Source organism: Heterodontus francisci, chromosome 7 (assembly GCF_036365525.1).
Source record: "Heterodontus francisci isolate sHetFra1 chromosome 7, sHetFra1.hap1, whole genome shotgun sequence".
Classification (NCBI taxonomy): Eukaryota; Metazoa; Chordata; class Chondrichthyes; order Heterodontiformes; family Heterodontidae; genus Heterodontus; species Heterodontus francisci.
The window spans coordinates 135,133,704-135,252,765 of record NC_090377.1 but is presented as its reverse complement, the minus strand read 5'-3'; the positions used below and the strand labels follow the sequence as shown (position 1 = coordinate 135,252,765).

Below are 119,062 nucleotides of genomic sequence, written 5' to 3'. Positions count from 1 at the left end.
AGCAAAAAGAGTATGATCATGTTATTGTGGGTATTCCATAGGCCGCCAAATAGTGAGAGAGAGATAGAGGAACAAATCTGCAGGGAAATCACAGAGATGTACAAGAACTATAGAGTGGTGATATTGGGGGACTTTAATTAACCAAATTTTGATTGGAATAACATTAGGGTAAATGGAAAGGAAGGGGAGCGATTTCTGAAATGTGTTCAGGAGAACTTCCTCGACCAGTATGTTGTCAGTCCACTAGGATGGAGGCATTGCTGGATCTGGTACTGGGAAATGAGGTGGGCCAAGTGGACCAAGTGCCTGTGGGGGAGCACTTGGGTAAGAGTGATCGGGTTTAGTTTAGTAATGGAGAAGAGCAAGGAACAATCTAAAATAGAACTTCTAAATTGGAAGAGGGCTAACTTCAATGGGATGAGGGGGAATCCGGACAGGGTAAAATGAAACCAAAGACTGACGGGTAAAGCTGCAACAGAACAATGGGTGGTCTTTAAGGAAGAGATGTTTCAGGCACAGGCTAGGTATATTCTAAAAAGAGGGAAAGGAAGGGGAACCAAAGCTAGGGCTCCTTGACTGATGAGAACGATAGAGATTATCCATGTCAGGTGAATTCTTCAAGCAAGAACTAGGCCAAATTCAATAAGTTGAGAGGCAAGGTGAAGAAGAAAATAAGACTGGCAAAGAGAGTATAAGAGAATAGAATGGCAGCTAACATAAAAGGGAACCCAAAAATCTTCTACCGGCATGTAAATAGTAAGAAGGTAGTAAGAGTTGGGGTGGGACTTATTAAGGACAAAGAGGGTGATATATGATTAGAGACACAGGGCAAGGCTAGAATAATGAGTGTTTTGTATCAGTGTTTACTGAGGAAGAGGATGCTGACAAAATATCGGTAGAAGTGGAGATGGTAGAGGTAATGGATGGGGTGAAAATTTATAGACAGGGTGCACTGGAAAGGCTGACTATGCTTAGAGTGGATAAGCATCCAAAGTTTCTACAGGAAGTGGCAGTGGAGATAGTGGAAGGGCTTGCCATCATCTCCCAATCTTCCTTAGATACAGGGAGGTGCCAGAGGATTGGAGAGAGGCAAATGTGACAACCTTCTTCAAGAAAGGGCGTAAGGACATTCCTAATAATCACAGGCCGGTCAGTTTAACATCAGTGTGAGTACAGTTTTAGAAACAATAATCAGCAGAAAATAACAGCATGCACTTGGAGAGGTTCAAGTTAATAAAGGAGAGCCAGCACGGATTTGTAAAAGGCAGATAGTGCTTGACTAATCTAATTGAATTTTTTTAATGCAGTAACAGACAATGTTGATGAAGGGAGTGTGGTGGATGTTGTCTATATGGATTTTAAGAAAGCGTTTGACAAAGTACCAAACAAAAGGTTGGTTACCAAAAATGAGGCTCATGGAATAGGAGTCAGCTTGAGTAAGAAATTGGCTTCAGGACAGAAAGTGGTGTGTTATGGTAAATGGTTGTTTTTCAGACTGGACGATGGCAGACAGTGGTGTTCCCCAAGGGTCAGTGCTAGGACGACTCCTTTTTTGATGTATAAAATATATATGTATATATATATATAAATGGCTTGGATATTTGAACGCAGAATAAAATTTCTTAATTTGCTGATGATACCAAAAGGTGTGGCAAACAGTGAGCATGATACCAAATGACTGCAACAGGACATAGACAATCATTCCTGCTCTTAGCTGCTGCCCAACAAACTCCACTGGAAGTGCATGAGTGTATGATCATCAAGCAAGGTGGCTCTTTGTGGTCAAGAACACGCTGACATTCAAGGCTGAATAATATGAAATAATGTGCAATCTATATATAATAATACATCACTCATTAGAACCGAGCTGGAGCATCGTGTCCCATTCTGGGCACCACCCTTTCGGAAGAATGTCAGGGCTTTGGAGAAGGTGCAGAGGAGATTTACTAGAATGATACCAGGGATGGGGGATTTAAATTACATGGAGAAATTAGAGAAGCTGTGATTGTTCTCCTTAGATTCGCGAAGGTTAAGAGGAGATTTAATAAAGGCATTCAATAGCGTAAATAAGCAATAACTGTTTCCGGTGGCAGGAGGGGTGACAACCAGTGGACACAGATTTGAGGGAATTGGAAAAAGAGCCAAGTTGAGGAGAAATCTTTTTACACCATGAGTTGTTATGCTCTGGAATGCACTGCCTGAAAGGGTGGTGGAAGCAGGATCCATCATAACTTTCCAAAGGGAATTGAAGTGGAAATATTTGCAGGGCTCTGGGGAAAGGGGAGGGGAGTGGGACTAATTTGACAGCTCTTTCAAAGAGCCAGCACAGGCACAATGGGCTGAATAGCCTCCTTCTGTGCTATATTATTCAATGATTCCATAAACATATATGAATACTAGCCCCTTGGGTAAGATACTAAAGGATGATCGGCACCTGTGATACTATGGTCCAGGAAGAGAAAGCATTCAGGAAAGGAAGGAAGGAACAAAATATGGTGCAAGACAGGAACCTTTCCCGTCTGTTCCACTCAGAACACGTGAGGTTAACACAGCCTCAAAAGCCTCTGCGTTCACCAAAACAAACTCTTACACTTTGTTAGCAATGTTATCTTTTATTCACCCCTGCTGATAAACACCAATACTTAGAGTGGAAACATTCCCCAAATGTATAACACAGCTACTGAAGAACGCTTCTATGGGTTTTCTGCAGATAGCTGTAAGCCATGCTCCTTATTGCTGCAGTCCAGTTTCTCATTCTTTCCCAGACTCTTCCCGCTTGTTGATCAGCTCTAAAACCTGCACCGTGTTCCGTTTAGCCTCTTCCAGGAGGTCAAAGGCCCTCAGTATAGCCTGTGGACAAGCAGAGAGAAAGTTAACTCCTAATCTGTAAGAAAATGTCATTCACAGCGCAAAATACCTAGCGGAAAGGAAGATGGTTGTGGTTGTTGGAGATCAATCATCTCAGCTGCAGGACATCACGGCAGGAGTTCATCTTTGAAGAAACTAGAGGTTTTGTGACACAGACAGCAGACAAGGAGTAACTGCATGTGCAGCAGCGAAGAAGGCAGCTGCTCCCCTGTCTCTCTCTCTCTCTCTCTCTCTCCCCAGAAAATATCAAGAACAGAACTATCTGCGACTGGGAGACCCTTCCAGCTTACAGTTCCGCTACAGCCAGTGACCGGGGGAAGAGAATTAACTACCAATTCTGCCTTCAGGAAAACTCTGAGCAAAGCAAGTCAACCACATTGCACGTGTACCAGCGAGAACTTCAATAATACAGCTTCAGCCAAGGACTACTGGATTTACAGGCTGTATCTAAGTTCCATTTATTCTGGACTTTAATCCAACCACCAAATCTGTTTCCCTCTGTAATCTACTTGTGTGCATGTGATTCTTGTGTGAATGTGTGCATTAACATGTATTTTTAGTATATTTTAAATCGGGTTAGAGTGTTAAGTATAATAAACTTGCCTCTTGCTTGTTTAAACTCAAGAAAACTTGTCTGATTAGCTCTTTTGCAATCACATTAAAGGAAGAAGATAAAACAGTCACTGAGGTGGTAAGCACCACCACTGTTTGTAAAAAGGAATAAACCCTGTCACGGTCAAATAAGAGGAAGGGTGAGAGGGAAGCCTGAGACCCCTCCTCACCTGGCCATAACAATTTGTATATGTAAATCACTCGGTTTCTCTGTTCTGTACCCCCTTTCAAATTGTACCATTAATTTATATTGTTTAGCATCACTCATTCTACCAAAATGCAACACTTCACACTTCTCTGCATCACATGTCATCTGCCATGTGTCTCCCCATTTCACCAGTCTGTCTAAAGCCTCCTGAAGACTGTTACTAGCCCCCTCACCATTTCCCTCCCCGTCCAGTTCAAATCCCAGCCCTGTGACCTCTGTTAAGTCAATACCTTGGTGTTGAACTCCTCCTCTTTGATATCCTTGAGGTTAATGATGATGTTGTAATGGGCCCCAAATACTCCCAGCTCTAAGGCTTTAGCAGCAACCTAGATACAGACAGACAGTTTAGAACAGAGCAGGACCAGGTGGCAGGCAGATCTAACATACACCACCCCACCTCCCCCCTCAGCTACCAGCACATCCCATTCTTTAAATGTTTTAAGTTTGAACATAGGAGAGGCTAGTGGGAACACACGCAGCACAAAATGTATTCCAGTGTTCACGCTTCGATAGGGACATAGGAACAGGAGCAGGCCATTCAGCCCGTTGAGCCTGCTACGCCATTCAATTAGATCATGACTGATCATCTACCTCAACACCACTTTCCCGCACCATCCTCATATCCCTTGATGTCATTAGTATCCAGATATCCATCAATTTCCGATCTCAGGCTTAGAAAATCTAATTAGGCTTTACAGCCTTAAATGGAAACCAGTCTGGGAAATCTATATCCTTCTTGAAGAATGATCAGGGTGACAACACTGCTGTTATAACAGCTCATAGATGGTCTGCTCCCAACACTGAAAAAGATTCCAATCAGATACTGTGAGTGATCAACATTTGCTGCTGCCTAACCAAACTTCTATGAAAACTAGCCAAAACCTGTTACAACTGGTTCTCTCAATAAGTTTTATAACTGAATCTACAATGTGTGCATGAGTAACTAACTATCCACTACCTCCTGAGATGCAACATGTCACTTGTATTTTAAGGCTTCTTATTCCCATCCATGACTATGTCTACCTGCAGATCTGATTTGCAAGCGAGGTTTCCACATGTCGCCAACTCCCTTAGGACCGGCCAGAGGCTGTTTACTTTCTCTGCTAAGGACAGAGGGACGCTGACAGCTTTCTTCAAGCCATCCTGCATTGCAGCTTCTCGCCTGAAAAGGAAAATGAAAAGAGCAGGGTTTGAACAAGTGAAGATGCACATTTTGTCAAACGTCAGTTTCCTCCCAGTGCCACAATGAGACGGGAACCTTCCTTTTACTGACTGAGGTTGTTACATCCTCAGCAAGGACATAGTGCAGGACACCACAAGGGCAATAGTGCAGGACACCACAAAGGCCCCTAGTGCAGGACACCACAAGGACAATAGTGCAGGACACCACAAGAACAATAGTACATAATATCTGTTATGAACGCTGGACTTTATAACTTGATTATGTTTTAAAAACTGTGATTTTTAAAAGTTTAAGAAGGGGTCGGAAGGTCAGGTGACCTCACCTCCACCCTGCTAAAGGACAAGACAGAAATCTTGGGTTTTTTGTGAAAAAACAGAGACTGCAGGGTTTACACCTGAAGAAAAATGTGTTTGACCCTCCCAGACTTTTGGGTCACAAACAAGGAGTCCGTTGTTCTGAAGATGCAAATGTCGTCGTTGGTGGTCAATTTGAGGATGATGTCCACTCAAAGTCCTGCCATGGGTCTTCAGGTCACTGAACAGGCCGATTCTCGACACACAGATCTTTATGCACGTGGGGCAGGACGTCCCACGGGTTAGTGGGATTTAGAGTGCAGGATTTGCTTCCTTTTCTTTCCTTCTCTGCTGCCGCTCTGCTTCATCACTAAGGCATTTAGACTCAAAACATGATGCAGCTTGATGGATAAGTTGAAAGATTGGTAGAAAGTTCCTCCCAGTCATCAATGTCAATGTCAATGCTGTTGTGCTTCAAAGAGAGTTTCAGAGCGTCTTTGAAGCATTTTTCGTTGTCCTCCCCTGGAACGCTGGCCATTTGAAAGTTGAGAAAACAGGACCTGGCGGGGAAATGGTTTTTGGCCATCCAACATATTGTCCAATCCATCGAAGTTGGTTTTGCAGGAGCTTTTAGTTTAGTTTAGTTTAGAAATACAGCACTGAAACAGGCCCTTCGGCCCACCGAGTTTGTGCCGACCATCAATCACCCGTTTATACTAATCCTACACTAATTTCATATTCCTACCACATCCCCATTTGTCCCTATATTTTTCCCTACCACCTACCTATACTAGGGGCAATTGCTAATGGCCAATTTACCTATCAACCTGCAAGTCTTTGGCATGTGGGAGGAAACCGGAGCACCCGGAGGAAACCCACGCAGACACAGGGAGAACTTGCAAACTCCACACAGGCAGTACCCGGAATTGAACCCAGGTCCCTGGAGCTGTGAGGCTGCAGTGCTAACCACTGCACCACTGTGCCGCCCTGACTGCTTGTGGAGCTGGCTTCAAGGACACTAGCGATTGTTCGACAGTCCTCCCGTTGCATCAGGAGGATGCGGCAGAGGCATTGCTGATGGAATTTCTCTTGCGCTCTTTGTGTTGTTGATACACAGTCCAGGTCTCACTGCAGTACAGGAGTGTGGTGACAACAACTGCTCTGCTTTTGTTGACTTACGGAGGTCTTTGTTGTCAAACACTCGCTGCCGTAATTTGTAGAAGGCTGAGCTGGCACGGCTGATCCGGTGTTGGATCTCCTAGTCTGTGGTGGCCTTTTGAGAGAGGTATCTGCCAAGGTATGGGAAGTGCTCAATCTATTCCAAAGTCTCTCCTTCAACATATATGGGAGGTGGAGTATTTGCCTGACCAGGTGTGGGTTGATATATGAGTACCAAGCAACTGTTAACACCCGGGAACAATGCAAGGCCCAGGTGGCTCTTTGAAACCAGACTTCTGGACTCTGCATATCGGAACAGGACAATAAGCTTTTGAGTCCAGATAAATTTAACCAATTTTCTGAAGGCAGACAGGCTCAGAGCAGGCTGTAAGGAAGATAACCAGCGGTGGCAGCCTTGAGAGAGACAGAGAGAGAGACCTCTCTCAGAAGCCTGATACAGCAAAAGGCTGTGAAGATTTGAACTTGTTTTGAAAGTTGAAGCTTGTGGAGAAGTGAAAGACCAGCAGGACCACGAGGAATCATCTTATTCCCAGACGTCCAGGTCGGAAGTGCGAAGAGGACACTGATTTTTGAAAAGGTCCGGGAGATCCAACCCATTGCAACTGGGAGGAGTTTGGGACTTTTAACCGCAAAAGATTTCACCATTAAAAAGGACTGTGTAACGTAGAAGTGTGGTGTGAGGTTTTCAAGTAAATAAGTAAAGAAAATACCTTTTTTCGTAATTTGGGGTATCAGCTACTTATGAAATACTATTTAGTTAATAGGGATTTCTTTCAGTTTAGTTGTTATAATAAAAGTCTTAAAATGTGAAATCTGGTCGTGTAATTCTTTAAATTGGTCTGGGGGTTCATACCTCATATTTTTAACATTAATGGGCTCACTGAGGTCGTAACGCATCACAAGATTAAAAGTGCTGGACACTACTAGAGCAAACGTGCAGGACATGACCAGGACAATAGTGCAAGGCATCATCAAAATTTTATTTTTAAAAAGTAGACGGATTCTGAAATAAATCAGGGCACTCTCATTGTAAAATCCTGAAGATGGTATGAGGAAAGAGGACTGAGGAAGGTGAGGTGCTTCGCAGATTTGAGTGACTGCCGATGCAGAGATTTGCACTCATCCCCTTTGCAATGAGGCCTCCTCACTGTTCTGAGCATTTCTCATGGACCTGAATTACTTATCATCAAATGCAGTGAAAAATTCCCTCCATTAAACTATCAACTCCGTATTCTCTGTTCCCAATTCTTAACTCGGCCAATTTGCACTCTGCTACACCTTTTTATTAGTAATAGGATCTGGAAAGTGGAGTGGATCCTGGGGGTTCTGGACTCCTATCTGGAAGTTAAATCTCTTTCCTAACACTAAGATTTAGGCATCATTTATAGCTGACTATAGACTAAGAAGTTTGTGTTAAAATGAACAGAGACCAGAATTTGATACATTTACATTAAGTCATAACGGCACAGAAAGAGGCCATGCCAGCTCTCAGTAGAGCAATTGCCCCCTGCTCTAACCCCATAGCCCTAGCCCTGCAAGTTTATTTCCTTAAAGTGCCCATCCAATTTCCTTTTGAAATCATTCATCGTCTCCGCTTCCAACACCCTCGGAAGCAGCGAGTTCCAGGTCATTACCGTTCGCTGCGTAAAAGTGTTCTTCTTTACATTTCCCCCAGCCCTCCCACCTCCCCCGTACCTTTTGCCCAAAACTTTCAATCTGGCTGTGTCCCCTAGTCCTGCTACAAGGACTAGGGAACACAGATTGAAAGTTTTGGGAACAGCTTTTCTATATCTAACTTATCTAAACCTGTCATGATCTTGTACACCTCTATCAAATCACCCCTCAATCTCCTTTGCTCAAAGGAGAACAACCCCAGCTTCTCCAGCCTAACCTTGTAGCTAAAATGCCTCATCCGTGGAACTATTCTGGTAAATCTCCCCTGCACCCTCGCACAGACCCTCACATCCTTCCTAAAGTGTAGTGACCAGAATTGGATGCAATACTCTAGTTGTGGCCTAAACAGAGCTTTATAAAGGTTCAGCATAACTTCCCTGATTTTGTATTCAATACCTTTATTTATGAATCCCAAGAACCCATATGTTTTGAAAACTACTCTCTCAATATGTCCTGCCACCTTCAAAAATCTGTACACATGAACCCCCAGGTCCCTCTGTCCCTATACACTCTTTAGAACTGTGCTATTAAGTCTATATTGCAAATCCCTATCCCTTCTAAAATGTATTACCTCACACTTCTCTATATTGAATTCCATCTGTCACTTGCCTGCCCATTCTGCTAGACTATCTATGTCCTGTTGCAGTCGACTTGTATCATCCTCAGTGTCTGCCACACCTTCAAGTTTGGCATCATCAGCAAATTTAGTGGTCCTAGCACTGAACCTTGGGGAACGCCTCTTTCTGCCATCCACCAGTCTGAAACATAACCATTTATCACAACTTGCTGTTTTCTGTCCTTAAGCCAATTCTTTACCCAAGCTGACACTGACCCTCCTATTCCATGAGCCTCAATTTTGTTAACCAGCCTTTTATGTGATACCTTGTCAAATGCTTTCTTTAAAATCCATATGGACAATCTCCATCACATTCCCTTCATCAACTTTTTCTATTAATTCATCAAAAAATTTAGATTAGTCAAACACGATCTGCCTTTTACAAATCTGTGCTGGCTCTCCTTAATTAATTCAAACCTCTCCAAGTGCCTGTTGATTTTTTTCCCCCAATTATTGTTTCTAAAACCTTACCCACTACTGATGTTAAACTAACTGGCCTGTAGTTACTAGGACTGTCCTTACACCCTTACTTGAATAACAGTGTCACATTTGCCACTCTCCAATCCTCTGGCACCTTCCCTGTATCCAGGGAAGATTAGAAGATCATGGCAAGTGCTTCCGTTATCTCCATCCCCACTTTCTTTAGCAACTTGGGATGCAAGTATCTGGACCAGGTGACTTATCCACTCTAAACATAGACAGCCTTTCCAATATATCCTGCTTATCAATTTTCACCACAACTATTACCTCTAACGTCTTCGCTTCAACCAATATTTTGTCAGCTTCCGCTTCCTTCGTAAATGCCAATACAATGTACTGATTAAGTATTCTAGCCTTGCCCTATGCCTCTAAGCATATATCACCCTCTTTGACACTATTAGGCCCCACCCCACCTCTTACTAACCGCTTACTATTTACATGCCGGAAAAAGATTTTTGGGTTCCCTTTTACATTAACTGCCATTCTAGTCTCATATTCTCTTTCTGCCAGTCTTATTTCCCTTTCAACTTATTGTATTTGACCTGGCTCTCACTTGAAGAATTCACCTGACATGCATCATACACCCTTTTTTTTCATCGAAATTTCTATCTCCCTCATCATCCAAGGAGCCCTGGCTTTGGTTCCCTTAACTTTCTCCCTTGTTGGAATGTATCTAACCAATACCTGAAACATGTCCTCTTTAAAGATCATCCATTATTCCATTACTGTTTTTCATGTTATCTTTGGTTCCATTTTGCCCTGGCTAGATCCCCTCTCATCCCATTGAAATTATCCCACTTCCAATTTAGAAGTTCTACTTTAGATTGTTCCTTCCTCTTCTCCATTACTAGTCTAAACCTTATGATGCATAGATCACTCTTCCCCAAGTGTTTTCCCCACAGACATTTGGTCCATTCCCCAGCACCAGATCCAGAAATGCCTCCTTTCTAGTTGGACCAAGAAGATACTGATAAAGGAAGTTCTCCTACACATTTCAGATATTCCTCCCTCTCTCTACCATTTAACATTATCCCAATCAGTATCTTGGTAATTAAAGTCCCCCAATATCACCACTCTATAGTTCTTGCACGTCTCAGTGATTTCCCTGCAGATTTTCTCCTCTATTTCTCTCTCACTATTTGGAAGCCTATAGAATATCCGCAGTAGCGAGATAATTCCCTTTTTGCTTCTCATCTCTAACCAAATGGATTGCATCTTTTCTCCCTCAGGGACATCCTCTCTTTCTAACAATACAGTGTCTTCCCAACACTGCAATGTCTTCCCTAATCAGCATTGCCACCCACCTCCCTTCCTGGCTTCCTTATCTTTTCTGAATGTTTTGTTGAATATTAAGTGCCCAGTCCTCACTATTTTTAAGCCACGTTTCCGTTATTGCCACTACATCATATACCCACAGAGCTATTTGTGCTTGTAGCTCACCAACCTTATTCACCACACTTTGTATGTTAACATACATGCATTGTAAACCTGTCTTTGTATTCCTCGTAGTCTTTCTTAGTCTGCTCCATTTCTAATATGGTACTACTGCTTTCTCTCTTATATCTCATAGAATTATATTGAGTCTACAATACAGAGCTGACTGTTTTGGTCTATGCTGGTGTTTATGCTCCACATGATTCTGCCCTCTTCATGTAACCCTACAACTATAAACGTGTGATACGGACAAGTGGGAAATGGTGTGGGTAACTTCCACTTTTCACCTCTCAACTGACCGTAGATGGTTTTAAAAAAACTGTTTTAGTCCCTGAATGTTTTAAGGGTCAAATATTCAGAGAAACGACAGGTTTTCTCATAGATTTAAAAAGAAAGGTAACTATTTATTAAAACAATACCCAAAATGTTCACAACCTCACCCACTCACACAGGCATACACATACACACACAACAAAAGATAGAGATTAGAGGATAGCATGCATTTCAGTCTGATTGTTGTGAGAAAAAAAATCACTTTGAAACCTTCTTGGTTTTCCAGGAGGAATTTTTAACAATGTTGCAGGCCTGATGTTCCTTGTCTTGGTTCAATGAAGTATTGCAGATTCCTTTGGTTAAGACTGAGGCAAAGTCGGTGGACAATCTTGTTAAAATTTCTCAAATGGGGATTTTTCAAGGTCACTTTTTACAGTCTCTGCCTCGGTGGTTTAAAGGTGCTCAAGGCAGGGTCTTAGTCTTGGCTGGAAAGGATATCTCAGCTTCTTCACTGGCTGGCTTTCTCTCTCTCTCAGAAAAATCTCTTTTTTGTTAAGAAAAACGGTTTTCAGGCTGGGTTTCGGTCAGGTGACCATAGATGCTCTTCCCCTGCTGTGTCTGTTCAATGTCTTTGATATGGAGCCATTGTAATGTGGTTGGAATGTGGTTTAGCTTGATAAAGTGGTGTTATTTCCCACTTATTATCTTGGTTTTACAACCCCAATTGCCCTGTCTGTGAAGGTCTTTGTCAACACAATTCTTGAAGATAGGAGCCATTTAGCATTGAATAGACTGTTTAGCATTTTAATGTACCTTCTCTAGAACTAGTCCAGATGTGATGATGTGTTTTAGTCTCCAACAGTTATGATGTATATTTGCAGTACAGGAGAGGTAACCTAACCATCTTGTCGGCAGCAAACTGTGCTCATCTTTTGGAGCTTGATTCACCAGTTCATTTTTACAGTTCCTAATTGCTCCAGTGCACTTCAGTTCATAACTGTTCCTTTCATGAGCGTGATGCATGGTTGAACAATAATTTCTAGCCTTAGTTTTGTATCAGTAAACATACTTGTAATGTTGCCCAATTGAAATTGACCTGCCCAATATGTTCCAGAGAGTGAAATGCTCGATTAAAAGTTGCATTAAGTCAAACATCAGCACTGATAAGGAATCCTTCCGAGACAAAATTCTCTGTTAGTGTGAGGGTTTGAATTTCTTGTTACTTTAAGAACTTGAGCTGCTGTTTTCAAATCTCTCCATGGTCTTGCCCCTCCCTATTTCTGTAAACTCCTTCAACTCTAATACCCTCCAAGATCTCTGTGCTCCTCTAATTCTGGCCTCTTGCGCATTCCCAATTTTCACTGCTCCATCCTTGGCAGCCATGCCTTTAGCTGTTTAAGGCCTAAGCGCTGGAATTCCCTCTCTAAATCTGTCCACCTCTCTCTCCTCTTTTAAGACGCTCCTTAAAAGCTAAGTCTTTGAGCAAGCCTTTGGTCATCTACCTTAATATCTCCTTATGTGGCTCGAATTTTGTTTGATAATGTTCCTGTGAGGTGTCTTGGGACATTTTATTCCATTAAATGTGCTATATAAATACAAGTTGTTGTTACTTTAATAACTGAAGCTGCTGCTGAAGTCCCGCTTTCCCTGATCATTTTCAATGTAGGACAAAGTACTAAACAAATACCTGGAGCAGCTCCTGGTGTGTTACAGGTATGAGGCCAGCTCTACCGTTAGCTGTAATGTACAAGATGCACTGTGCTGAATGGGAGCAGAGAACTCATGCACCCTTCCTCCAATGACATGGCAACAAAGCATCATAAAGGGAGGTGATTTTTCCCAGGCAGCGTGCGGACCTTGCCAAGAACAAGGAAGAGTGAATCCAGAAAACTGGACTCAATCACAATGGTTGGGAGTCTCATGGACATGACATACCTTTCTCTTTCTGCTGAGGTCGGTTTGGGCATCTTGAGGGCAGCCTGAAGGAAACATTGAAAGATCACAAGCTCAGTTTATCATTGCACCACATTCCTTTCAACAGACACACAAACAATGCACTGAGGAATAAGGGGGAAACAGGAAACATGGGCCCACAGACAATGCAAAGCCAACCCTTCACTGAGCAGAGGAAGGCCTGCAACATTTTTAAGGATTCAAAAAACATTGAAAGGTTCAATCAAGCTGAAGCAACTTCAACAGACCCTGTCCCTTCCTGTTTCAGCTCCTGGTTACATCTTGTCAAGAAAGCCTGCTATACCAAATGAGGATTTTTAACTCATCGGTTGGAAACCCACATTAAACTTTTAATGAAAAAAAAAGGAGTTGCGATCCAACAGTTAAGTTTTAAAAAGCTGGCAGCCAAGATGACCACCACAATTTGCATCTGAAATACCTCACATTCCAGGACATCGGATTGGAGACACATGTCTAACAAGAATCCCATCCAGGACAATCCTTTGGCTAACTGAGTAAGTTATCCATACCATCCTCGTTAGCGGGACATTCAAAGCCATCTTGAGGCATTCATAAACATTGACAATATCACCTGAGCGAGGTTTGAGTTTTAGACTTTGGACTTCATTAAAAACAAAGGGGATTGAGAGGACCATGCGACAGTCTCCCCAGGTTGTGTAAAACTGGGAGTTTTGTTACACACGGCAGACAAGCTCCTGAGACTTTGAAGCAGGCTTCATGTGCTAACTAGGCAGAACCCCTATGTGTGTGTGTCTCTCTCTCCAGATAACATCACAAGTTTGAAAACTGTCTGCGACTGTGGACCATCCAAGTTTACAGATTGCTACAGACAGAGACCCCAGGGGAAGAAAGCCACCTACAATTCTGTCTCCAAGAAAACCCTGAACTAGGTGGGAAAATCACAAAGTGCACATCTACCAGCCAAAGACTTCAAGAGCACAACTTCAGCCAGAAGACACTGGAATTACCTGACCCCACAGACCGTACCTTAATTTTTACTTGTTCTGGACTCTAATCCAAACCGAACTATTTCTTATCACTCTGTACTCTATTTGTGCGTATGAATCTCGGGTGCATGTGTGAGTGAAAGTTTAGCATACTTTTATTACTTAATCTAGATCGGGTTTAGATTTTTGTTAAGTACAATAAACTCATCTTTCTCCTTTAAACTCAAGAAAACCTGTCCGATTGGTTCTTTTATGATCACAACAAAGGTAAAAGGTAAAATACTCACTGAAGTGGTAAGCTGTTTTAAGAAAGATAAAACCGAATGTGGTCAGGCAGGAGGAAGGGCAAGAGGGGAGCCTTGCGACTCCTCCTCACCTGATCATAACAATCTAGTAACTGTCAGCACGCATCTTTGTGAAACCTGCTGCTTGCACGAAGGCTGCATCTCATTTTATATCATAGAGATACACAGAATTTACAGCACAGAAAGAGCTCAACACAGATGAGGATCGAACCACATGCATTCTTATGTTCTTAAAATGCAACTCGATGGCTTCCCACAATTTGAATAATTAAGAAATAAAAGAGCCTGGTTTCAGATGTCACTCAAAATGCACTGCAGATAAAAGTTTCAAGCTCCAGAAGGAAACAGAAGTTTGGTAAGAATCCCGGACCGGTTGGTAGTACTGTCTCCTTCGAATCAGGAGGATGCAGGTTCAAGTTCTACTCCAGAGACTGGAACACATAATCTAGGCTGACACTGCTCAGCTTAGTACTGCGGGATCGCTACACAGTCAGGAGAGCCACCGCTCAAATAATACTTTAAACTAAGGCCCCATCTGTCCTCTTAGATTGATGTTAAACTGGCTAAGGCACTATTCAAAGAAGAGTAGAGGAGTTCTCCTGGTGTCCTGGCCAATATTTATCCCTCAACCTTCATGGTATTAAAGGGATGGCAGTAACTTGTGTACAGAAAGGAACATAGGAATATAGGACCCAGGAGCAGGAGTAGGCCATTCGGCCTTTCGAGCTTGCTCCGCCATTCGATAAGATCATGGCTGATCTGGTTGTGGTCTCAACTCCACTTTCCTGTCTGTCACCATACATGGGTACTGCCTGTGTGGAGTTTGCAAGTTCTCCCTGTGTCTGCGTGGGTTTTCGCCGGGTACTCCGGTTTCCTCCCACCACCAAAGACTTGCAGGTTGATAGGTAAATTGGCCATTATAAATTGCCCTGAGTATAGGTAGGGGAATATAGGGACAGGTGGGGATGTGGTAGGAATATGGGATTAGTGTAGGATTCGTATAAATGGGTGGTTGATGGTCGGCACAGACTCGGTGGGCCGAAGGGCCTGTTTCAGTGCTGTATCTATAAATAAATAACCTTTGACTCCCTTGTCTATCAAAATCTATCTGACTCAGCCTTGAATAAATTCAATGACACAGCTCCACTGCTTTCCAGGAAGAAAATTCCACAAACTAAGGGCTCTTTGAGGAAAAAAATTCTGCTCATCTCCATCTTAAAAGGGAAACCTCTTATTCTTAAACTCTTATCTGGAGAGAGAGAGTCCCCTAGTTCTAGTCTCCTCACAAGAGGAAGAAGAAGGCTTATGTTAGGATGAGACGTGAAGGCTCAGTTAGGGCGCTTGAGAGTTACAAGCTAGCCAGGAAGGATCTAAAGGGAGAGATAAGAAGAGCAAGGAGAGGACACGAGAAGTCATTGGCGGATAGGATCAAAGAAAACCCTAAGGCTTTCTATAGGTATATCAGGAATAAAAGAATGACTAGAGATAGGTTAGGGCCAATCAAGGATAGTAGTGGGAACAAAAACAAGAAATGCTGGATTCACTCAGCAGGTCTGGCAGCATCTGTGGAAAGAGAAGCAGAGTTAACGTTTCGGGTCAGTGACCCTTCTTCGGAAGAAGGGTCACTGACCCGAAACGTTAACTCTGCTTCTCTTTCCACAGATGCTGCCAGACCTGCTGAGTGAATCCAGCATTTCTTGTTTTTGTTTCAGATTTCCAGCATCCGCAGTATTTTGCTTTTATTATAGTAGTGGGAAGTTGTGTGTGGAATCGGAGGAGATAGGGGAAGTGTTAAATGAATATTTTTCGTCAGTATTTACAGTGGAGAAAGAAAATGTTGTCGAGGAGAATACTGAGATACAGACTACTAGGCTAGATGGGATTGAGGTTCACAAGGAGGAGGTGTTAGCAATTTTGGAAAGTGTGAAAATAGGTAAGTCCTCTGGGCCAGATGGGATTTATCCTAGGATTCTCTGGGAAGCCAGGGAGGAGATTACAGAGCCTTTGTCCTTGATTTTTATGTCGTCATTGTCGACAGGAATAGTGCCGGAAGACTGGAGGATAGCAAATGTTGTCCCCTTGTTCAAGAAGGGGAGTAGAGACAGCCCTGGTAATTATAGACCTGTGAGCCTTACTTCGGTTGTGGGTAAAATGTTGGAAAAGGTTATAAGAGATAGGATTTATAATCATCTTGAAAAGAATAAGTTCATTGGAGATAGTCAGCACGGTTTTGTGAAGGGTAGGTCGTGCCTCACAAACCTTATTGAGTTTTTTGACAAGGTGACCAAACAGGTGGATGAGGGTAAAGCCGTGGAAGTGGTCTATATGGATTTCAGTAAGGCGTTTGATAAAGTTCCCCACGGTAGGCTATTGCAGAAAATACAGAAGTATGGGATTGAAGGTGAATTAGTGCTTTGGATCAGAAATTGGCTAGCTGAAAGAAGACAGAGGGTGGTGGTTGATGGTAAATGTTTATCCTGGAGTATAGTTTCTAGTGGTGTACCGCAAGGATCTGTTTTGGGGCCACTGCTGTTTGTCATTTTTATAAATGACCTGGATGAGGGTGTAGAAGGGTGGGTTAGTAAATTTGCGGATGACACGAAGGTCGGTGGAGTTGTGGATAGTGCCGAAGGATGTTGTAGGTTACAGAGGGACATAGATAGGCTGCAGAGCTGGGCTGAGAGATGGCAAATGGAGTTTAATGCGGAAAAGTGTGAGGTGATTCACTTCGGAAGGAGTAACAGGATTGCAGAATACTGGGCTAATGGGAAGATTCTTGGTAGTGTAGATGAGCAGAGAGATCTTGGTGTCCAGGTACATAAATCCCTGAAAGTTGCCACCCAGGTTAATAGAGCTGTTAAGAAGGCATATGGTGTGTTAGCTTTTATTAGTAGGGGGATCGAGTTTAGGAGCCACGAGGTCATGCTGCAGCTGTACAGAACTCTGGTGCGGCCGCACCTGGAGTATTGCGTGCAGTTCTGGTCACCGCATTATAGGAAGGATGTCGAAGCTTTGGAAAAGGTGCAGAGGAGATTTACTAGGATGTTGCCTGGCATGGAGGGAAGGTCTTACGAGGAAAGGCTGAGGGACTTGAGGTTGTTTTCGTTAGAGAGAAGGAGGAGAAGAGGTGACTTAATAGAGACATATAAGATAATCAGAGGGTTAGATAGGGTGGATAGTGAGAGCCTTTTTCCTCGGATGGTGATGGCAAACACGAGGGGACATAGCTTTAAGTTGAGGGGTGATAGATATAGGACAGATGTCAGAGGTAGTTTCTTTACACAGAGAGTAGTAGGGGCGTGGAACACCCTGCCTGCAACAGTAGTAGACTCGCCAACTTTAAGGGCATTTAAGTGGTCATTGGATAGACATATGGATGAAAATGGAATAGTCTAGGTCAGATGGTTTCACCGGTCGGGCTGAAGGGCCTGTACTGTGCTGTAATGTTCTATGTTCTATGTTCTAAGAGGAAACATCCACTCTATCAAGCCCCCTCAGGATCTCATATGTTTCAATAGGATCACCGCTCATTCTTCCATACTCCAATGGGTATGCTCAACCTTCCTTCATAAGATTAGCCCTTCATCCCCGGAATTAGTAGAGTGAACCTTCTCTAAACTGCTTCTAATGCAATTATATCCTTTTTCAAATAAGGAGACCAAAACTGTGCACGGTACTCCAGATGTCTCCAGGTCTCATCAAGGTCTTGTACAGCTGCAGTAAAACTTCCCTACTTTTATACTCAATTCCCCTTGCAATAAACGGCATTTAACCATTTAACATTTAAGAAGTATTTAGATGAGCACTTGAAACGCCATAGCATACAAGGCTACGGGCCAAGTGCTGTAAAATGGGATTACAATAGATAGGCTTGATGGCCAGTGTGGACATGGTGGGTCGAAGGGCCTGTTTCTGTCCTGTATAACTCTATGACTCTAACATTCCATTTGTCTTCCTAATCACTTGCTGTATCTGCATACTAACCTTTTGTGATTCATGTACCAGGACACCCAGATCTCTCTGTACCATCGAGTCCTGCAATCCCTCCCCATTTAAATAATATACAGCTTTTCTATTTCTCCTGCCAAAGTGGACAAGTTCACATTTTCCCCCATTCCATCTGCTAACTTAACTTATCTATATCCTTTTGAAGACTCTTTACCTCCTCTTGACAACTTACTTTCCTCCTATCTTGGTGTCATCATCAAATTTAGCTACCATACATTTGATCCCTTCATTCATGTCATTGATATAAATTGTAAATAGTTGAAACCCCAGCACTGATCCCTGTGACACTCCACTAGTTACAGCTTCCCAATCCAAAAAAGACCCATTTATCCCTACTTTCTACTTCCTATTAGCTAACCAGTCCTTTATCCAAGCTAATACGTTACCCCCAACACTATGTGCCTTTATCTTGTTTAGTAACCTTTGATGTGGCACCTTATTAAATGCCTTTTGGAAATCAAAGTACACCACATCTACAGGACCCCCTTCATCCACCTTGCTTGTTACTTCCTCGAAGAACTCTAATAAATTCGTTAAACACGATTTCCCTTTCACAAAACCACATTGACTCTGTCTGAACCCATTATGATTTTCTAAGTATCCTGCTGCAGCTTCTTTAATAATGGATTCTAGTAACTTCCCTAGGAAAGGGATAGGAGGCAGAGAATCATGGTGAACAGATATTTTTCTGACTGGAGAGAAGTATGCAGTGGGATCCCCAGGGGTCAGTATTGTTAAACAGGCAGATGTCCATTCACCAAAATGAGGAAACCGATAACAGTCTCCGATTCACAAATGTTTTATTGTCAATTCATAGTTCAATCTAAACATGAGTTCCCACTCTTCCCTTCTGGACTAACTGTCCAGAGGCAACTTCCCCACTGGGCAAAAACCCAGCCCTTAAATGCAAAATTAGAATGAGCATCACCTGCTCTTTATTAATACTGAAATGAGTCCTGCTTAATTAAAGGGACCAGCATTTTCAATATTGTCAAGTATTAGAACCATTGCTTTTTTTGTTACATATAGATGATCTGGGATTTAGTTATAGGGAATGCAATTTTGAAGTTTACAGATGATACAAAAAAATCAAATTATGTCAAGGCCCTTGGGGAGGGGACAGAGAAAGCAGCATCACAGATGCCAAACTTCAGCCAATTCGCTATCAAGAAATGGCTGAGGGAACTGGATGCAGCAAAGGCTATGGGCCCTGATAACATCCTGGCAATAGCACTGAAGAGTTGTGCTCCAGAACTAGCCGTGCCCCTAGCCAAGCTGTTCCAGTACAGCGACAACACTGGCATCAACCCATAAATGTGGAAAATTGCCCAGATATGTCCAGTTCACAAAAAGCAGGATAAATCCAATCCAGCCAATTACCACCCCATCAGAATCTGCTTGATCATCAGTAATGTGATGGAAGGTGTCATCGACAGTCCAATCAAGCAACACTTACACAGCAATAACCTGCTCACTGACACTCAGTTTGGGTTCCAGCAGGGCCACTCAGCTCCTGTCCTCATTACAGCCTTGGTCCAAACATGGACAAAAGAGCTGAACTCAAGGGGTGAGGTGAGGGTGACTGCCCTTGACGTCAAGGCAGCATTTGACCGAATATGGCATCAAGGCGCCCTCGCAAAACTGGAGTCAATGGGAATCAAGGGGAAAACACTCTGCTGGTTGGAGTCAAACCTAGCACAAAGGAAGATGGCTGTGGTTGTTGGAGGTCAATCAGTCCCAGGGCATCGCTGCAGGAGTTCCTTAGGGTAGTGTCCTAGGCACAACCATCTTCAGCTGCTTCATCAATGACCTTCCCTCCATCATAAGGTCAGAAGTGGGGATGTTTTCTGATGACTGCACAATGTTCAGCACCATTCACAACTCCTCAGACACTGAAGCAGGCCGTGCCACTATGCAGCAGGCTTGGGCTGATAAGTGGCAAATAAAATTTGTGTCTCACAAGCGCGATGCAATGACCATCTCAAACAAGAGAGAATCTAACCATCTGTCCTTCACAGTCAAATTCACCTTTGCTGAATACCCCATTATCAACATCCTGCGGGTTACCATTGACCAGAAACTGAACTGGACCAGCTACTTAAATACCATGGCTACAAGAGCAGCTCAGAGGCTGTGAATGCTGCAGTGAGTAACTCACCTCCTGACTCCCCAAAGCCTGCCCACCAGCTACAAGGCATAAGTCAGGAGTGTGATGGAATACTCTCCACTTGCCTGGATGGGTGCAGCTCCAACAACACTCAAGAAGCTCGACACCATCCAGGACAAAGCAGCCCATTTGATTGGCACCCCATCCACCACCTCTGCACTTGCCTGGATGAAGCACAGAATTCACAGAATCACAGAATTGTTACAGTGCAGAAGGAGGTCATTCAGCTCATCGTGTCTGCAGCAGCTCTCCTAATGAGCATTTCACCTAGTGCCATTCCCCCACCTTCTCCCCATAACCCTGCACATTCATCCTTTTCATATAACTGTCTAGTTCTCTTTTGAATGCTTTGAATTGAACCTGCCTCCACCACACTCTTGGGTAGTGCAGCTCCAAAAATGTTAAAGATGCTTGACACCATCCAGGATAAAGCAGCCCACTTGACTGGCACCTCATCCACCTACCTAAACATTCACTCCCTCCACCACAGGCATACAGTAGCAGCAGTGTGTACTCTATACAAGATGCACTGCAGCAACTCACCAAGGCTCCTTTGACACCACATTCCAAACCCACAACCTCCACCACCTAGAAGGACAAGGGCAGCAGATGCATGGGAACACCACTACCTGCAAGTTCCCCTCCAAGTCACACACCATCCTGACTTGGAACCATATCACTGTTCCTTCACTGTCACTGGGTCAATATCCTAGAAATCCCTTCCTAACGGCACTGTGGGTGTACCTACACTCCAAGGACTGCAGCGGTTCAAGAAGACAGCTCTTCAACACCTTCTCAAGGGCAATTATGGATGGGTAATAAATGCTGGTCTTGCCAGCAATGCCCACATCCTATGGAAGAATAAAAAAAAAGATTGACAAGGGTGATACCAGGGTCGAGGGACTTGAGTAGATGGAGTGATTGGTGAAGCTGGGATTGTTCTCCTTAGAGACGATTAAGGGGTAACCTAATAGAGGTATTCTAAATTATGAGGAGCTTTGATAGAGCAAGTAGGGAGAAACTGTTTCCTCTGGAAAGTGGGTCAGTAACCAGAGGGAACAGAATTCAAATAACTGGCAAGACAACTCGAGGGGAAATGAGAAATTTTTACAGAGTGTTGTTAAAAGCTGGAATGCACTACCTGAAAAAGTAATTGGACATGTAGCTGAAAAGGACTAATTTCCAAGGTTATGGGGAAAAAGCTGGGGTGTGGGACTAAATTAAACTGTTCTTTCAAAGAGCTGGCACAGGCATGATGGGCCAAATGGCCTCTTTCTGTCCTGTAAGATTCTATAATTCTACAATGATGATCTCTTTGTTGTTTGTGCGATTTGTTGTTCACACATGGATTGGTGCGTTTCCTATGTTACAACAGTTTAAAAGTACCTCATTGGCTGCTAAGCCCTTTGGAATGTCCAGAGGTTGTGAGAAGTGCTGTATAAATGCAAGTTCTTTCTTTATCAATTGTTCACATGTTACTCACCATGTAGCTGTTGAATGCATTGGAGTCATCATCCACCATTGTGATAAGCTCATTCATTGTGTGATGGAACGGAGCAATCAGTCTCCTCATTGGACCATCCAGATGATCAAACTGTCGCTTTCCATAGGTCATTAGTCCAACCATTGAGCCCAGTGCTGCACCCTAATGAAACAAAGTAGATCGAGGAGTCAGGAGCCGCAGCTACACAGAGACGCTGAAGCCAAATTCTCATCATCACTCAAGAACACAAGAAGTAGGAGCAGGAGTCGGCCATTCAGCCCCTCAAGCCTGCCCCGCCATTCAATAAGATCATGGCTGATCTGTCCCAGGCCTCAACTCCTCTTTCAGGCCTGCTCTGCATAACCTTCGACTCCCTGAGATTTCAAAAATCTATCTACCTCCTCCTTAAATACATTTAGTGACCTAGCCTCCACAACTCTCTGAGGTAGAGAATTCCAGAGATTCACCACCCTCTAAGAGAAGAAATTCCTTCGCATCTCAGTTTTAAATGTGTGATCCCTTATTCTGTAACTATGTCCCCTAGTTCGAGATTCCCCCACCGGTGGAAACATATTCTGAACATCTACCCTGTCAAGCCCCCTTAGAATCTTATATGTTTCAATAAGATCACCTCTCATTCTTCTAAACCCCAGTGAGTAAAGGCCTACCCGTTTAGTCGTTCTTGATAAGAGAATCCCTTCATCCCAGGAATCAGCCTAGTGAACCTTTCCTGAACTGCCTCCAATGCTAGTATATCCTTTCTTAAATACGGGGACCAAAACTGTACGCAGTACTCCAGTTGTGGCCTCACCAACACCCTGTACAGTTGTAACAGGACTTCCCTATTTTTAAACTCTAACCCCCTAGCAATAAAGGCCAAAATTCCATTTGCCTTCCTAATTACTTGCTGCACCTGCATGCTAACCTTTTGTGTTTCCTGCACAAGAACACCCAGATCCCTCTGTATTGCAGTATTTTATAGTCTTTCTCCATCTAAATAACAATCTGCCTTTTTATTCTTCCTACCAAAGTGGATTACCTCACACTTTCCCACATTGAACTCTATCTGCCAAGTTTTTGCCCACTCACTTAACCTCACTCAATGTCTTCAGTCATATAGCTAGACACAAGTGCTTCAAAGCTTTGGAGTGGGGGCAAACAGAGGCTTGTATTTGTGTCAAGATGGATTGTTAAGGATCCATGTGATATGATGGAACGACAGCACTGGTCAGAGTAAGTAATGACTCTTGTCAACTAATGAGTCAGTGGACTGTCACACTTGGCATTGATTGTTTACTGTCACAGAATGTTGAGAGCCACAGCTCATGACCCCTGTGACTGTGCGTAGATAGCTTGAAAGTTAAAAATAGAATGCGTTTTCTCAACTAATTTTTTTATATCTGTAAATGGGCAGCACAGTGGCGCAGTGGTTAGCACCGCAGCCTCACAGCTCCAGCGACCCGGGTTTGATTCTGGGTACTGCCTGTGTGGAGTTTGCAAGTTCTCCCTGTGACCGCGTGGGTTTTCGCCGGGTGCTCCGGTTTCCTCCCACAGCCAAAGACTTGCAGGTTGATAGGTAAATTGGCCATTGTCAATTACCCCTAGTATAGGTAGGTGGTAGGGCATTGAGGGAAGGTGGGGATGTGGTAGGAATATGGGATTAATGTAGGATTAGTATAAATGGGTGGTTGATGGTCGGCACAGACTCGGTGGGCCGAAGGGCCTGTTTCAGTGCTGTATCTCTAAAATAAAATAAATGGCACTCCACCACTTTCATCAAATAATTAAATCACGGCAATTATATTACTCATTGGAGAGACACACAGAACTCACAACCCAGCACCGGTCACAGTGGTGACGTTGAATTGTCCTTGGATTGTGGACTTGTTTCCAAGTACATCTCAAACCTTAATGTACAAACCATGGCAGCCACAGCTGCAGTGACAGAGCCTCCCCCAGGGGCTGCAGACCGTGCTCCAACACTTCGGATAAACTCCCGCAAGGGCAAAGAAACCAGGCAGCCCTCCTCCTTCTCATCCCGCACCATGTATCTGATGAAAATAAAGACACCATACATGGAACAGCCTTCCCAAAGGCATTGGGGAGACCCCCATAGTTCATACATTTTCGAAATATCTATAACAATAGTATGATAAGATAAAATATATAGTTGATTGAAGAAAAACTGTGCCAAACTGGGTCAAACCAATTGGAGTGATTCGCAAATGACCCAAAGGTGCACATTTTGTTAATGCTATTTGTGCTAGCCCAGACGCTCATAATGGATGTATTGATCTTTCTGGTGTGTTATTTCTGAAGATTGGTTCAACAATTTTGTTTAAGGTTTATATTAGTTACAAAGCCACCAAATAGTCAATTTATTACAGAATCAGTGGAAGCAATAAAGGATGGGCTACGCCACTGTGGGTAAGCTCTCTGAATGCTCAGGGATAACCCAAGATCATCAACCCAATCATCACTGGCATTCTTTTCTGAAACCCATTCTGCTTTGTGGCAGAGCTGCATGGTGAGGAATGTAAAATAATGATATTTCACATGCTTGACATTTTATTCTCTATAGGCTAATATTTTATATTATATTGCCAGATATATTTTTACATTCGGTTAGACTTTGAGGGTAACTTGAATGGGCCACAAACGTTGATGGGATAGCTGGGATATAGTGAGAAGAAGTGAGCACGTGCAGGCTGGCACGTAAGCCTAACAAATTCTGACAGCAAAGGAGGCAACATCCTTGGGCAAACCAGACAGGCAGAAGTAAATGCAACAGAAACAGTTTACATTTAGCCATAATATAGGCTAAAGGTAACAGTGAGCAATGGAATGGATTAGACTGAGATTTTAATAATGTAAGAAATAACAGGAGGTAATCTAGGTTAGGGATAATGGAAAAGTACTGGCAAAGAAGAGATGAACACCTAACAACGGACAACAAAGAATGTGATATCTTTGAGGATAGACAAGAGTAACTCACAGGCACGAAGGAAAGTCAGTCAGGGGATGTTTACTAATGGGTATAGATATGGCAAACCCCATTGTGCTCTGGTACCACAGGAGTACAGCTCACTCCATCTTCACTGATTGACCCAGCTGAGGTGCCTGAAGTGACTGTAAGTACAAATTCTGTCCTTATGATCTGTTAAGATATAACTTTAGGATCTAGCTATATATATTGTACTTTCCTGCAGTTTATGTGGACTTTGGTCTAATAAAATTATTGTCAAGAAAACCCAAATGCCAAATGAGAAATATTAATTTCATAGGTTGGAAACTTACATCAGACTTTTAATGGAAAAAATCCTACAGTAACTTTGAAAAAACTAGCAGTCAAGATGGCCACTGCAATTTGCATCTGAAATATCAGGAGATTGAACTGGAGACCAAAGTCTAACAAGAAGCCCAGTCAGAACAATGCTTTGGCTAACATAGTAGATTACCCAGATGATCCTCATTAGTGGGCCATTCAAAGTCATCCTGAGGCATTCATAAGTGGAGACATCCATCCAGAGGGTAAACACTGACCACCCCACCTGTGAGAGCTTTAGGGTTTTAGACTTTGGACCTCATTAAAAATAAAGGGGATTGGGAGAACCATGTGATTGTCCAGTTCTGAAAAAACAGAAGCTTTGTTACACTCAGAGAAGACAAGCAGAAACTCAGACTGCAGCAGCAGAAACAGCTGTGGGCCTCTCTTTCTCTCTCTCTTTCTTACTCCCCAGAAAACATCAAATTTGAAAACCGTCTGCGACTGTGGACCCTCCAAGCCTACAGACTGCTACAGCCAGTGACCAGGGGAAGAGAGCCAACTACAATTCTGCCTTCAAGAAAACCCTGAGCAAAGCAGGCCAACCACAAAGTGCACTTTGACCAGCGAGGACTTCAAGAATACGGCTTCAGCTGGAGGGCTACTGGGCCACTTCATAGACTGTGCACTTAAGTTCCATTTATTCTGGACGTTAATCCAATCACCAAATCTATTTTCCCCTCTGTAATGTATTTGTGTGTGTGTGATTCTTGTCTGTATGTGTGCCTGAATGTACAGCGTATTTTTTTAGTATTTTTAAATTGGGGTTAGAGTGTATGTATAATAAACTTACCTCTTTCTTGTTTAAACTCAAGAACACCTGTCCGATTGGTTCTTTCACAGTCAGAATAAAGGTAAAAGGTAAAACACCTACAGATGTGATAAACACAACCACTGTTGAAAAGGAATGAACTCTATGGCGGGCAAACAAGAGGAAGGGCAACAGGGGTGTCTGAGACCCCCTCCTCACCTGGCTGTAACAGAAATTTGGGGGCTAGAGTCCAGGATTGTAACCCAACAACAAACGAGAAATTGGAAGTGGGAAACCAAATTGATCTCTCGTACAAAAATGTTAAAACTTCAATACAGGTTTTCTTGTGTTTCACTGCAAGAGTACAAAGAACAAAGAACAAAAGAACAAAGAACAGTACAGCACAGGATACAGGCCATTCGACCCTCCAAGCCTGCGCCAATCTTGATGCCTGTCTAAACTAAAACCTTCTGTAGTTCCAGGGTCCGTATCCCTCTATTCCCATCCTATTCATGTATTTGTCAAGATGCCTCTTAAACGTCGCTATTGTACCTGCTTCCACCACCTCTCCCGACAGCAAGTTCCAGGCACTCACCACCCTCTGTGTAAAGAACTTGCCTTGCACATCCCCTCTAAACTTTTCCCCTCGCACCTTAAACCTATGTCCCCTAAAAACTGACTCTTACACCCTGGGAAAAAGCTTCTGACTATCCACTCTGTCCATGCCACTCATAACTTTGTAAACCTCTATCATGTCGTCCCTCCACCTCCGTTGTTCCAGTGAAAACAATCCGAGTTTATCCAACCTCTCCTCATAGCTAATGCCCTCCAGACCAGGCAACATCCTGGTAAACCTCTTCTGTACCCTCTCCAAAGCCTCCACATCCTTCTGATAGTGTGGCGACCAGAATTGCACGCAATATTCCAAGTGTGGCCTAACTAAGGTTCTGTACATAAGTACTAACAAGTACTAACATATCCACACTCGGTACCTTCCCAAGTCATGGTGAAGTAATTTGGGACAGGTTAAAGGCCCGATCTATTGAAGAGTTGAGGAATATAGCTGGGCAGTTAGGGATAACTTTTTGTGCAAAAGTTAGGGCGGCACAGTGGCGCATTGGTTAGCACTGCAGCCTCACAGCTCCAGGGACCCGGGTTCGATTCCGGGTACTGCCTGTGTGGAGTTTGCAAGTTCGCCCTGTGTCTGCGTGCGTTTTCTCCGGGTGCTCCGGTTTCCTCCCACAAGCCAAAAGACTTGCAGGTTGATAGGTAAATTGGCCATTATAAATTGTCACTAGTATCGGTAGGTGGTAGGGAAATATAGGGACAGGTGGGGATGTTTGGTAGGAATATGGGATTAGTGTCGGATTAGTATAAATGGGTGGTTGATGTTCGGCACAGACTCGGTGGGCCGAAGGGCCTGTTTCAGTGCTGTATCTCTAATCTAATCTAAGAAATCTGAAATCCTTTTTTCACTTGAACCTGAAGAGTCAGAAACAGGGTTAGAGTCAGAAACAGACAGGGTAAAGTTAACTAAAATACAATTTGAACAGAGAAGACTGGCGTTCGAATTCCAAAGAGAGAAAGAGCAGAGACGGTGTGATGAAAGGGAAAAAGAGAGAACTTTCCAGAAGTAAATAAATAAATAAAATAAATAAATAAAGGAGAAGGAGGAAAGAGAGCTAAGGTGACTTGAATTAACTAGGGGGCATCCCAGTACACCCAGTGAAGGCATTGCTAGTGAGGAAGCTACTCCAAGCTCAGGAACGTGTGCTGAGCTCTTAAATTTCTCTCAGTTGATTCCAAAGTTCAATGAGGGGGATGTAGAAGCAGTTTTCATCACTTTTGAAAAGCTTGCAAGACAGCTGAAATGGCCAACCGAGAGCTGGATGCTGTTATTCCAAAGCAAGCTAACAGGAAAAGCCCATGAGGTTTATTCACTGTTGCCAGATGAAAGTTCATCAGATTATGAAATGATTAAAAATGCTATCCTGGGAGCCTATGAGCTAGTACCGGAACAGTACCACCAGAAATTCCAAATCCTCCAGAAGTAGCCTGATCAAACTTACCTTGAGTTTGAAAGAGTTAAGCAGCTTGATTTTGACCACCTCAGAGTGGTGATCCTTCTCAAGGAATTTAGTTTAGTTTAGAGATACAGCACTGAAACAGGCCCTTCGGCCCACCGAGTCTGTGCCGACCATCAGCCACCCATTTATACTAATCCTACACCAATCCCATATTCCTACCACGTCCCCACCTGTCCCTATATTTCCCTACCAACTACCTATCCTAGGGGCAATTTATAATGGCCAATTTACCTACCAACCTGCAAGTCTTTTGGCTTGTGGGAGGAAACCTGAGCACCCGGAGAAAACCCACACAGACACAGGGAGAACTTGCAAACTCCACACAGGCAGTACCCAGAATTGAACCCGGGTCGCTGGAGCTGTGAGGCTGCGGTGCTAACCACTGCACCACTGTGCTGCCCATTTACAGATATAAAAAAATTAGTTGAGAAAACGCATTCTATTTTTAACTTTCAAGCTATCTACGCACAGTCACAGGGGGCGGCACAGTGGCGCAGTGGTTAGCACCGCAGCCTCACAGCTCCAGGGACCCGGGTTCGATTCCTGGTACTGCCTGTGTGGAGTTTGCAAGTTCGCCCTGTGTCTGCGTGCGTTTTCTCCGGGTGCTCCGGTTTCCTCCCACAAGCCAAAAGACTTGCAGGTTGATAGGTAAATTGGCCATTATAAATTGTCACTAGTATAGGTAGGTGGTAGGGAAATATAGGGACAGGTGGGGATGTTTGGTAGGAATATGGGATTAGTGTAGGATTAGTATAAATGGGTGGTTGATGTTCGGCACAGACTCGGTGGGCCGAAGGGCCTGTTTCAGTGCTGTATCTCTAATCTAAAACAATGGACGCCAAGACAAAGAAGGAGATAAAGCTTGGTCCCTGTGAAGTATCTTGGCTGCTGCTTTCTATGCTAAAGGCACAATATAAATGCAGGTTGTTGCTATTTTTGTTGTTTGTTGACCACTCATTGAAAGTCAATGTGAAGTCATATCAACAGGGCAAATAAAACACAAGGATGCATCTCCAAAGTTACTGAAGTTGAACCTTGTACAAATTGCTACTAACGGCACATTAGCAATAGCATTAATTACTATAACCTCAAGAAGAGGTACAAGAAGGGGGTTTGGAAAAGAGGAATGAGAATGATTCTGGGATGAGCGGGGTGGGGGATATGATCCAGGCTTTAAAAATACACAATATAGAGCAAGTAGGCAGTTTAATTGGGATTGTAAGCACAGGGGCAAAGTTAATAAGACAGGAAGGAGAAGGACCTGAGCGACATTGGGAAACAAACCCTCGAAGGTCCATGACCAACAATGTGAGGTTATTGTGAAAACAAATAGTGTTAGGTGAGGTGAGAGTAACTGCCTTTGACATCAAGGCAGCATTTGACCAAGTGTGGCATCAAGAAGCCCTAGCAAAAGTCAATGGAAATCAGGGGGAAAACTCTCCACTGACTGGAGTCATACCGAGCACATCGGAAGATGGTTGTGGTTGTTGGAGACCAATCATCTCAGCCCCAGGAAATTGCTGCAGGAGATCCTCCAGGTGGTGTCCGAGGCCCAACCATCTTCAGCTGCTTCATCAATAACCTTCCCTTCGTCATAAGGTCAGAAGTGGGGATGTTTTCTGATGACTGCACAATGTTCACATCTCCTCAGACACTGAAGCATGCCATGCCACTATGCAGCAGGCTTGGGCTGATAAGTGGCAAATAAAATTTGTGTCTCACAAGCGCGAGGCAATGACCATCTCAAATAAGACTAGCCCCCAGCTGGCCTGCAACCGATGACTACAACCTTCCCAAAATCTTCGCTGCAAATAAATGCCAAGATACAGCAAAGGACCTAACATCATTTTATCAGCCCTCTAGGGACAGGGAGGGAGGCGGGGTGGGGGGGGGGGGGGGGTCCATTTAAATAGCGAGGAAAGGTGAGTGACTACACTTCAAAAGTACTTTACTGGCTGTAAAATGCTTTGAGATGTCAGATGGTCATGAAATGCAAAAAGTCTTTCCTTCTTTCTTTCACCTGCACTATCCATGTAAATATCAGGGCCATAAAGTGTGATTATCTTTCCTCAGCATAATCTTCTTCACACTTGGATTGATGTTTACCTTTCACATACCTCAGGATGGAGCCATTCTCAGGGCAAAATAAATCAAATGGCTGGGAATTCTCTCAGAGCTGGACCTACTCCACTCTTTTAATGTGGTAATGATTTCCAGAAATCCCGGTTCCACTGCACTTGTGGTGAAGGAGCAGGAACAGTTTTGAAGAAACTCCTGACCATAGTGTTTGCTCTTAAAGCTTTGCCTGTGTTACTTCAAAAGATCCAAGGTCTTTGCTCATTGCTGCATAGTACAAGAATGATAGTGTTGCAAAAATGGCCTTTCCAAGCAACATGACTAAGTTCTTACTCAGAGGTGCTATACCATAACTTACTCAATTATTCTTTCTTTAGCATTGAAAGGAGCAAGAGAATCCAGTCCCAGGCGGCTTATAACCTGCAGTAAAGTGGATAGAACAAGAACATTAATAGGAACGTAGAAACATAGGAATAGGACTAGGCCATTCAGCCGCTCAAGTCTGTTTGATCATTTAATTGGATCATGGCTGACCTGTATTTTAACTCCATTTAACCACCATGATTGCATAATGCTCATCTTTGCCGAACAAAAATTAAAGGACGAGGTGACCACAATTCAAAATAGCATGCTGTTAAGAAAAACATTAATATCTTGTTGTAAAAATAAGAAATGCTGGAACCACTCAGCAGGTCTGGCAGCATCTGTGGAAAGAGAAGCAGAGTTAACGTTTCGGGTCAGTGACCCTTCAGCGGAACATAACAAGATTAATATCTTGTTATAAGGCACACTGATTGCCTACATACCTGGTATGTTAGAATGGGGGTATCCCACACATAACGTGACAAGCCCAGATGGCGGGGGGGGGGAGGGGGGGGGTGGGAGGGGAATGCATCCTCCCCTGCATTATAAAAAAAATATGTCTCAAAGACACATCAGTGCTACCTCATGATAAGTGCATATAGGCAACGTATGAAGCTTAGGGATAACCACGATACAGAGTTTCCTATCAGTGTATTACCAAAAAATATGCAGTAGGGATGGTTGAGAAGGTGTATGTGAAACATTTCCATATGGCAATTACAATGACCCTATTCCTCTGTTGCTCTCCACGATGTCTCAGAATTCCCTCAGGTTTTCCTACCATTCCGGCCTCAAACTCTTGTCACTTTGTATTTCTTCTCTGTCTTCCCCTTGGCCTCTTCAAATTCATTTATTCCAACATCTACCTCCTTGATCTCCTCTCACTCAACTCTTGGTCTCTAAACTATTGCTCCTGGCCCTAGCTGACATTGTTTTCTTACCTCAGCACTGTCCCTCTCTCCTTCAAATTCCCTCTTCAAAAAACTTACATTTACCCATCTCTCTAGGTATTCCCCCATTTCTAATCTCCCTTTCCTCTTGCAATCATAGCCACACTATGTCAGCTGTGATTCAGTGACAGAATTTGGCTCAGAAGGTTGTGGGTTCAAGGCCAGTCAGTCTAACCTTGGTGGTGGGCAAATTATTGGAATCAGTTCTGAGAGTCACTTAGAAGGACACAGATTAATAAAGGATAGTCAACATGGATTTGCTAAAGAAAGGTTATGTCTGATGAACTTGATTGAATTTTTTAAAGAAGTAACAAGCTAGCTTTGTATCGTCAGTAAACATGGATGCATTACTCTCGGTCTCTTTGTCTATGTCATTAATATACATAGTAAATAGCTGAGGCCCCAGCACTGATCCTTGTAGGAGTCCACTAGTTACAACCTGCCAACTTGAAAATGGCCCATTTATCCCTACTCTCTGCTTCCTGTCTGTTAACCAATCCTCTATCCGTGCTAGTATATTACCTCCCACTCCTTGCACCCATATCTTGCGTATTAACCTTTAGTGTGGCAATTTATTGAATACCTTCTGGAAATCCAAGTAAACTACATCTCCAAGTTTCCTTTATCTAACCTACTAGTTACATCCTCAAAAAACAAATACATTCGTCAAACACGATTTCCCTTTCATAAAACCATGTTGTCTTCGTCTGATCAGACTATGACTTTAAGAGCATTGTTGAGGGAGTGCTGCACTGTCTGTCAGAGGTGCCGTCCTGTGCATGTTAAACCGAAGCCTCCCCTGCTCTCTCAGATGGACATGAAAGATCCCGTGGCACTATTTGAAAAGGAGTTATCTCTGGTGCCCTGGCAAATATTTATTCTTTAATCAACATCACTAAAACAGATTATTTGGCCATTATCACATGGCTGTTTGTGAGATCTTGCTCTGTGCAAATTGGCTGCAGCATTTCCTACATTACATCAGTGACTACATTTCAGAAGTACTTCATCAGCTGCAAAGTGCTTCGGAATGACCTGAGCTTGTGAAAGTCAATGTAATTCTGTCTTATTATATCTCACGTGTCCTCACATATATTTCTCCGATCATTCTGTAGGGGGGAACTGAAAACACTTCCGTGAAATGAGACCAGATATGAACCAAATATAAACACATAAAATTCTGGAAATTTTCTGCAGGTCTGGTAGCATCTATGGAGAGAGAAACAGCAGAGCTGGAGACAGAAGCAGAAAGCTGACAGTAAATGTTCAGGGCAGCTGCTCAGACTGGCAAAAGGTGGGAAGTGACATTTCAAAAGGATTGGTACTGGTATCACTGTCATTCACCATTTATGTGAACGATTTGGACTCAGGAATTGAATGTACAATTACAAAATTTGCGGTTGACACTGAACTGAGGGGTGCTGTTAATACAGAGGAAAAATGCAACAAAAACTTTCAGATTGGTCATATAATTGACAAATTAATTTCTAATTTCAGGTAAGTGTGAGGTGATGTATTTTGGTAGGAAAAATGAGGAGGCCACATATTGCTTGGATATTAAGCTTCTAAGTGGGGTAGAGGAGCAAAGGGATCTATGCGTACAGATATGCAGATCATTAAAATTAGCAATGCAGGTTAGTAAGGCCATCTCATGAGAGTGAGAGGAGCGGTGGGAGATAAAGCCAGGCCAGGATCTGCCAGAGAGTGAGAGGAGCGGTGGGAGATAAAGCCAGGCCAGGATCTGCCAGAGAGTGAGAGGAGCGGTGGGAGATAAAGCCAGGCCAGGAGCTGCCAGAGAGCGAGAGGAGCGGTGGGAGATAAAGCCAGGCCAGGAGCTGCCAGAGAGCGAGAGGAGCGGTGGGAGATAAAGCCAGGCCAGGAGCTACCAGAGAGTGAGAGGAGCGGTGGGAGATAAAGCCAGGCCAGGAGCTGCCAGAGAGCGAGAGGAGCGGTGGGAGATAAAGCCAGGCCAGGATCTGAGGGTGAGTCAGGAGCCGGAGCTTTAAAATCAAAATAAAAAATCAAGGAGTGAGGTCACATGACAGCAGATAGGTGATCGTTTGGTTTTATTTTTGCTCTTTGAGCTAGGGTGGTGTGTCAAACTCAGAGCTAGGAATCTGTAACTTACTATTACTTTGTTAAATTGATAAACTTGATAAATTTTTTATAAGTCTTTAGTTTATTTCTGTTAAGTTTATTTATGTTAACGTTAGTTAATTAATAAATAGAGGCATGGCAGACATTTCAGTCCCAGGGAATGCAAATCCTGTTCCATGTGGGAACTCCACGTGACAGCCACATGTTCAGGAAGTGTCATCAATTGGAGGAGCTCGAGCTGTGGGTTTTGGAGCTTGAGCAACAGCTTATATCACTGCAGTGCATCCAGCGGCACAGTGGCGCAGTGGTTAGCACCGCAGCCTCACAGCTCCAGCGACCCGGGTTCAATTCTGGGTACTGCCTGTGTGGAGTTTGCAAGTTCTCCCTGTGTCTGCGTGGGTTTCCTCCGGGTGCTCCGGTTTCCTCCCACATGCCAAACACTTGCAGGTTAATAGGTAAATTGGCCATTATAAATTGCCCCTAGTATAGGTAGGTGGTAGGGAAATATAGGGACAGATGGGGATGTGGTAGGAATATGGAATCAGTATAGGATTAGTATAGATGGGTGGTTGATGGTCGTCACAGACTCGGTGGGCCGAAGGGCCTGTTTCAGTGCTGTATCTCTTAAAAAAAAAAGACTGAGAGCTACGTGGATAGCAAGTTTCTAGATGTGCTCACACCACAGCTTAAAGGTGTGCAGGCAGAGAGGGAATGGGTGACCGCCAGACAGGCAAGGAGAACCAGGCAGGTAGAGCAGGAGTCCCCTGAGTGTATCTCACTCTCCAGCCAGTAATCTGTTCTGAATACTGGAAAGACTGTTGGTTCCTCCAGGGTGAGCAGCCAAAGCCAAGGACACAGCACCATCAGGTATGCAGGGAGCAGGAGGAAGATTGGGAACACTATAGTGATAGGGAATTCTAAATTTAGGAGAACAGAAAGGAGTTTTTGTGGTCGCAAATGTGAATCCAGGATGGTATGTTGCCTCTCCAACGCCAGGATCAAGGATGTCACTGAGCAGCTACTGGGCACTCTGAGGGGGAAGGGTGAACAACCAGAGTTCATGATCCATATCAGTACCAAGTGGGATGAGGACCTGCAGGCAGATTTTAGGGAACAAGTAGGACCTCAAAGGCAGTAATCATTGGATTACTCCCGTGCCATGCATTCGTGAATATAGAAATACAAGGATAGAGCAGATGAACCTGTGGCTGGAGAAATGGTGCATGACGGAGGGCTTTAGATTTCTGAGACATTGGAACTAGTTCTGGGGGAGATGGGATCCGTTCAAACTGGACAGGTTGCAACTCAACAGGGTGAGGGCCAATGTCCTGGTGGGGTGGTTGCTAGTGCTGTTGGGGAGGGTTTAAGCTAACTTGGCAGGGGGATGGGAACCACCACATAACATTAAGAAGGATAAACAAGGTGCATAAAGGATTGGGAGAGGCAGATAGCATGAGAGTCAGAAATAGTAAGTTATTATTAGGTGAGGTCAAACTAAGAGGAAATACAGTAAGATCTTATTCAGGTTTACAGTACATGTAAATATATGCACAAAGCATGGTAAATAAGGTTGGTGAGCTGCAGGCACAAATAGCCACCTGAGAATATGATGTCCTGGCTATTACGGAGACCTGGCAGGACTGCTTACTAAAGGTGTTCAGGAAAGATAGGGAAGGAAAGAAAGGAGGAGGGGGGTGACAATACTGACTAAGGAGAATATTACAGACTGGAGAGAGAGAGGATGTCCTGCAGAGGTCAAGAACAGAATTTATTTGGTTAGAGTTAAGAAACGATACAGATGCCATTACACTATGTATTCGATACACCAAAAACTATTGGGAAAGATATAGAGGTACAAATTAGCAGGGAAATTACAGAGAGTTGCAAGAACTATAGAGTAGTGATAACAGGGGTTAACAGTTTTGTTTTCCGGGAAGTATGCAGTGTGCCTTTAAGGTTGGAAAAGGATCAGTACTGCTTTAGGGCAACAAGCTCCAGGGACTGTGATTCGAAGAGTGCATCCTGGTTGCCCTGGGATACAGCCATTTGGAGAACAAGGACAAAGATACAATGATGCCAATTACTTTTTGAAAACTAGCTAAAAACTGTTTTTTGACACAGACACTGTCTAGACAGACATCTGGACTAGCATGAATGGAACAGAGATCTCTGATAATTTAAACTGAAGGCAGGGAAGTTAGACTGTGGCAATCTTCTATCCCTCAAAAATTCGAAAGCCAAATTGATTCATTGAAAAGCGTTTGCAAGTTGTTAATTGCTGAATTTGTCGCTGGAAAAGGAAAGCATCACCTCAACTGCTGAACTAGACTACGGGCTGTTCTATTGTTGAAGAACCTATTTTTTCCCCATCGTACGGCTGTGAGAACTTCAAGCAACTTCCACATTGGATGATTTCACTTCTCTTTGGCCTCCTTGTCTCGAGAGACAATGGGTAAGCGCCTGGAGGTGGTCAGTGGTTTGTGAAGCAGCCCCTGGAGTGGCTATAAAGGCCAATTCTAGAGTGACAGACTCTTTCACAGGTGCTGCAGATAAAATTGGTTGTCGGGGCTGTTACACAGTTGGCTCTCTCCTTGCGCTTCTGTCATTTTTCCTGCCAACTGCTAAGTCTCTTCGACTCACCACACTTTAGCCCCGCCTTTATGGTTGCCCGCCAGCTCTGGCGATCGCTGGCAACTGACTCCCAGACTTGTGATCAATGTCACAGGACTTCATGTCGCGTTTGCAGATGTCTTTAAAGCGGAGACATGGACGGCCGGTGGGCCTGATACCAGTGACGAGCTCGCTGTACAATGTGTCTTTGGGGATCCTGCCATCTTCCATGCGGCTCACATGGCCAAGCCATCTCAGGCGCCGCTGGCTCAGTAGGGTGTATACACTGGGGATGTTGGCCGCCTCGAGGACTTCTGTGATGGAGATACGGTCCTGCCACCTGATGCCAAGGATTCTCCGGAGGCAGCGAAGATGGAATGAATTGAGACGTCGCTCTTGGCTGACGTACGTTGTCCAGGCCTCGCTGCCGTAGAGCAAGGTACAGAGGACACAGGCTTGATACACTCGGACTTTTGTGTTCTGTGTCAGTGCGCCATTTTCCCACACTCTCTTGGCCAGTCTGGACATAGCAGAGAAAGCCTTTCCGATGCGCTTGTTGATTTCTGCATCGAGAGACAGGTTACTGGTGATAGTTGAACCTAGGTAGGTGAACTCTTGAACCACTTCCAGAGTGTGGCCGCCGATACTGATGGATGGGGCTTTTCTGATGTCCTGTCCCATGATGTTCATTTTCTTGAGGCTGATGGTTCGGCCAAATTAGGTGCAGGCAGCCGCAATCCTGTCGATGAGACTTTGCAGACACTCTTCAGTGTGAGATGTTAATGCAGCATCGTCAGCAAAGAGGAGTTCCCTGATGAGGACTTTCATAGTAGTGTTTAAGAATTTAGTTTTTCTAATTAAACAGTTAATTTGTCGTTCTAAAGACACCTGGTTTGATTAGCTTCATTCGGGGGTTAATAGATGGTACAATTTGGCTGTGGTTTTCTTTAATTTGGAAAGTTTAAAGTGATATGTTAGGCGATCTGTGGAGAGGTGGGACTAAATCAACAGTGCATTTCTCCCACCACAACCAGAATCATATATTTTGATTGGCGGCTTTGTCTTAAGCGGTCAGTCATAACATATTAATTGGGGCCTCGCTTGAGATCAAATCATATTTTTATGGCTCGTATCTGGGATCAGAATCAGATTAATTTGGAGGCCTGCATTTGGAATCATATTAACTACTCATCTCTGGGATAACATATTTAAATTGGGGTCTTGCGTCTGGCATCATATTAATTACTCTCGCGTCTGGGATCATATCAGTTGGAAACTCAATTGTTGGGATCTAAATCTAACGCCAATTACAAAGAAATTAAAAGAACCAGGTCTCTTGTATAATAAGGTACAGTTTATTCCATTGTAATGGCATTAGTGGTTGCAGCAGAGTTTTTGGGAAAGCAGAATGCTTCCCTGGGTGACTTGATACCTTTAACTAAGAACACATTAAAGGAATTGGCAGCAAAATTGGGGTTGGAATTGAAATTAGATGCAAGAAAAGCAGAGATAATTGACATAATAGAGATAGATAAACAGGCGGACGGGGATGATGATGATGATTAATATGTGGAACAAGAAGATAGTAGGTCCGAGAGTGATGCAGTGGTATTGGCTAGGATTCAGTTAGAAATGAAAAAACTTGAAATAGAAAAAGAAACAGCAATAGCAATAAGAACACTTGAATTGGAAAAAGAGGAAAGGGAGAAAGAGAGAACATTTCGGAAAGAAAGTGAAAGCGAAGAGAGAGAATTTAAGTTAAAAGAGATGGAACTAAGACAAAAGGGTAGTCTTGAATCCAGGGAAAATTCGGGCCAGGATGAATCTGAATTTAGATCAGGACCCAGCAAAAAGATGTTTAAATTTATACAGGCTCTTCCTAAGTTCGAGGAAAGGGACGTAGAGGCATTTTTCATATCTTTTGAAAAAATAGCCAAACAGATGAAATGGCTGAATGAAAGCTAGACACTGCTTATGCAGGGCAGGTTGGCAGGCAGAGCTCATGAAGCTTATGCCATGCTTTCTGAAGAGGCTTCTGCAGATTATGAGATGGCAAAAAAAGCTATTCTCACTGCATATGAGTTAGTCCCTGAAGCTGACCGTCAGAACTTTAGAAACATACGGAGGTTGGCTGCGCAGACATATTTAGAATTTGAGAGGGTGAAGCAAATTACTTTTGACCGTTGGATGTGGGTGTTGAAGATAGAAACCACATATGAGAACCTTCGAGAATTGTTTCTCTTAGAAGAGTTTAAAAACTCCAGTCCTTCAGTAGTGAGAACTCATATAGATAACTTGAAAGTTTTGAAAGCTAGGCAAGCAGCAGAGATTGCTGATGATTTTGAGCTTGTGAATAAGCCAACCTATTTTGTCCGTCACCCCCATAAACCTGAGAAGGATAGAAGGTGGGAGAGTGAAAGGAAGGCAAGTAGCCCGGGACAAGAAGGATCAGCTGGGAATGCCCCAGTATCACCTCCTCAGGTCAGAAAGGAAGGTACTGAGGGTAGAAGTGAGGTTTGTAAGCCAAAGTGTTATCATTGTAACAAAATGGGTCATCTTCATTCAGAGTGATGGAAATTGTGAGGTAAACTTGTTGGGGTACACAAAGCTAGTGCAGAGGAAAAGACAGTATAGCAGACCAGGCTATAGCTTTAACGACAACTGTGAAACCAGATACTAAATCTAAAAGGAGTGTGGAGGTTAAGAATAAGATACCTGAGAGTTATAATGAGTTTTTGTAAAAGGGGAGAGTAACTCCATAATCCTGTAAGTGTGGCAGGAAAACCTATCATTATACTCAGGGACACAGGAGCAACCCAAACTCTCTTGCTCAACCCAAACTGGGTCAAGATATGAGGTTTCCACCAGAGAGCACCTTGAACGCTAATGTTTTAGTGAATGGAATTGGTGGGGAGTATATACCTGTACCTTTGTATAAAGTATACCTAGAGAGTGACTTAATATCTGGAATAGTAACTGTAGGAGTTGTCCACAGTTTGCCAGTAAAGGGAATTGATCTACTCCTAGGAAATGATTTTACTGGATCAAAAGTATCAGTTTCTCCTATAGTTGCAGATGAACCAAGTGAAATTAAGGAAACAGAGCAATTACAGGAACAAGTTCCAGGAATATTTCCTGCGTGTGTAGTCACCCGAGCAATGGCTAAACAGGATGCATTGTCGGAGGTAAAAGAGGCACCACAAATAGATAGCCAAGTGTCTGAAACCTTATTTGGGGATTTAGATAATCCAAATGAGATGTTTAACAGATCGTCAATCATTGCAGCACAGCAAGCTGATCCAGAGATATACCGAATAGCACAGATGGCTCTGTCAGAAGCTGAGGCAAAAGGAGTTCCGGAAGGCTATTATATGGCAAACGGGGTTCTGAGGAGGAAATGGAGACTGCCTCATAGACCTGCCAATGAAGACTGGACAGTTGTTGAACAGATAGTGGCACCACCTAAGTATAGAAGGATTATTAAGGTTAGCACACGACATTCCTTTTGCAGGACATAGGGGAATTCGGAAGACCAAATCATGTATAAGCCAACATTATTACTGGCCAGGTCTTACAAAGGACGTGAGACAATTTTGTAGGACATGCCATACCTGTCAAATGGTGGAAAAACCACAAGCTACCATAAAACCAGGGATGAAGTATTAGTGTTGTTACTGTCACAGGGAGAACCATTAAAAGCATGGTTCAGTGGCCCATGTAGAGTGATCAAAAGAGTGAGTAACATTAATGACTTGACTGACACTCCTGATCGCCAGAAGAGGAACCGGTTGTGTCACAAACAATATTACCGCAGGGAGGAGGATAAACCAGTACAGGAATGTCAGGTAATCGGAACTGTGGAGAAGGAAAAGGATAGTGAGGAAAAGGCAGAAGCATGCTCAGATTGAAAAATTCTCAGATTGAAACTCCAACTGTCTGATTAGCGAATACAGAATGGCTAGAAAAATTAAACGATAGGCTTTTACACTTAGAGGCAAAACAGCGTGAAAACCTAACCAGGGTTTTCACGATGTTTCAAAAAGTTTGCAGGGATAAGCCAGGATGTACAACCTTAGCCACACATGCTGTGGGTATAGAGAAAACCATTCCTTTAAAACAATATCCTTGCCGCTTAGGTCCAGACAGATAGGCCCAAGTAGAAGCAGAGGTCCAATGCATGCTGAAGGGCAGCTTAGATGAACCTAGTCAGGACAGCTGGAACTCGCAGGTGGTCTTGATACCTAAACCTGGTGGGTCAGCTCAAACTTGCATAGACTCAAGAAAAGTAACTGTGGTAACGAAGGCAGACTCCTATCCAAATTCTCATTTAAAGGACTGTATGGACAGAGTTAGCAACACCATGTGTCTTAAAGCGACAGATGTGTTGGAGGAAAAATGTCAAATTCTTTTGACACCCCAGGGTAAGAAAAAGTCAGCTTCTCATAATACAGAATACTGAGGGAGGCAAGGGAAGAAATTGCTGGGGCCTTGACAGAAATCTTTGCATCCTCATTGGCTACAGGTGAGGTCCCAGAGGACTGGAGAATAGCCAATGTTGTTCCTTTGTTTAAGAAGGGTGGCAAGGATAATCCAGGAAATTACAGGCCGGTGAGCCTTACGTCAGTGGTAGGGAAATTATTAGAGAGGATTCTTCGGGACAGGATTTACTCCCATTTGGAAACAAATGGACTTATGAGCGAGAGGCAGCATGGTTTTGTGAAGGAGAGGTCGTGCCTCACTAATTTGATTGAGTTTTTTGAGGAAGTGACAAAGATGATTGATGAAGGAAGGGCAGTGGATGTTATCTATATGGACTTCAGTAAAGCCTTTGACAAGGTCCCTCATGGCAGACTGATACAAAAGGTGAAGTCACATGGGATCAGAGGGGAGCTGGCAAGATGGATACGGAACTGGCTCGGTCATAGAAGACAGAGGGTAGCAGTGGAAGGGTGCTTTTCTGAATGGAGGGCTGTGACTAGTGGTGTTTCGCAGGGATCAGTGCTGGGACCTTTGCTGTTTGTAGTATATATAAATGATTTGGAGGAAAATGTAGCTGGCCTGATTAGTAAGTTTGCAGACGACACAAAGGTTGGTGGAGTTGCGGACAGTGATGAGGATTGTCAGAGGATACAGCAGAATATAGATCGCTTGGAGACTTGGGCGGAGAAATGGCAGATGGAGTTTAATCTGGACAAATGTGAGGTAATGCATTTTGGAAGGTCTAATGCAGGTGGGAAGTATACAGTAAATGGCAGAACCCTTAGGAGTATTGACAGGCAGAGAGATCTGGGCGTACATGTCCACAGGTCACTGAAAGTGGCAACGCAGGTGGATAAGGTAGTCAAGAAGGCATACGGCATGCTTGCCTTCATCGGTCGGGGCATAGAGTATAAAAATAGGCAAGTCATGTTGCAGCTGTACAGAACTTTAGTTAGGCCACACTTAGAATATTGTGTGCAATTCTGGTCGCCACACTACCAGAAGGACGTGGAGGCTTTGGAGAGGGTACAGAAGTGGTTTACCAGGATGTTGCCTGGTCTGGAGGGCATTAGCTATGAGGAGAGGTTGGATAAACTCGGATTGTTTTCACTGGAACGACGGAGGTGGAGGGGCGACATGATTGAGGTTTACAAAGTTATAAGCGGCATGGACAGAGTGGATTGTCAGAAGCTTTTTCCCAGGGTGGAAGAGTCAGTTACTAGGGGACATAGGTTTAAGGTGAGAGGGGCAAAGTTTAGAGGGGATGTGCGAGGCAAGTTCTTTACACAGTGGGTGGTGAATGCATGGAACATGTTGCCGGGGGGGTGGTGGAAGCAGGTACGATAGCGACGTTTAAGAGGCATCTTGACAAATACATGAATAGGATGGGAATAGAGGGATACGGACCCCAGAAGTGCAGAAGGTTTTAGTTTAGGCAGGCATCAAAATCAGTGCAGGGGGAGGGCCAAATGGCCTGTTCCTGTGCTGTACTGTTCTTTGTTCTTTGTTCTCATACACCGGACAGGGTTTTCCAGTGTCAAGTGATGCCACATAGGTTAAGGGGCACTCAGAAAACTTCTCAGAGAACACAGTAGTGGTCAGAGCTCCTAGCTGTGCAGTTCACCTGGCTGAGGTGATGGACAATAGGGACACTTGGAAGGAAAACACGGCACAGTGGCGCAGTGGTTAGCACTGCAGCCTCACAGCTGCAGCGATCCGGGTTCGATTCTGGGTACTGCCTGTGTGGAGTTTGCAAGTTCTCCCTGTGTCTGCGTGGGTTTCCTCCGGGTGCTCCGGTTTCCTCCCACAAGCCAAAAGACTTGCAGGTTGATAGGTTAATTGGCCATTATAAATTGCCCCTAGTATAGGTAGGTGGTAGGAATAGGTGCGGATGTGGTAGGTATATGGGATTAGTGTAGGATTAGTATAAATGGGTGGTTGATGGTCGGCCCAGACTCTGTGTGCCGAAGGGCCTGTTTCAGTGCTGTATCACTCGGGCGGCACAGTGGTTAGCACCGCAGCATCACAGCTCCAGCGACCCGGGTTCAATTCTGGGTACTGCCTGTGTGGAGTTTGCAAGTTCTCCCTGTGTCTGCGTGGGTTTTCTCCGGGTGCTCCGGTTTCCTCCCACATGCCAAAGACTTGCAGGTTGATAGGTTAATTGGCCATTATAAATTGCCTCTAGTATAGGTAGGTGGGAGGGGAATATAGGGACAGGTGGGGATGTGGTAGGAATATGGGATTAGTATAAATGGGTGGTTGATGGTCGGCACAGACTCGGTGGGCCGAAGGGCCTGTTTCAGTGCTGTATCTCTAAAAAAAAACAACTGGAAGACTGTGCTTGGAAATTTGAAATGGGTTAATTGGGACAGCCGTTCAAAAAGTGTAAGTCGAAAATGTTCTGGTGGTACTTGTTGCTGTAATTTTACCTTTTTAGAAGATTGTATATCTGGAAATGTGGGGAAAAATGTGTTAGCCTTTTTTTTTCAAATTGTATTTTTGACATGTTGTACTGAAACGCATTTCAGGAATGGTGTTTCATTCTGCCAGGGGTGGAAGTGTTATGATCCTGTAGTTTTTTTCCCGGGAAGTATGCAGTATGCCTTTAAGGTTGGAAAAGGATCAGTACTGCTTTAAGGCAACGAGCTCCAGGGACTGTGATTAAAAGAGTGCATTCTGGTTGCCTCGGAATACAGCCATTCGGAGAACAAGGACAAAGATATAATGTTGCCGATTGCTTTTTGAAAACTAGCTAAATACTGGCTTTTGACAAGACACAGATAGACAGCTGGACCAGCATGAACGGAACAGAGATCTCTGATAATTTAAACTGAAGGAAGGAAATTTAGACTGTGACAATCTTTTAGTTTTTCTAATTAAACAGTTAATTTGTTGATCTAAAGACATCTGGTTTGATTAGTCTCATTCGGGGGGTTAATAGATGGTCAGTTTGGCTGTGGTTTTCTTTAATTTGGAAAGTTTAAAGTGATATGTTCGGCGATCGGTGGAGGGGCGGGACTGAATCAACAGTGCGTTTCTCCCACCACAATCAGAATCATATATTTTGATTCGGGGTTTTGTCTTGAGCAGTTGGTCATAACATAATATAAACTGGGATAGCAATAGTGTAAAAGGCAGATGAGTTTCTGAAGTGTTTCCAGATGAATTTTCTTGATCAGTACGTTTTTTACCCAGTGAGGAAGGAGGCATTGCTGGATCTGGTTCTGGGGAATGAGTTGAGTCAAGAGGATCAAGTGTCAGTTGGGGATTGTAAGGTTTAGATTAGCAACGGAAAAGGACAAGGAGCAATCCAGAGTAAAAATACTTAATTGGAGGAGGGCAAATTTCAGTGGGGTAAATTGGAATCAAAGATTGGCAGGCCAAACTGTAAAAGAACAATTGGCTGCCACTAAATAAGGGATGGTTTGTGTACATTTGAGGTACAGTCCCACAAGGGGGAAAGTTAGGGAAACCAAAGCCAGATCTCCCTGGATGATGAAAGAGGTAGAGAGTAAGATATAGCAGAAAAAGGGGGCATATGGCAGATGTCAGGTTGACAATACAAGTGAGAACCAGGCTGAAGATAGAAAGTTCAAAGGTGCAGTGAAAACGGAAATGAGACAGTATCAGAAGAGCCTGGCAACTAACATAAAGAGGAATCCAGAAGTCTTCTAAGTGTATATAAATAGTAAAAAGGGTAATAAGAGGAGAGGCGGAGCCAATTAGCGACCAAAAAGGGGATCTATGCAAGGAGGCAGAGGGCATGGCTGAAGTGCTAAGTGAGTACTTTGCATCTGTCTTTACCAAGGAAGAAGATGTTGCCAAATTCACAGCGAAAGAGAAGGTAGTTGAGACACAGGATAGGCTAAAAATTGATAAAGAGACATTAGAAAGGCTGGCTGTATTTAAAGTTGGTAAGTCACAAGCACTGGGTGGGATGTATCCGAGGTTGCTGAGGGAAGTAAGGGCGGAAATTGTGGAGGTACTGGCCATAATCTTCCAATCCTTCTTAGATACAGGGATGGTGCCAAGGACTGGAGAATTGCAAATGTTACACTCTTGCTCAAAAAAGGGTGTCAGGATAAACCCAGCAACTGCAGGTCAGTCAGTTTAACTTTGGTGGTGAGAAAGCTTTTAGAAACAATAATCCAGGACAAAATTGCCACTTGAACAAAGGTGGATTAATTAAGGAAAGCCAGCATGAATAGTTAAGGGCAAATCGTGTTTAACTAATTTGATTAGGTTTTTTGATGAGGTAATAGAGAGGGTTGATGAGGGTAATGTGATTGATGTGGTGTACATGGACTTCCAAAAGGGGTTTGTAAAATGCCACATAACAGGCCTGTCAGCAAAGTTGAAGCCCATTGAATAAAAGGGACAGTGAGAGCATGGATACAAAGTTGTGAAAGGAAACAGTAATGGTAAATGCTTATTTTTCGGACTACAGGAAGGTATACAGTGGGATTCCCCAGAGGTCAGTACTAGAACCACAGCTTTTCTTGATCTATATTAATGATTTACCCTTGGATGTACAGGGCACAATTTCAAAATTTGCAGATGACATAAAACTTGGGAGTATTGTGAACAGTGAGAAGGATAGTGATAGATTTCAAGAGGATATAGACAGGCTGATGGAATGGGCAGACACATGGCAGATGACATTTAATGCAGAGAAATATGAAGTGACACAATTTGGGCAGAAGAACAAGGAGAGGCAATATAAACTAAAGGGGATGCAGGAGGAAAGGGACCTGCAGGTGTTGTGCACAAATCATTGACATTGGCAGGGCAGGTTTAGAAAGTGGTTAAAAAGGGCTTTATAAATCGAGGCATAGAGTGCAAAAGCAAGGAAGATATGATGAACCTTCATAAAACACTGTTTCAGTCTCAACTGGAATATTGTGTCCAATTTTGGGCATTGCACTTTAGGAAGAATGTGGAGGCTTTAGAGAGGTTGCAGAAAAGATTTGCAAGAATGGTTCCAGGGATGAGGGACTTTGGTTATGTGGATAGATTAGAGAAGCTGCTTCAAGAAGAGAAGGTTGACAGGAGATTTGATAGAGGTGTTCAAAATGATGAGGGGTCTGGACAGAGCAGCGAGAGTGAAAATGGTCCCTTTGGCAGAGGGGTCAAAAACCAGGGGACACAGAGTTAAGGTGATTGGCAAAAAAAACAACGGCGACTTGAGAAACCATTTCTTTTACGCAGCGAGTGGTTAGGATCTGGAATGCACTACCTGACAATGTGGTGCAGGCATACTCAATTGTGGCTTTCAAAAGGGAATTGAATAAGCCTCTGAAAGTAAAAGAATTGCAGGGTTTTAGGGAAAGGGCAAGGGAGCAGGACTAACTGAATTTCTCTTGCAAACATTCAGTGTAGACTCGACGGCTGTGCTGTAACCATTCTATGATTCTATAATAAAAAGCAAACTAAACATTGGGTTTCATTTCTAGAGGGACAGCATTGAAAAGGCTGCTTCCAGTTATGGGAGAATCCAAACTAGATGTCATAAACATAAGATAGTCAGTAATAAATCTATTAGGGAGTTCAGGAGAAACATCTCTACTCATAGATGCAGAACTCACTTTCACATACAGTAGTTGAGGGAAATCACATGGATGCATTTGGACCACAAATGGTGGCACAGACCAGTTGGGCCAAATGGCCTGTTTCTGTACTGTTGACTCAATGTAAGTTTCCCTCATTAGGTCAGATTCCCTTCCCAGACCGAGCTGGTTGACTGGCTTCCCATGAATCTTTCTTTCTCTCCACATTTCCTCCTATATTCATTGGAAGTGAAAGGGCAATGCTTCTGACTCCTTTCCCAATAAGAAATACATCTGTAGACCGGTCAACCAAACCAGCTAGCCCCTCTACCTATAGTATATCTGCAGTAGGAGCTTCATACTAAGCTCAAATGAAGAGAATCATCCTCATCATAATAGCTTTGTTAGATCACCTGAAATAAGTTTGCTTAATGTCCCTGGTCATTGTTGGAACCTTTACAGTCAACACCTCAAACTCCCTCTGTTTTAAAGGCCACACTGTGGCTTTTAGAGCCGATGAAAATTTAATTTGTTTCATTCTCAAATCCTTTTGGTGTGAAAAAAAAAGTTCAAAATTCCAGCACCTGGAATCAGTCTCAATCCAGGTCCTTGCTGGCCCTTAGTTTGGAACCAAATGACAATCTCAGGATGGCTAGTCTTAGAAAATGGAAAATGTTATTCTGCTGCATTCGCAGTGGTATTTGGAGGTTGGGGATCAGGCACATTGTTGGTACAGATTATCTAGCATGAGCATTTCTCTCATAGATACTAAATTCAGACAAGAAGGGCTGGATTTTATTGGCCCCTCTCCCCGCCCCCGCCTGTCGCCGGGCGATTTTGCCATGGGCGGGATAGGTCGTCGACAGCCTTCCCACCCAGAGGCCAATTGAGGCCCTTAGGTGAGCTATTAATGGCCAGTTGACGGCATCTTCCCGCTGTCAGTGGAATCTAACCAGTGGCGGTGTGCATCTCCGCCATGCGGGAAGGGCACCTTGTATAAAGAGGCGCCCTCCCGGCATGCTTAGAGCTGTCATGGTGAATGAAGGTCCAAGGCACGATCATTGAGAATGGTGGGGGTCCCTCTTTCTTGGGCAATCTGTGGCCCACGGAAGACACCCACCGGCAAAATCTCCACCACCATGGATCTCCCTCCCCCTGGACTTCACGCCCATCCTCTCACCCTCCCCCCGCCAACCCCCTCCCCCCACCAGCCAGGGCCTTCCGGAATGACTCGAGCAACACTGCCTCACTTACCTGAGTCCAAGGCCTCTGCAGTACCAGCAATGGCCATGCTAGCAATGGCGCTGCTGATACTGCTGAGCTGTTGGCCCTATGATTGGCTGAAAGATCTTGGAGGTAGATTTCATCTTTAAAGCGGCAGGGATCCCGGTGCCAGAAACATCGCCTCTGGAACTATGGAGGATTGTGCCGGGGGTGGGGGGCGTGAAATGGCCGAGGCTAAGATCCCCCCGCCTTTTCGGCCCAGCGCCAGGTTCCTCACCCCCTCCACAAAATCCAGCCTGAAAAAATCTGCTCTATGAAGGGGAATAAATTATCTTACTGTTAACGCACTTACCAATCGGATTTTGTGCTCTTCCTCAAGAATAAATAGGTTTTCCTTCTTCATGTAATATTCTGCGGCATCTATCATGGCTTTCAATGGGATGAGGCCTACAATCTGAGAACCCACCACTGGCAAGTCCAAGGCCTATGAGCAGAACAGCACATTACCATGGCAACAATGAATTCCAACTAAATTCACAAATTAAGAGTGTTCAGGTTGGCAAATAGCCTTAATAAGCTCTATAACTTTGAGTTAAAAATGTTATCTGAAACTGAAGGGTGCATTTCCTGTTACTACCATTTCCTGTTCTTACTGCAATTAGCCTAAGAATATATAAATGGCAATGATATGCAATCAGATAATGTAACTACATTATTTAGCAACAGAAGCTATATAATAATACAAATTCTCAATGTGTGCTGCTTCTTCCACATTACCTTGGCGTCCTTACAAATTTCTTCAAATACTGTGTGCAATGCAGTCACCTCAAAATCAAGCAGATTAGCAGACACCTGGGCAATATTGGCCTCTTCCAAGTACCAGCCAATAGCCTGCACTTTATTCAGACGTCCTGGCTACACAAAACAAAGAATGAGTCACTGAGACAGTGTCAAAATGGTTCCAAAACATTACTTTACAAATTGGTCTCAGACAGCCTAAATGAGTTTTGAGCTCAGGAAGTGTCATGGCCACCACCTCAACCTTACCAACACCACTGACCCATCTACTCCCAGGGTCTCAATCATCGACAAGACAATCTCCAACCATTGTCCTATATCCCTCACCACCGTATCCCTTACTGCCTTTAAACTCCTCCACCTTCTGCAGCCACCCCTGCAAATAACTCCATCCCCAAATCTCTTACAGGTGACTGCTGTGGTGCACACAGGCACGTCCCCTGTGTGCGCCTAAACGGTTGAAAGGGCAAGATGATGACGTCACAGACGTCAAGGGGCTGATGCAATGAAAAAATACTGAAATTGGCCAATGAATGTGCAGGGAAAGCCTTCTTTATACACTCGTAAAACAAGAAGCATCAGCAAGCAAGAAGGGCCCTGTTCTGAGGCTATTTATAGGGCAACTCAACAAGTCGCAGCTGAGGTGCTTCTGACTTACTTGTGCTCAGGCAAAGTTGGTGGAAGTACTGTGGTGTGTTGCTGAATGAGTGAAGGTGGGAAGCCGCCAGCGGCACCTCCTGCACTACTGGCATGGAGGTATGCCTGTGGAGTGCCGCTGGAAGCAGTGCTATGCTATTGAATTTCTGGCCTTGGGTTTATACATCCTGCCTGATATCACTCTCTTTTGAAGTCTATGCATTCCACTCCATCTTGTGAGCTGGGTTAAAAATGGCTCAGGTAACATGTCGGTAGCTGCAGATTGGTTGAAGGGCAAGTTTGTTAGGTGGCCCCTTTTGCAGCATAACATCTGATGGGGCTCTTTCTGGCAAAGTGGATCTTTCCAGATGTGTTTTGGAGATGGCTTCGAGGAAAGCTATACCAAATGGATTAGTTTTAGAGGGTGTGCTAATACCTCCGGCAAGTTTATATTGAATAACACTCACCTGGTTCTTCCCTCGGCCCTGCTCTCGGATGTTGAGGGCAATGCGATGAGCTTGCTCCTTCGTGCTCAACAAGTTAACATTGTAAGCGACGAGGAAATTCCGCGCTCCAGTTACTGTGGCCCCCCAGCGTGGAACAAATGTTGCTGAACCAAAATCCGGAGCCCACTCAGGATTCTGCAGCTGCAATGGAACAGGTTGGAATATTACACACAAGCCACTGGGCTAAAGGGAACAGAGGCTTTGCTGGGAACAAGAACACAAAAAATAGGAGCAGGAGTAGACCATACAGGCCATCGAGCCTGCTCCACCATTCAATACGATCATGGCTGATCTTAGGCTTCAATGCCACTATCCCACCCACTCCCTATATCCCTTAATACCCTGAGAGACCCGAAAGCTATCTATCCCAGCCTTAAATGTATTCAGTGATGGAGCATCCACAACCCGCTGGAATAGAGAATTCCAGAGTCACAACCCTTTGAGTGAAGTAACTTCTCATCTCAATCCTAAATGATTGGCCTCTTATCCTGAGACTACGCACCCCCCCCCACCACCCCCCTCCGTGTTTTAGATTCCCTGACCAGTGGAAACAATCTCCCTGTGTCTGCACTATCCAGCTCCTTTAGAATCTTGTATGTTTAGTGAGATCGGCTCTCATTCTTCTAAACTCCAGAGAATATAGGCCCAATTTACTCACCCTCTTATCATAGGACAACCTTCTCATTCCAGGGACCAATCTAGTGAACCTTTGTTGCACTGCCTCCAATGCAACTATATCCTTTCTGAAATGTGGGGACCAAAACTGCTCACAGTATTCCATATGTGGTCTCACCAAAACCCTGTACAATTGCAGCAAGACTTCTTTATTCCAGTACTCCAATCCCCTTGCAATAGAGGTCAACATGTCATTTGCCTTCCTAATTGCTTTCTGTACCTGCATGCTAACTTGCTGCATTCCTTGTACAAGCACACCCAAGTCTCTTTGAACATCAACACTTAGAAGTTTCACACTTTATAAAAAATATTCTGCTTTTCTATTCTTACGACCAAAGTGAATAACTTCACACTTCCTGACATTATACTCCTTCTATCTTGTTGTCCACTCACTTAGCCTGTCTATATCTCTTTGCAGCCTCTCTGTGTCCTCCCCACAGCTTACCTTTCTACCCTTCTTTTTACTCTGTCACGCGATTTGGGCATCACTGGCTAGGTCAGCATTTGTTGCCCATCCCTAATTGCCCTTGAGAAGGTGGTGGTGAGCCACCTTGTTGAACCACTGCAGTCCATGTGGTGTAGGTACATCCACAGTGCTACTAGGAAGGGAGTTCCAGGATTTTGACCCAGCAACTGTGAAGGAATGGTGATATAGTTCCAAGTCAGGATGATGTGTGGCTTGAAGGTGAACTTGCAGGTGGTGGTTAGATTAGATTAGAGATACAGCACTGAAACAGGCCCTTCGGCCCACCGAGTCTGTGCCGAACATCAACCACCCATTTATACTAATCCTACACTAATCCCATATTCCTACCAAACATCCCCACCTGTCCTTATATTTCCCTACCACCTACCTACACTAGTGACAATTTATAATGGCCAATTTACCTATCAACCTGCAAGTCTTTTGGCTTGTGGGAGGAAACCGGAGCACCCGGAGAAAACCCACGCAGACACAGGGAGAACTTGCAAACTCCACACAGGCAGTACCCGGAATCGAACCCGGGTCCCTGGAACTGTGAGGCTGCGGTGCTAACCACTGCGCCACTGTGCCGCCCCTACGGTGTTCCCATGCATTTGCTGCCGTTGTACTTCTAGGTGGTAGAGGTCGAGGGTTTGGAAGATGCTGTCTAAGGAGCCTTGGTGAATTGCTGCAGTGCATCGTGTGGACGGTATACACTGCTGTTATCAATGGTGAAGGGAGTGAATGTTGAAGGTGATGGATGGGGTGCTGATCAAGTGGGCTGCTTTGTCCTGGATGGTGTTGAGCTTCTTGAGTGTTGTTGGAGCTGCACCCATCCAGGCAGGTGGAGAGTATTCCATCACACTCCTGACTTGTGCCTTGTAGATGGTGGACTCTGGGCTGCGCTGGTCGAGGAATCTAAAACACGGGGACACAGTCTCAGGATAAGGTGCTGATTATTTAGGACAGATGACGAGAAATTTCTTCACTCAAAGGGTTTTGAATCTTTGGAATTCTCTACTCCAGAGAGTTGTGGATGCTCCATCACTGGATACATTTGGCTGGACTGGATAGATTTTTGGAAAGTCAGGAGGTGAGTTACTCGCTGCAGAATTCCCAGCCTCTGACCTGCTCTTGTAGTCAGAGTACTTATATGGCTGGTACTTTTCAATTTCTGGTCAATGGTAACCACCAGGATGTTGATAGTGGGGGATTCAGCGATGGTAATGCCATTGAATGTCAAGGGGAGATGGTTAGATTCTCTCTTGTTGGAGATGGTCATTGCCTGGCACATGTGTGGCGTGAATGAAACTTGCTACTAATCAGCCCAAGCCTGGATGTTGTCCAGGACTTGCTGCATCTGGACACGGACTGCTTTAGTATCTAAGGTGTTGTGAATGATGCTGAACATTGTGCAATCATCAGTGAACATCCCCACTTCTGACCTTATGATGGAGGGAAGGTCATTGATGAAGCAGCTGAAGATGGTTGTGTCTAGGACACTACTCTGAGGAACACCTGTAGTGATGTCCTGGAACTGAGAAGATTAACCTACCTTTGTATCATCAGCAAACATAGATACATTGCTCTCTCTCTCTCTCTCTCTCTCTCTCTTCATCTTAGTCATTAATACAGATTGTAAATAGCTGAGGCCTGCGGCACTCCACTATTCACTGCCTGCCAACTTGAAAATGCCCCGTTTATGCCCACTCTTTGCTTCCTATCCATTAACCAATCCTCTTTCCGTTGCTAATATATTACCCCAACTCCATGATCCCTTATCGTGCCTATTAACCTTCTGTGTGGCACCTTATTGAATGACTTTTGGAAATCTAGGTATACAACATCTACTGGTTCCCCTTTATCTACCCTACTAGATACATCCTCAAAATGCTAATAAATTTGTCAAACAGAATTTCTGTTTAGTAAAACCATGTTGACTTGTTCTACTCATACTGTGCTTTTCTAAGTACATTGTTAAGACTTCCTTAATAAAAAATTCCAGCATTTTCCCAATGACTGATAGGCTAACTGGCCTGTAGTTCCCTGTTATCTCTCTCCCTCCTTTCTTGAAAAGCAGTGCAACATCTGCCAACTTCCAATCTGATGGGACCATTCCCAAATCTAAGGAATTGTGAAAAATCATAGCTAGTGCGTCCACTATCTCTGCAGCTAGCTCTTTTAGAACCCTAGGGTGCCGGCCATCAGGTCTCGGGTATTTGTCAGATTTTAGTGCCTTAAATTTCTCCAATACTTTTACTCTGCTGAGAATTTCCTTAACTTCCACACTCTTTTTATCGCCTAGGTTACTGTGGGGCTCCATGTTATCTCCTTGTACAGGCCATCATAAGAAAAAATAATATATTCCTACTTAAACTCAGTCCAATCAAAGTCCAGCTACCTCCAAGATACTTCCAAGTAGAAACACATCACCATTAGGAGAGTGAACCAGGAACATCTCCTACAGGAACAGTAAATATCAGGAACTGGATAAAGAGCTTGGGATCTACATGAGAAGATATTTGATAACTTTTCTTTCAAGGTTGTACTTCATATGTCACAAAAAACAATGGTTCTTCACAATATTTTGCAATATTTTTGTTTGACCAGGTTATCTTAATTTTGGTGATTCATTCATTTCCTTTTGATGGATCAGCCAGTTCCAAGGATGTTCTGAAGAAACTTTCCAGGACATGGAGCCAATCCCAACAAAGGGTTGGCTGTGAGCTGAAAGACAGTTCATGTGAAATGATCCCTGAAGTACACTATGTTACTGACTGTATTTCTGCTGCGCTTAATCCAACTCCCTTGCTGACGACCTCAGTAACTTCCCTGCAACTGTTTCTGGGTGTCCTCGTGCATGATTCGCTGAAAACTAGTATGCAGGTACAGCAGGTAATAAGGAAGGCAAATGGAATTTTGGCATTTATTGCTAAAGGAATAGAATATAAAAGTAGGGAAGTGTTGCTGCAACTGTACAAGGCATTAGTGAGACTGCACCTGGAGTATTGCGTACAGTTTTGGTGCCCTTACTTGAGGAGGGATGTAGTTGCACTGGAGGTTCGCTAGATTGATTCCAGAGATGAGGGGTTTGTCTTATGAAGAGAGATTGAGCAGTTTAGGCCTTTACTCTCTAGAGTTTAGAAGAATGAGAGGAGATCTAATTGAAACATATAAGATGATTAAGGGGATTGACAAAGTAAACTTAGAGAGGATGTTTCCTCTTGTGGGGCAATCTAGAATGAACGGTCATAGTTTTAGGAGAAGGATTTAAAACAGAGAGGAGGAGAAATTACTTCTCTGAAAGGGTCGTGAGTCCGTGGAATTCACTACCCCAGAGTGCGGTGGATGCCGGGACATACAGTAAATTTAAGGAGGAGATAGACAGATTTTTAATTAGTAATGGGTTCAAGGGTTATGGAGAACAGGCAGGAAAGTGGAGTTGAGGCCGAGATGAGATCAGCCATGATCGTATTGAATGGCGGAGCAGGCTCGAGGGGCTGAATTGCCTACTCCTGCTCCTAGTTCTTATGTTCTTACGTTCTGTTGCTAACTTAACATAAAGCCTTAAAATGATAAGATTGCTGCAGCACTCGGGAATACCTGCTATCTATTTGTGTTAATCCAAATGGTTTCAGTAACCCTTCCCAGCCAGCACCTTGTGCTGCTGTCAGTATCTGTGCTGACATTAATCCAGCTCCCTCATTCTCCCAGCCAGTGTCCAGTGTTAATCCAACTCTCTGTTGATGGACTCAGAAGTTCCACCTAGTTTTAGAATAATGGAGGTTGAGGGAAGAAGTGGCAACATTTGCACAGCACTTTAACATGCCTCCTCGATAAGTCCCAAAGTGCTTCACATGTAGCTTGCTTTGAAGTGTAGCCACTGCTCTTTATGTAGGTAAAGGTGGCAGATTTAGTGCACTAACAGCAATGAGATAAATGAGCTCCTCATCTACTTTTTGCTGCTGCTGGCTGAGGAAGGAACATCGAATAGTACAGGACTGGAAAAGACTGTGCAATGCATCTGTCTGGTTCCAAAAACTGATAGCTCTCAAAAGGCCATCCCTTAAATAACTGTCCAATTCTGCTATCGTTACACTGCCTCCCTCTTCAGTCCAGCGCACACATAAACCACCCCCTCTGTAAAGTAGTCCAGTCTAAACCGTCTGTTGTGCCCCAGTTCAAGAGTTTGTAGTAATCACAAACATATTATCAGAGTTCCATTTACCTATACATTAACAGTCTCCAATATTTGGGGAATGTTAGCATCTTCTTTGAGTGCTATCATGGCATCATTAACCTCAATCCAAACCTTCAGAACCTCAGTTTGAAATCTTATCTAGGGAACAGCATCTGTGACAATGCAGCACACCCTCAGTATTACACTTAGAACTAGATTATATTGTGCCAAACTAAAGGGTAACAAACTTAAATCTTTGAAATGCCTGGGATGATGGAGTGAGATTGAATGTTTGTTTTTTTTTTCTCCTCCTTCCTACACTCAGGATAATCATTCCTCCATCCTGTACCTTTTCTTGTAGTCCTTCATATTCACCAGCTCGAATGCTGGGCAATGTTCTGCGACGCTCATCGCGAGCTGCTTCGCCATATAAATACACTGTAGGAAGAGTAACTGTGCTATCAGAGCAGACACAAGCAAGCAAGGGCAAACATACAGAGGCAACGACCTTGATTGTTAGGAGTGCTCCCCCACGCCTCACAAGGAAAACATCAGCCTCCCTCAGCCCCGATGATGGCCCCGATGTTGCAGCCTTCCCTAACATCAACCCCCTCCCACCCACCCCACCACCCCCGATTGTGGGCCGGAACTTGCGGCCTCTCTACTGACGGCCGGGGACCAACCCCACATATCCTCAGCAGCGGCCTTCTGCCATTACTTACTGCTCCCAACTGCCAGCCAGGGGGACAATCTGGCCGGCTGGTGGGCAGGAATCAGCCCAAAATGATTGAAATGAGACCTGGCCGTAATGATCAGCAGTGCCTCACCACATCCCTGGTCTCGCAGATACTTTGCCTGCTACTGAGCTCCCTGCACCTTCCCTGGCTCCCCATTAACATTGGGGCCAATATGTCGGCACAAACAGACAGCCAGCACACAAGACCAATAGGGCAACACATGAGTAAACACAGAGACAACTAGTTACACACAGCCAACACACCAAGCCAATTGGAGAAATGTGACAAATGGTGTTCCCTAGAGAGCTGTTCTGGGGCCTCAGTTTTTGGACCAATAACTTGGATGAAGGGATAGAGAGGTGTTTATCTAAGTTTACAATTGGCATTGAATTGAAATGCAGTTTTGTAGATGGGAGCAGGAAGTTACAAAGAGACACAAACAGACTAAGTGAATAACAGATGGAGTTCAGTGTGGGGAAGTGAGGTCAATCACTTTGGCGGCAAGAAAGACAATGTGGAAAGCTTTCTAAATCTCGAGAGACTAGAGACTGGGAGCAACAGAGGGATTTGGGCATCTATTGTTAAAGCTAGTGCCCTGGTACAAAAATTAATCTCAAGGGGCTGGTATACAAAGAGGAGGAAGTTATGCTTCAGTTGTATTGAGCCATGGTCAGATTACGTCTTGAGAACTGCCTTCAGTTTTAGGTGCTGACCCTCAAGAAGGATGTATTGGCCTTGGAGGGGGGACAGTGCAGATTCTCCAGAATGATGCCGGTAATTAAAGAGTTAAATTATGGGGACAGGTTGCATAAATTAGGCTTGTATTCCCTTGAGTTTAGACACAATGAGGGGATGATCTAAGTGAGGTATGCAAAATGATAAAAGGATTAGGGGAGATACAGAGAAACTCTTTCCTCTGCTGTGGGAGTCCAGTACAAAGAGGCATAATCTTAAAATTAGAGCTAGGCTGTTTAGGAGGCAAATCAGGAACCACGTTTTCACAGAAAGAGTACTGGAAATCTGGAATTCTAACCCCAACAACGCCCCACCCCCACCCACAACAGGCTGTGGGTGCTGGGACAACTGAAATTTTCAATAATGAGATGGATAGATTTTTATTAGGCAGAGGTATCAAGGGATATGGAGCTGAGGTACAGATCACCCATGATCTAATTGAGTGGAACAGATTAAAGGGACTTGATGGTCTAACCATGTTGCTATGGGTCAGCACATAGATAAACATACTGTCGGCTCGTGAGCAAATATAGAGTTAGCAGCTATTTGTGTGGGCCAGCACTTGCCCCCATTGGGTCCTGAAGTTTCCCCTTACTGTTTGGTTTGGCTTTCCTCAAATGCACTCACCGGGTATTTCCAGTTTTTCCGCTAAGCGCTTCCCAAACTCGTTGGCGCACTGAATGCACTCCTCCATACGAACATTACGGACTGGGACGAAGGGACAAACATCCAAAGCGCCTATTCTGGGGTGTTCACCTGAAGGCAAAAATTATCAAATTAAGCTCAAAGCAGCCCAAAGTTCTTAATTTTCCAAAACCGCCACAATTGGAAAAGAACATAAAACACGTTGAAACAACAGTCCAAAATACTACAATTAGTCTCAACGTTCCAAGTTAGGGAGAGGAAAATTCAACCATTCCACTCCTAATCACTGTCTCATGACCCCTGCTGGAATGTGCACATTGGCTTCTACACAGCTATTGCAGAGCTTACATACAATCGATGTATAGGCTTGTAAATGAAGAGCAACCAGCATACTGGGGTATGAAACAACAGCTCAACAAGACTCCACATCTACAGGAGAGGAGACGAGAAAATCAAGGAGGAAAATAGAAAGTATAGAGCAACTACAGGTCATCAACCTTGTGACTGGAATTTGTCTGTAAGCTGTTTGTGGTCAAAACTTGAAATGAAAAATTATTGAATATGTTTGTATCAAGAAATCATCCTGATCAAATTAAGAGATCTTAAAGGCAAAACCACGTAGCCATTTCCGATCATACAATTTCATTGCCCCTTCACCGGGGGAGAAAGAAATTCAACATCAGGACAGAGGCATGGTCCATAGGAACAAAGAAACTGCTAGATGAAAAAAGACCATCGGTTCATCTTCCGTCATCATGATAATCCCATAACTCAGCAATAATGGAGTTGTTGATTAATCATAGAAACCAATCTTTAGCAATTAGTCTACAACAGACCCAGACATGATGTAAGGAAACTCTGGGTGCTGAAATGCTTTGGGAACCCAGGTCCAAAGTTACCTGTTCCTCCCAAGCCTGCTATACTTACCACATGCCATGCCTCAAATTACTCATGTACTGTATCCCAAAATATTATTTTCTAAAGGAAATCTATCTAACTTGCATTTGAATGAATCAGTACTATCTGCTTCCACTATCACCCGAGGGAGTCTGTTTTATAGATTGACCACTGAAATAATGGGCTGGATTTTGTTCTCAGCCCAACGTCAGGTTTCATGGCGGGCGGGGGCCAGAGAATCAGAGTAGCAGTGGCCACCATGGAAGCCGATGCTGGGATCCCCAGGCCCGATCTTCCTGGGGGCAGAAAAGGCCGACGACGGTCTTCCCGCCCAGAGGCCAATTGAGGCTCTTAAGTGGTCTATTAATGGCCACTTAAAGCTCTCTTCCCGCCGCCGCTGGGATCTTACCTGTGGGCTTGGGGGGCCCTCCTCCATGAGCAATTTGTGCCCCGTGGAGGACCCCCACTGGGAACCAATTCACCCCTGGGACAAACTCTCTCGGACCGAATGCCCACTCCCCACCTTCCCTTGCCAGGGCCATTCGGACTGGCCCTGGCGACCTTGCCTCACCTACCTCTTCTCTGGGGTTCCAGCGCTGGGCTTGGCTCCAAGCCCTCTGCAGTACCAGCAGTGGCCACCGCTCCCGCTGACACTGCCAATACTGCTGAGCTGCCGGCCCTGTGATTGGTCTTTAAAGGGACTGGGATCCTGCCTCCTGAAACTTGGACGTCAAAAGACCAGAGGATCACTCTGGTGAGGGTGGGTGGGTGGCTGAAAAAATGCAGAGGCGCGGTTGCCCTGAATTTTTGGGCCAGTGCTGGGAGCTCCGCCTGCAGCCCAAAATTTCTGCAGATTAATTTTAAATTTATCTCCCTTCAAGCACAGGACACGTCCACTGGTTCTACACTTCAGAACAAGGTGAAATAGCTTGTCATGGTCTACATAATTCTATCCCTTTAGAATTCTAATAACAGCAATCATATCACCTCTCTCTTTTCCACTGAGAACATGCCTAATTTGCAATAATCACCCCTCCGTCACCTCACCCACTCTAGTTGCTATCTTCTATAGCTGCAATATCCTTTTGGTACTCCGGCAATCTAAACTGCACACAGTTTACTCAGCGCAGTTGCACCAATGATTTATAAAGTGGCAGGATTACCTCACTATTTCAGCACAACATCTGATTTGCTTTACTGACTGCCACTGTTGGCGAAAGTTTCAATTTTTCAATTAGCCTTCCATGATCTTTCATTTTCCATCCACATTGTTTTCAATCTGTTTGAATAGTCCCTTTTTGTTCCTACATGAAGCATTTTGCTTTTTTCCCATAGTGAATTTCATCTGCCAAGTATATTTAAATTCTCTGTTTGTTATTCCTAGCTCCAGCTCATTTAAGAGGATATTAAACAAAAGAGGTCCTAAAACAGCCGCCTGTAGAGCTCCACTGGTGGCATTCTCCCAGGCTGATGACAACCCCTGCACCAACACCTTCTGGGTTCCATCAGCCAACCAATTACGCATGCATTGTAACATTTTTGCTAATTCCCACTTCCTGATGTAAAATCAGAAACTGGGGTCAGATGGTCCAATCTTGCATAAGAGCAGACTTTAGGTCACACTGCTTAGTGGGAGTGTGGCAGCAATGGCCCAAAGATCTCAGTGATGTGCTTATTGCACTGTTCTGGGGCCTCTACCTGTTTGAGGCAGGACCCTCATTCATATATGCTACTTGAAGGTCCTTGGACGTACAAATTAAAATTGAAACTGACCCAAAGAATTAAATTCCTCTCTTCCATATTATATATATTAAACAATGGAAGGTGTCGTCAACAGTGCTATCTAGTGGCACTTACACCTTGCTAACTGATGCTCAGTTTGGGTTCTGCCAGAGCCACTCAGCTCCTGACCTCATTACAGCCTTGATCCAAACATGGACAAAAGAGCTAAATTTAAGAGGTGAGGTGAGAGTTACTGCCCTTGACGTCAAGTCAGCATTTGGCCAATTTTGGCATCAAGGAGCCCGAGCAAAATTTAAGTCAATGGGAATCAGGGGAAAACTCTCCACTGGTTAGAGTCATACTTAGCACAAAGGAAGATGGTTGTGGTTGCTGGAGGTCAATCATCTAAGCCCCAGGACATCACTGCAGGAGTTCCTCAGGGCAGTGTCCTAGGCCCAAACATTTTGGCTGCTTCATCAATGACCTTCCCTCCATCATAAGGGCAGAAGTGGGGATGTTCACTGATGATTGCACAATGTTCAGCACCATTCGTGACTCCTCAGATACTGAAGCAGTCCTTGTCCAGATGCAGCATGACCCGGGCAACATTCAGGTTTGGGCTGATAAGTGGCAAGTTACATTTGAATCACACAAGTGACAGGCAATGACCATCTCCAACAAAAGAGAATCGAACTATCAACTCTTTACATTCAACAACATTACCATCGCTGAATGCCCCACTATTAACATCCTGGGGGTTACCATTGACCAGAAACTGAACTGGAGTAGCCATATAAATACCGTGGCTACAAGAGCAGATCAGACGCTAGGAATCCTGAGGTGAGTAACTCACCTCCTGACTCCCCAAAGCCTGTCCACCATCCACAAGGCACAAGTCAGGAGTGTGATGGAATACTCTCCACTTGCCTGAATGAGCGCAGCTCCAACAACACTCAAGAAGCTCAACACCATCCAGGACAAAGCAGCCCACTTGATCATCACCCCATTCATCATCTTCAATATTCACTCTCTCCACCACTGGCAGACAGTGGCAGCAGTGTGTACCATCTACAAGAGGCACTGCAGCAACTCAAAGCCTCCTTCGACAGCACCTTCCAAACCCTCGACCTCTATCATCTGGAAGGACAAGGGCAGCAGATGCAATGGAACACCATCACCTGCAAGTTCCCCTCCAAGCCATACACAATCCTGACTTAGAACTATATTGCCGTTCCTTCACTGTTGCTGGGTCAAAATCCTGGAACTCCCTTCCTAACAGCACTGTATACCTACAGGGTATACCTACACAACAAGGACTGCAGCGGTTCAAGAAGACAGCTCACCACCACCTTCTCAAGGGCAAGTAGGGATGGGCAATAAATGCTGGCCTGGCCAGTGACGCCCACATCCCATGAAAGAATTTTTAAAAATGCCCATTCAATTCAAGTGAAACATCAAGCTACACAGAAGAATTCTTTTCCTTCAGTTCTGCAGGTAGATACAAAGTTAGTAGGTAAGCATCATAACCATAAGGGTGGTGGAAGTTTGGAACTCTCTTCTGCAAATGGCAAGTGATGCTAGCTTAATGGTTAATTTTAAAAATGATATTGATAGATTTTTGTTATCCAAAGTTGTTAAGGGTATGGGGCAAAAGCAGGTATCTGGAGTTAGGTCACAGATCAGCCATGATCTGGCTTGAAGAGCTAAATGGCCAACTCTAGTTCCTATATTCTTATAAGTTCCTGACTGCCCCCAAACAGGCCTCAGTCCAAGCCTTCAGGCCCTGCTCCCACTCATACCCAGCACCATCCTCAAAGCAATCCTTGCTCACTCTCTATTTCCTGAGCATTTCCTGATAGCTCTTCAAAGTACTACACCATCAAAATGAGAAAATAGGAACAGCCCTACATGGTCTTTATTGATCTGTCAAAGGCATTTTACTCCATCAATCGCGAAGCCCTTTGGAAAGTTCTTCTGCATAACAGTTAAAAAGGGAGGAAGGGAGGTAGAGAGAAAACGGAATTATAGATCAGTCAGCCTGATGTCGGTAGTGGGGAAAATTCTAGAGTCCATCATCAAAGATTTTATAGCAGAGCACTTGGAGAACAGTGGTAGAATTGGGGCAGAGTCAGCATGGATTTACAAAAGGGAAATCATGCTTGACAAATCTATTAGAATTCTTCGAGGATGTAACGAGTAGAGTTGATGAGGGGGAGCCAGTGAATGTGGTTTATTTGGACTTTCAGAAGGCTTTTGACAAAGTCCCACATAAGAGATTAGCTTGTAAAATTAAAGCGCATGGGATTGTGGGTAGTGCATTGCGATGGATAGAAAATTGGTTGGCAGACAGCAAACAAAGAGTAGGGATAAATGGGTCTTTTTCCGAATGACAGGCAGTGACTAGTGGGGTACCGCAGGGATCGGTGCTAGGACCCCCAGCTATTCACAATATACATTAATGATTTAGATGAGGAAACTAAATGTAATATCTCCAAATTTGCAGATGAGACAAAACTGGGTGGGAGGGTGAGTTGTGAGGAGGATGCAGAGAGGCTTCAGGGTGATTTGGACAAGTTGAGTGAGTGGGCTAATGCATGGCCGATGCAGTATAATGTGGATAAATGTGAGGTTATCCACTTTGGTAGCAAAAGCAGGAAGGCAGATTATTATCTGAATGGCTATAAACTGAGAGAGGGGAATATGCAGTGAGACCTGGGTGTTCTCGTACACCAGTCGCTGAAGGTAAGCATGCAGTTCCAACAGGCGGTAAAAAAGGTAAATGGTATGTTGGCCTTCATAGTGAGAGGATTCAAGTACAGGAGCAGGGATGTCTTTCTGCAATTAATCAGGGCCTTGGTGAGGCCACACCTGGAATATTGTGTGCAGTTTTGGTCTCCTTATTGGAGGAGGGATGGTCTTGCCTCAGAGGGAGTGCAGCGAAAGTTTACCAGACTGATTCCTGGGATGGTGGGACTGACGTATGAGGAGAGATTGAGTCAGTTAGGATTATATTCGCTGGAGGTCAGAAGAGTGAGGGGGGATCTCATAGAACCCTATTAAAATTCTAATAGGACTTGACAGGGTAGATGCAGGAAGGATGTTCCCGATGGTGGGGGAGTCCAGAACCAGGGGTCATAGTCTAAGGATACGGGGTAAACCTTTCAAGATGAGGAGAAATTTCTTCACCCAGAGAGTGGTGAACCAGTGGATTTTGCTACCATAGAAAGCAGTTGAGGCCAAAACATTGTATGTTTTCAATAAGGAGTTAGATATAGCTCTTGGGGCGAAAGGGATCAAAGGATAAGGGGAGTAAGCGGGAACAGGTTACTGAGTTGGATGATCAGCCATGATCATAATGAATGGCGGAGCAGGCTCGAAGGGCCGAATGGCCTACTCCTGCTCCTATGTTCTATGTTTCTATGACAGTATGACAGTGTGACAGCAACCGTCCTTTGCAATGGATTGGAGACCAAGCCCTTTCGTATCCAGACGAGCGTCAAGCAAGGCCGTCTGATTCTGTTAACTCTCTTCACTATTTACCTCAGCCTGGTCATGGAACTCATTCACGACCAACTTCCACAAGGGGTCACGATTGTGTTCCGACTTGACGGGAAGATTTTCAACCTCAATAGACTGAGAACCAAGCCTAGGGTAACCCTCCAATATATTCACGACTTACAATATGTAGACGACTATGCAGTTGTGGCCCACACTACAAGAGACATTCAGACTACCCTTAACCTCTTCAACTCTGCATACAAAAGGGTTGGTTTCTCACTCAACATCAGCAAGAACAAAATCCTCCGGCAGCCATCCCCTGGACAAGCATCTCCAGCTATTGCTATTTATGGGGAGACTTTAGAAGTCACTGAACATTTCCCATGCCTTGGCAGCGGCCTTTCTCAAAAAGTCACCATCAAAGTGGAGATCCAGCACAGAATCGGCTGTGCCATTGCAGCCTTCCAAAAATTGCGCAACTGGGTCGTCAACAACAGTGATCTCCAAAAGGGGACAAAGGGTTTAATCTACAACACTGTTGTCGTCAGCACTCTTCTATATGGCAGTGAGACTTGGGTCAACTAACAAAGGCACCTCCGGTCAATGGAGAATTTCCACCAGCGGTGTCTCTGCAGGATACTCAAAGTCAAAAGGGAAGACAGACGAACTCCAGCATCCGCACTAAAGCCAATTCCTCCAGCATCACAAGCATTGATTATGTGAAATCAGCTCCGCTGGTTTGGACATTGCATCCACATGTCAAATAATCGGCTTCCAAAGCAGATCCTCTTCTCACAACTTAAGGATAGCACCTGATCTCAAGGAGGACAGAGAAAGCATTTTAAGGACATTCTGAAGGCCTCATTGATAAGGGGACAAATTGAAATCGGTGTGTTGGAGCAATTTGCCACAAATCGTATCATGTGGCAGTGCCTCATCCAACAGGCCGCAATATAGTCAGAAACTGACCACATAAACCTTGCTGTGGAAAAACAGCGAAAGTGGAAAGGAGAGAAAACAGGACCCTAGCTTAAGAATCCCCCTTCCTCAGGGCAACTCCTGTCCGCTCTGCCGAAGAACTGTGGCTCTAGGATTGGGCTGCTGAGTCATCTGAGGACACACAAATCATGAAGCCTTGCAGACATCATCCTCATTTCGAGGGACTGACAACAGCAATAATTGTAAACACCACTATAGATTGCATAGACTGCTGCAGTTTCATTGAACCCGACAAAACTGAGCTCCCCGTCTGTTTTAGCATTGATGTACCGTGCTCAACAAGAGAGCAGACCTCAAAATTTGTCTGACCTTCCCACAAGTGACTCACTACCTCACCTCTGTGTGTCGTCATGTCAATGAGTTGAAAGGCCACCTGCGCAGCATTCAATGCCCCTTCCACAGCAGCCTCTGGAGAGCCAACAAATGTATAAACAGTCCGATTGGTGGAGTGACCAGGATCCACGTCCAACAGTGAGCAGCCATCAGTCCGTGAAATGGCATCAGCAATGGCATCAATAACCTACCAGTGAGAATTCAGGAAACCTACTTATTTAGAGGCACAACGAGAAATGTTTACAGGTAAAACAGTGCAAAAACAATGTGGAACTTTCAAGGAGGAGATGACTAGTATACAAACTAGACATACTCTCATAGAGTCATAGAATCATAGAATTACACAGCACAGAAACAGGCCCTTCGGCCCATCGTGTCTGCATCGGCCATCAAGCCTATCTATTCTAATCCCATTTTCCATCAGTTGGTCCGTAGCCTTGTATGCTATGGCGTTTCAAGTGATCATCTAAATACATCTTAAATGTTGTGAGGGTTCCTGCCTCTACCACCCCTTCAGGCAGTGCATTCCAGATTCCAAACACCTTCTGGGTGAAAAAGTTTTTTCCTCAAATCACCTCTAAACCTCCTGCCTTAAATCTCTGCCCCCTGGTTATTGACACCTCTGCGAAGGGAAAAAGTTTCTTCCTATCTAACCTATCTATGCCCCTCATAATTTTGTATACCTCAATTGGGTCCCCCCCTCAGCCTTCTCTGCTCTAAGGAAAACAACCCTAGCCTATCCAGTATTTCTTCATAGCTGAAATGCTCCAGCCCCCAGGCAACATCCTGGTGAATCTCTTCTGCACCCTCTCCAGTGCAATCACATCCTTCCTATAGTGTCGGGACCAGAACTGTACACAGTACTCCAGCTGTGGCCTAACTAGCAGTTTATACAGCTCCATCATAACCTCCCTGCTTTATATTCTATGCCTCGGCTAATAAAGGCAAGTATTCCATATGCCTTCCTAACCACCTTATCTACCTGTGCTACTGCCTTCAGTGATCTATGAACAAGTACACCAAGGTCCCTCTGACCCTCTGTACTTCCTAGGGTCCTACCATCCATTGTATATTCCCTTGCCTTGTCAGTCCTCCCAAAATGCATCACCTCACACTTCTCCCAAGAAATCAAGTAGATACAGGAAAAGCTGGAGTTCCTTAGATGAATAGAATCATAGAATAGTATCATATAACACAGAAGTAGGGCACTTGGCGCATCATGTCTGTACCAGCTCCTTGAAAGAGCTATCGAATTAGTGCCACTCCCCTGCTGTTTCCCAGAGCCTTGTAAATGTTTCCAACATTTAGGCATTTATATAAATGTAGTTATCCAATTCCCGGTTGTTTGTCGGACTGCAGGAAGGTATACAGTGGGGTTCCCCAGGGGTCGGTGTTGGGACCACTGCTTTTCTTGATCTATATTAATGACCTAGACTTGGGTGTACAGGGCACAATTTCAAAATTTGCATGTGACACAAAACTTGGAAGTATTGTGAACTGTGAGGAGGATAGTGATAAACTTCAAGAAGACATAGATAGGCTGGTGGAATGAGCAAACACGTGGCAGATGGAAGGTATGAAGTGATCAATTTTGGTAGGAGGAACAAGGAGAGGTAATATAAAATAAAGGATACAATTCTAAAGGAGGTGCAGAAGCTGAGGAACCTGGGGGTATATGTACACAGAACACTGAAGGTGGCAGGACAGGCTGAGAAAGCGGTTAATGAAGCATACGAGATCCTGGGCTTTATAAATAGAGACATCGGCATAGTGGGGCAGTGGTTAGCACCGCAGCCTCACAGCTCCAGCGACCCGGGTTCAATTCTGGGTACTGCCTTTGTGGAGTTTGCAAGTCCTCCCTGTGTCTGCGTGGGTTTCCTCCGGGTGCTCCGGTTTCCTCCCATATGCCAAAGACTTGCAGGTTGATAGGTAAATTGGCCATTAACAATTGCCCCTAGTGTAGGTAGGTGGTAGGGAAATATAGGGACAGGTGGGGGTGTAGTAGGAATATGGGATTAGTGTAGGATTAGTATAAATGGGTGATTGATGGTCGGCACAGACTCGGTGGGCCGAAGGGCCTGTTTCAGTGCTGTATCTCTAAACTAAACTAAATGCAAGGAAGTTATGGCAAACCTTTATAAAACAGCAATTCGTCCTCACTTGAAGCATTGTGTCCAATTCTGGGAACTACACTTTAGGAAGAATGTGAAAGTATTTGAGAGGGTGCAGAAAAGATTTACAGGAATGGTTCCAGGGATGAAGGACTTTAGTTACATGGATAGGTTGAAGACGCTGGAGTCATTCTCATTAAAGCAGAGAAGATTAAGAAGAGATCTGATTGAGGTGTTCAAAATCATGAGGGGTCGGGACAGAATCAATAAGGAAAAAGTGTTCCCATTAATGGAAGGACTGAGAACCAGAGGACATCGATTTAAGGTGAATGGCAAAACAGCCAAAGGCGACATGAGGAAAAACATTTTTACACAGTGAGTGGTAGGATCTGGAATGCACTGCTCGAGAGAGGGAGAATAACACCAGCTTTTCCAACCTAACCTTGTAACTGAAGTCCCCCAGCCCCGGAACCATTCTGGTAAATCTCCTCTGTACCCTCTCAAGGACCCTCACATCCTTCCTCTAGTGTGGTGACCAGAACTGGACACAATACTCTAGTTGGAGCCTAACTACAGCTTTATAAAGGTTCAGCATACCTTCTCTGCTTTTGTAGTCTATGCCTCTGTTTATGAAGCCCAAGATCCCAAATACTTTGCTAACCACTCTCTCAATGTGTCCTGCCACATTCAAAGATCAATTCACATGCACCCCCCAGGTCCCTCTGTTCCTGCACACTCTTTAGAACTGTGCCATCAAGTCGATATTGCCTCTCCCTAAACCTTCTTCCAAAATGCATCACCTCACACGTGTCTGTATGAAAAAGCAACGGTCCTAGCACTGACTGTTGGGGAACACCACTGTCTACTATCCTCTAGTCTGAAAAACAACCATTTACCATGACTCACTGTTTTCTGTCCTTAAGCCAATCTTTTATCCAATTGGACATTGACCCTCCTATTCCATGAGCCTCAATTTTGCACACCAGCCATTTATGTGGTACCTTATCAAACACTTTCTTAAAATCCATATAGACAACATCCACCACATTCCCTTCATCAACCTTCTCTGTTACTTCATTTAAAAAATTCAATTAAATTAGTCAAGCATGATCTGCCTTTTACAAATACATGCTGGTTATCCTTAATTAATTCAAACCTCTTCAAGTGCTTATTGATTTTTTTCCTGATTATTGTTTCTAAAACCTTACCCACCACTGATGTTAAACTGACTGGCCTATAGTTGCTAGGACTGTGCTTACAACCTTTCCTGGTTAAGCGTGTCACATTTGCCACTCTCCAATCCTCTGGCCTTTTGTCAAATTCCTTTTCCTTAGTAAACACCGATACAAAGTATTCATTCTAGCCTTGCCTTGTGCCTCTAAGCATATATTACTCTCTTTGTTCCTAATCGGCCCCACTCCACCTCTTACTACCCACTTACTATTTACATGCTGGTAGAAGATTTTTGGGTTCCTTTTATGTTAACTGCCATTCTATTCTCACATTCTCTTTTTGCCAGTCTTGTTTCCCTCTTTACTTCCCCTCTCAACTTATTGTATTTAGCCTGGTTCTCACTTGAAGAATTCACCTGACATCTTACACTCTCTTTTTTTTGTTTCATCATGTTCTCTATCTTCCTCATCATCTAAACATTCCTGTTGTTGATTCTCCTCTTTTCACCCTTGTTGGAATATACCTAGCCTGTACCTGAAGCATCTCTTCCTTAAAAATAACCCATTGTTCCATTCCCTGTTTCTTCTGTCAGTCTTTGGTTCCATTTTATCCCATCTAGATCCCATCGCATCACATTGAAATAAGCCTTTGTCCAATCTACCTGTTCTACCATATCATTTCTTGCTATTCTGTATTACAAGCCTAAAACTTATGATACGATGGTCACTCTCACCCAAGTACTCCCAACACAGACACTTGGTCCACCTGGCCCACCTCATTCCCCAGCACCAGATCCAGCAATGCCTCCTTTCTAACAAGAAATGCTGGAAATACTCAGCAGGTCTGGCAGTATCTGTGGAGAGAGAATCAGATGAAAGGTCACTGACCTGAAACGTTAACTCTGCTTCTCTCTCCACAGATGCTGCCAGACCTCCTGAGTATTTCCAGCATTTCTTGTTTTTATTTCAGATTTCCAGCATCCGCAGTATTTTGCTTTTATTTTATGCCTCCTTTCTAGTTGGGCTGAGAACATACTGATCAAGGAAGTTCTCCTGAACACATTTGAGTAATTCCTCCCCCCTCCTTTCCCTTTCCACTAACATTATTCGATCGATATTTGGGTTATTAAAGTCCCCCATTATCACCACTCTGTAGTTCTTGCACATTTCTGTGATTTCCCTGCAGATGTACCCCTCTCTCTCTCTCTCTCTCTGTCACTATTTGGAGTTCTATCGAATACACCCAGTAGTGTGATCATACCCTTTTTGCTTCTCAACTCTAATCAAATGGATTTTGTCTTTGCCCCTCAATGACCATCCTCTCTTTCCAACACTACAATGACTTCCCTAGTCAGAACTGCCACCCCACCTCCCTTTCGTCCTTCTCTATTTTTTCTGAACACTTTATATTCGTGTCCATTAAGCACCCAGTCCTCACTATTTTTAAACCACATTGCCGTTATTGGCTCCACATCATATTCCCACCTGGCTATTTGTACTTGTAGCTCACCAACCTTATTCACCACACTTTGTGCATTTACATACATCCATTGTCTTTGCATTCACCTTACCCCTTTTCAGTCTGCTCATATCTAATATTTATTTTTCTCGAACTATCCAACACATTATCCAACACATTCCTCTTTTTCACTTTCATCTTCTGGTGCCCATCCTCCTGCCAATTAATTTTAAACCCTCCCAACCACACTAATGAACCTCCCCGTGACGACATTGATCCCAGTCCTGTTGAGCTGCAATCCGTCCCAATTCTAGGTTTTATAAATAACGGAATTCGGATCCATACCACTGCTGGAGATGGAAGCTGGAGGTCCACCAAATGGTCCGCACTGCACCTCTAGCTACTTCCATCGCTTCCCATGTTGGAAAGGGCAATGTCTGTGTGTGCCAGAAGCCTCTGAACTGGTGCTGTCATGAAGTTACTCAGCCCTACCAGCTGATAAGATGAGTAAGTAGCACCAAGTCCAGTTTAGGCTTTGACAGAGTGAATGAGGGAAGTCAGTGCAGTGAGGGATGAGGTGCTGTTCTAGTTTTTTACAGAACAAAGAGTGATCTGAGGGAGGGAGCGGGATACAGCGAGATGTGAGAACTGAATTCCAGAGGCATTAATTAGGTAAGCAGGTAGGTGATTGGTTGGTGAGTTTTAAGGTTTCTTTTATTTTCTCCAAACTGGGCCAGTAGTTTGAACTAGTATCGTATTGTATTATATAAGTATTGTATTAAATTTGTAGCTTAACTAGTTAAACTACTTAATATAACTACTAATGATCATTAAGTAATCCCCTAACTCTGAAACTCTAATTAGTTAAACAAACTACAATAGAGGTGTTAGGGCAGGTGATGTGTTGCAGCTCTAGGATGTGGGAGCTGGTGGACACCAGTGTGACCCACAGTGACCACATCTGCAGTAAGTGTCTGCAGTAAGTGTCTGCAGCTCAAGGAACTTCGGCTCAGAGTCAATGAGCTGAATTCAGACAGTCGGACACTACGATGCATCAGGGAGGAAGAAAGTTACCTGGACACTTTATTCCAGGAGGCAGTTATGTCCTTTAGGTTAGCTACTTCAGATTTGGTCCATGGTCAAGGATAGGAGGCTGTGACTACAAATGAGGCAGGTATGGGCATCGAGAAGGTAGCAATGGAGGAGCCTCAGCCCTCACACTTCAGCAGATTCGATTGTCCTCAACTCATTTGAAAGGTACCTGGACCTGCAGCTGAAGTGCTGTAACCTGCAAGGTGACAGACCAGGTGCTGGAAGGTGGGATTAGAATGGGCGGCTAGTTTTTTCAGCCGACGCAGACACGATGAGCTGAATGGCCTCTTTCTGTGCTGTAACTTTTCTATGGTTCTTGCAACCTGTGTGGACAAGAGCAGGGACTGGAGGGAGAATGAGCAAACTGACCACAGCACCATGGTGCAGGGGGACATCTCCTCGGGGCTGAGGAAGAACTTGCAGTGGGAGGGTAAGGATCCAGTTGTCGTGGTGCATGTGGGTACCAACAAAAATGATAGAACAAAGAAAGAGTTTCTAAGAAAGAGAGGGAGTATGAGTAGCTAAGGGCTAAATTAAAAAGCAGAACTACAAAGATAATAATCTCTGAATTACTACCTGAGTCACAAGCAAATTGCTATAGGGTAAATAAGATCAGAGAGTTGAATGCATGGCTCAAAGGTTGGTGTGGGAGAAATGGATTTCAATTCATGGGGCACTGGCACTAGTACTGGTGAAAGAGGGAACTGTACTGTAGGGGCGGGCTTCACTTGAAACACACTGGGACCAGTGTCCTTGCAAATTACATAACTCGGGCTGTAGACAGGGCTTTAAACTAAATAGTGAGTGAGGGGGTGGGGGGGAGGTCACATCAGCGGAGATGTAGAAAGTTAATGAAAAAGGAAAAGACAATATTGCAGGGTAGTGATACAGGTAATGATAACCAGAGTGTGACAGGAAGGGACAGAGCTTACAACATAAGAGTGCACCAGCAAATAGGGTCAGAGGAGGGAAAACTGGTAAAGAGGCAGAATTAAAGGCTCTTTATCTGAATGCACACAGCATTTGTAATAAGATGGATGAATTGATTGCGCAAACAGAAATCAATGGATATGATATGATTGCCATTACAGAGACATGGTTGCAGAGTGACCAAGGCTGGGAACTGAATATTCAGGGGTATTTGATATTTCAGAAGGATAGGAAGAAAGGAAAAGGAGGTGAGGTAGCTCTGTTAATAAAGGATGAGATCAGTACAGTAGCGAGAAATGAACTTGGCTCAGAAGATCAAGATGTAGAATTAGTTTGGGTGGAGATAAGAACTAGCATGTGGTGAGTACAGTTTATAGGCCACCTAAGAGTAGCCACACCGTAGAACAGAGTATAAATCAAGAAATAACGGGGGCTTGTAAGAAAGGTGCTGCAATAATCATGGTTGATTTTGATCTTCATATCAACTGGACAAATCAAATTGGCAAAGGTAGCCTTGAGGAGGAGTTTATAGAGTGTATTCACAACAGTCTCCTAGAGCAATACATTCTGTAACCAACCAGGGAACAGGCTATTTTAGACCTGGTATTGTGTAATGAGACAAGATTAATTAATGACTTCATAGTAAAGGATCGTCTCGGCAAGAGTGATCACAACATGCTAGAATTTCACATTCAGTTTGAGGATGAGAAACCTGGGTCTGAACCTAGTGTCTTAAACTTAAATAAAGGCAATTACAAAGGTATGAAGACAGAGTTGGCTACAGTGGACTGGGAAAATAGGTTAAAAGTTAACATGGTAGATGAGCAGTGGCAGACATTTAGGGAGATATTTCATAACTCTCAGCAACGATATATTCCATTGAAAAAGAAATAATCTATGAGAAGGATGAACCATCTGTGGCAAATGAAGGAAGTTAAGGATGGTGTCAAATTGAAAGAAAAGGCGTACAATGCTGCAAAGATTAACGGAAGGTCAGAAGATTGGGAAATTTTTATAAACCAACAAAGGATGACTTAAAATAAACAAAGAGGAAAAAATTAGAATATGAGAGTAAACTAGCAAGAAATATAAAAACAGATAGTAAGAGCTTCTACAAGTATACAAAAAGAAAGAGAGTAGCTGAAGTAAACATTGGTCCCTTAGAAGATGAGACTGGGAAATTAAAAATACTGTCTTCACAGTATAAGACACTAAAAGCATCCCAATAATAGTAGAAATTCGGGACGGGGGTAGGGGGGTGGTGGTGGTGGTGGGGGAAACGAGGGAAAGGGAGGCAGGAGAAAAGTACTCGGAAAACTAATGGGACTAAAGGCTGACAAGTCCCCTGGACCTGATGGCCTGCATCCTAGAGTCTTAAAAGAACCATCTGCAGAGATAGTGGATGCATTGGTTGTAATCTTCCAAAATTCCCTAGATTCTGGAAAGGTCCCAACGGATTTGAAAACCACAAATGTAACACCTCTATTCAAGAAAGGGGGAGACAGAAAGCAGGGGAACTGCAGGCCAGTTAGCCTAACATCTTCATTGGGAAAATGCTAGAATCCATTATTAAGGAAGTAATAGCAGGACATTTAGAAAATCACAATGCAATCAGGCAGAGTCAATATGGTTTTATGAAAGGGAAATGTTTTGTGACAAATTTATTAGAATTCTTTGAGGTTGGATGTAGTGTATTTGGATTTCCAAAAGGCGTTCGATAAGGTGCCTCATAAAAGGTTACTGCACAAGATAAGAGCTCATGTGTTGGGGGTAATATATTAGCATGGATAGAGGATTGGCTAACTAACAGGAAACAGAGAGTTAGGATAAATGGGGCATTTTCAACTTGGCAAACTGTAACTAGTTGGGATGCCACAGGGATCAGTGCTGGGCACTTCCAATCTATATTAATGGTTTGGATGAAGGGACTGAGTATTTTATAGCCAAATTTACAGATGATACAAAGCTACGTAGGAAAGCAAGTTGTGAGGGGGCCTGCAAAATGATATAGATAGGTTAAGTGGTTGGGCAAAATTTTGGCGGATGGAGTATAATGTGGGAAAATGTGAGCTTGTCCACTTTGGTGGGAAGAATAGAAAAGCAGAATATTATTAAAATGGAGAGAGACTGCAGAATGCTGCGATACAGAAGGATCTGGGTATTCTCATACATAAAACACAAAATGTTAGCATGCAGGTACAGCAAGTAATTAAAAAGGCAAATGGAATGTCGGCATTTATTTCAAGGGGGGTGGAGTATAAAAGTAGGGAAATTTTCCTAGAACTGTACAGGGCATTGATGAGACCACACCTAGAGTACTGCGTACAGTTTTGGTCTCCTTATTGTCTAGCTCATTCTTGAATATATATCCACAGTTCTCTAGGGAAGAGAATTCTAAAGTTTAACGACCCTCTGAGATAAGAAATTCCTCCTCATCTCCATCTCAAATAGGAGACCCCTTATTTTGAAACTGTGCCCCCTAGTTCTAGATTCCCCCACAAGGGGAAACATCCTCTCAGCATCTACCCTCACCTCTCATTCTTCTGAACTCCAATAAGTATAGGCCCAACCTGCTCAACTTTTTCTCATAAGGCAACCCCTTCATCCCAAGAATCAAATGAATAAACCTTCTTTGATCTGCTTCCAGTGCAAGAATATTTGGTCCAAACATGGACAAAAAGCTGAATGCAAAAGATGAGGTAAGAGTGACAGCCCTTGACATAAAGGCAGCATTTGACCAAGTACGGTATCAAGGAGCCCGAGCAAAACTATAGTCAATGGGAATCAGGGCGAAAACTCTCCGCTGGTTGGAGTCATACCTAGCACAAAGGAAGATGGTTATGTTTGTTGGAAGTCAATCATCTCAGTTAAAGGACATCACTGCAGGTGTTCCCCAGGATAGTGTCCTAGGCCCAACCATCTTCAACTGCTTCATCAATGACCTTCCCTCCATCAGGTCAGAAGTGGGGATGTTTGATGTTTGCCCCTCAAGTTCGGAAACCCTGAGCTTGAGCTGAAACAGCTGGAGCTACTTCCTACACATATTCCCCAGGACACATGAAGTGTCCTGAAGTTCCCACATGGAGCAGGAATTGCAAGCATCAGGTCTCAGCTGCCCATCCATGTTACGTTAAATGCCAAATGCAAATATTAACTACATTTTAGAAATAGATCAACTCTTAAAACCCTTAAAATTCTTTCATTCACCAGATTCTCTGAGTTTAGTACTCTGTAGAAGCAGTACTCTGTGGAACTGGACTCAATGACATCATTCAGACCATGGCTCAATTTTAAGCTTGGGGGGAATGGGTGGCACAGTGCCCCAGGAAAACTGCGGCGAAGAGAATCAAGGACCAGAACTTAACAGTTTTTTTAAAGATTCTTTGCGAACTAGAAGGAGCAGGAGTCATCGTCCAGGCCTCACAAGGAAACAGAGCCTCAGGCTTTCCAATCCTGACCTGACTGTTGGTGACCATTCCTCTGGGTCTCCTGTCATGCCCGTAGGAATGTAGGAATAGGAGTCGGACATTCAGCCTCTTAAGCCTGCTCTGCCATTCAATTAAATCATGGCTGATCTGTATCATAAATTCATCTACCCACCTTGGTTCCATAACTCAATGCATTTCCCTAACAAATATTTATCAATCTCAATTTTGGAATTTTCGATTGACCCCAGCTTCAACAGCTTTTTAGGGCAAGAATTCAAGATTTCCGCTACTATTTGTGTGAAGAAGTGCTTCCTGACATCACCCTGAATGGTGTGGTTCTAATTTTAAGGCTATGTCTCTTGGTCTGGACTCCGCCACCAGAGGACATAGTTTCTCTCCATCTCCCCTATCAAATTCTTTAATCATCTTAAACACCTCAATTCGATCACAACATAACCTTCTTTACTGAAGGGAATATAAGCCTAGTCTATGCAACCTGTCCTCATAATTTAATCATCTTAGCCCATTATTGCTCATCATTGATACAGGGTTCATTCAGGATTCAGGCTTGATCTATGTTAATGCAGCTCAGGAGCTAAAATGGCCTTGATTTTATCACTAGCCTGCCAGTCCCATGCTCGTCACTCGCCCTAGGTTAAATTAGGGGTTTTATGTGTTCTATTCCCCAGCAACAACATCCCTCATCTCAACGCACACAATTTTCACAAGAAAATTATTAATAAAAGGTAATGAAAGAAAAAGAATAAGAAACAGTGGTGCCCATTAGTATAGCCTTCCCCGGAGTGGTTATTCATTCCTGAAGCTGCAGTCGGTGGCTGCAAGGCCGGGGAGAGAGGCAGGGTAACATTTCCACCAGCTCAGTCAACAAGTTGCACAACACAGCCCGAGACAGAAAACAAACACTACCTATCAGACCGAGGTTTTCACATCAATGTCAACGCATTCCAGATACACTGGTCAAGGATGCTCTTTCATTTTCACTGATATGGCAGTCAGATCTGTCAACGTATAAGAAATACATTTACAGATAAACCATCAGACTCTTCAACTCTAAGCATCTGCCCTGATTTATAACTCCAAGTTTCCCAGGGTTATGGTTTGCCCATTATTGTGTCACTTTCCTTGTCCTCTGTCCCCCAAGTGTGTGCTTGTGATTTGCACCACATGCTATTAAGCCTCCTTTGGTAAACTTTGCATGTATTACTGCAATGGATACTAGTGTTGGGGAATTCAGGCATTCACTATTAGCATCACACACACAAAGGTGAGTGCCAGATAGAGTAAAGCTCCCTCTACACTGTCCTTCCAACACTCTCAGGGCAGATACAGGATGGGTTAGATATAGAGTAAAGCTCCCTCGACACTGTCCCCATCAAATACTCCCAGGGCAGATACAGCATGGGTTAGATACAGAGTAAAGCTCCCTCTATACTGTCCCATCAAATGCTCCCAAGGTAGGTACAACATGGGTTAGATACTGAGTAAATTTCCTCCATACAGACTACTTCAGTTTCTTTCCCCTCTTTTAGCTACTAATTTTCTACCTCCACCCTGCGTTCCTGAAGATATTGGTTCGTTGCTCATATATAATTCTGAGGGAATTGGCTAAGTCCTGGTATCCTGCCAAGTGGTCATTCTTCACTTGTGAACCGAGATTCAGCGTTCAAATTCCCTTCAGTCCAGCCTCCATCCAGCTCATACCAGTGAGATGGCCCTGACCATCTGTGGTGTGTTAATCCTTTTGGTCCATTCTCAACCTCCCTACATCCTTTGATATGGTGAACAACATCATCATCTGCCGAACCTTCATTGTTGTCCAGCTCTGTGGGATTGCCCTTGCATGGTTCCACCCCTAACTACCTGACCACCGCAATGGCTTCCCTTTCCAACTGTTGCCTCTGAAGGGTCCCCCCCCCCCACCCCGCTCCCCACCTCAAGAATTCATCTTGTCCCCCTTCCTCTTCCTCATTCACATTCTGCTCCTCAGCAACATCATCCACAGGCCTGGGATAATATGCCACCTATTCAACATTGTGCACTTTCAGCTCTAACTCAGACCCTCCACCCGCTGAAACTTTATCCATCACCTCTGGACTCCTTACTACTTATTGGCCTCCAATCTCCATAGCTCCCACTTGTCCAAACCTCTGCCGCACATATCCTGTCCCATAATAAATCATACACTATCACATTGAAGGCTATGTTTAAATGTTGCAATAGTAGACAGTGGATGCCAGCAACCTACTCACTAGCTGTAAGAGTAGAAATAGGAAGACATAGCAGGTTAATTTTTAGCTAGACTCACGGTGCAGGCGGGGTGGATTCAGATTCCTGGGAAATTGGGGCCACTTGTGTGGCGGGTGTTCCAGATGGATGGGTTGGGCTCTGGAAGCAGCTAAGCCACATGGCAATACAGCAACACAAAAGTCCCTGCACAGGCTGCGCACAAGTCAGTCCCTTTAAGTTACCATGTGAGCGGGGACACACAAACAATTTAAGCGGGCTGTGCACTCTGGAAGATACAGAATTAGAAATAATACAAAATTTGGTGGGAACATAGAAAATACAAAGAATCACAGAATTGTTACAGCACAGAAGGAGGCTATTCGCCCCTTCGTGTCCGAGCTGGCTCTCTGAAAGAGCAGTTTACTTCGTGCCACACCCCAGCCATCTCCCCGTAGCCCTGCACATTATTCCTTTTCAGATAATAATCCAATTCCTTCTTGAATGTCTCAATTGAACCTGCCTCCACCACACTTTCAGGCAGTGCATTCTAGATCCTAACCACTCGCTGAGTGAAGAAGATTTTCCTCATTGCTTCTTTTGCCAAATTACCTTAAATCTGTGCCCTCTCGTTCTTGATCCCTCCACCAATGGGAACAGTTTTCCCTATCTACCCTGTCCAGACCCCTCATGATTTTGAACACCTCTATCAAATCTCCTCTCAACCTTCTCTTCTCCAAAGAAAACAGTCCCAACTTCTCCAATCTATCCACATAACTGAAGTTCCTCATCCCAGAACCATTCTTGTGAACCTTTTCTGCAGTCTTTCCAATGCCTTCATATATTTCCTAAAGTGTGGTGCCCAGAAGTTCTAAACTATCCTCCTCAATGTCCACAATGTTTTCAAGTCTTGTATCATCCGCAAATTTTGAAATTGTGCTCTGTACACCAAAGTCTAGGTTATTAATAGGGTCAATGCAGGAAGGATGTTTCCCCTGGCTGAGGGGTCTAGAACCAGGGGACACAGTCTCAGAATAAGAGGCAGGCCATTTAGGACTGAGACGAGGAGGAATTTCTTCACTCAGAGGTTGGTGAATCATTGGAATTCTCTGCTCCAGATGGCGGTAAAGACTCAGTTGTTGAGTAAGTTCAAGACAAAGATCAATCGATTTCTATATATTAAAAACGTCAAGGGATATGGGGATAGTGCAGGAAAGTGGTGTTGAAGTGGAAGATCAGCCAGGATCTCATTGAATGGTGGAGCGGGCTCGAGGGGCTGAATGACCAACTCCAGCTCCTATTTCTTATGTTCTTACATATCAGGAACAGCAAGGGTCCTAACATCAACCCTTAAGAACTCTACTACAAACCTTCCTCCAGTCCGAAAAACGTCTGTTAACCGTTAACCAGATTAATTAATTAAGAGATCGAAGTTATATTTGGAATGCATGTCTGTAAATGCATGAAGTGTGGTTAGTAAGGTTGGTGAGCTGCAGGCACAAGTAGCAACATGGAAATATGATATAGTGGCAATAACTGAGACCTGCCTCAAAAAAGAGGGGATTGGCTACTTAATATGCCTGGATACAAGGTATTCAGAAAAGATAGGGAAAAAAATAAAGAGGAAGGCTAGTAGTTTTGATTAAGGAAAAGAACGCAGTGCTAGAAAGAGAGAATGTATTTGAGGGGTCAAAGGCAGAATCTATTTGGTTGGAGTTGAGAAACAATAAAGGAGCTGTTGCAGTGCCTGGTATATTTTATAGACCACCAAATAATGGGAAGGAGATAGAGGAATAGATTTGCAAAGAAATTACCAAGTGGTGCAAGAACTATGGAATGGTGATAATAGGGGCCTTTAACTACCCCAATATTGAAGGGGGAAGTGTTTGTGTTTACGCCAGAAGGAGGGAAGAATTTCTGAAGTCTGTTCAGGGGAATTTTCTTGATCAGTGTGTTTCTTGCCCTATGAAGTAGGAGGCATTTTTGGGTCTAGTCCTGGGGAATAAAGTGGGTCAAGTGGAGAATGTCACAGTTGGAGAGAATTTTGGAAATAGTGATCATAATATCATATGTTCTTAACATAAAACTTAAGAACACAAGAACTAGGAGCAGGAGTAGGCAATTCAGCCCCTCGAGCCTGCTCCGCCATTCAATGCGATCATGGCTGATCTCATCTCGGCTTCAATTCGACTTTCCTGCCTGTTCTCCATAACCGTTCAACACATTACTAATTAAAAATCTGTCTATCTTCTCCTTGAATTTACTAAATGTCCCGACATCCACCGTACTTTGGGGTAGTGAATTCCACAGACTCACGACCCTTTGAGAGAAATAATTTCTCCTCATCTCTGTTTTAAATCTGCTACCCCTTATCCTAAAACTTCTCATTCTAGATTGCCCAACAAGAGGAAACATCCTCTCTACATCTACTTTGTCAATCCCCTTAATCATCTTATATACCTCATTTAGATCTCCTCTCATTCTTCTAAACTCGAGAGAGTAAAGGTCTAAACTGCTCAATCTCTCTTCATAAGACAAACCCCTCATCTCTGGAATCAATCTAGTGAACCTCCTCTGAGCTGCCTCCAGTGCAACTGCATCCCTCCTCAAGTAAGGGGACCAAAACTGGATGCAATACTCCAGGTGCAGTCTCACCAATGCCTTGTACAGTTGCAGCAACATTTCCCTACATTTATACTCTATTCCTTTAGCAATAAATGCCAAAATTCCATTTCCCTTCCTTTATTACCTGCGGTACCTGCATACTAGTTTTCAGCAAATCATGCACGAGGACACCCAGATCCCTCTGCACCGCACTCTGAAGTTTCTCTCCATTTAGATAATAATTTGCCTTTCTATTCTTCTGACCAAAATGGATAACCTCACACTTATCCACGTTAAACACCATCTGCCAGATTTTGGCCCATTCACCTAACCTATCCATATCCATTTGTAAATTTCTTATTTCTTTGTTGCAACTTACAATCCCACCTATTTTAGTCTCATCTGCAAATTTGGCTATAGTACCTTCTATCCCTGCATCCAAGTCATTAGAGTCATAGAGTCATTGAGAGATACAGCACTGAAACAGGCCCTTCGGCCCACCGAGTCTGTGCCGACCATCAACCACCCATTTATACTAATCCTACATTAATCCCATATGCCCTACCACATCCCCACCTTCCTTCAATTCTCCTACCACCTACTGACACTAGGGGCAATTTACAACGGCCAATTTATCTATCAACCTGCAAGTCTTTGGCTGTGGGAGGAAACCGGAGAGCACCTAGCGGAAATCCACGCAGTCACAGGGAGAACTTGCAAACTCCACACAGGCAGTACCCAGAATCGAACCTGGAGCGCTGGAGCTGTGAGGCTGCGTACTAGTATAGATTGTAAATAGTTGGGGCCCAAGAACTGAACCCTGTGGCATAAGAACTTAAGAACATAAGAAATAGGAGCTGGAATAGGCCATTTGGCCCGTCAAGCCTGCTCTGCCATTCAATAAGATCATGGCTGATCTATCACAACACCACTTTCCTTCATTATCCCAATATCCCTTAATTCCTTTAGTACCCAAAAATATAAGATCATAGTTAAGTTAGGTTCCAACACTCTCCCTGTGTCTCTCCCTGTGTGGTGCCATGGAGAAGGAGAAGGAACAAACTAGATTAAAAATAATTAACCGCAGGAGGGCTAATTTCAGTAAATTGAGGAGGGGTTCTGGCCTTGATAAGTTTGAGTCAAAGACTGGCAGCCAGAATACAATGGAACAGTGGACATCCTTTAAAGAAGATATGGTCTGGGTACAATCTACATTCCTGCAAAAGGGAAAGGAAAGGCAATCAAAGCTTGGATACAAAGGAGTCAGAGAATAGAATGAAGCAGAAAAAGGGGGCATCTGACAGATGAGTATACAAAGGAAGAATCAAGCTGAATATAAAAAGTGTGGAGAAGTGAAAAAGGAAAAAAAGGGCAAAGACAATATGAGATTAGATTGATGGCTAACATAAAAGGTAATCCAAAGTTCTTCTATAGGCATAAAAATAATAACAGCATTGTCACATCAGTTGGGAGGTACGAAATGAGTATTTTGCATCAGTTTTTACCTAGGAAGAGGACTTTGTCAAAGCTGTGGTAAATGACGAGGTTGGTGGGATACTGGATGAGATAAAAATAGATAAGAGCAAAGGTGGGCAGTACTTAAAGTAGATAAGTAATAGGAAGCGTCTCCAACTGCTTCAGCTCAAGCTCAGGATTTCCGGGCTTGAGGGGCAGCTGGAGTCACTGCGGAGCATCAGGGAGGATGAGAGTTTCCTGGATCATACGTTCTAGGAGGTGGTCACCCCACAGGCAGTGAGAGTTCAGGATAGTAGAGGGGTGGCCATCCGGGTGAGTAGGAAGAGGCAGGAAGTGCAGGAGTCTTCAGGATGTGTGAGGATGTGTGACCGGTGCTTAGCATTGGAGACTGCTGAGAGTGACAGCATCTTGAAGGAGTGCAGTCCAGACCATGGTAGCAATGGGTAATGGACTGCACAGGAGGAAACAGTAAAGAGTAGAAATGTAGTCGTGTAGGATATTCCATAGTCAGGGGGACACACAGGAATTTCTGAGTCCCACATGGTGTGTTGCCTGCCTGGTGCCAGGATAAAGGACATCATGGAGAAGGTGCAGAATATACTGCAGGGGAAAGGGAGTGAGTCAGAAGTTGTGATACACGCCAGTACCAATAACATAAAGAGGGCAGGTATTAGGACCTATGGTAGGACCTCAAAGCTGGTAATCTCTGGATTACTCCCAGTGCCGTGTGCTAGCGAGTGTAGAAATAGGAAGATAGGGAGGATCAGTGCATGGCTTGAAACATGATGCAGGAGGGAGGGCTTCAGATTGGGGCATTGGAACCAGTTTTGGGGCAGAAGGCACCTATTCAAAACAGATGGGTTGCACCTCAACAGGACTGGGACCAATGTCCAACTTTGTGGGAAGGTTCACTAGTGTGGTTGATGAGAGTTCAAAGAACACAAGAACACAAGAAATAGGAACACAAGTAGACCATATGGCCCATCGAGCCTGCTCCACCATTCAATACGATTATGGCTGATCTTGGGCTTCAATTCCACTTTCCTGCCAGCTGCCCATATTCTCTTGACTCTCTGCGAAACCAAAAATCTGTCTATTTCAGCCTTAAATGTATTCAGTGATGGAGCATCCACAATCCCCTGGGTAGAGAATTCCAAAGAGTCACAACCCTTTGAGTGAAGTAATTTCTCCTCATCTCAGTCCTAAATGATTGGCCCATTATCCTGAGACTGTTCCCCTGTGTTTTAGATTCCCTGACCAGTGGAAACAATCTCTCCGTATCTACCCTATCCAGCCCCTTTAGAATCTTGTGTGTTTCAATGAGATCGCCTCTCATTCTTCTAAACTGCAGAGAATATAGGCCCAAGTTACTCAGCCTCTCATCAAAGGACAACCGCCTCATCACAGGGACCAATTTAGTGAACCTTCGCTGCACTGCCTCCAATGCAACTATATCCTTTCTTAAATGTGGAGACCAAAACTGCACATGGTACTCCAGATATGGTCTCGCCAAACCCCGTACAATTGTAGCAAAACTTCTTTATTCCAGTACTTCAATCCCCTTGCAATAAAGGTCAACATGTCATTTGCCTTCCTAATTGCTTGCTGTACCTGCATGCTAACTTTCTGCATTCCTTGTACAAGCACACCCAGGTCTCTTTGAACGTCAACGCTTAGAAGTTTCACACTTTTTAAAAAATATTCTGCTTTTCTATTCTTACAAACAAAATGAAAAACTTCACACTTCCCTACATTATACTCCATCTGCCATCTTGTTGCCCACTCACTTAACCTATCTATATCTCTCTGCAGCCTTTCTGTGTCCTCACCTTTTCTTTCCATCCACCTTTGTATCATCAGCACACTTAAACACATTACTCTCTGTCTCGTCATCTAAGTCATTAATATAGATTGTAAATAGCTGAGGCCCCAACACTGATCCTTGTAGTACTCCACTATTCACTGCCTGCCAATATGAAAAATGCCCTGTTTATGCCCACCCTTTGCTTCCTGTCTGTTAACTAATTCACTATTCATGCTAATATATTACCCCCTAACTCTATGAGCCCTATTCACCTTTTGTATGGTACCTTATCGAATGCCTTTTGGAAATCCAGGTACACTACATCTACTGGCTCTCCTTTATCTACGCTACTAGTTACATCCTCAAAAAACTCTAACAAACCTGTCAAACAGGGATTTCCCTTTAGGAAAACCATGTTGACTTGTTCTAATCATAACATTCAAACTAAATTGGCAGCGAATGGAAGTAGAAAGAAGAATAAAGTACTAGAGAAAGAAGTAGTACCATATTAGATAGGAGCTGCTTAAGAAGGACTACAAGGAATATAAAGAAAGGTTATGGGTGCATGTACGCAAACGCACAAAGTGTGGTGAATAAGGTTGGTGAACTACAAGCACAAACAGCCGTGTGGAATATGATGTAGTGGCAATAACAGAAAGATGGCTTAAAAATGGTGAGGGCTGGGTGCTTAATATTCAAGGATATAAGGTGTTCAGAAAAGAGATGGGTTGTCAGTACTGATTAGGGAAGGCATTGTAGTGTTGGAAAGAGAGGATGTCCTTGAGGGGGCAAAGAGAGAATCCATTTGGTTAGAGTTGAGAAGCAAAGAAAGTATGATCACGCTGCAGGGGGTATCCTATAGGTCTCCAAATAGTGAGAGAGGGATAGAGGAGCAAATCTGCAGGGAAATTACAGAGACATGCAGAGAATATTGGGGGACTTTAATTCAACAAATATTGATTGGGGTAATGTTGAAGCAAAGGGAAAGGAATTTCTGAAATGTGTTCAGGAGAACTTCCGTGACCAGTATGTTCTCGATCTAAATAAAAAGGTGGCATTGCTGGCTCCGATTCTGGGGAATGAGGTGGGCCAAGTGGACCAAGTGTTTGTGGGGGAATACTTGGGTAAGAGTGATCGTTGTAAGGGAGAGGAGCAAGGAACAATCTAAAGTAGAATTTCTAAATTGGAAGAGGGCTAATTTCAATGGGATGAGAAGGGATCTGGCCAGGGTAAAATGGAAACAAAGATTGACAAGAAATACTGTAATGGAACAATGGGTGATCTTTAAGGAGGAGATGTTTCAGGTACAGGCTAGGTACATTCCAACAAGTGGGAAAGGTAGTGCAACTAAAGCTAGGGATCCTTGGGTGACAAAGGAGATACAAAATAGAATGAAACAAAAAAGAGGGTGTATGATGCATGTCAGCTGAATTCTTCAACTGAGAACCAGGCCAAATAAAATAAATGAGAGGGGAATTGAAGAGGAAAATATGATTGGCAAAAGGAGAATAGAGGAGAATAGAATGGCACTAAAGGGAATGAAAAATCTTCTATCGTCATGTAAATAGCAAACAGGTAGTAAGAAGTAGAGTGGGACCTATTAGGGACAGAGGATGATATGTTTAGAGGTGCAAGGCAAGGGTAGAATACTTGATGAATAATTTGCATCAGTGTTTCTTAAGGAAGAGGATGCTGACAAATTATCAGTAGATGCGGAAATGGTAGAGGTAATGGATGGGGTGGAAATTGATAGGCAGGAGGTACTGGAAAGGCTGGCTATGCTTTGAGTGAAGAAGTTGCTTGGTCCGGTTGGCTTGCATCCCAGGTTGCTTTAGGAAAAGATGGTGGAGATAGGGGAAGGGCTTGCCATAATCTTTCAATCTTCTCTCGGTATAGGGGAGGTGCCAGAGGATTAGACAGTGGCAAATGTGACACCCTTATTCAAGAAAGGATGTAAGGACATTCCTAGCAAGTTAGTTTAACATCAGTGGTGGGTAAGCTTTTAGGAACAATAATCAGGGGAAAAAAATCACCAGGCACTTGGAGAGGTTTGAGTTAATTAAGGAGAGCCAACAAGGATTTGTGAAAGGCAAATCATGCTTGACTAATCTACTTGAGTTTTTTGATGAAGTAACAGAGAAGATTGATGAAGAGAATGAATGTTGTCTTCATGGATTTTAAGAAAGGATTTGACAAAGTACGACATGAAAGGCTGGTTAACACAATTGAAGCTCATGGAATAGTGTCAGCTTGGATAAAAAATTTACTTAAGGACAGAAAACAGCGAGTCATGGTAAATTGTTATTTTTCAGATTGAAGGATCATAGACTGTGGTGTTCCTCAAGGTTCAATCCTAGAACCACTGTATTTTTGAAATATATAAATGACTTGGATATTGGAATACAGAGTAAAATTTCAAATTTTGCTGATGATACCAAACTTGGAGGTGTGGCAAACAGTGAGGATGATACAAATGCAATGCATCAGGGTAGCAGAATGGTCAGAGAAGTAACAGATGGAATTCAATACAGAGTACTGTGAGGTGATCCATTTTGGCAAAAGGGTAGGGAGTGCCAATATAGACTTAATAGCACAGCTCTAAAGAGCGTGCAGGGACAGAAAGACCTGGGAGCTCATGTGCATAGATCTTTGAAGGTGGCAGGGCATATTGAGAGAGTTGTTAGCAAGGCATACGTGGTCTTGAGCTTCATAAATAGAGGCATTGAGTACAAAAGCAGGGAAGTAATGCTGAACATTTCTAAAGCTCTGGTTCAGCCACAATTAGAATATTGCATCCAGTTCTGATCACCACACTTTAGGAAGGATGTGAGGATGCTTGAGAGGGGACAGAGGAGATTTACCAGAATAGTTCCAGGGATGAGGCATTTTAGCTACAAGATTAGGTTGGATAAGCTGAGGTTTAAAGAAGGTAGATAAGGAAAGACTGTCCCCATTAAATGATGGTACAAGGACTAGGAGACACAGATTGAAGGTTTTGGGCAAGAGGTGCAGGGAGAATGTGAGGAAGAACTTTTATGTAGTGAGAACGAGAATGGTGAAAGTGGAGACGATGAATAATTTCAGAAGGAAATTAGATAGACACGAAGGAATTAAACTTGCAGGGCTACGGGGATAGAGCGTGCGAATGGGACTGACTGCATTGCTATACGGAAAGCTGGTGTTGACTCAATGGGCCAAATGGCCTCCTTCAATGCTACGACTCTAAGTCACCCAGTCGGGAAGAGATGTATCCTAGGATGCTGTGGGAAGTAAGGGTAGAAACTGCGGAAGTGCTGGCCACAATCTTCCAATCCACCTTAGATACAGAGGTGGTGCCAAAGGATTGAAGAATTGCAAATGTTAAATCCTTGTTCGAAAAGGGGGTGAAGGATAAACCTGCCAATTACAGGCCAGTCAGTTTATCATTGGTGGTGGGGAATCTTTTAGAAACAATAATCCAGGAGAAAATTAACAGCTACTTGGACAAGTATGGACAATTAAAGGAGAGCCTGCATGGATTTATTAAGGGCAAATCGGATTTAATTAACTTGATTGAGTTTTTTGATGAGTTAACAGAGATGGTGGTGGATGAGGACTGTGCAGTTGATGTTGTAAATATGGACTTTCAAATGGCATTTGATAAAACACCATATAAAATGAAGCCCATGGAATAAATGGGGCAGTAGCAGCATGGATACAAATTTGGCTAAGGGATAGAAAACAGAGAGTTGTGTTGAATGCCTGTTTTGCTGACTGGAGGGAGGTATACAGCGGTGTTCCCCAAAGTTCAGTGCTAGAACGGCTGCTGTTTTTGATATACATTCATGACTAGGACTTGGAGGTCCAGGGCACAATTTCAAAATTTGCTGATGATACAGAAGTTGGAGGTTTCAGGTCTGTGACCTTTCATCAGAACTCTGGTTCTGTTCATCAGTTCTGATGAAAGATCACTGACCTGAAACATTAACTCTGCTTCTCTCTCCACAGATGCTGCCAGACCTGCCGACTATTTCCAGCACTTTCTGTTTTTATTTCAGATATCCAGCATCTGCATTTTTTTTTGCTTTTACAGAAGTTGGAGGTGTAGTAAACAGTGAGGAATATTGTAACAGACTTCAAGGAGACATAGACAAGCCGGTGGAATGGGCGGACACATGGCAGATAGAATTCAATGCAGAGAAATGTGTTTTGAGGAGAATGAGGAGAGACTGTACATACTAAACGGTGCAATTATAAAGGAGATGCAAGAACAGAGACACCTGGGGGTGCTTATGCACAAACCTTTGAAGGTGGCAAGACAGGTTAACAATGCAGTTAAGAAAGCATACAGCTTTATAAATAAAGGCATAGAGCACAAAAGCCAGGAAGTTATGCTAAACCCTTATAAAACTCTATTTTGGCCCCAGCTGGAGTTTTGTGTCCAATTCTGGGCACCACACTTTTGGAGAGGGTACAGAAGAGATGTACTAGAATGGTTTCAGGGATGAGGGATTGTAGTCACTTGGATAGATTGAAGAAGTGCAATTGTTTTCATTAGAGCAGGGAAGGCTAGGAGGAGATTTGGTAGACATACTTAAAGTCACAAAGGGTTTAGGTAGAGTAAGTAAAGAGAAACTATTTCCGATAAGAAAGGGCGCAGATTTAAGGTGATTGACAAAAGAAACAGAGGCGACATGAGGAGAATCTTTTTTTAGAATTTGGAATGCACTGCCTGATGGGGTTTTGGATACAGACTCAATAGTAGCCTTCAAAAGGAGAAAAAAAGTTCAGCGATAAGGGGAAGGAGCTGGGGAGTGGAACTAACTGGCTTGTTCTTCAAAACAGCTAGCACAGACGTGATGGGCTGATTGTCTGACCCTTGAAATCTACCAACATAACTTAGACTGGGAATCGAACCTGGGATCTTCTTTCTGTACTCAGCCACTCATTACCTCAACCGAATGTGGGATTGCTGTGTCTTCGGTTTAATCTGCTGCATGTAGTTCTGGCAAGATACAATCTAAATAACTATCCAGGCACTAATTCAAACCTATTGATAGCCTTACCTCTTTACTTTGCCCATTGGAAAAATTTGGCACACACTCCACAAGCCGGGCCATGATTTTCCAAATAACTGTCACTTCCTGCAAATAAGCAAATTGTAATAAAATCTCCTCAAAGCACAGTTACCCAGTTCACACTGCATTCACAGCTATTCATTATTTCAACTCTTACCTTTAGTGGACTGTGTTCAGACTACAACCTTACTGAACTTTCCACAATCTATCAATCAGTTACTACAAGGACAAGTTCCTGGCACACCACCTGATGCATTAGAATTTAAGGCACCATCTCTTAAAGGAGCAGGGGCAACAAACTCATCTTTAAAGAAACAATTCCACACAGCACAATCCTGGAGCATTACTTTACTTTGGAGTTCATCTTTCATGCATTTGTAATGGACCGTGTCCAGAGGGACATGATGTTCAAACTTCTGGATAAGGGCGGGAAAAATTTACCCAACGTGGCCCTCATCCAGATGGCCACCTTCGTGTGCGGCTGCATCAAGCTGTGTGTAGAGCCCCAGTACGCAAACACCAAGTGTCACTACGTGCTGAGGTTCTATCTGTCCCCGGCGTTGCGAAGGATGGGTCTGGTCACATTGCCGCGGAATGCTCCATCCAGTTGGACTGTGCCGTATCACCTATCCTTCGTGGGAAAGATTCTGTGGGAAAACACCTTTGCCCACCAATCCATCAGGCAGTGACCTGCACGGAATGTCCTCAAGGCCCTACAGGAAAAGGAGATGGTGGATCCTGTCGGATGGTTCCCCGAGCAGACAGCCAAAGTCATTTGGCAGAATGTCTTATCACCAGAACTTTCAAACAAGCACCAAGACGTAGCTTGGCTGGTGGTGAGAAGGGCCCTCCCTGTCACATCCTTCCTGCACGCTCGGAGTCTCAACCACTCCGCACGCTGCCCTCGAGGTGGCTGCGGTGGGGAAGAGACAGTTGCCCACCTCCTGCTGGAATGTGTCTTTTGCAAAGCAGGTGTGGAAAGAGATGCAGTGGTTTTTGTCGAGGTTCATCCCAAGCAGCTCTGTAACACAGGAGCTCTACGGGCTGTTCCCAGGGACGCACACGAGATAAACATCAACTGCTGCTGGAGGACCATCAATTCAGTGAAAGATGCTCTTTGGTCTGCCCGAAACATGCTGGTCTTCCAGTGCAAAGAGTTGTTCATGACTGGCACATTCCAAGGTCCAGGACTACGTGCTGAGGGACGCACTAAAGCTTGGGGCAGCTGTGGCAAAGGCTCAGTGGGGAAAGGCCACTGTATAAGGTCCTCCCACCAAAGTGAACTGAGGGGCTGAGCCCATAGGAAACCCCTCAGGCCGTATACACCAAGTACGGGTTTGCTGTAAAATGTACATGGCAGGTAAAATGGAACGGAAGGGTTGTGAGTCAACTTACTCCTGTATTGAAGAAAACTGATTTCCTTTGTACTTTTTGGAATGTCAACTTGGTGCTGTTTTGAACTGTTTTGTAATGCATTTTTTTACAGATTTTTATGAATAAAGTATATTTTTGGGAAAAAAAAATCTTCCATGCATTTGTAGACTACAAGATTCTGTCCAAAGTCATCACCAATCGGGTCACATCTGCTCTGGAGTTGGTGATTCACCCTGACCAGACCTGCACTGTACCCGGCAGGAAGATCTGATAGTTTCGCTACTGGAGTTCAATCCGGACAAATGTGAGGTAATGCATTTTGGAAGATCTAATACAGGTGGGAAGTATACAGTAAATGGCAGAACACTTAGGAGTATTGACAGGCAGAGAAATCTGGGCGTACAGGTCCACAGGTCACTGAAAGTGGCAATGCAAGTGGATAAGGCAGTCAAGAAGGCATACGGCATGCTTGCCTTCATCGGTTGGGGCATAGAGTATAAAAATTGGCAAGTCATGCTGCAGCTGTACAGAACTTTAGTTAGGCCACACTTAGAATATTGCTTGCAATTCTGGTCGCCACACTACCAGAAGGACATGGAGGCTTTGGAGAGGGTACAGAAGAGGTAGAACATAGAACATAGAACATTACAGCGCAGTACAGGCCCTTCAGCCCTCGATGTTGCGCCGACCTGTGAAACCATCTGACCTACACTATTCCATTTTCATCCATATGTCTATCCAATGACCACTTAAATGCCCTTAAAGTTGGCGAGTCTACTACTGTTGCAGGCAGGGCGTTCCACGCCCCTACTACTCTCTGTGTAAAGAAACTACCTCTGACATCTGTCCTATATCTATCACCCCTCAACTTAAAGCTATGTCCCCTCGTGTTTGCCATCACCATCCGAGGAAAAAGGCTCTCACTATCCACCCTGTCCAACCCTCTGATTATCTTATATGTCTCTATTAAGTCACCTCTTCTCCTCCTTCTCTCTAACGAAAACAACCTCAAGTCCCTCAGCCTTTCCTCGTAAGACCTTCCCTCCATACCAGGCAACATCCTAGTAAATCTCCTCTGCACCTTTTCCAAAGCTTCCACATCCTTCCTATAATGCGGTGACCAGAACTGCACGCAATACTCCAGGTGCGGCCGCACCAGAGTTCTGTACAGCTGCAGCATGACCTCGTGGCTCCTAAACTCGATCCCCCTACTAATAAAAGCTAACACACCATATGCCTTCTTAACAGCTCTATTAACCTGGGTGGCAACTTTCAGGGATTTATGTACCTGGACACCAAGATCTCTCTGCTCATCTACACTACCAAGAATCTTCCCATTAGCCCAGTATTCTGCAATCCTGTTACTCATTCCGAAGTGAATCACCTCACACTTTTCCGCATTAAACTCCATTTGCCATCTCTCAGCCCAGCTCTGCAGCCTATCTATGTCCCTCTGTAACCTACAACATCCTTCGGCACTATCCACAACTCCACCGACCTTCGTGTCATCCGCAAATTTACTAACCCACCCTTCTACACCCTCATCCAGGTCATTTATAAAAATGACAAACAGCAGTGGCCCCAAAACAGATCCTTGCGGTACACCACTAGAAACTATACTCCAGGATGAACATTTACCATCAACCACCACCCTCTGTCTTCTTTCAGCTAGCCAGTTTCTGATCCAAAGCACTAATTCACCTTCAATCCCATACTTCTGTATTTTCTGCAATAGCCTACCGTGGGGAACTTAATCAAACGCCTTACTGAAATCCATATAGACCACATCCACGGCTTTACCCTCATCCACCTGTTTGGTTACCTTGTCAAAAAACTCAATAAGGTTTGTGAGGCACGACCTACCCTTCACAAAACCGTGCTGACTATCTCTAATGAACTTATTCTTTTCAAGATGATTATAAATCCTATCTCTTATAACCTTTTCCAACATTTTACCCACAACCGAAGTAAGGCTCACAGGTCTATAATTACCAGGGCTGTCTCTACTCCCCTTCTTGAACAAGGGGACAACATTTGCTATCCTCCAGTCTTCCAGCAATATTCCTGTCGACAATGACGACATAAAAATCAAGGACAAAGGCTCTGCAATCTCCTCCCTGGCTTCCCAGAGAATCCTAGGATAAATCCCATCTGGCCCAGGGGACTTATCTATTTTCACACTTTCCAAAATTGCTAACACCTCCTCCTTGTGAACCTCAATCCCACCTAGCCTAGTAGTCTGTATCTCAGTATTCTCCTCGACAACATTTTCTTTCTCCACTGTAAATACTGACGAAAAATATTCATTTAACACTTCCCCTATCTCCTCTGATTCCACACACAACTTCCCACTACTATCCTTGATTGGCCCTAACCTATCTCTAGTCATTCTTTTATTCCTGATATACCTATAGAAAGCCTTAGGGTTTTCTTTGATCCTATCCGCCAATGACTTCTCGTGTCCTCTCCTTGCTCTTCTTATCTCTCCCTTTAGATCCTTCCTGGCTAGCTTGTAACTCTCAAGCGCCCTAACTGAGCCTTCACGTCTCATCCTAACATACGCCTTCTTCTTCCTCTTGACAAGCTCTTCAACTTCTTTAGTAAACCACGGCTCCCTCGCTCGACAACTTCCTCCCTGCCTGACAGGTACATACTTATCAAGGACACGCAGTAGCTGCTCCGTGAATAAGCTCCACATTTCGATTGTGCCCATCCCCTGCAGTTTCCTTCCCCATCCTACGCATCCTAAATCTTACCTAATCGCAAGGTTTACCAGGATGTTGCTATGAGGAGAGGTTGGATAAACTCGGATTGTTTTCACTGGAACGACGGAGGTGGAGGGGCGTCATGATAGAGGTTTACAAAGTTATGAGTGGCATGGACAGAGTGGATAGTCAGAAGCTTTTTCCCAGGGTGGAAGAGTCAGTTACTAGGGGACATAGGTTTAAGGTGCGAGGGGCAAAGTTTGGAGGGGATGTGCGGACCAAGTTTTTTACACAGACGGTGGTGAGTGCCTGGAACCTGCTGCCGGGGGAGGTGGTGGAAGCAGTTACGATAGCGACGTTTAAGAGGCATCTTGACAAATATATGAATAGGATGGGAATAGAGGGATACGGTCACTGGAAGTGCAGAAGGTTTTAGTTTAGACAGGCATCAAGATGGGCGCAGGCTTGGAGGGCCGAATGGCCTGTTCCTGTGCTGTACTGTTCTTTGTTCTTTGTACTCAGGGATACGATCGCCAATGTACGGGACAGGAGGGGGGACGCCTGCCTCATCAGCTTGGACCAGAAGAAGGCTTTTGACAGGATATCGCAGACATAAATGATGGACGTGCTTTCCAAAATGGGGTTTGGGGAGGGAATCAGGTAAAATGGAATGGAAGGGTTGTGAGGCAACTCACTCCTGTATTGAAGAAAACTGATTTCCTTTGCACTTTCTGGAATGTCAACTTGGTGCTGTTTTGAACTGTTTTGTAATGTATTTTCTCACAGATTTTATGAATAAAATATATTTTTGCAAAACAAATATCTTTCATGCATTTCTATTTTTGCCCTCAGCCTCGTCGCTGAGCAGAGCCTAGATGCACTGTGAAATTCTCTCAGGTTTGGCTTTTAATCCCACATCCCAGAAGTGTGTCCTCTAATTGTACCAATACAACATTTGCAGCTCTCAAACCAGCCATCCTTATAGGCATTCTGCACCAGCTTGTTAATGTAATGCCAAATTAATGGAAATGGTGGCTTCATTACATTTTATCGAAACTCTAGCCTTTGCTTGTGTTCATTACAAATTAGGTTGGGACCATCCAAATTCATTTCACATCCAATAATTTCAATTTATCAGATCTCGGACTGTCCGAGAGGTAAAATGGCAGTGTCTGACACCCCCAGGGTGTTAATGAAATAGGTGGATTTTCTGATCAGGCCTCAGAATGGTTGCTGGTCAGGTGATGTGCTATTAGCACATGCCCAATGTCACTGGCTGATTTTGCCAAGCTCCGCCTCATTAATATTTATCCGTGAGCTCCTGATCCAAATTAGTTGTGGCATAAGACACTTGCTAGAGGAAGCCTTAAAGGTCTGCTTAGAGGGGGTGATGGGTAAACTTAAAGGTTTAAAGCCAATTAATTTCTGGTCGCAAATGGAAATAAAAATATTCATAGAAATTGCAAAGGCTATAAATATCTTGAATGTATGGCCCTGATAGTCACTGGGGTGGGTTTGGTAAGTGGGGTGGGGGATGGCGGGGATGGCAGAGCTTTGGTCGGGAAACTCAGAAGTCCTGATCTTTTTTTAAACAAGGTCCCTGCCCAGACATTAGCCTGATTTACAGCTTGGCTTCCGGTGGAACAAGGAGAACAGCAGCGTAGGCTGTATCCGCACATAAAGAACTTGCAGCTTCCAGTGGGAGCCTGAGGTGGGCAGGGTATCAGATCCCAGGGAAGGAGGTGTCTGCTGCCAACCCAGGGCTGCAATCAAAGTGGGGTTTTTGGATGAGGGAAAGTCTGTTGGGGGTTGGGGAAGGGGGAGTCAGATCTCAGGGTTGAAAGAAAGCTTGGGGGCTGAGGGGGACAAGCAGAAAAGCCCTCCAGTTACATGTTGAGAAGATCACATCCATTACATATGAACATATATACGAACATACGAATTAGGAGCAGGAGTAGGCAACTCGACCCCTCGAGCCTGCTCCGCCATTCAACAAGATCTTGGCTGATCTGATTGTAACCTCAACTCGATGTTCCTGCCTACCCCCAATAACCTTTCACCCCCTTGCTTATCAAGAATCTATCTACCTCTGTCTTAAAAATATTCAAAGACTCTGCTTCCACTGCCTTTACAGGAAGGGAGTTCCAAAGACTCACGCCCCTCTGACAGAAAATATTTCTCCTCATCTCTGTCTTAAATGGGCGACCCCTTATTTTTAAACAGTGATCCCTAGTTTTGGATTCTCCCACAAGAGGAAACATCCTTTCCACAACCACCCTGTCAAGACCCCTCAGAATCTTATATGTTTCAATCAGGTTGCCTCTAACTCTTCTAAACTCAAGAGGATACAACACTAGCCTGTCCAACCTTTCCTCATAAGACAATCTGCCCATTCCAGGTATTAGACTAGTAAACCTTCTCTGAACTGCTTCCAGTGCATTTATATCCTTCCTTAGATAAGGAGACCAGTACTGTACACAGTACTCTAGATGTGGTCTCACCAATGCCCTGTATAACTGAAGCATAACCTTTTGTATTCAATTCCCCTCGCAATAAATGATAACATTCTATCAGAGTTCCTAATGACGTGCTGTACCTGCATGCTAACCTTTTGCGATTCATGCACTAGGACACTCAGATCCCTCTGCATCTCAGAGCTCTGCAATCTCTCACCATTTAGATAATATGCTTCTTTTTGATTCTTCCTGCCAAAATGGACAATTTTCCACTTTCCCACATTATACTCCATTTGCCAGATCTTTGCCCACTCATTTAACCTATCAATATCCCTTTATAACCTCCTTGTCTTCTTCACAACTTACTTTTCTACCTAACTTTGTGTCATCAGAAAATTTAGCAACCATACCTTCCGTCCCTTCATCCAAGTCATTTATATAAATTGTAAAAAGTTGAGGCTCCAGCACTGATCCCTGCATTGTCTTTGGTCCCCACCTCAATCTCTGTTCCCTAGCCTTCAATTCCATCTTTCTTCCCTGTCCGAGGCTGAAGCAAAATGTTTCCATTCTTGGCATCCTCTTTGACCATGAACTAAGCCTTCAAAATCATATCTACTCCATCACCTAGACATGCCCACTTCCATCTTTGTCTCTGCCCCTGCCTCAGCTCATGTGCTGTTAAACTCTCTTCTATGCCTTTGTTATCTCCAGTCTTAGATTATTCTAAAGTTCTCCTGACCAGTCCCCCATCGCCGACCCCCAGTAAACTTCAGCTCTACCCAACTACTAGGATGCTGTCTGCATCCTAACTCACTCTAGTCATTGAGTCATTATGGCACAACAGGAGGCCATTCGGCCCATCAAGTCTCTGCCGTCGCCCTGTAGAGTCAGTCCCATTCCTCCGCTCTGTCCCCATAGTCCAGCAAGTTTCTTTTCCTCAAGTGCCCATCCAATTTCCTTTTGAAATCATTCATCTTCTCCACTTCCACCACCCTCATAGGCAGTGAGTTCCAGGTCATTACCACTCGCTGCGTAAAAATGTTCTTCCTCACATTCCCCCGTATCTCTTGCCCAAAATCTTCAATCTGTGTCTCCTAGTCCTTGTACCATCAGCTAATGGGAACAGCTTTTCTTTGTCTACCCTATCTAAATCTGTCATGATCTTGTACACCTCTATCAAATCTCCCCTCAATCTCCTGTGCTCCAAAGAGAACAATCCCAGCTTCTCCAATGTAGCCTTGTAACTAAAATACCTCATCCCTGGAACTATTCTGGTAAATCTCCTCTACATCCTCTCAAGGATCCTCACATCCTTCCTAAAGTGTGGTGACCAGAACTGGGCGCAATACTCTAGTTGTGGCTGAACCAGAGCTTTATAAAATGTTCAGCATTACTTCCCTGCTTTTGTACTCAATGCCTCCATTTATGAAGCCCAAGATCCATATGCTTTACTAACCACTCTCTCAATATGCCCTGCCACCTTCAAAGATCAATGCACATGAACCCCCAGGTCCTTCTGTCCCTGCCCACTCTTTAGAACTATGTCATTAAGTATATATTGCCTCTCCCTTATCCTTTTTGTCAAAGTGCATCACCTCACAGTTCTCTTTATTAAATTCCATCTGCCACTTGTCTGCCCATTCTGCTAGCCTATGTCCTGTTGTAGTCCATTTGCATCATCCTCACTGTGTGCCACACCTCCAAGTTTTGTACCATTGACAAATTTTGAAATTTTACACTGTATTTCAATGTTCAAGTCATTTATATATATCAAAGAACCTCTGGCTTACTCCCTTCCCCCTGCAGAATATTCTGCACCCTCTCCATAATGTCCTTTACCACGGCACCAGGAAGGCAACACACCATGTGGGACTCACAATGACAGTTACAGAAATGCCTGTATGTCCCCCTAACTATGGAATCTCCTGTAACGACTGCATTTCGAAGCTTTGCTGTCCAAATGCAGTTCACCCACCCCCACTGTGCTTGCTGACTTACATTAGCTATCAATCTGACAACTCCGTAACTTTACAATTCTTAGTCTTGTTTTCAAATCCCTCCATGACCTGGCTCTCTCTATCCATCTAACCTCCTCCAATCCTAGATCTCTCTGAGGTTTCTGCTCCTCTCCAATTCTGGCCTCTTGCACATCTCCAATTTTCAGCAGTCCGTCACTGGCAGCCTCTGTCTATACCCTAAGCTCTGGAATTCTCTCCGAAAACCACTCTGTCTCTCTACCTGTCTTTCCTCCTTGATGGAGATCCTTAAAACCTTCCGCATTGCCAAAGCTTTTGGTCTCCTGTCCTAATCGCTCCTTATGTCATTCTGTTTCAAATTATGGTTGCTAACACTCCTGTGAAGGACTGTGGGGTATTTTGCTACATTAAAGGTGCTCTATGCTGTTGTTTTTGTTTGCATATGCTTCCTCTGCGCTAAAAAAAATGCACCCCAGGCAGTCTATATTTCTTACCAAGTAACTAACTGCAAATGGAAAGACCGAGTGACCGGGTTAATTCCTTATCCTGAGATCACATTATCCAGTCAATAACTGTTAATCAAAAACCACAAAAGTACAAGCTTTTGACCTTTGTTCTTTGAGGTTTAGACCAAGCTTTGATAATGGAACAAAGACTAATTATATTAGCTGAATAGTAACCTTTATTTTGAAAATAGGAAGCCTTGATTCACCTCAACACTCTGTAAAGTTTTAACTTCCAGTGTTTATACAGCTGTGCTATGCAAGCTTTGAATACTGGTCTGGGCCTACATACTGCCTTTGTGTTGATTAGCTGCTGTCCATTGCTATAGTGACAGCTTCCATGACAAATGGGGAAGGTGCTATCCCTGATCCAGGATTTCGTTGATGGAAATGAATGAAAGCTATGTCGGCCACAATTCAATTCTTGTTCATAATTGTGAAACTGATTGCAAACAATGGGTTTAAACTGAAAACACTACCTTGGCAGATTTCCGAAAGTCAGTCATTGAAGACTTTGGTTTGTCTGAATCACAGAATCGTTACAGTGCAGAAGGAGGCCATTCGGCCCATCATGTCCGCACTGGCTCTCTGAAAGGGCAACTCCCTCAGTTCCATCCCCCTGCCTTCTCCCCATAACCCTGCACATTCTTCCTTTTCATATAACAGTCTAATTCCCTTTTGAATGCTTCAATTGAACCTGCCTCCACCACGTTCTCAGGCAGCGCATTCCAGACCTTAACCACTCATTGCGTGAAAAACGTTTTTCCTCATGTCACTTTTGCTTGTTACCAAATACTACTGTTTCTTCATCAATAAGAAGTGTGGCAGCTAAAAAAACATGGCCGCCAAGCTCCAACTGCTCGACGCTCTCTTGCTCCTGCCAATATCACAACTTGAAGTGTTTCTTGGAGGATCAATTGTTGCTCTTAGTCTGACAGAATAAAACTGGCCCAGTAGAAAATATATAAACAGCTAAAAACTGGGCAGAGGCCAACAACATCACACACTTGTGAAGCAATTGCACGGACCTCTGGTCTCAATGGTAGATTTTATTACTGGAAATGGGCCGCTTCTTTTTTTTGCGTGTTGCCAATATTCTTAAGTCAAGTATAACATGAGCTACACACAGGGGAACGCTCCCCCCAATCCCAACACTGCCAAAGTCAATCTGTCCAAAGTGAAACCCTACATCCTTTGCTGCATCAGCGCAAACATTCACAAATGAACTTCAACATAGATAACTCCGAGGTAATAAAGAACAAAAGAACAAAGAACAAAGAACAGTACAACACAGGAACAGGCCAAGTGACCTGAGTGCCTCTGCTGCCTGGGATTGTCACCCCTCTTATGCCCGCATCCTTCCTAATGGACTCAGCAAAAGGTTTAATACAGCAAACAAACAAGACAGGGGAGAAAGGACAGCCCTGACTGACTCCAGATTGGATCGGGGAACTTTCTGATTCCCACCCATTGATTGAGACTGCACTACTGATGTTTGTGTAGAGCAGTTTGATCCAATTGCAGATTCCCTCCCCAAACCCCATTTTGGAAAGCACGTCCATCATGTATGTCTGCGATATCCTGTCAAAAGCTTTCTCCTGGTCCAAGCTCATGAGGCAGGCATCCACCCCCCTGTCCCATACATAGGTGATCGTATCCCTGAGTACAAAGAACAAAGAACAGTACAGCACAGGAACAGGACATTCGGCCCTCCAAGCCTGCGCCGATCTTGATGCCTGCCTAAACTAAAACCTTCTGCACTTCCGGGGTCCGTATCCCTCTATTCCCATCCTACTCATATATTTGTCAAGATGCCTCTTAAATGTTGCTATCGTACCTGCTTCCACCACCTCCCCCGGCAGCAGGTTCCAGGCACTCACCACCCTCTGTGTAAAGAACTTGCCTCGCACATCCCCTCTAAACTTTGCCCCCCTCACCTTAAACCTATGTCCCCTAGTAACTGACTCTTCCACCCTGGGAAAATGCTTCTGACTATCCACTCTGTCCATGCCACTCATAACTTTGTAAACCTCTATCATGTCGCCCCTCCACCTCTGTCATTCCAGTGAAAACAATCCGAGTTTATCCAACCTCTCCTCATAGCAACATCCTAGTAAACCTCTCCAAAGCCTCCACGTCCTTCTGGTAGTGTGACGACCAGAATTGCAAGCAATATTCTAAGTGTGGCCTAACTAAAGTTCTGTACAGCTGCAGCACGACTTGCCAATTTTTATACTCTATGCCCCGACCGATGAAGGCAAGCATGCCGTATGCCTTCTTGACTACCTTATCCACCTGCGTTGCCACTTTCAGTGACCTGTGGACCTGTACGCCCAGATCTCTCTGCCTGTCAATACTCCTAAGGGTTCTGCCATTTACTGTATACTTCCCACCTGCATTAAACCTTCCAAAATGCATTACCTCACATTTGTCCGGATTAAACTCCATTAATATATTTTGGTAGGAAGAATAAACATTGGAAAATAAGTGTCTAAATGGAACATAGAGATCTGGAGGTACGGATACACAGATTACTAGAAGGAGTGAAGCAGATTAATAAGGCCATAAAAAAGAAAACCATGCACGGGGGTTCATCTCTAGAGGGATAGAATTGAAAAGCAGAGAAAGTACATTCAACTTGTATAGACGGCACATGTATTACCGTGAACAGTCCTGGTCACTCTATTATTAAAAGGACACAGAGGCACCAGAGAAAAAGATTCACTAGAATGATGCCAGAACTGAGAGGTTTACACCCATCAGAAAAATTGAAAAGGTTGGAGATCTTTTCTCTGGACAAGAGAACACTGAGGGGTGACCTGATAGAGGTCTTCAATATTATGAAAGGGTTTGATAGGGTAGACGTAGAGAAGATGTTTCCAATTATGGGGGAAGACCAGAATGCGGTGTCATAACTATAAGATAGTCACTGCTAAATCCAGTAGGGAATTTGATTGAAACTTCTTCACCCAGAGAGTGGTTAGAATGTGGAGCTTGCTATCACAGGGAGTAGCTGAGGCAAATAGCACAGATGCATTTAAGGGGAAGCTAGATAAGCACAGAAGGGAGAAAGGAGTAGAAGGAGATTTGATGGGATTAGATAAAGAGGCTGGAAGGAGGCCAGTGTGGGGCATAAACACCAGCGTGGACTTGTTAGACTGAATGGCCTGTTCCCACGCTTTAAAAAACTTTGTAGTACTTGGTCATTTCCATTCTCCACCATCAATCATCAATAATATGGTTTATTATGGTGCCTCCTATTCTTAGAGTTTGTGTCATGTCCACTAGGAATTGGACTGTGACTGTCTGAACTTAACCCAGTAGTTACATGACTGCCATCAAAATAAAAACAGAAAATGCTGCAAAACACTCATCAGATCCGTCAGCATCATCGGAGAGAGAAACAGCGTTAACGGAACCGATATTAACAGGGCAGTTTTTCCAAGCAGGATGTCGGAGTTTTGGATAGCAAACCTGGAAGTCCAGGTTTCCCCACATGCTGCAGAATCAGACAGGCTTGGCTTCCAGTTGGGTGGGAAGCACTCTAGAGCAGGCTGCAGCTGCATGTAAGGAGCCTGTAGCTGCGAGCGGGAGCCAGGGTGGGTCATCCAATCCAGGGTGGGAGTCCGATCCCTGACCCGGGTGGGTAGGGTCCAATCCTCAGAGGGCGTCCAATCCTTGATCAGAGTGGGGATCTAATGGGGGTGGAATTCCAATCTCAGGGAATTGGGTAAACTTAGAGAAGTGGGGGACAGGGAGGAAGCAATCCCATTCCTCCTGGCCCACATACAGTGCTGCAAAGGCACTTACCTTTTCCCCGAGGCTGTCCCCGCCTCCCTTCAACTGTTCAGTTTACCAAGGCCTGGGAAACCCAGCTGCCAGGGTTAAATCTTTAAGGGAAGTTCAATGTGAGACTCCCAGCCTCATTATAGTATTTGAATGGCCAGTCCTCGGAGTGGGTTTGCTGCCTGCCTCTTTGTCCCTCGTCCATAACACCCAGAAATGGATTTGAGATTTTTAAAAATTACATCTACCCAACCCCAACACAAGCACTTTGGGGTCAAAATTAACTCCAACATTTCAAACTGATGACCTTTCATCAGTCTGGGCTGAACTTGAACCCAGCTGTCAAAGGTATAAGGACACTGTGGGAGACAAAGTTGGTTAAGACCCATTTTCAGGTGTGGGAATCGCAATGTGTGATTATCCGGCGCCTGGTCCCACTTGTTGTACATCAATATCACAATATTGTATGTTGTTGGTGGTTATAGGGTTCTTCACAAAGGTCTCGGAGTCTCTGGCTGGCTAAACATCAACTATTTACATGACATTCTATTTATACTCTCCATGAGGATCTCTAGCTAGCACTCCTCATGGTGCTTCTAGCTCCTTCCAAGCCTACTGCACATCACTATTACCCCACCATCTCTACAGTGAGAGGGGTTACTCTCACTGTCTCAACCATTAACCCTTTCAGACCCTTATACTACACCATTGAGGCAGACAGCACGCACACCTTGTGCTGCCTGCCCATTTCAATGATTGTGGTGTGTAGCCCAGCACAAAATGCACTACTGACTGGCTACAAGTTCAACTGAGGGCCCAATAGCGTGTGTGGCTAGCACACCACACAGCGCATCTGCAGCTCTTAAAGGCAGCCTGCGTCACATAAAGGGGGAGCTGCATCCATGCAACAGCAGCTGCTGCAATAGATTCAGGAAGGCTAGGCTGGAAGGAAACAAATGCTGCCTCAGGCCAGAGAGAGGGCACCCAGGTATTTGAATGCAGCACTGGAGGTTTAAGTGTTACAGGTGGAAAGGAAGAGAGATGCCATGTTTCCATGGGGATGGGGGGTGGGCCAGAGGCCCTCAAGGCATTCCCTGAGAAGGGATTGGGAGCTGAAGACCTGCAGGGTCAATTCCCGGAGTCTGGCTCCGAGGTCCTAGCTGCAGTGCAGGAAAAAGGTCAATGACCTCACAAGAATGGTCAATGTTCAATTTTCCTGTTCAATTTCATTTTGCTGCTTTAAGCACAAACAACAGTTATAACAACTGCAGAATCAGTTCTTTGTCTTTAATGAACACATGTTTTATTCTTTGGCCTCCTCATCTCGAGAGACAATGGGTAGCGCCTGGAGGTGGTCAGTGGTGTGTGGAGCAGCGCCTGGAGTGGCTATAAAGGCCAATTCTAGATTGACAGGCTCTTCCACATGTGCTGCAGAAAAATTTGTTTGTCGGGGCTGTTACACAGTTGGCTCTCCCCTTGCGCTTTTGTCTTTTTTCCTGCCAACATGTTTCATAATCCAACATTAATTCTCAGTCAAATCATACAATACCATTCCATAGAATGATTTAATTTTTTTTAATTGAGTTCATGATTCACTATAAGAACTCAGGTACCAAGCTTTACCATTTCAGCCTGACTACAGCTAACAGTGGTTTGCTCAAAACCAATTTTACTTTTGATCACTATATTCCAAGTACACTAAAACTGAACAGGGGCGGCACAGTGGCGCAGTGGTTAGCACCGCAACCTCACAGCTCCAGCGACGCGGGTTCAATTCTGTGTACTGCCTGTGTGGAGTTTGCAAGTTCTCCCTGCGTCTGTGTGGGTTTCCTCCGGGTGCTCCGGTTTCCTCCCACATGCCAAAAGACTTGCAGGTTGATAGGTAAATTGGCCATTATAAATTGCCCCTAGTATAGATAGGTGGTAGGGAAATATAGGGACAGGGGGATGTGGTAGGAATATGGGATTAGTGTAGGATTAGTATAAATGGGTGATTGATGGTCGGCACAGACTCGGTGGGCCGAAGGGCCTGTTTCAGTGCTGTATCTCTAAACCAAACTAAACTAAACAAGAACTGATGAAGGGTCACTGACCTGAAATGTTAACTCTGCTTCTCTCTCCACAGATGCTGCCAGACCTGCTGAGTATATCCAGCATTGCTTGTTTTTATTTCAGATTTCCAGCATCTGCAGTATTTTGCTTTTATTTTAGTGTTTAATTCACTGCCACTTCTCTGCCAGGAATGCCTACCTTGAAGAAGTTCTGCTGTTCTCTCTGACAGGATTTTCGTTTGTATCTTTTGCCTTGTTCACCTTCATTGCTTTCTATTCCCCTCCTGGTGTTTGATAAAGTGTCTACTAAAATTCATTTTCACAGCCACATCTCCTTCCTCAGTGACTGTCTCCGGCTCCAACTTATTCCACGTGGATTCCAACTGAAGGTTCATCCTTCATGTTTTGAATCCACCCAGGATTACAGGTATCTTCGAGAAATACAACATTCCTCAGGCTGCTGTTCTCACCACATCCTGAGATCCACATTCAGTGTCATGCGCCACCACATGTACACACTGGACCGCTCTCTCCAGAAGCACCGCCTCACCTTATCTCAAAGCTGTTCTAGTCCGCAATTTCATTTCATCCTTCGTCTTATCCGACACATTAACAAAAAACTTTTTCTCTTCCTTTCAGGTGTCAAGGAACGCAAGCTTCAGCAGCTGATGGGGACTAATGCCCCTCCAGATCCTTCTTCCCCTTCACTTCCCTCTGACCCCACCCCTTCTGATCTGACCCCTTTGCCGTGTATTCACTTTACCCTCTGACCTTCCCCTCTCTGACGCTGAATGTTCTGTATTCAGAAAAGGACTCAGTTTTATCTCCTTATGCCCCCACTTGAATAAATTTCGTGCTTGGTTCGACGTTGAGCTCTTCTTCCGTCGTCTTTGCCTCCGTGCTCACTTCTTTGACCAAGAGTCCTCCCCCAACCAGCATTCACCCACCTCCAGCATTCTCCCTCTACCTGGACCCCTCCCCCTGGCCTCTTACCTGCTCTTGATCTTTTCATTGAAAACTGCCAGCGAGACATTGGCCATCTCAATTTCTGTGCCCCCCTCACTCACTCTAACCTATCCCCCTCTGAACTTGAGGCACTCCGTTCTCTCAGGTCTAACCCCAACATTGTGATCAAACCTGCAGACAAGGGTGGTGCTGTTGTTGTCTGGCGTACCGACCTCTACTTTGCAGAGGCTGAGCGCCAACTCTCAGACACTTCTTCCTACTTCCCTGGACCATGACCTCACCACCAAACATCAAGCTATCGTCCACAGGACAGTCACTGACCTCATCTCCTTTGGAGATCTTCCCTCTACAGCTTCCAACCTCATACTCCCGCAACCCCGGACAGCCCGCTTCCACCTCCTTCCCAAAATCCACAAACAGGACTGTCCCGGCAGACCCATTGTGCCAGCCTGCCCCACTGAACTTATTTCTTCCTATCTTGACTATCTTTTCTCCACTGGTCCAGTCTCTTCCCACCTACATCCGTGACTCTTCTGACGACCTACGTCATTTTGACAATTTCCAGTTTCCTGGCCCTAACCGCCTCCTCTTCACTATGGACGTCCAAGCTTTCTACACCTCCATCCCCCACCAGGGCATTTTGAAGGCTCTCCGTTTCTTCCTTGAACAGAGGCCCAATCAGTCTCCATCCACCACCACCCTCCTCCGCCTGGCTGAACTTGTTCTCTCATTGAACAACTTCTCCTTCAACTCCACTCTCTTCCTTCAAGTAAAAGGAGTTGCTATGGGTACCCGCATGGGTCCTAGTTATGCCTGTCTTTTTGTGGGATATGTCGAGCATTCCTTGTTCCAGTCCTACTCAGGCCCCCTCCCCCAACCCTTTTTCTGGTACATTGATGACTGTATCGGTGTCGTTTCCTGCTCCTGCCCCGAACTGAAACAATTTCCACCCTTCTCTCACTTTTACATGGTCCATCTCCAACACTTCCCTTCCCTTCCTCGACTTCTCTGGGGATAGGCTTTCTACTAATATCCATTGTAAGCCCACCGACTCCCACAGCTACCTCGACTACACTTCTTCACACCCTGCCTCCTGTAAGGACTCCATTCCATTCTCCCAGTTTTTCCGTCTCCGACACATCTGCTCTGATGATGCTACCTTCCATGACAGCGCTTCTGATATGTCTTCCTTTTTCCTCAACCGAGGATTCCCCCCCACTGCGGTTGACAGGGCCTTCAACCGTGTCCGGCCCATTTCCTGCACTTCTGCCCTAATGCCTTCCCTCCCTCCCAGAACTGCGACAGGGTTCCCCTTGTCCTTATTTCCACCCCATCAGCCTCCATATCCAAAGGATCATCCTCCGCCATTTCCGCGATCTTCAATGTGATACCACTACCAAACGCATCTTCCCCTCCCCTCCCCTGTTAGCATTCCGAAGGGATCGTTCCCTCTGTGACACCCTCAGCCACTCCTCTATTAACCCCGACATATCGTCCCCTTCCCATGGCACCTTCACATGCAATCACAGGAGTTGTAATACCTGCCCTTTTACCTCCTCTCTCCTCACTATCCCAGGCCCCAAACACTCCTTTCAGGTGAAGCAGCGATTTACTTGTACTTCTTTGAATTTAGTATACAGTATTCGCTTCTCACAATGTGGTCTCCTCTACATTGGGGAGACCAAATGCAGGTTGGATGACCGCTTTGCGGAACACCTCTGCTCACTCCAAAAGCATGACCCCCACCTTCCGGTTGCTTGCCATTTCAACACTCCCCCCTGCTCTTATGCCAACATTTCTGTCTTTGGCCTGCTCCAGTGTTCCAGTGAACATCAACGCAAGCTCGAAGAGCAGCACCTGATCTTTCGATTAGGCACTCGACAGCCTTGCAAACTGAACATGAAGTTCAATAACTTCAGAGCATGACCGGCGTTTTTAAAAAAATATTTTATTTTTTAACCATGTGCCTGTTTTTCATGTAGTCAGAGCGGCTCATTATTCTGCTATTAACACCCTCTCTGGACTAATGCTTTGTGTTTCACCACAAGCATTAACACACTCTTTGCCTTTGTCCCAGGACAGCTTTGTTATTTAATCTCTCCTGCCCTGTCAAACACCTTCCCCTTTGTTCTCCCCCCCCCCCCCCACCCCTATCCCCACCCACCTCCCCTCCCCACCCACTCCCCTTCACTTGCTTGAAACCTAATTCTTTTCTAACCTTTACCAGTTCTGATGAAGGGTCACAGACCTGAAACGTTAACTTTGCTTCTCTCTCCACAGATGCTGCCAGACCTGCTGAGTATTTTCAGCACTTTTTGTTTTTGATGGAGCAGAACTGAAAGCTGTTTTAACTCCTTTAATTTTGTTTCATGGGATGTGGGTGTCGCTGGCAAGGCCAGCATTTGTTGCTCATCCATAATTGCCCTTGAGAAGGTGGTGGTTAGCTGCTTTCTTGAACCGCTGGTGTGGGTACACCCACAGTGCTGTTAGGAAGGGAGTTCCAGGATTTTAATCCAACGACAGTGAAGGAACGGTGATATAGATCCAAGTCAGGATGGTGTGTGGCTTGGAGGGGAACTTGCAGGTAGTGGTGTTCCCATGCATCTGCTGCCCTTGTCCTTCTAGGTGGAAGAGGTCATGGGTTTGAAAAGTGCTGTCTAAGGAGTCTTGTAGATGGTACACACTGCTGCCACTGTGTGTCAGTGTTGGAGGAATGAATGTTTAAGGTGGATGGGTGTTGCTTTGTCCTGGATGGTGTTGAGCTTCTTGAGTGTTGTTGGAGCTGCACCAACCCAGGTAAGTGGAGAGTATTCCATCACACTCCTGTCTTGTGTCTTGGTAGATGGTGGACAGCACTGGGGAGTCTGGAGGTGAGTTACTCTCTGCAGAAGTCCCAGCCTCTGATCTGCTCTTGTATTCACAGTAGTTATGTGGCTGCTCCAGATCAGTTTCTGGTCAATGATAACCCCCAAGATGTTGATAGTGGGGGACTCATCGTATTCTAATCCCACAACCAACAAGGTAGATTCCCACAAAGGTCAGTGAATACATCTTCAAAAGATATCTCCTACCCACCACACCACCAACCTCTCACTCTGTTCAATGCACACTACCCCCATCATGCACGCATCATCAATCAGGATTCATGCTCAACATTCAGATACTCCACCTCATTCTCGCGCTTATTAATGCTGTCAGCCTCACACCCACAAGTCTCCCACACACCTCCAGCTATTCAGAAAGTCTCTTGCAGGATATGGTGGTCCATAATAGCAGGGAGCAGCAGAGAACCTTCGAGGGACAGACACGTCTGCATCGATTGAGCCCCCTAGAGCAGACATTTCCCCACATCCTGTTACAGAGGCCTTTGCATCTCATATTGCTGTGAACATTCAGGGTGCAGGTGTGGTCCTGCCTTATACCCCTTCTCAAATCACTCTTCACCCTCATCCTGCCGTTTGACATGAAATGCAAGCTGCCGATGGTATGAAGGTGGACCTCTTGCTTTCCACCTCCTTCCCTCACCCCAACCTTGCCTTTTGCTTTCAGATACCCAAGAATTGCTGCCTGTCCAGCCACGGCAGCCTCATGAGGAAGAGCGAGAGCTACACCCGACCTCTGATGAAGAAGCATCGTCAATGATCGGACAATCACAGCCACCAGTTCAGGTACTGGCACTGGCATGACCTTTAGAGGGTCGTGTAGAGTCGGGATCAGCACATGGTGAGTCACTGAGCACAAGTGCGCTACAGCCAGGCCAGGGAGATAGGACAGTTTAGTGTGCCAGCTTAGCAGAGGACGAGGCCACAGACAACTGCTGGTGTAGGTGAGGACTTTGTTGGGTGGCGTATAGGAGAAAGCTGATGGGCATACACACAGAGATGCTTGGTGTATTGGCAGACCTGCCACAGAACCTTTTGTCACTGTCTTCCACCAGCCATACTGCAGCCGGAGGGATAGCTCTCCGTAGGAACACTAGGACAGGTAAAGGCCTGTAATACAGGCACTAAAGGGATACACAAAGGTGATTAGTTTAGTTTTGTATGTATTATTGGAAGTGTTCTTGGATAACGTTCCTATAGAGTGGCTTTGATTTCAGGATTTTGGCCAAGAGAATGTTGTGCTGGTAAGGAGGAGATGGATTGAAAGGTGGAGAATTGTGGAACAACTGTGATGTGGCGATGACATCTGAGTATCTGCTCACAGGCTGCTTTTTTTTTAGAGATACAGCACTGAAACAGGCCCTTCGGCCCACCGAGTCTGTGCCGACCCATTTATACTAATCCTATATTCCTACCACATCCCCACCTGTCCCTATATATTTCCCTACCACCTACCTATACTAGGGTCAATTTATAATGGCCAATTTACCTATCAACCCGCAAGTCTTTGGCATGTGGGAGGAAACCGGAGCACCCGGAGGAAACCCACGCAGACACAGGGAGAACTTGCAAACTCCACACAGGCAGTACCCAGAATTGAACCCGGGTCGCTGGAGCTGTGAGGCTGCGGTGCTAACCACTGCGCCACTGTGCCGCCCACTGTGCTTGTCCTGGTTGAAGGGGTCCCGGATGTCTTCTCCCTTCCCCTTCCTCCTCCGCCTCTTCCTCCTCCTCCTGACGTACTCTCCAAAGGCCTGGTGGTGAGGGATGTGCCTTCATGAGAGCGAGGTTCTGGAGTTTGCAGCAGACCAACACGAACATGTGCTCAGATGGGGGAGGAGAGTTATGAGCCAAGTGTAGAGCGGGTATCCCTTGGGCACCCAGCAGCAGCCTCTGGTTCTTTGTACTGGGTCAAAGATGGCGGGTGCAGCTGATTGCTGCAGAATGAATGTGTCATGGCTGCTGCTAGAGGGCATCCACCGAAAGGATCTCCTGGGGATGGTCCCACACTAGAAAAATGTTAATGAAGTTGAAACCCTTGATGTTCCTGTGCCTCTCCCCATGAACATGTGGGGTCGCGGAGCCACGTGCAGTCGCTTGCAACCTGCACCATTGGGAATCCCGCCAGCCTGGCAAATTCACAGGCTCTTTCCTCCCACTTCTCTGTGGCTCTTAAGAAGATAGAATCATAGTCATAGAAATTTACAGCTCGGAAGGAAGCCATTCAGCCCATCATGTCAATGCCAGCCAACAAGTAGCCATCCAACCTAATCCCACTTTCCAGCTCTTAGTCTGTAGCCTTGTAGGTTACAGCTCTTCAAGTGCATATCCAAGTACTTTTTAAATGTTATGAGGATTTCTGCCTCTGCCACCCTTCCAGTTCCAGATCCCCACCACCCTCTGGCTGAAAAATTTCCCTCGAATCCCCTCTGAATCTCTGACCTCTTACCCTAAATGTATGACCCCTGGTTATGGACCCCTCAACCAAGAGGAACAGGGCCTTCCTATCCACTCTATCTAAACCCTTCCTAATTTTATGCATTTCAATTAGGTCTCCCCTCGGTCTTCTCTGTTCCAAAGGAAACATTCTTAGCCTATCCAATCTTTCCTCATAGCTAAAATTCTCCAGGCAAGGCAACCTCCGTGTAAGTCTCCTCTGTACCGTCTCTAGTACAGTCACATCTTTCCTATAGTGCTGTGACCAGAACTGCAGGCAGTGCACCAGCTGTGGCCTAACTAGTATTTTATACATCTCCAGCATAACCTCCCATCTGTTATATTCTATGCCTTTGCTAATAAAGGCCAGTATCTCATATGCCTTCTTAGCCACCTTATCTACCTGTCCAGCCACCTTCAGGGACCTGTGGATACGCACTCCAAGGTCCATCTGTATCCCTACACTTCTCAGTATGCTACCATTTATTGTGTATTCCCTTGCTTTATTAGCCTTCTCCAAATACATTACCTCACACTTCTCCAGATTGAACTCATTTTGCCACTGTTCCACCCACCTGACTAGTTCATTGATATCTTCCAGCAGTCTACAGCTTTCTTCTTCATTATCAACCACTTTTTGTTTCATCTGCAAACTTCTTAATCATACTCCTACATTCAAGTCCAAATCATTAATATATACCACAAAAAGCAAGAGACCTAATACTGAGCCCTGCGGAACCCCACCGGAAACAGCCTTCCAATCACAAAAACACCAATCGACCATCAACCAATACACTTGTAGTGTCTCCCACCCATCCTCCTCCTCTAACCAAAAAAAAAGGACTCTTGTGTGGAGGTTTTGGTAAGGTAAGGTTTTCCTTTATTTTATTTTTATTTTTTTTTAATCTCTGTTGTCAATTTAGTGCAGAGGGGATGGAAGCTGGGGCAGTTACATGCTCCTTTTGCAGGATGTGGGAGGTAAGGGTCACCACTTGTGTCCCTGCTGACTTCACCTGTGAGAAGTGCACCCAACTCCAGCTCCTCACAGACCACGTTAGGGAACTGGAGCTGGAGCTGGATGAACTTCGGATCATTCAGGAGGCTGAGGGGGTGATAGAGAGCAGTTATAGGGAAGTAGTGACACCTAAGTTACAGGATAAAGGTAGCTGGGTGACCGTCAGGGGAGGGAAAGGGAATAGGTGCACAGTGCAGGGATCCCCTGTGGCCGTTCCCCTCAATAATAAGTATACCGTTTTGGATACGGTTGGGGGGGACGACCTACCAGGGGAAAGCCACAGCGGCCAGGTCTCTGCCACTGAGCCTGGCTCTGTGGCTCAGAAGGGAAGGGGGGAGAATAGGAGAGCGATAGTGATAGGAGATTCAATGGTTAGAGGAACAGACTGGAGGTTCTGTGGTCACGAACAAAACTCCCGGATGGTATGTTGCCTCCTGTGTGCCAGGGTCAGGGATGTCTCGGATCGGGTCTACGGGATTCTTAAGGGGGAGGGGGAGCAGCCAGAAGTCGTGGTACACATCGGTACCAATGAGATAGCTAGGAAAAGGGATGAGGACCTGAAAAGCGAATATAGGGAGTTAGGTTGGAAGCTAAAAGGCAGGACGAGCAGAGTAGTAATCTCAGGATTGATACCGGTGCCACGTGCTAGTGAGGCTAGAAACAGGGAGCGAGTGCAGCTGAACACGTGGCTACAGAGCTGGTGTAGGAGGGAGGGCTTCAGATATGTGGATCATTGGGATACCTTCTGGGGAAGGTGGGACCTGTACAAGAAGGATGGGTTGCATCTGAACTGGAGGGGCACCAATATCCTGGGCGGGAGGTTTGCTAGAGCTCTTCGGGAGGGTTTAAACTAGTTTGGCAGGGGGACGGGAACCGGAGCTACGGATCAGTGGATGGGGTAGCCGTTGAACAGGCAGATACCGAGTGCAGAGAGTCTGTGAGGAAGGTTAGACAGTTGACAGGGCAAAGTTGCAGCCAGTATGATGTGTTGAAGTGTGTCTATTTTAACGCAAGAAGTGTCAGGAATAAGGGTGATGAACTTAGAGCATGGATCAGTACTTGGAGCTACAATGTTGTGGCCAATACGGAGACTTGGATATCACAGGGGCAGGAATGGATGTTTGATGTTCCGGGGTTTAGATGTTTCAAAAGGAATAGGAGGGAGGTAAAAGAGGTGGGGGAGTGGCATTGCTAATCAGGGATAGTATCACAGCTGCAGAAAGGGAGGTCGTCGAGGAGGGTTTGTCTACTGAGTCATTATGGGTGGAAGTCAGAAACAGGAAAGGAGCAGTCACTTTATTGGGAGTTTTCTATAGACCCCCCAATAGCAACAGAGACACGAAGGAACAGATTGGGAGGCAGATTTTGGAAAGGTGCAGAAGTAACAGGGTTGTTGTCATGGGTGAATTCAACTTCCCTAATATTGATTGGAACCTCCTTAGTGCAAATAGTTTGGATGGAGCAGTTTTTGTCAGGTGTGTCCAGGAAGGTTTCCTGACTTAATATGTAGATAGGCCGACTAGAGGGGAGGCTATTTTGGACTTGGTGCTTGGCAACGAACCAGGCCAGGTGGCAGATCTCTTGGTGGGAGAGCATTTCGGTGATAGTGATCACAACTCCCTGACCTTTACTATAGTCATGGAGAGGGACAGGAGCAGACGGGATGGGAAAATATTTAATTGGGGGAGTGGTAATTACAATGCTATTAGGCAGGAACTGGGGAGCGTAAATTGGGAACAGATTTCTCAGGGAAATGCACGACAGAAATGTGGAGGTTGTTTAGGGAGCACTTGCTGCGACTGCTGGATAGGTTTGTCCCGATGAAGCAGGGAAGGGATGGTAGGGTGAAGGAACCTTGGATGACAAGAGATGTGGAACAGCTAGTCAAGAGGAAGAAGGAAGCTTACTTAAGGTTGAGGAAGCAAGGATCAGACAGGGCTCTAGAGGGTTACAAGGTAGCCAGGAAGGAACTGAAAAATGGACTTAGGAGAGCTAGAAGGGGACATGAAAAAGTCTTGGGGGCGGGTCGGATTAAGGAAAATCCCAAGGCGTTCTACACTTATGTGAGGAACAAGAGGATGGCCAGAGTGAGGGTAGGGCCGATCAGGGATAGTGGAGGGAACTTGTGCCTGGAGTCGGAGGAGGTAGGGGAGGTCCTAAATGAATACTTTGCTTCAGTATTCACTAGTGAGAGGGACCTGGTCATTTGTGAGGACAGCGTGAAACAGGCTGATATGCTCGAACAGGTTGATGTTAAGAGGGAGGATGTGCTGGAAATTTTGAATGATATGAGGACAGATAAGTCCCCGGGGCCAGACGGGATATACCCAAGGATATTACGGGAAGCGAGGGAAGAGATTGCCGCGCCTTTGGCGATGATCTTTGCGTCCTCACTATCCACTGGAGTAGTACCGGATGATTGGAGGGTGGCAAATGTTATTCCCTTGTTCAAGAAAGGGAATATGGATAACCCTGGGAATTATAGACCAGTCAGTCTTACGTCGGTAGTGGGCAAATTATTGGAGAGAATTCTGAGAGACAGGATTTATGAGCATTTGGAAAAGCATGGTTTGATTAGAGACAGTCAGCATGGCTTTGTGAGGGGCAGGTCATGCCTCACAAGCCTTATTGAATTCTTTGAAGATGTGACAAAACACATTGATGAAGGAAGAGCAGTGGATGTGGTGTATATGGATTTTAGCAAGGCGTTTGATAAGTTTCCCCATGGTAGGCTCATTCAGAAAGTAAGGAGGCATGGGATACAGGGAAAGTTGGCTGTCTGGATACAGAATTGGCTGGTCCATAGAAGACAGAGGGTGGTAGTAGATGGAAAGTATTCAGCCTGGAGCTCGGTGACCAGTGGTGTTCCACAAGGATCTGTTCTGGGACCTCTGCTCTTTGTGATTTTTATAAATGACTTGGATGAGGAAGTGGAAGGCTGGGTTCGCAAGTTTGCCGATGACACAAAGGTTGCTGGAGTTGTGGATAGTGTGGAAGACTGTTGTAGGTTGCAACAGGACATTGACAGGATGCAGAGCTGGGCTGAGAAGTGGCAGATGGAGTTCAACCTGGAAAAGTGTGAAGTGATTCATTTTGGAAGGTCGAATTTGAATGCAGAATACAGGCTTAAAGACAGGATTCTTGGTAGTGTGGAGGAACAGAGGGATCTTGGGGTCCATGTCCATAGATCGCTCAGAGTTGCCACCCAAGATGATAGGGTTGTTAAGAAGGCTTATGGTGTGTTGGCTTTCATTAACAGGGGAATTGAGTTTAAGAGCCGCGAGGTTATGCTGCAGCTCTATAAAGCCCTGGTTAGACCACATTTGGAATATTGTGTTCAGTTCTGGTCACTTCATTATAGGAAGGATGTGGAAGCTTTAGAGAGGGTGCAGAGGAGATTTACTGGGATGCTGCCTGGACTGGAGGGCATGTCTCACGAAGAAAGGTTGAGGGAGCTCGGGCTTTTCTCATTGGAGCGAAGAAGGTTGAGAGGTGACTTGATAGAGGGTTACAAGATGATGAGAGGCATAGATAGAGTGGATAGTCAGAGACTTTTTCCCAGGGTGGAAAGGGCTATCACCAGGGGGCATAATTTTAAGGTGATTGGAGGAAGGTTTCGGGGAGATGTCAGAGGTAGGTTCTTTACACAGAGAGTGGTGGGTGCGTGGAATGCGCTGCCAGCGGTGGTAGTAGAAGCAGAGACATTAGGGACATTTAAGCGACTCTTGGATAGGTACATGGATGATAGTAGAATGAAGGGTATGTAGTTAGTTTGATCTTAGAGTAGGTTAAAGGTTCGGCACAACATCGTGGGCCGAAGGGCCTGTACTGTGCTGTACTGTTCTATGTTCTATGTTCACGAATGCAATGTCTGTATCATCCCTCTCTTTTGTGAAAACAGAGGCAAAGTATTTATTAAGAACTATACTAATGTCTCTGCCTCAACACGTCCTTATGGTCCCGAATAGACCTTACTCTTTCTTTAGTTATCCTCTTGCTCTTCGTATGTTTAGAAAAAAAACTGGGTTTTCCTTGATTTTACTTGCCAATATTTTTTCATGTCCTCTCTTTGCTTTCTTAATTTCCTGTTTAATTTCATCCCTCGACCTTTTACACTCCTCTAGATTTTCTGCAGTGTTGAGCCCTTGGTTTCTGCCATAAGCTTCCCTTTTTCTTCTTTATCTTCTCCTTTAAACACCTTGACATCCAGGGGTTTCTGAATTTATTAGTTCCACCTTTGCTCTTTAAGGGAACATACTTGCTCTGAACCATCACTATCTCTTCCTTGAATGCCTCCCACTGATCTAGCACTGATTTACCGTTAAGTAGTTCTTTCTCGTCTACCTCAGCGAAATCACATCTCAACTTACTTGAGAACTTTTACACCTGGTCAAACCTTTTCCATAACCAAAGAAGCTACATCGCTCCAAGCAGACGTTTCAGTAGGGGAGCATTTCGGGAACAGTGACCATAATTCCATAAGTTTTAAGGTACTTGTGGATAAGGATAAGAGTAGTCCTCGGGTGAAGGTGCTAAATTGGGGGAAGGCTAATTATAACAATATTAGGCAGGAACTGGAGAATTTAGATTGGGGGCTGTTTGAGGGTAAATCAACATCTGACATGTGGGAGTCTTTCAAACGTCAGTTGATTAGAATCCAGGACCGGCATGTTCCTGTGAGGAAGAAGGATAAGTTTGGCAAGTTTCGGGAACCTTGGATAACGCGGGATATTGTGAGCCTAGTCAAAAAGAAAAAGGAAGCATTCGTAAGGGCTGGAAGGCTAGGAACAGACGAATCCCTTGAGGAATATAAAGACAGTAGGAAGGAACTTAAGCAAGGAGTCAGGAAGGCTAAAAGGGGTCATGAAAAGTCATTGGCAAACAGGATTAAGGAAAATCCCAAGCTTTTTATACGTATATAAAGAGCAAGAGGGTAACTAGGGAAAGTGTTGGCCCACTCAAGGACAGAGAAGGGAATCGATATGTGGAGCCAGAGGAAATGGGTGAGGTAAATGAGTACTTTGCATCAAAGAGGAGGACTTGGTGGATGATGAGCCTAGGGAAGGGAGTGTAGATAGTCTCAGTCACCTCATTATCAAAAAGGAGAAGGTGTTGGGTGTCTTGCAAAGCATGAAGGTAGATAAGTCCCCAGGGCCTGATGGGATCTACCCTAGAATACTGAGGGAGGCAAGGGAAGAAATTGCTGGGGCCTTGACAGAAATCTTTGCATCCTCATTGGCTACAGGTGAGGTCCCAGAGGACTGGAGAATAGCCAATGTTGTTCCCTTGTTTAAGAAGGGTAGCAAGGATAATCCAGGAAATTATAGGCTGGTGAGCCTTATGTCAGTGGTAGGGAAATTATTAGAGAGGATTTTTTGGGACAGGCTTTACTCCCATTTGGAAACAAACGAACTTATTAGCGAGAGGCAGCATGGTTTTGTGAAGGGGAGGTCGTGTCTCACTAACTTGATTGAGTTTTTTGAGGAAGTGACGAAGATGATTGATGAAGGAAGGGCAGTGGATGTTATCTATATGGACTTCAGTAAAGCCTTTGACAAGGTCCCTCATGGCAGACTGGAACAAAAGGTTAAGTCACACGGGATCAGAGGTGAGCTGGCAAGATGGATACAGAACTGGCTCAGTCATCGAAGACAGAGGGTAGCAGTGGAAGGGTGCTTTTCTGAATGGAGGGATGTGACTAGTGGTGTTCCGCAGGAATCAGTGCTGGGACCTTTGCCTGCAATGAATTTGTCCTAACTATCAGCCTCAAGAAAACAAACATCATGGGACAGGACATCAGAAATGCTCCATCCATCAATATTGGCGACCACCCTCTGGAAGTCGTTCAAATGTTCACCTACCTAGGCTCAACTATCACCAGTCACCTGACTCTCGATGCAGAAATCAACAAGCGCATGGGAAAGGCTTCCACTGTTATGTCCAGACTGGCTAAGAGGGTGTGGGAAAATGGTGCGTAACACAAAAGTCCGAGTGTATCAAGCCTGTGTCCTCAGTATCTTGCTCTACGGCAACGAGGCCTGGACAACGTATGTCAGCAAAGAGCGACATCTCAACTCATTTCATCTTCACTGCCTCCGGAGAATCCTTGGCATCAGGTGACAGGACCGTATCTCCAACACAGAAGTTGTCGAGGCGGCCAACATCCCTAGCACATACACCCTACTGAGCCAGCAGCGCTTGAGATGGCTTGGCCATGTGAGGTGCATGGAAGATGGCAGGATCCCCAATGACGCATTGTACAGCGAGCTCGTCACTGGTATCAGACCCATCGGTCGTCCATGTCTCCACTTTAAAGACATCTGCAAACGTGACATGAAGTCCTGTGACATTGATCACAAGTCGCGGAAGTCAGTTGCCAGTGATTGCCAGAGCTGGTGGACAGCCATAAAGGCGGGGCTAAAGAGTGGCAAGTTGAAGAGACTTAGCAGTTGGCAGGAAAAAAGACAGAAGTGCAAGGGGAGAGCCAACTGTGTAACAGCCCCAACAACCAATTTTATCTGCACCACCTGTAGAAAAGTCTGTCACTCTAGAATTGGCCTTTATAGCCACTCCAGGCGCTGCTTCACAAACCACTGACCACATCCAGGCGCTTACCCATTGTCTCTCAAGACAAGGAGGCCAAAGAAGAAGAAGGTCATTCCTTTTCCATAACTACCCTAAATCCCTGAATTATGATAATTTCCACCTAAGTGCTCCCCAGCTGATACCTCTTCCACCTGCCCAGCTTCATTCCCTAAAGCTAAGTCCAGAACCGCCCCCTCTCTTGTAGGCCTTGCTACGTCCTTGCTAAGAAGGTTCCCCTGAATGCATTTTACGAATTCAGCTCCCTCTGTGCCTTTCACACTAATTCTATCTCAGGTAATATTCTTCTTCTTCTTTGGCGTTCTTGTTCCTCTAGTCATCTGCAGTGTTGTCGCAGGCTTTATGGCTTTCCAAGCGGGAAACTGTCATTCTCGATGTCGCGCTTGTGATCACGGTCCTGCATCGAACCACCATTACTGGCACGTTGAGGATCTCTGCATTGCTGCTACCCTATTGTGTTTCGCTGCCACCATTTTGTCTTATTGAGTTCTCAACACAAGTATACCAAACAATCTGAGGGCTAAACGGTAAGTTGACTGAAGGGTTCTTTATTACAAAATCGCAGAATTACAGGAGAGCTTTAATATATATGTGCTGACTGTTGACTAACACAACTCCAACTGTATCAAATGATGTAAAAACAAGAAATGCTGGAACCACTCAGCAGGTCTGGCAGCATCTGTGGAAAGAGAAGCAGAGTTAACGTTTCGGGTCAGTGACCCTTCATCAGAACTGACAAATATTAGAAAAGTCACAGGTTATAAGCAAGTGAGGTGGGGGTGGGGCAAGAGATAACAAAGGAGGTCTAGATTGGACCAGGTCACATAGCTGACCAAAAGGTCACGGAGCAAAGGCAAACAATATGTTAATGGTGTGTTGAAAGACAAAGCATCAGTACAGATTAGCTGTCATGCTCTGAATTTTACTCCCCATTTTACTTTCATTTTTAGCTATTTTTTTCTTCCTTTTTTTTTACATTCTTTTTTACATTTTTTACAATCTTTTTTTTGCATTTAGTTCATTTCATCTTAGTTTGTTCAGTTTGCTTACCCACTGTTTTGTCTGAACCATATGACCAGTGGAAGAATTAAGTGGGTATGTGGACAAGGGTTACGTCCCTGTCAAAGAGGAGACAAGGTTTTTTGGCATTGTCGTTTCCCACCAAAAGTAAAACAGAAGTAAAGTCTTTTGTGTGATGGATGCCTGTCAATTGGATGCCGATGAAAGTTTGGACCTTCTATAAATTCTTGTATGAAATCTACAAGAAAGAGGATCTGTTAAATGCCAATGAGGCATGGTAAGAATTTCATAGATTTTGGAAAACAGTTGGAAGAATATATCATGGACTTTAACAGATTGTATAAAAGATTGGCAAAATTCACTTTGGGAATCCTTGGATCAGTACTTGCGTTTAAATTGCTGGATTATGCTATGGTGTTGCTGAATTGTGCTGTGGTGTCTCATATGGACGAGCTCCTGGTTCGAACTGGTGTTTGGTTCTCAGAGAGGGAGGCCCTGTTGGGCCAAATGTCTGCTGCCTTGAAAAAATATTCCTGGTTAAACAATAATTTCTTTCAGCATTCATGGAACAAATTAAACATTCCGTGGTGACACAAAGAATAAAGAATTTAATGATTGGCAGATTTTGAAATAGTTCAAACACCAGATGCAGACATCAATACAATGGAAGGATTAAAAACAGACAGAGTGAGGATGAAAGCACCTTTAGCAGATCTGGCTATTGCAGCAGACGACTGAATTAGAACACCAATAATAGGTGAAAGAATTCCAGGAATGCCCAAGGAGCATTGAAGGAATACTTGCTAGTACTACTTGCTTTAAGCTTTGCAATGACAAATACATCGAGAACACTAAAAAGAGTTGTAATTCCATGTACTTCATGTAAAATACATGAAGTAAACCATTTTATAAGTCTCCAGTGAGACACCTATACTGTTGAGTAAACCTATGAAAGAGGCACAAATAAACCTTGACATAAAGCATGATAAGTCAAGTATTTTTGGAAAGTCAGTGCATCTGCAGGATCTTCAAAAGGACATAGACAACTTGCTAGAATGGGCAGACAGGTGGAAGATTAAGTTCAATACAGAGAAATATGGTGATTCATTTTGGTAGGAAGAACATGGAGAGACAATATAAAATAAAGGGTACAATTCTATTTGGGTTCAGGAGCAGCGGGACCTGGGGGTATATGTGCATAAGTCATTGAAGGCGGCAGGACAGGTTGAGAGAATGGTTAATAAAGCATACAGTATCCTGGGCTTTATTAATAGGGGCATAGAGTACAAAAACAAAGAGGTTTATGTTGATCTTGTATATGACACTAGTTCGGTCTCATCTGGAGTATTGTGTCCAGTTCTAAGCACCACACCTTAGGAAAGATGTGAAGGAACTGGAGAGAGTGCAGAAAAGATTCATGAGAATGGTTCCAGGGATGAGGAATTTCAGTTATGAAGATAGATTGGAGAAGTTAGGACTGTTTTCCTTGGAGAAGAGAAGGTTGGGAGGGGAACTGATAGATGTATTCAAAATCATGAGGGGTCTGGACAGAGTAGATAGAGAGAAACTGTTCTCACTTGTGAAAGTGCACAGATTTAAAGTAATTGGCAAAAGAAACAAAAGTGACATGAGGAAAAACTTTATCACGCAGCGAGTGGTTAAGATCTGGAATGCACTGTCTGAGAAAGTGGTGGAGGCAGATTCAATTGAGGCTTTGAAAGGGGATTGGATTGTTATCTGAAAAGGAAGAATGTGCAGGGCTAAGGGGAGAAGGCGGGGGAATGGCACTGAGAGAATTATTCATTCAGAGAGCTGGTGCAGACACAATGGGCCAAATGGCCCCCTTTTGTAACAATTCTGTGATTCTGTGACCAAA

General features: G+C 44.4%; 1 protein-coding gene across 2 annotated transcripts; it reads right to left on the bottom strand.

Moving 5' to 3' along the window:
* Window positions 1-2,592: 2,592 nt before the first annotated feature.
* On the bottom strand, window positions 2,593-87,627 carry ftcd (formimidoyltransferase cyclodeaminase). 2 transcript variants are annotated; one of them, XM_068036214.1, is made up of 15 exons: window positions 87,571-87,627; window positions 87,402-87,479; window positions 64,040-64,223; window positions 56,570-56,698; window positions 54,820-54,908; window positions 49,114-49,293; window positions 47,990-48,127; window positions 47,565-47,696; window positions 30,302-30,363; window positions 23,626-23,755; window positions 21,705-21,866; window positions 12,756-12,799; window positions 4,712-4,850; window positions 3,919-4,014; window positions 2,593-2,850 (listed from the first exon to the last, which is right to left on the bottom strand). In XM_068036214.1, the coding sequence occupies exons 2-15, from the start codon at window positions 87,453-87,455 to the stop codon at window positions 2,752-2,754; spliced, it is 1,638 nt and encodes a 545-aa protein (XP_067892315.1). In that variant the 5' UTR covers window positions 87,456-87,479; window positions 87,571-87,627; the 3' UTR covers window positions 2,593-2,751. The 2 variants fall into 2 exon arrangements, with proteins under 2 accessions (XP_067892315.1, XP_067892316.1); XM_068036215.1 differs by lacking the exons at window positions 64,040-64,223; window positions 87,571-87,627 and having other exon boundaries at window positions 87,402-87,555.
* Between the last annotated feature and the right edge of the window lie 31,435 nt (window positions 87,628-119,062).

What these genes read in the sequence shown, in the direction of transcription:
- ftcd (XM_068036214.1), bottom strand. Translation starts at nt 87,455, where the DNA reads ATGGCCCGGCTTGTGGAGTGTGTGCCAAATTTTTCCAATGGGCAAAGT. An exon ending in TGACATGACGACACACAGAG is followed by an intron (nt 56,699 to 64,039) that starts GTGAGGTAGTGA and finishes TTTTGCCTTCAG; the next exon opens with GTGAACACCCCAGAATAGGC. An exon ending in AGGGCCGAGGGAAGAACCAG is followed by an intron (nt 48,128 to 49,113) that starts GTGAGTGTTATT and finishes TGTTTTGTGTAG; the next exon opens with CCAGGACGTCTGAATAAAGT.